General features: G+C 36.7%; 13 protein-coding genes and 2 long non-coding RNA genes across 16 annotated transcripts in view; 3 read left to right on the forward strand and 12 right to left on the reverse strand.

Annotated features, from left to right (window-relative positions):
- The window catches only part of LOC120334836 (uncharacterized), a 6,360-nt gene extending 5,637 nt beyond the window's left edge, over nucleotides 1-723 (reverse strand). The window contains exon 1 of one of the 2 annotated variants that reach the window (XM_078120248.1): nucleotides 556-723. In XM_078120248.1, the coding sequence (XP_077976374.1) occupies nucleotides 556-625 (70 nt within the window). In that variant the 5' untranslated portion in view covers nucleotides 626-723. The remainder of the gene's footprint in view (nucleotides 1-555) is intronic. The other variant, XM_078120247.1, reaches the window with a different exon arrangement.
- A 22,600-nt stretch (nucleotides 724-23,323) lies between these two features.
- On the reverse strand, nucleotides 23,324-29,790 carry LOC120340383 (uncharacterized). Its single transcript, XM_078120014.1, has 7 exons — nucleotides 29,643-29,790; nucleotides 27,394-27,452; nucleotides 27,047-27,086; nucleotides 26,548-26,805; nucleotides 26,205-26,330; nucleotides 24,743-24,963; nucleotides 23,324-24,265 (listed from the first exon to the last, which is right to left on the reverse strand). Exons 1-7 carry the CDS (start codon nucleotides 29,710-29,712, stop codon nucleotides 24,071-24,073), a joined length of 969 nt encoding a protein of 322 aa, XP_077976140.1. The 5' UTR covers nucleotides 29,713-29,790; the 3' UTR covers nucleotides 23,324-24,070.
- A 12,251-nt stretch (nucleotides 29,791-42,041) lies between these two features.
- Nucleotides 42,042-45,448, reverse strand: LOC144431958 (uncharacterized). The gene is made up of 3 exons (XR_013480308.1): nucleotides 45,394-45,448; nucleotides 42,635-42,948; nucleotides 42,042-42,084 (listed from the first exon to the last, which is right to left on the reverse strand). It is a non-coding gene; the product is annotated as an uncharacterized LOC144431958 (long non-coding RNA).
- A 945-nt stretch (nucleotides 45,449-46,393) lies between these two features.
- On the reverse strand, nucleotides 46,394-49,556 carry LOC144432139 (uncharacterized). The gene is made up of 5 exons (XR_013480408.1): nucleotides 49,497-49,556; nucleotides 48,957-48,972; nucleotides 48,451-48,501; nucleotides 47,858-48,078; nucleotides 46,394-47,441 (listed from the first exon to the last, which is right to left on the reverse strand). It is a non-coding gene; the product is annotated as an uncharacterized LOC144432139 (long non-coding RNA).
- A 1,071-nt stretch (nucleotides 49,557-50,627) lies between these two features.
- On the reverse strand, nucleotides 50,628-54,262 carry LOC120340448 (uncharacterized). Its single transcript, XM_078120249.1, has 6 exons — nucleotides 54,133-54,262; nucleotides 53,890-53,948; nucleotides 53,488-53,503; nucleotides 53,083-53,133; nucleotides 51,995-52,215; nucleotides 50,628-51,565 (listed from the first exon to the last, which is right to left on the reverse strand). The coding sequence occupies exons 1-6, from the start codon at nucleotides 54,200-54,202 to the stop codon at nucleotides 51,371-51,373; spliced, it is 612 nt and encodes a 203-aa protein (XP_077976375.1). The 5' UTR covers nucleotides 54,203-54,262; the 3' UTR covers nucleotides 50,628-51,370.
- A 5,816-nt stretch (nucleotides 54,263-60,078) lies between these two features.
- Nucleotides 60,079-65,163, reverse strand: LOC120341663 (malignant T-cell-amplified sequence 1-like). Its single transcript, XM_039410221.2, has 6 exons — nucleotides 65,009-65,163; nucleotides 64,698-64,809; nucleotides 63,996-64,134; nucleotides 63,207-63,343; nucleotides 62,486-62,553; nucleotides 60,079-60,741 (listed from the first exon to the last, which is right to left on the reverse strand). Exons 1-6 carry the CDS (start codon nucleotides 65,017-65,019, stop codon nucleotides 60,660-60,662), a joined length of 549 nt encoding a protein of 182 aa, XP_039266155.1. The 5' UTR covers nucleotides 65,020-65,163; the 3' UTR covers nucleotides 60,079-60,659.
- Nucleotides 65,164-65,168: 5 nt separating this feature from the next.
- On the reverse strand, nucleotides 65,169-70,254 carry LOC120341660 (thioredoxin domain-containing protein 9-like). Its single transcript, XM_039410219.2, has 4 exons — nucleotides 70,020-70,254; nucleotides 68,755-68,873; nucleotides 68,143-68,299; nucleotides 65,169-66,250 (listed from the first exon to the last, which is right to left on the reverse strand). The coding sequence occupies exons 1-4, from the start codon at nucleotides 70,179-70,181 to the stop codon at nucleotides 66,026-66,028; spliced, it is 663 nt and encodes a 220-aa protein (XP_039266153.2). The 5' UTR covers nucleotides 70,182-70,254; the 3' UTR covers nucleotides 65,169-66,025.
- Nucleotides 70,255-71,796: 1,542 nt separating this feature from the next.
- Nucleotides 71,797-72,873, reverse strand: LOC120341662 (UPF0193 protein EVG1 homolog). Its single transcript, XM_039410220.2, has one exon. The coding sequence runs from the start codon at nucleotides 72,864-72,866 to the stop codon at nucleotides 72,216-72,218; it is 651 nt and encodes a 216-aa protein (XP_039266154.1). The 5' UTR covers nucleotides 72,867-72,873; the 3' UTR covers nucleotides 71,797-72,215.
- Nucleotides 72,874-72,909: 36 nt separating this feature from the next.
- LOC120341659 (elongator complex protein 5-like) lies at nucleotides 72,910-75,143 on the reverse strand. The gene has a single exon (XM_039410218.2). It carries the CDS (start codon nucleotides 75,006-75,008, stop codon nucleotides 73,971-73,973), a length of 1,038 nt encoding a protein of 345 aa, XP_039266152.2. The 5' UTR covers nucleotides 75,009-75,143; the 3' UTR covers nucleotides 72,910-73,970.
- Nucleotides 75,144-78,816: 3,673 nt separating this feature from the next.
- Nucleotides 78,817-81,133, forward strand: LOC144432077 (uncharacterized). Its single transcript, XM_078120122.1, has 2 exons — nucleotides 78,817-79,323; nucleotides 79,938-81,133. The coding sequence occupies exon 2, from the start codon at nucleotides 80,184-80,186 to the stop codon at nucleotides 81,081-81,083; it is 900 nt and encodes a 299-aa protein (XP_077976248.1). The 5' UTR covers nucleotides 78,817-79,323; nucleotides 79,938-80,183; the 3' UTR covers nucleotides 81,084-81,133.
- Nucleotides 81,134-83,993: 2,860 nt separating this feature from the next.
- On the forward strand, nucleotides 83,994-88,406 carry LOC120340429 (nucleoporin NDC1-like). The gene has a single exon (XM_039408683.2). The coding sequence runs from the start codon at nucleotides 84,523-84,525 to the stop codon at nucleotides 86,392-86,394; it is 1,872 nt and encodes a 623-aa protein (XP_039264617.2). The 5' UTR covers nucleotides 83,994-84,522; the 3' UTR covers nucleotides 86,395-88,406.
- Nucleotides 88,407-88,426: 20 nt separating this feature from the next.
- Nucleotides 88,427-91,805, forward strand: LOC120340430 (ras-related protein Rab-9B-like). The gene is made up of 2 exons (XM_039408684.2): nucleotides 88,427-88,567; nucleotides 89,456-91,805. Exons 1-2 carry the CDS (start codon nucleotides 88,447-88,449, stop codon nucleotides 89,965-89,967), a joined length of 633 nt encoding a protein of 210 aa, XP_039264618.2. The 5' UTR covers nucleotides 88,427-88,446; the 3' UTR covers nucleotides 89,968-91,805.
- A 1,152-nt stretch (nucleotides 91,806-92,957) lies between these two features.
- On the reverse strand, nucleotides 92,958-95,720 carry LOC120340866 (nuclear pore complex protein Nup85-like). Its single transcript, XM_039409252.2, has one exon. The coding sequence runs from the start codon at nucleotides 95,624-95,626 to the stop codon at nucleotides 93,689-93,691; it is 1,938 nt and encodes a 645-aa protein (XP_039265186.2). The 5' UTR covers nucleotides 95,627-95,720; the 3' UTR covers nucleotides 92,958-93,688.
- Nucleotides 95,721-99,853: 4,133 nt separating this feature from the next.
- LOC120341365 (uncharacterized) lies at nucleotides 99,854-114,892 on the reverse strand. The gene is made up of 15 exons (XM_039409854.2): nucleotides 114,656-114,892; nucleotides 110,796-110,962; nucleotides 110,523-110,598; nucleotides 109,646-109,746; nucleotides 109,178-109,280; nucleotides 108,678-108,932; nucleotides 108,134-108,256; nucleotides 107,734-107,862; nucleotides 106,989-107,132; nucleotides 106,489-106,673; nucleotides 105,909-106,140; nucleotides 103,278-103,472; nucleotides 102,782-102,877; nucleotides 101,821-101,957; nucleotides 99,854-101,125 (listed from the first exon to the last, which is right to left on the reverse strand). The coding sequence occupies exons 1-15, from the start codon at nucleotides 114,696-114,698 to the stop codon at nucleotides 100,991-100,993; spliced, it is 2,121 nt and encodes a 706-aa protein (XP_039265788.2). The 5' UTR covers nucleotides 114,699-114,892; the 3' UTR covers nucleotides 99,854-100,990.
- Nucleotides 114,893-142,406: 27,514 nt separating this feature from the next.
- LOC144432015 (uncharacterized) lies at nucleotides 142,407-142,751 on the reverse strand. The gene has a single exon (XM_078120018.1). The coding sequence runs from the start codon at nucleotides 142,749-142,751 to the stop codon at nucleotides 142,407-142,409; it is 345 nt and encodes a 114-aa protein (XP_077976144.1).
- Nucleotides 142,752-144,179: the final 1,428 nt, after the last annotated feature.

The following is a 144,179-nucleotide window of genomic DNA, read 5'->3' on the forward strand; positions in this document are numbered from 1 at the left end:
TCTTCTTTTGTACAATTTTTTTTTGACGTGGTTCAGAAAAAATATTGAAATTTATAAAATAACGTCATCAATACACTAAGGACAAAAATTATTAGATTTCTGAATTCTATACTTATAAAAGGTTCTTGCTGTTTAAAATATCAACGACCTGATTTTTTTAGGAGCTTTATATAATTTTTGAATAACCAATTTATTGTCACTAATTTTAATATTTGAATATCGCTGGTGAGGTTTTAAAATATTTTAGTTTTTTTTTTCTGTAAAATAAGCAAATATTACTAGCTGATTGAAAAAACAGCGCTAACAGTATAGAATTTTGACCCAAAAATTTATTCAATGTTCAGCTACCATAAGAATAGCTCAAATATCCTGCCTGATTTACTGGGGAAAACTTCTACTTGATGTCAGAATTACCTCACCAACTGAGGATCAAATAATCAAAGAAATTTAATTATAGTATGCTCCATCCCTCCATCCTACCCCCAGCCCTTCTTCAAAAAATAAAAATAACAGGCAAACAAGCAAACCGAACAAAGCATGCACGATTATACTGACCTTTAATGAATAAACAAGCTTCCATCAACAGTATTAGTCCGATGAAACTGTGTCGAATCGGAATCTTCATTTCGAATCCAAGAATTTCGTCAATTTCGCTTCGATGAAAATAAATTTTCGAACAGCAAAGTTTAGAATGAAGCTTCAGTCTATTCACATCGGAATATATCCTATGCAAGCTGACTCACTACTCTGAAGCGGGAAGAGAAATTGTTCTCTCTCTTTCAAATTTTAGGATACGTGTTGCGTCACAAAAGAGAGTTTGGGCTGCTCTTTCTATCTTTATGAAACGACGTCGTCGATACCACACCCGTGAGTAATATTCGGTGAATTTCAGATACATTTTCTGATGGATTTTGCTCTCCCAGTTTCGGTAGATAAAGATATACTAAATGAAAATTAAGAATAAGGAATGATTTGAATTTCCAGCGCAATCTTCATTCCTAGCCCTCACTCTTACTGGATAATTATTATTTGTTGGGCGGTGGCGGATGAGTTTTTTTTCTGTCAAGGGCTTTGTACAAAATATCCCGATTCATTAGAAAGAGTCGGATTAACAAAACTGAAATATCCTTTCCAAGATAGTGGCGTCTGCTAGCCTTGCTTTAAGTAACTGTCGGTGTCAAAATTCTGATGCTTCTGGTCTTGAAATTTTCACCCCTTACAGCTGGGATAACAGTTTATAGCGGCCCACCAGTCGAATATAGTATTTCGGACGTCGAATATAGAATTTTGGACGTCAAATATAAGTTTTCGGATGTAGAAGATAGGTGTTGTACGTCGAATATAGGTTTATGGACGTCGAACACAATAGTACCTGAAGTAGTGCACCTGATGTGCACCAAGATGGCGCACAACCTTAACATAGTGTGTGTACCAAGTTAGGGTTATCAGGTTGTGCGCCATCTTGGTGCACATACTACAGGAGCGCCCACAAATGTATGGATTAGTTAACACTACTCTCAAAATCAGTATCAGTACGGGCTAAGTCTTCTAACCCAGTGCGCCTTATGTATAGAAAAAGCCCTAGTCTCGCCTTGTCCTTATTCGGCGTTGCGTTGAATACATAGATGGGTGAGCGATACGAGTCGCTGTTCAGTTGATCACAACATTCCATGGCTGTGTGTTAGTGAGCTGAATTTAAATTTGTGCAACAATTAAACTTAGATAAATCAATTAGATTGGCTTCACAATGAATGTATAAAGCTTTTGTTCAGGCCTGGAACTTGATAACATTTATCAAATATGCCGATGTAGGCATAGTATAGCATATGGCGCTGAGAACCACTCAATATTATCAAAAATTTCTGTGCAATTCCCCCTATCGTTAGACTAATTTTCCGATGTATCGTTCATGAGTAACACCATGATTTTAAAATACCGCATTTACAAAACACATTCGTAATTATACGAGATGGTTATCGTTTAAAAAAATCGCGGAAGCTCACGTCAATCATTTACTTTCTGTTCAAACAGCCCAACGCAAATTTACCGCCATCTGTATTTAAATATATCTGTAAAACATTCTGGTTATAATTTTACTCGAATCCCTCACTATATTTTCCAAACACTGACCATACGTATAAATGCATCGGAATACCGGGATTTATGAACATAAAAAAGTTTGGTTTTGCCATGGGGGGTTGAATTTTATTTTAAATTCGCATAGAGGTAAATTAAGGAATAAAGGCTGGGAACTTTTTCTATAAATTCCGATAACAGCAAACAAAGGCGAGATAGATGGCGGCTTTATTTGCATTACTATTTCGTTGGCAATGGTTAAAATATGAAAAATCGGATGCCAGGGTTATGCTAGTTCGAAACGGCAACAATTTTCAAATTTAGATTCCTCTAAACCAATGGTGTATTGACGTAAATCGTGCAGTGCTCGTTTGAATTTTTTGATTGAAATTAATTTGAAATTTTTTTTATGTCGGTTACTCACTGTTGAATCGGGCAATGATCACACACTCGGGAGTTAGAAATGTCAGCGATTATGAATTATGTCGAGTTATGATGAAACGTGGTCTTTCCCTGACCCTGTCCGCCAATCCTCCCCCCCCCCCCCCCAACGTTTCCATTCTTCTTTAAATATTTACCATGAGCCCAAAAATTGCCGACATTTTTGGTACTATGATTTTAAATTTAATTAGCTTTGTGACAAATCAAGCAGGGCGGTCATATTGTTTCCGACAACATTTTTATGAGAAATCTAACTCGTGTAGGAATTGTCGCGTCACAATTCCCACTTTCACTGGAAATAATTGTTACATGCAACCTTTTTTTATAGCAGAGGTGAATTGAAGGGAGAATTGAAAGTCAGAATACTATAAAAACCCAACATAATTCGGATTGAATTATATTTTGTTTTATTAATATCTTGCAACCCAAACATTGGGAAAATCGTTATTATTAGTTACTATTATATTTTATTTATCCATCCGCGCAGTTTTTGAGCCAACTTCTGGCTGATTCGAGCAAGTTAATCTGCCGTATTTTACGGACAACAAGGCGCACTCTGAATCCTTTATAACTTAAAAAGTGATTGTGCGCCTTATAGGCCAATTACACAAATGCAGGGATAACGTTACGCTACACTCAACACCAGTACGGGCTACGTCTTGTTGCCCGGTGCGTCTTATGTAAGCATAAAGCCCCAGCCACCGCATTTAATGACGGTGAGGCATATGCGTGTGCTAGGTAGTGCTTTATGTTCGCCTTATGCATTTACAAACCCCCTAGGCCTAAGCAATTCATTGACGGTGCACCCTATGTTCCGTAAAATACGGTAATTTTGGGATTCCATATGCGTATATCAATGTAGAGAAGCAGATGTCCCGTGCCCTTATTTGGCGATAAGTGCGTTGATTTCATTTATGGGCGAGCGATATTAGTGGCATATGTCTGTTCTGTTTAACATAACATTCTATAGTCGTGTGTTGCTGCGCTTAATTTATGTTTGTGTCACAGTCAAACTAGGATTATTAAATTAGATTGGCTCTGTAAAGAATGTATAGGGCTTTGGTCGAGGCTGGCACTAGATCAGAGTTATTGAATATGCCGACGTAGGTATAGTATAGCCTATGGCGCTGAGAACCACTCAATATTTTCAAAAATTTCTGTGCGATTCCCGCTATCGTTAAACTAATTTTCCGATGTATCGTTCATGAGTAACACCATGATTTCAATGTAACGCATTTCCAAAACACATTCGTAATTATACGAGATGGTTAACGTTTAAAAAATAGCGGAAGCTCACGTCAATCCTTTACTTTCTGTTGAAACAGCCCAACGCAAATTTAACGCTATATGTATTTAAATATATCTATAAGGCATTCTGATTATAATTTTACTCGAATTTCTTACTATATTTTCCAAACACTAACATATCATACGTATAAATGAAATGCATTCAATGAAATACGTACATTGAAATGCCGCGATTTATGGACATAAAAAAGTGGGTTTTGCCATGGGGGGTTGAATTTTATTTTTAATTCGCAAAGAGGTAAATTAGGGAATGAAGGCTGGAAACTTTTTTTTATAAATTCCGATAACAGCAAACAAAGGCGAGATAGATGGCTGCTTTATTTGCATAGTTATTTCGTTGGCAATGGTTAAAATGTGAAAAAGCGGATACAAGGGTTATGCTAGTTCACAACGGCAAAAATTTTTAAATTTTGATTCCTCGAAATCAATGGTGTATTGACGTAAATCGTGCAGTGATCGTTTGAATTTTTTGATTGAAATTAGTTTGAAATTTTTTATGTGGGTTACTCACTGTTGAATCAGGCAATGATCACACACTCGGCAGTTAGAAATGTCAGCGATTATGATGAAACGTGGTCTCTCCCTGACCCTGTCCGCCCCCCAACGTTTTTATTCTTCTTTAAATATTTCCCATAACCCAAAAAATTGCCGGATATTTTTGGTACTATGATTTTAAATTTAATTAGCTTTGTGACAAATCAAGCAGGAATGTCATATTGTTTCAGACAACATTTTTATAAAAAATCTACCTTGTGTAGGAATTGTCGTGTCACAATTCCCACTTTGACTGGAAATGGTTATATGCGACCTTTTCTTATAGCAGAGGTGAATTAAAGGGAGAATTAAAAGTCAAAATACTATAAAAACCCAACATAATTCGAATTTAATTATTTTTTGTTTTATGATTATCTCGCAAACCAAACATTGGGGAAATCTTTTCTCGTGTTAGCCAAGATCGTGGCGTTTGCTAGCTTTGCTTAAATAACTGTCGGTGTCGAAAGTCTGAATCTTCTGGTCTTGGAATTCAATTCCTAGAAACTCGAACGGTTTAGCGGCCTATCAGTCGATATACAAGATTTCGGACGTTGTATATAGTATTTCGGACGTCGAATACACGATTTCAGACTTCGAATTTTTGATTTCGAACGTCGAATATAAGATTTCGGTATTTCGAACTTCGAAATTTTAATTTCATACGTCGAATATAGGATTTCGGTGTTTAGAACGTCGAATTTTTTATTTCAAACGTCGAATATAGGATTTCGGTATTTCGAACTTCGAATTTTTAATTTCATACGTCGAATATAGGATTTCGGTATTTCGAACTTCGAATTTTTAATTTCATACGTCGAATATAGGATTTCGGTAATTCGAACGTCAATTTTTTTATTTCAAACGTCGAATATAAGATTTCGATATTTCGAACGTCAAATTTTTTGTTTCAAACGTCGAATATAAGATTTCGGACGTTGAATACTCGGTTTACTTGCTTCAGAGGCGCAGAACAAGAAATCGTCCTATATGAGCGTCACATAATGAATGACTGCCACAAGTTAAACTCATGTTGTTAATAAAAGAAGCACAACCGGTGTTGGCAAAAAGATGTATAGAAACTCGAAACGTCGGCAAATTAGATTCGTTATAGACAAGACACGTGAAGTAACTTTTATCGTGATTTTGTATCAAGTCGAAAGCTTGTAAAAGAAGAAAACGACATCTCTTTTGTACATAGTTATTATTATATTTTATTTATCCATCCGCGCAATTTTTGAGTCAACTTCTGGCTGATTTGAGCAAGTCAGTATGCCGTATTTTACGTACCACAAGGCGAACTCTAAATCCTTTTTTATCTTAAAAATTGATTGTGCGCCTTATAGGCCAATTACACAAATGCATGGATAACGTTACGCTACACTCAACACCAGTACGGGCTACGCCTTCTAGTCCGGTGCGTCTTATGTAAGCATACAGCCCCAGCCACCGCATTTAATGACGGTGAGGCATATGCGTGTGCTAGGTAGTGCTTCATGTTCGCCCTGTTCGCCTTATGTTTTTACAAACCCCCTAGGCCTAAGCAATTCATTGACGGTGCACCCTATGGTCCGTAAAATACGGTAATTTTGGGATTCCATATGCGTATATCAATGTAGAGTAGCAGATGTCACGTGGCCTTATTTGGCGCTACGTGCGTTGATTTCATATATGGCCGAGCGATATTAGTGGCATATGTCTGTTCTGTTTAACATAACATTACATGGCCGTGTGTTGCTGCGCTGAATTTATGTTTGTGTCACAGTCAAACTAGGATTAATAAATTAGGTTGGATCCGTAAGGAATGTATATAGAGCATCGGTCCAGGCTGGCACTAGATTGAAGTTATCGAATATGCCGATGTAGGTATAGTATAGCATATGACGCTAAGAACCATTCAAAATTTTCAAAAATTTCTGTGCAATTCCCGCCATTGTTAAAAAAAATTTCCGCTGTATCGTTCATGAGTAACACCGTGATTTCAAAGTAACGCATTTCCAAAACACATTCTTAATTATACGAGATCATTATCGTTTATAAAAAATCGCGGAAGTATACGTCAATCATTTACTTTCTGTTCAAACCAGACAATATTATCCAAACTTCCTGTGCAATTCCCGCTGTATCGTTCATGAGTAACTCCATGATTTCAAAGTAACGCATTTCCAACATACATTCGTGACTATACGAAATCATTATCGTTTAAAAAATTGCGAGAGCTCACGTCAATCATTCAATTTCTGTTCAAACCAGACAATATTATCCAAACTTCCTGTGCAATTCCCGCTGTATCGTTCATGAGTAACTCCATGATTTCAAAGTAACGCATTTTCAACATACATTCGTGACTATACGAAATCATTATCGTTTAAAAAAATCGCGAGAGCTCACGTCAATCATTTACTTTCTGTTCAAACCAGACAATATTAACCAAATTTCCTGTGCAATTCCCGCTGTATCGTTCATGAGTAACTCCAGGATTTCAAAGTAACGCATTTCCAATGCACATTCGTGATTATACAAGAAAATTATTGTTTAAAAAAATCGCGGAAGTATACGTCAATCATTTACTTTCTGTTCAAACAGCGCAACGTGAATTTAAAACTAAATATATTTGTAAGTTAATCAAAGTCCTTACTGTATTTCCAAAAACTGACCTATCACACTTAGAAATGCATTAAAATACCCCGAAGCATGGACATAAAATACGTTGGATTTTGCCTCTTTGAATATTTGCGCTGAAGGTTTATCATGTGATTTGTAGCTCAAAGAGCCGGAATCTCAGACTTTAAAAAGCGATAAAATAACTCAAAACTTCTTACTAAATTTCAGAAATTTCAATTTTACCGTCTGTTTACTAGTTTTTTATATAGGACACTTATGCACGCCGTTCGCTCTGGTATTTGTCTGGCGCTTTCCTAGGTCGCCTAAAAATGTTTCATGGTCAGTAGAAAAATTAAGACGAGATTGAATTTTTCTTATTAGAACATACATTGCAGATAATACTTTAAAAAACAAATCAACAAATTAATTTTGTATAAAATATGATGCGAAAATGAATTAATTTCACAAAGCGTACTTGACAGTCTAAACAAGGATTGCTACGCCAAATTTTCGTAAGCAAACCTTATTTTTTATTTTCGTAGCGGAGACCCCATTATTTTAAATTTGGAGTCGAAATTATATTTTAATCGAGTTCCTCATCTCTAAGTTGATTAAGTCGCAGTTTTGAAATACTAACTTCGAATTCGCAGTGTTTTAAAATATGATTCTCCAGCACCGGTGAAAACATGTTAAACTCAGACTAGGGATCGAAACTTTTCCCTTTTGACATTTTCGGAAGGCCGCTAACAACGTGCGCGATTGCATTTTGTTACAATCACCGGTAGTTTTCGTCAGTATGGCGTGTTTTTAAACATCTTTACGCCGGTGTTTATTTTCCCTACATCAAAAATTTTCCTCGGCATATACATGTATTGTTCCACAATGACGATGATAATTGCTTTTTTATTCTCGTGGGCAATTATGAGTCCACTTTGAAAAACATGTTACCATATAGTCATTGGCGACGAAGTGATAAAAATGATATTTAATAATGAGGAGGTAAATCCGCAACCCAAATTTCTTGATTGAAAAACGGCATTGTCAAATTGTTGTCAAATTTTATCAAAGCTGTTATTGCTTCTTTGAACAGTTACAAAATTAGCCAAGTCATTATTTTGAAAAGTAATCGAATAGCTCGTGGAGTCCCTGGGTTTTTCTTGCAGAGCCCTGGGGCTCCGTACGGAGCACTTTGGGAACCTATGATCTAAACAATGATTTATAGTCACTAACATCAAAATCTTTATCAGCAAGGATAAGATCACCTGGAATAACATTCCATGATTTAGGGTTAAAAATGTATTTACCTCCACAGCCCCTTCAAACGAAAGATATGATGCCTTGAGGGGTGATTTATAACAAGTTTTTACAGTGTTATGGTGCTTCTAGCGAAAATGGATTTGGGCGGCTGCTTTTAATTAAAGCGGCAAGTCTAGTTGAACAACAAATTAAATATTCATGGTAACAACAGCAATGTGATATTGCAACGCATACAAGCTAACATAATTTGTTGAAATTGTGATAGCGATGCATGTTCTTTACGAAGTAGTTTCAGAATATCAATCACAACTTTAAAACTTTGACTGTGGGCAAGCCAGTCGATGGAAAATTACGAAAATTTCAGTTTGTCTTTCAGCTGTTCTATTTGTCAAATTGTCAACTTCACTTATATCACTTTCACTGATTTTCTGTTGCATAAATTCCTGTTTCTTCTGTTTTTCATTTATTTCGCTAAGATTAGCTACGGTACACTGTGCTCAATTTTCCAACACCTCATCCCTGCCTTTTGCCTTCCTTCAAAATTCACCTTTTTTCTTCCAAATATTCTTCACTTTTCTGGGAATAACGAGAAATCCATAATTGATGGGACATATTCAGCTAATAACTGGTTATCATTCTTTTTTCCTAAAAAGAAATTACACACTAATCATCATTTGTACAGTGACTTGTTTGTGTATTTATGAATTGATGTCGCTAATAGCTTCTGTTGTTTTCTGCATGACCACTGGTGTTAAACTTGATCTATTCAACTTTTCACGCTTATTAATAGAGTAAAAGATTACATGCTAACTAACGAAACAATGTCTTCTGACCATTGATGAAGATTTCTTACCGATTTGAAACGCAAGTATGCCTACCAATAACGGTAGTTTGTCATATGTTCTGGGTTGCTACTTCAAATAGAAGTGCAAGATGGATAGAGACAATTGGAGATATTACGAGATATTACTGTATTCATTGTTGTTTATTAAAGCTGATTAGTTGAATCGACACGGCGGTGTGGTGCATCGAGCTGAACGTTAGGAATACGCTCGCCGCACCTCTGACTACCCTGCATGGGTTAGCAGGTTTGAATCCCATGCTAGGATAGTCATATGCGAGAAGACTCCTCGTCGTCGTAGGGTAGTTCACGTCAACGCTGGTCGGTTACGGCTTTCTTCACAATCAAGTACATGCTTCCGAAAATAAATACCTAACTAATCCCAAACCCGACTTTGACTGGTAACCGGACGAGAGGCTGTGGTTCGCTGAATGATCCCTCCACCTGGCTAAATATGCAAATCCTATCCAAATCATCACAACAGACCCATCAAATAATAATATACGAATATCTGCACATGTGAATCTATAGCAGTGCTCGTCAACCTTTTTTGTATTGGTACACCCTTCCAACCAATTCTTGAAATCTGGTACACCCCGCCGTCCTACATTTTTAATACGTGGAAAACTGAATATTTAGAAGTTAGAGAATGAATGCTTCAAGATTTCGGGATTACAAAAACCGCTTAGACATATTTTTATCGATAATTTAGTCTTGAGCTCAAGAAAAGGCCATAAGACGGCTTGAACATATCAAATCTTCTCGTCCGATTACCAGTCTGGTGTGGTATTAGCCAACCATTTCTTTGTTCAGATGCATAGACTTGATTGAGGAGAAAGCCGCAAATGACCAATGATTATGAAAACCACCTTACAGCGATGAGTAGTCCAGCGAATAATTATCTCCCACTAGATACAATCTTTATTTAACGCTACGCGCGGAGGGACAACAGCCAGCTGGGTATGGTGGTAATCTAAATATGTATCTGCTTTGTGAACTAAAAGGCGTTTATATGAAGACGATAGGAGGTGGTTGCCTATACCAGGACTACTCAGCTTGCGGTCCGAATCTGGACCTTTCGAGTATTTGATTTGGACCGCACCTGATTCTTTATTTTGAATCCTTAGTCCCATTTTTGAAATTTCCTTTTATAAAATGCCTTTTATAGTTTTAAATACATATGAGAGGAGCTATGACACCATAATAAACAGTCTTGATTATCTAATAATCATTAGCCGGTCGAGGAATTACGCGTTTAAGGATGCCGAAATATAATTTCTAGACAGACCGGACCTGAATAATTTTGTAAGCGGATCTATGATAAAAATAGTTGAGTAGCCCTGGCCTATACCAAAGTTTCAAAGTCGAAATTCTCTTCAACCTTCATTCCGAGTGCAGAGTAAATATTACCAAGTCCTAGAAAACCATAGTTAGGGGTTTGGCGTAAAATAAATTTATCCTAGATACACATCCCTATTGAAATTCCGATGCTAAAATATTATGGACCAGAGACCTAACCACCAATTCATGACTATGGTGGGCTGTAGTGGAGAACAAATGATATTTGCTATCTCAAATACCCCCGTTAAAAACTCTCAATCATCTCCTAAATTTGGGCTAAACAGAGAGATAGAAAGCTATATAGATAGAAAGACATCAAGACTAAAGATGATTCCTAAGTCCTAAATATTGGAGAGTATTCAAGAACATTCTAAATATGATATTTCAACATAACGTGCAAAATAGCGAATAATTTCCCAATGTGATAAGTTGAATGACCTTGTTTTACATGAATAATCAGTGTAAGAACGATCTCGAATAATCGAGAAAATTGTGTACCCCTTTAAATGCGATCTCAAACGTACAAGAGATCATCGTCTTTATCGTCAAATATCAATAATTCTGATGATCGCTACGCTACTGTTACGAATAATAACTTGAAAATGTAAGTTGGTTTATTTGATTTAATTTATTGTAATATAATTATCGAAGAAAATAAAATCTATACAGGCAATTGTCTAGATCCTTGCTGTTATATCAAATTAACAGACGTCTCGACTTGAACAAGTAACAACCGATTATATTCTGTTTGGAGTCAGATTAATATCTAACTAGTTTAATTAGCTTAATTAGCAACTACAACAAGAGTCGTCTCAATTTCTTAGGGTTGGTTTTGTATTTTTAACACAAGTAGAATATGAGCGAAGTTAATTACATCGGATATGACAAAAGTTGACTGGATTCGATTCCAATTCACTCTGGACAATCCTGATTTTGTCACCTTTGAAAATTTAGATATTTATATCATATTCAAAGTGACCAAAATCAAATTGATTTATTGATAGGCTGTTCCCTGAAACACTACAACGAAGTGTTGTCCCGTTTTGAGGCTACGGGATTGGCAGATTTATCGTACTTGTGTTAAGTATGATTCTCTGTTATTCGGTCCTCGAAAAACATTCTATGATTTGTGTATCGCAGACGAGACCTTGAAGCAGGGGTTCTCAATGCGGTCAGCCGATGCATATTTTGCGGCCAGCCAAAGATCTTTGATGAAATCAAACATGTGTGATTAAATCTGCGGCGCAACGAATATAAACGATTTTTAAATTCGGTATCACTCTTCTCATCCCTTACAGCGCGCATTATAAGACTATGAATTGTGTCATCACTGAAAACAGATGAATTACGTATTGTTACGTAAAAATTGAGTTACTTAGCTCGCTCATCGCACACTTTATCTACCTTCGGAAGTGCGCTTTGCAACAGTATTACGCTGCGTCCAACTTAAAAACAATAAGTCATGGCGATAAAGAGGAAAAGAGGAAGAAAGTAAACGACGAAAACAGGGTTTTTAAGTCTGCTTGGAACAATGAATTCGCTTTTGCAGAGATAAATGGGAAACCCATGTGTCTTGTTTGTCAAAGAATGGTTGCTGTGCCGAAGCAAGCAAATTTACAACGACAATACAAACAGCTTCAGCCAGAGTTCAAAATTGCATATCCATCTGGTTGTGATCTTAGGAAAAAGATTGTAAAGTACTTGTGAACAGAATGCAGACTCAGAACTCTCATTAAGAATAAAACAATTGTAAAACGTTTTTGTAATTGAAAAACATTGTTGCTGTTGGGCATAATTATATTTTTTTCTATGTTGTAAATTTCTGTCATAGTTCTAGCTAGGTGAGAAGTTGCAACTGCAAACTTGCGAATGCTATTCATTAACTTTGTTTTAGAATGCACAAAAATGAAAACAAAAAGCAAATTATACATCAGTATCGGACTAATAAATGAATTGAATATTACAAATACATGGTAATATTATTCTGTGGCCCGTCGCATCTTTTGTGGTCAAAATGCAGCTCATTTACCTGGGAGGTTGAGTACCCCTGCTGTAAAGTCTATCTAGTATATGTGTCTCGTTTTGTACCTATTTACTCAACTATTTTCAGGAGCTAAGCATAATGTTGTTTTTGTATATAGTGAAAAAGCTTTTTGTATACTGAAAAAAAGTCTCGCAAATAATTCTGTTATGTCTTATTTGAATCCTAAGCCTTGTACTGAACTCATTGTGGCGGTTTTGAAGTATTTGGTTACGTTTTTCTCCACCGACAAGTCCATGCATCTGAAACAAACAACTAACTAATCCCATACCCAACATGGACGGGTAACCGGACGAGATGCCGGGGTTCACCGTATAGTTAAGACGTCATATCGGCTTTCCTCCTAATATAGATAGAATTTAGATTTTATATTAGGTTTTTATCCCAAGAAACGTAAAGTTGACAAAACACACATTTTATTACTTATGCAGTGCGCGGCAACACGAAAGTACTGCGCAGGGATTCTCGGCCAGCTGCGCAGCTTAGAAGGAACGTTACTTTCCTCTCCTAAATATGTAAATCCTGTCTCATATAAACCCCGCTAGATTATACCAGTATATCCATATAATTGTGTACTAGAGCTGTAAAATGGCTGCTCAGCAGTATTGCTTTTTTGTCTTAATATTCTGCTCGCAAGTAACAGTAGTGTTTGCTTGTTTAAAATCTATTTTTCTCATTTTTATAGCTGCCCATATGTAGTAGACGAGGAATTGAATACCTCTGATTTCAACTTCGATAATATTAAACCATGTTTGTCACTTGATATTGTTGACAATGTATATATTAACTTAGGCTGTTAGACCCAAAAATCAATTTACTGTGGCACATTTTAATATTCGGTTTTACAAAAGCATATCGATGAATAGCCAAACATTATGCTGGTTAGAAATCTAGCAATGAATGCAGTTTTATTGGAATTCCTATTCAAGAAAAGCCCGACAATGTGAACAAGTGAGCATCGGTTCAACTTATAGGCATCTGGTTTGAAATCAGTGGCATTGATTGTGTGAAGTACATAAGAGAGAATGGTATGGGATTAGTATACAGAAGCATGAACTTGATGATGGAGAAAAGCCGTGACCGACCAGCAGCGGTTGGTTCAGCTAGATAGCCGATGACTGGCTTTGATTTCATAAGGAAAAAATCCAAAAATAGCCAGTTTGCAATCTTTAAAATTTTATTTTGGCAATAACACATATAATCATTATAAAATAGTGCAGTCAATGAGAAGAACAGATAAAACTTCTGCTGTAAAGTGGAATTCGCATAATTGATGAAGATACACCATACCAACACAGAGCCTAGGAACAATGTCGGTTTGACTAATCCGGATTGAAGGAGTTAAGTTTCGTGAATCCGGATAAGATTATTTTTCAACCGCCCAAGATAATGCCAGATAGGTTTTATTGGATACATAATGGACCAATAGATTGTTTTTGTAAAATGTTGTTTTTATTGTATTTTTTCTGGTTCCCTTTTGAAAAATAGATTTTCTAATTCACTAATGGACCGATTGCTTTGATATTTTCTGTCGTTAAAGATTGTATTTTTTGCTAGAACACTATTATTTTATTACATTTATTCTTAAATTGCCTATGAGAACTGATTTTCATCCAATATATTTTAATTTTTCATGGGAACACGATTTTTAATCCGCTAAGCATGACAGCGTTTTCCGAATATACGCGAGGCTACGCGAAACTCGGAGATCCATTTAATACCGGTAAGTACGGTGCAAAGAGTACTTTGTTTTAAATTTGGTGTTCATATAGTTGAGTATTGCTCTCTTGTTTCTTAGTTTAGTTCAGCATATTTCTCCGAAATGAGGGAACCCGTTGTTAGCGAGTCTGATTCGGGAGAGAGTCTGATATATGACATTCTTGGTAATTTAAATCCCGCTACTGGAAGTAAGTAATACTAAGTGAAGCAAGTTTCATTTATTGAGACGAGCATACTCTTTAATTATAATCACAAGCGACTTCAGTTTTGAATGAAAACACAAAAATTAAAATATCAGTAATTTAACTTTCATGAACACGTAATTCAGTCTCTTCTCATAAATAAAATCAGAATTTAATGTTTGAGAAACGGGCTTTGTAAAAATATGTGATTTATAAGAATTAACGGGCAATTTAAGGGTAGATAGTTTATGAGCCGTTTATAAATTATGCATAATCAGACATGGGCATATGATAACCAGAACATTGGTAGTTAAATTTTTTATGGACATCATGAAGTCAGTTCTCAAGTTATGAAGTCAGTCCGCAATATATCTTAACCAAGTTTGTTATTTTTTAATCAGTAATTGTTTTAAGTATTTTTACTTCATTTAATTAATACATCTGTGAGAGCCAAAACAATATATGTTGCCGAAACCTCGAATTATGTTTAAAAGTGTACTATATAAGCCTTACTTCGATTAGGATTAATAATTCAGCTACCCTGCTTACCCAGTGTGTACCAAAGTAAGGAGGAAGTGCCGAATTGCAAACAAGTACAGTCCTTTGAAAAATAATAGTTCGTCACATATCCTGCATAAAGCTCTGTTTTTCACAGGAGATCCAACGAGATGTGCATTCAAAGTGTTATGGTTGTAGGCGACGAAAGCGTGTTCTATTCGGCTGTTTGTATTTCGCAGATCTAATAAAATGAAAAACCGCGGTCCCTCGTCCGGTTATCAGTACCGTGTCGGGTCATATTAGACAGTAGGTTTGGGGAAAGAATCTCGATATATTGTTTTATGTGTAATCTGTGAACGAGGGTAGATTCAACGCTTTTCCAGATATCCGGTATCATGGGCTTCTTCAATAACTGACTCACTGGTTCAGAACAATAGCAAAGCAACCCACAAATGATCGAATCAATATTTATTATCATGTTTGGTTATATACTGAAACAAGAGAGCTACGCACAAATATATGGACACGTTAGACCAGAGCGAATCAGTCCTTACCGGTACCTTTGACGCTAACGGTACCCTCAAAAAAGTTCTGAATTTCCAGTAGCAAGAATTTTGCAGAATCAAAACGTACAGCCAGTCATGACACTGACTAAAATCCGTGTTCCCATGGATAAAAAATAATAGAGCAAAATTTTAGACGAAATATCAAATTTCATAGAATTCACGAAAAATTTTGAAATAAATAAAAGTAATAGCCTTCTAGCGAAAAAATTAATCTTTAACCACTGAAAATTTCAAAGCAATTGGTCCAGTATTCGAAGAGAAAAGCGACTTTTTAAAAACGTGTCAAAGAACAAGAACAACAACAACAACAACAACATAATATTGAAACGATCGTTATGTCCACTTCGTGTCCAATCACATGGAGACAGCTATGAATTTATTTACTGAGCAAAAAGGTTTCAATAGACAAGGCGACCAATTCAATGCATGGGTTATACGGTTAATAATAGAATAATAGTAAAGGAACAATATACAAGTAAGCAGTGGCAGGATTCAAGGGGTTCTTGAAAACCGTTCTAATTTTATTGTTGGTTTAGTTCATCAACATGGTTATTTAAAATGAGGGAACCTGTTGTTAGCGAGCCAGAGAACCCGTTGTTGGAACTTTAAATCCCGCCACTGAAAGTAAGTAATAATAAAATAATAAGTGAAGCAGATTTCATTTATTAAGACGAACATATTCGTGTGGCCTTTGTCTGAGCATCATCACAGGGCGACTTCAGTGCGGAATAAACTGCACAAATCAGTATCAGTAATTTAACTTACGTAAACACATAATTTAGTTTCTTCTCATAAATAAAATCAGGTTTTATTGCCAGGAAAACAGACTTTAAGACAATATGCGATTTAGTAAAATTGAAGAGTAATTTAAAATTGGATAATTTATGGGCCGCTTATGAGTTATTCATAATCAGACATGGACCTATGATGAATAGAACATTTGAGAAATGATAGTTTATACTTTATATAATCATCGGCCATAGAAAAGCGAACAAAAATTTAAAAAAAATCCATATAAATAACAAAAGTCATTTAAACGTTTTTGTCTCTTTTATCATTGAATCCGTCAACAAAGTTTTGTCAGGTTTTGATCTGGTTTTATATTTCACAGATGACACCGTGGGATGAGTAGGATGGTGAATCATTGAACATTCCCTGATATGCATTCTCTGGATCTTTATCGACACGAACACCAACATTTGTCCGCGATGCTTCGGATTTCGGATAAGTAGGATACCACACTTCTGTTGCTATAGTGATTGATTCTCCATTGGACAGTAAAAGCTGATTATTCTGTAACAATTGAACAAACAGTATCAAAATCTGTTCCTTGAAATATCAATGCAACTGACATATTAGATGAAGAATGAAAATATTTGCTTGTAGTAATTTTATAGTAAGGTGATTTTATAATAAAATGTGTGAAAAGCTGAAAATAATGCATTAGAAATGCTAAAATATTTGGAAATAAAAAACACTCGTTCTGACGACTCGCCTATGACGTCGCAATCTATTGGGAATTATATTCAAATATTTTTAATTTTTTATGCTTCCAATCTCTTAAATTAACAGTATTTGGTAATTTTATTGAAGATATTTGAGCCAACATTGACCCGATGAAGTTTACAAAAATGAGTCAAACTCTGCTGAGATTGTGATCTATTAACTGACCTTATACTCCATCCCAGTCCAGATGTTAATCCATGTCTGACCAGCGGGCATCAGTGAACGTAGATGAGGGAGCAGCAACTGGTAATGCTTGAGGTCGTAAATATTCGCGGGTTTTTCGTTTATTGATTTGCAGATTGGTTCGGCATTGTTGAAGGTGACGTTGTATACATCATACACAACTGCTCGGTAGCATTTTTTTTTGTATGTGACGTCACACTTATCTAAAAACATTATTGTGGTCATTGAATATTCTCTGTTAAAAAATGGAAATGACTTCATAAAATTAGAGATTAAAATTTCAACATGTTTAGAAACAAAATTATTTCGCAAAAAATTCACATTCTGAATTTATTTGGAATTAGCGACAAAAAAAGCGATCCTGAAATGAAAAGATTATGATGGCTACCTCCGTATCCATCTTGGTATCCATGTCACATGGCAGGGATGGATTAATCATTAAGCGAAATAAGAAAGTGCTTAGGGCACCAAGAGAAGGATGTACCACATAGCTGAAACGCCAAACTCTGGCCTTCAGGCCCACAACGGCATACGGTTTAACTAATAATTCGTGGAGTCTAAAATATTCAACACGTTGCAAAATATAAAAAGAAATTACTCTGCTTGATGGCGAGACTTCTTCTAATCAAGTTGGCAATCTCTGTAAAAAAGACATATTTTGTTTAAATATTTCATTTACCTCACAGAAAATGAAAAGCTCTCTCATACTAGCGTGGATCGCGACTGAAACTTCAAAACCAAACTCAATTTTTGATTGTTAGACCCTTAGTGTTTCACTATAAGTCTTAGATTATAAAAATGTTGACGAGAGTATTTGCTCAGCTAAAACCCGTATGATTTACTGTTTTTGTTAAAGTTAAGTATGCATAAAACATTATCAATCATGAGTTGTTATTTTCACAAATTGAAATAATATTTTAGACGGCAACATGACTCGCACTTATCTGGTCTCCAATGAAAAATCTGTTTAAATTTCTTACCAGATCCGTCGTCTTTCTGTGAAATAAAGTTGAATCTTGGTAATAAAACGAAGTTTTATTTTTAGTTGGAAACGATTTTTATTCGACTTCTGATTATTAACTTCCGTTTTCCAACCGTGGAAGAATTAAGATGTTTGCAGAGATGATTTTACTTTGTATTTGAATTGTTTAGCTATTTAGTATTTTTGTAAAAATACCTATGTACACATAATAAACAATCCAATTTGTGCATGAGCAGCTTCTCTTCAAACCAGATACCGGACAAGGAGCTAGTACTCGATAAGGTGCGACTTCTTTGGGGGAATCGATTTCAATTAGCCAAGATGAAATGGCATTTGGGTTAACGATGTTATTCTACAAGTTGCGCACTTTGAAAAATACTGCACTTTGCATAATTATAGCATTTTATGACTAATAAACAAATTAATTTGCCAACGAGTTTGAAAATGTAATCATTTCAGTTTTACCTTGCAATCTCCTACAGAGACGAGTTTCCCTTTCACTAGCTTGGTGACGCAGACTCCATCTGTAAAATATAAAATGACGTGTCAGTAATCCTAGTATTTGCAGTCTCGTATCATTGCTTGTGTATATTATTTATTATGTTTGAGTAAAGATGGGAAATGATTTTCATATTTATCTCGGGTTAGAGGAAAGCTTATAAAACGGTATGGAGAACCACAACCTCTCGAACGGTTACCAGTTTATCTCGGGTATGGGATTAGTTAACCAGTTATTTGTTTTAGATGCATGAACTTGATGGTAGAAGAAGTGACCAGCGTTCACCTGAACCAGCCTACGGTGATGAAAAATCCAGCAATACTATCGAGAATTATTCATCTCCCATGAGATGCGAACCAGGCAATGCATGGCAATCAGAGGTGCGATGTATCACTAACGCTTAGCACGATACGCCATGCCGCCGGATTACATCGTGTCGGTTGAACTTTTTATCAGGACTATGAGGTATTATAACATTGACTTGAACCACGACGCTCTAAAAAATTTATTATATTAAAATGATCACAAGTCTTACCAGGGATTTTCTTTCCGAACGAGAAGCCGATGATAAGAAAAAGGCAGATTACTTTGATGAAAATCATATCTGACTTATAATCACCCTGCTAAATGCTTAAACCTATAATGTCTGTGAGAAAACAAGAAAGAATCAAAGTTAATAACTGTTCAGCAAAGCTCGTGGTTTGTCTGTCTTGTATGTTGAGATGCGTAAACACTCTTGTATCTAGGTAAAATGGCGCTCATGGCAAAGTTTTGAAATGCGACCATTTAACCGTAGAGCGACAATTTTTCACAACTGTTGTTGAATTGCATAATTGTACGTCATTATTTAAGTAAAAATACGAGTTGCAATTATTTCCAAGTTGAAACTGATTTATTGAAACATTTTACGATTATGCCTTCTTGCCTTTTTTGCGTTCCCTTTCCAAAAAGCGCCCATTTAATGATCCATCGCTTCCATACCCTAATATATTCGAGTTGACATTGAGATGCGACTTAAACTTAACACACTCTGGCATCGAACCCAGAGGCGTAGCCTGGAGTTTCCAAAGAATGCTTTATTTCGTATAAGGACCCGTAAAAGTATTGTTGTAATTAACCGCTCAGCGAACTGTTTGAATGATGGAATCTGTTTTCAGCAATTTATGTGGCTGTAGGACCCATTATAAAAAAAAAGTCACATACAATTTAACATCACATAAATACTCGAGATTCGATACGAAAAAATTATTCGGTAAGGTTTTGGAATCATGAGGTATTCGAAAATTCCAAGCCCTACGATTGTTAACTAACGATATGTGGAGTCCGCAATCGTTTCGGTTCAGCTTTGCCTACCCAATTTATTACATTTATGACGTAACAACAGACCCTTTCACATCTGCTCAGACACCTATGTTACACTGACAGATTTTTAGCCGTGGTTTCAAACAATACCTCGTTTTCGCAATTATGAATGCTAATCGTTAGTTTTGGGTCGTGATTTCGAAATTTAAGTATGAATGAAAGAAGTCAATAATCATTGTGCCTTCTTAGGAGTTGTAATTTAATAGCAGTAATCAAAAAATGTCTAGAAATAGCTGTGATGAAATTGGATAAAATTCTCTACCGGTACGCAACGTTTTGGGGTAGGCAAGGATGCACTCGTGGTGCGTGCTTTTGGTGAAACTGTTGCTGTGTACGTTTCTCGTGCTAAAATAAACGTTGAACGTGTATTTCACGCCAATAGTACAAGTCTCGTTAACTTTTGTACTGCTTACATGAAGATATTCATGACAGCAATTATTTTACTAACAGTTAACCTCATGATAGTTGTCTAGAAATCTCGTATAGTTGTTTTTCTATGATGTTCTTGATCTATATTCTGCGATATAGAATTTAATATTCAAGTCTTCAGATATGTAGAATTTATATTGTTGGATAAATTAAATGGATTTTCCGACTTTTGGGAATTCATTGTATTGCATTGACAAAAATAGTTGCCCGGCCCGTTTCAACACAGTTTAAGTCATACAAAGTCCGCGGTCAAAAGAGTTTGGTGACCCCTGCCCGAGAAAGGCACCGGAACCCTGGGAACACCCTAAGGGTGTCCATACAGCCTTAAAAAAAATTTAAATTTTCATTATGAATGCACGCGCATCTCGTTCCATACGAGACAAGACTTTTTATTTATTTGTTTTTATCAATCATTTTATCGCCTGTTATGTTGATTATGAGGTCGAAATAAACTTATATTTAAACTAACACCTGAATCTAACACGGAACACTTGTGAAATACACTAATTATATTATACACGCGCATCTGACTATATCTCACAATCTACATAGCATTCACTCTCGGATTTCAATGTAAACTTGCGGAACCCCTGAACTGGATTGCCGGAGCACTAGAGCAGGGGTTTGCAACCTGCGGGACAAATGTGGCCCTCAAGAAAAAATTCTGCAGCCCGCGGTGAAGTGCCAATTTTGAATGATTTGCGGCACGCAAAACAAGTTTTATTTAAGTTGGTACGTGCGAGCAATTCCAATCCCTTTGCGTTGCAAAGTCTATAACTGAATTCAATTTATTGTCTATGACGTTACAATGCTTTAACAGCTAGATTGTGCAAAAAACGAATGTCACAAGATCAATATCCAAAATATTTGTGCCTGGAACTACTAGAGAGCTTATATGTTAAATAAAGATGCAGCCCGCGTTTTTACCCAGTTATTTCCATCTGGCCCTCCTGTATTAAAGGTTGCACATCCTTACTTTAGAGGGCATCGCAACCCTGGTTAAAAACCACTGCCTTACAAGTTCACTCCTAATGACAACGAATTATTTGTCAAAACGGTTCCTCTTTTAATAACCCTATTATCAATATTTTCTGTGCTATACACCTATATGACATAACATCTTTAGTGAACCGCGGCAACCTATGTCATGCCCCCTCCCCCACACGACGTAATAACAACGCTCATAACGGTGTTTGGTATGATATCCAAGATATAGGGTGTCCATAACGGCCTAAAAAAATTAAAATTGCCAAAGGGAATTTATCGATACCATACATTGTTTTGCCTCACAAATGTATTAAAAGAAGTAAAAATACTTGAACAATTACTGACTAAAAACAACAAACCTGTTTAGGATATATTGAGAACTGACTGCATAACAAAATTAGAATTGTGAAGGGACTCTATGTACACCATGTATATTCACTAACCTAACCCAGGATAGTGATATAAGTGTACCAAAGAGGGAAATGAAATTGTTTCGAGAGACCTGGAAAATCATACATGCTACAATAATAACATTATTCCCAGCGATATATTAATACTCAGGGAGATATATATTCCAATCGCTATGAAATATATACGCGCCCTTTATGATTTCCGATTGGTCGATCACTTCCTGAAGTCGAGAAACGACAAAATTCTTGCATCTAGAGCATAATAATAACATGTAATAGCTAATAGTCCTATCACTGGTTCGACGGATGAGTCTGATTGTGCTAAACTAAACAACAGAACAGGATTTCAACTTTGTTCGGTATAGTACTACACGCCAAGCTCTAGGCAGCCAAAAATTATATTTTTTGAAGGAGGGAGGGGAGGGGGAATTAATTTTTTAATATGACGTAATACAGCTGATTCGGGACTTTAGCAACCCGGTTCGGGGCTTTCTCAGTCTCGAAAGCGGGTATTTTTCTCCCGAAGTGATGCGTTTATTGTTATATATTTGTAAACAATGAAAATGCGGTAAAAAAAATGAGTGCATTTTGGTCATCGTGTTTTATTTTTCAAAATGTGATTGAAAGTTTTCGAGAATTTTGAATGAACCTTTAAATACAAAGTAACTAAATCATGCTCTCCCTGTTTAACTAACTCGCCCCAACTTATTCTCAGCGACTTTCCAATTTATAGCTATTATTACCTTACTTTTTATTAGTCAGCAAGTGGTATGTATGACTTTATATTGTACTTCAAGTTCGTGTTTTGCTCATAGAAACGGTTTCGAACCTTTCAAAACTGTTGTTTTTTCGGGGCAAACTTCCTACCTCAGTTTTTCTATTCATATTCTTCTATGTCTGCGTTACTCCCAACTAACGATAGGCGCGTTCTACACACCACTGGCATGTGATTTCGTTTACACTAATTACCACAAAACAATAGCCTACAACAGCCATTGTTACGACATACATCCGTGCGCATACAAATATATGAATTTATGAACATTTTTATTAGTCGCAAAAAAATTGTTTGCTGGACGCATTTTACCGATCACTGTCTCACAGTTTCACTACAAACGATAACGAATTATTTGTCGAAACGGTTTCTCTCCGTAAAACCCTATTATTAATATTTTCTATGCATCTGCATGACGTAACATCCTTAGTAAACCGCTGCAACCTAGGTCATGCCCCCTTCCCTCACACGATGTAATAACAACGTTTATAACGGTGTTTGTTAGGCTATCGAAGATATAGGGTGTCCATAAGTCCTAAAATATTTTATATTTTGCAAAGGGAGTTCATCGATACTCTCGTCCAGTTACCAGTACCGTGTTGGGTCATAATAGACAGTAGGTTTGGGCAGAGAATTCCTATATATTGTTCTAAGTGTAATCTGTGAACGAGGGTAGATTCAACGCTTTTCCCAGATATCTGGTTTCAATCGCTTCTCCAATAACTGACTCACTGGTTAAGAACAAGAACGAAGAAACCCAAAAATGATCGAATCAATGTTTATTATCATGTTTGGTTATATACAGAAATCACATGGAGACAGCTATAAATTTATTTACTGAGCAAATACGTTTCAATAGACAAGGCGACCAGTTCAAGGCATGGGTTATACGGTTAATAATAGAATAATAGTAAAGGAACAATGTAAGCAGTGGCAGGATTCAAGAGGCTCTTGCAAACCGTTCCTGTTTTTTTATGATTTAGTTCAGTATGTTTCTCTAAAATGAGAGAACCCGTTGTTAGCGAGTTCGGTGCGATAGAGAACCCGTTCTTAGATTTTTGAATTCTGCCACTGAATGTGAGTAATCATAAGTAAAAAGCAAGTTTCATTTATATTAGGACGAACATTGTGTGGCCTTTGTCTAATCATATTCACAGGCCGGCTTCAGTGTGGAATAAAAATGCATAAGTAAAAATATTAGTAATTTAACTTTTATAAACACGTAATTTAGACTTCTTTCATAAATAAAATCGGGTTTTAACGGTTTTAAGGCTTGAAAAACAGACTTTGTAAAAAAATGCGATTTAGTAAAATTGAAGAGTAATTTAAGATCGGATCGTTCATGGGCAGCTTATAAATTTTGCATAATCAGACATGGACCTATCATAATTAGAACATTTAGAACAACGGCCATAGAAAAGCGAACAAAAATTTTAATGAAAATCTATATAGATAACAACAGTCATTTAACTGTTTTTGTCTTTTTTATCATTGAATCCGTCAACGAAGTTCTGTCAGGTTTTGATCTGGTTTTATATTTCACAGATGACACCGTTGGTTGTGTAGGATGGTGAATTATTGAACATTCCCTGATATGCATACCCTTGATCTTTATCGACACGAACACCAACATTTGTACGGAATGTATCGGATCCCGGATAAGAAGGAAACCACACTTCTGTTGCAATAGTGATTGGTCTTCCATTGGACAGCAAAAGCTGATTGTTCTGTCACAATTGAATAAACAGTTTTTAATATCTATTGCATGCAATGTTAATGCGGCTGACATATTACATGAAGAATGAAAATATTTGCGTGTAGGAATAGTCTCCATAGTAAAGGTTGTCAGCATAGATAGACGTATGGTGAGTAATGTTAGCAACATGCGTCATTCTTGTGTTTGGAACTGCATGAAAATGGGTGAAAACCAGAAATCAATGAATTACAAATTCTAAAATGTTTGTAAATTAAAAAGATACGCGATCAGACGGCTAGGCTATGACGTCACAATATATTGTAAACTATATTTCTATATTTTGTTTTTTTTTAATTATCCAATCTTCTAATAAATCATAAGGCAATGTTTGACCTCCCATTATTCGGTAATTTTATTAAAAAGTGCTTTTGGTCAATCCTCGACCCGGTTAACTTTATAATCTTTATAAAAAGTCAAACTCTGCTGAGATTGTGATCCATCAACTGACCTTATACTCCATTCCAGTCCAGATGTTTATATATGTCCAACCAGCAGGGATCAGTGAACGTAGATAAGGGAGCAGCAGCTGGTAATGCTTGAGGTCGTAAATATTCGCGGGTTTTCCGTTCATTGATTTGCAGATTGCTTTGGCATCGGTGAAGGTAACGTTTGGTACATCATACACAATTGCTCGGTAGCATTTTTTCTTGTATGTGACGTCACACTTAACTGAAAACATTATTGTTGTCATTGAATAACTTCATGTTAAATTATGACAGGGAATGACTTCATAGAATTTAGGATTAAAATTCCAACCTGACCACTAAGCAAAAAAAGCACGTGCTCACTGCGTCATGGGAAAGCAAATCTTCAATGGGACCGCAGTGTATAAAGAAAAATAATTCGGGTCAGGCGACTCAAACCGCGATACTCGTCCGATCCTAAATTATTTTTTTATGTTTTTTTTGAATGACACAAATAAGGCACCAAGGTCTTAGGTGGTTATGGCCTCGCTGATTGGGTGCGGCTTCCGCTATCATGGATCAATATTCGGGCTTTAGGGCGGAAAGGGCTCATAAATAAACCTAGGCTTACCATACGTCCCGTTTTAGGCGGGACATTCCTACTTTTTAACGTCTTGTCCAGGCCGTTCAGCCAAAGGTCCTCTTTGGCTTTCAGCCAGCATAATGAGTGGAATATTACCAATTAGCCTGTTTTTGTTACTGTTGTTTTTTTATTTCGATTAGTTTTTATATTATCCCTATATTCATAAGTCGCTTCATATTTTTGCCCCCGTGGTCGGGAAGGTTCGAGATAATCAGAATATCTTAACAAAATTTTTAATTTTTACAAATTTGCCAATATTCGAGCATCAAAAGGTCGCGAAATGTCACCGCAATCTATCTACGATGAATATAGTAAAAATAAATTTATAACAAGATTTTGAAATTTTGATTTTCGTTTTACGACTCATGTAAACACGCTGTTATGACATCTGGGAGAAATCACCAAGCATTTGACTGGCATTGCGGTGGCAGAGGTACTTGTGGTACGATACCAGACCCGAGTTCTTCAGATGCACCGCGAAACGATAGCACCAATGAGCATCAAGAGAGACAACGCTCAGACTATGGAATCTTTCTTGAGGTAATTTTGCTCTGCCCTATATTAAGGCGTCTTGCGTGGATCAAGAAGTTAGTTTTTCAATAATAATCTATGGTGAACACGTTGATGTCTTATATTCAGCAAATTTATTCAGTGTGTTTGTGATTCATTTTCACATTCAACTCCAAACACGGCGTTTGACAAGGCAAATACTAATACATAAAGATCCCCTTGTCGCAATTTCTCCTGTTTTGGACCTCAGGTGCTGGGGAATTCCAAATTAATATATTTGACGCGAACTAAAAAGCGTTTGGGGGGGAAAATATTTTCCGAGTGAAAAACGAGAGAGGGAAGGCCACACCAACCTGTACTCTGTTCAACTTTTGTAGTTTGTGGGCGAAAAGTAGAGAAAAAGGCTTCCTTAGTTGACCAAGGTGATGTGCCAATGGCGGTTGAAGCGCTGGTAGAAGAAGTTTTCTTGTCTTTGTATCCTGCGTGAAAAAACGAGTTTATATTACAAGTTTACAGCAAGATTTATAGTTCTGGGTACTTTGAGGTACTAAATGACAATGTGAATATATTTCAATTTTTTTCTATTTCAGTTTCTTTGCACAATCGCCGTATTGCCAATTACTATGAGTGAAATGGACTATTTTAGTATCTATTCTAGTGCATGTGATACCAAATAACATCATTAAAACTTCATACCATTGGGAGTGGTCGTTTCTTTGACACCTACAACAGAATTCGTGGTCGCTTCTTTATGACCTACAACAGAGGGTGTAGTCGTTTTTTTGACAGTTGCAACAGAGGGCGTGGTCGTTTCTTTGACAGTTGCAACAGAGGGCGTGGTCGTTTCTTTGACACTTGCAACAGAGGGCAGCACTGAGTTTGTCTCTGATTTTTCCATTGTCTTTTTTAATTGATGGAGCTCACTTTTCATTCCGTGTAATTGTTCCGTTAAGGCTGCGAAACGAAATCCGAATTTAATTTGAGCCATCAGTTTTACAGTCCGAATTCGGTAAATTTTTTGTTGGAAGATATGTACCGCTCTCTCCCGTTAAAAATAAGAATATGAGATGGGTATTGCTAAACTCCACGTTAGATGTGATTGTTAAAAATGACACATTAAAGATATAAAATGATTTGAATTTTACCAATAAAACGATTGTTTAAACGTATTTCGAACTATATTGTAGACGCTAACCTTCCAAAGCCTTCTCTTCGTCTTTTGTGCACTGTCCATTCTGAAATAGAATAAGAGAAATGTTTGAATATATGGATATGTAGGTTGCACATCCGTGTAGTAATGCCTTAGCTAAGCAAGTCTTTCCATATGCCGTAAAAAAGTGTTCCCATGGATTGAAGTGAAAACGTAGAATCTGGGATAAAGTATCGGGTCCCATCGAACTCAGTGCTAGTTTCAAACCTTCATTACCTACAGAAAAAATCGCTAGAACGTTCTATTTTCCTATATTTGTTCCAGATTTCAAACAAAACAGTTTTATTTTCACAAATAATACCAACAATATGAAACTACCACTAAGCTCTCACCTTAACGTCTCTCCAAGTAGGTTGCCCGTCGCAAACCATAGGCATCCAGCATTTCTCACCTGTTATTAAGAGAAAACTGAAATTAGAAATCGAGAGAAATGTTCATTTATAATATGTTTATTTTAAAATAGTATTATAACAGATAAACAAAAATATTTAAATAAACTTTTTTTTTTAACGAGACAAGTTCAGTACCTATCCACTTATGGCGCGCATTCGCTCATTCCATACTAAATTTTATACTTTTACACTCGTCATGCGAACGCACTATTTTTTTTCGCCTCGATGATGGTTAGTCGAATCAAATTTGAATTATTACGCCCGCCATTGGGGAATCTAACAATGTTCAACGGGCATGCGCTAATTTCTGATCAATACCCGCGATTAAATTTCCGTTTTTTGAGAATCGTTTCATTTTTTTAACGAACAATAAACTCTTGAAAGTTGAATTCCCCATAGTTTGCTGCTTTTGTTTATACGCCTTTCTATCAATCAATCAAATCGGCAAATCATAACAAAATGAAAACAAGAAAGATCACAAAAATATTTTACGGGATGGCGGGATAACCGCGAAATGACCCTTCGGTCTACTTGTCAGCGGCAACCTTAAAATAGCTCAAAACTTATGGCTACAAAATTTGCACAGCGGGAAACGTTTTTATGCACGAACATCGCCCCAAGATGACGCTTCACAAATTGGCCACTACACCCGCTTATCTATGAGAGATTTTTCCATTCTGGACATTTGAGTGTATATGACGATATTTAAAATTTTAGGTTTAATAACCAAATCAAATGAGGTGATGCTCGCATCGGAGATTTCAAAACCAAAGCGTTGTATTGTTTTACATCGTTATGAGGGAAGGGCCATTTACTAAGATCTACCGCCATTGCGGGATTAAGACGATAAGAGGCCCTAGGCTGTGCCATTTGGGAGATTTCTCCTGAACAATGACGTCATAAAGAATATATTATGACATCAAAAATAAATTGACTATTATCTACTTGCAAAATAAGACGCTAATCCCCCGAGTAGATTGAATAGTGGATTAAGAAACTCTGGCCGTGATAAAAGGTCATAGAATCAGAGTATAGTTTTACAAATTATACAATTTCAATATTTCAGTGTTTTTAATTTTTGAAACGGTAAATACTTGGGAGGAGAACTCATTTGATTATCAGCTTTATAAAATTTTAAACCGGTTTTATTCTAGAACAATCTTTTACGATTTAAAAACGGCTTAAAAATGACTGAAAACAGTTTAAAATTAAATGCCGGGGCCCCTAAGATTGAGGCACCTAGGCTTCAGCTTACTTTGCCTGGTAAATCAAACCTTGTTTACGGTACAGAAACTCATCCAATACTTGGCAAAATAAATGAGGTATTCAGAGAATAAGATATCGGATAAAAAAAAAAATCATATTTAAATGTCGGTTCAACCTCTATCGAGAGACCGAGGTTTGCCATACTATTACACCGTCATACCGACATCCCCTACGCCGGAATAAATAAATATTCCTTCTGATACAAATATACCGGGCGCAACCCGAGAAAACAGCTTCAAAATTCGCCAAAAGAATTGTTTCGATTCACAATTAAGTTGTGTTGCCTTTAGTAGCTAAAACGTTTATTTACGAATATAATTATGAGATATATGGTAAAATTTGTTAACTTGGACAAATAATTTTTTTTCATCTTCTTTTGTACAATTTTTTTTTGATGTGGTTCAGAAAAAATATTGAAATTTATAAAATAACGTCATCAATACACTAAGGACGAAAATTATTAGATTTCTGAATTCTATACTTATAAAAGGTTCATGCTGTTTAAATATCGATGGCCTGATATTTTTAGGGGCTTTATATAATTTTTGAATAACCAATTTATTGCCACTAATTTTCATATATGAATATCGCTGGTGAGGTTTTAAAATATATATATATATTTTTTTTTGTAAAATAAGCCGATATTACTAGCCGATTGAAAAAACAGCGCTAACAGTATAGAATTTTGGCCCAAAAATTTATTCAATGTTCAGCTTCCATAAGAATAGCTCAAATATCCTGCCTGATTGACTGGGGAAAACTTCTACTTGATGTCAGAATTACCTCACCAACTGGGATCAAATAATCAAAGAAATTTAATTATAGTATGCTCCATCCCTCCATCATACCCCCAGCCCTTCTTCAAAAAATAAAAATAACAGGCAAACAAGCAAACCGAACAAAACATGCACGATTATACTAACCTTTAATCAATAAACAAGCTTCCATCAACAGTATTAGTCCGATGAAACTGTGTCGAATCGGAATCTTCATTTCGAATCCAAGAATTTCGTCAATTTCGCTTCGATGAAAATAAATTTTCGAACAGCAAAGTTTAGAATGAAGCTTCAGTCTATTCACATCGAAATATATCCTATGCAAGCTGACTCACTACTCTGACGCGGGAAGAGAAATTGTTCTCTCTGTTTCAAATTTTAGGATACGTGTTGCGTCACAAAAAAAAGTCTGGGCTGCTCTTTCTATCTTTATGAAACGACGTCGTCGATACCACACCCGTGAGTAATATTCGGTGAATTTCAGATACATTTTCTGATGGATTTTGCTCTCCCAGTTTCGGTAGATAAAGATATACTAAATGAAAATTAAGAATAAGGAATGATTTGAATTTCCAGCGCAATCTGCATTCCTAGCTCTCACTCTTACTGGATAATTATTATTTGTTGGGCGGTGGCGGATGAGTTTTTTTCTGTCAAGGGCTTTGTACAAAATATCCCGATTCATTAGAAAGAGTCGAATTAACAAAACTAAAATATCCTTTCCAAGATAGTGGCGTTTGCTAGCCTTGCTTAAGTAACTGTAGGTGTCAAAATTCTGATGCTACTGGTCTTGAAAGTTCCACCCATTGCAGCTGGGATAACAGTTTTTAGCGGCCCACCAGTCGAATATAGTATTTTGGACGTCGAATATAAGTTTTCGGATGTAGAAGATAGGTGTTGTACGTCGAATATAGATTTTTGGACGTCGAATACAATAGTACCTGAAGTAGTGCACCTGATGTGCACCAAGATAGCGCACAACCTTAACATAGTGTGTGTACCAAGTAAGGGTTATCAGGTTGTGCGCCATCTTGGTGCAGATACTACAGGAACGCCCACAAATGTATGGATTAGTTAACGCTACTCTCAAAATCAGTATCAGTACGGCTAAGTCTTCTAACCCAGTGCGCCTTATGTATAGAAAAAGCCCTAGTCTCGCCTTGTCCTTATTCGGCGTTGCGTTGAATACATAGATGGGTGAGCGATACGAGTCGCTGTTCAGTTGATCACAACATTCCATGGCCGTGTGTTAGTGAGCTGAATTTATATTTGTGCCACAGTTAAACTTAGATAAATCAATTAGATTCGCTTCAAAATGAATGTATAGAGCTTTGGTCCAGGCCTAGCACTAGATAACATTTATCAGATATGTCGATGTAAGTATAGTATAGCACAGGGTGGTCCAAGATTGGCAGCTCCGCGGGCCACAAAATCACTTTTGCATTGTTCGCGGGCCACAATAGTGCCAAGAACTTCGCTCGTTTAACTTCGCTAGTTGCCTCAGCAAGCCACAACACTAGTCAAATCAGTGACATTAGTGATGCAACAATATGTCGATATGTCAATATGCCACAGATAATGAAGCGGTGGGCCACATGTGGCCCGCGGCCCTGGGTTTGGACCACCCTGGTATAGTATATAGCGCTGAGAACCACTCAATATTATCAAAAATTTCTGTGCAATACCCGCTATCGTTCGTCTAAATGCCCGCTGTATCGTTCATGAGTAACACCATGATTTAAAAGTAACGCATTACCAAAACACTTTCGTGATTATACGAGATGGTTATCGTTTAAAAAATCGCGGAAGCTCACGTCAATCATTTTCTTTGTGTTCAAACAGCCCAACGCAAATTTAACGCTATCTGTATTCAAATATATCTGTAAGACATTCTGATTATAATTTTACTCGAATCCCTTACTATATTTTCCAAACACTGACCATACGTATAAATGCATTTAAATGCCGCGATTTATAAACATAAAAAAGTGGAGTTTTGCCATGGGGGTTGAATTTTATTTCAAATTCGCAAAGAGGTAAATTAGGGAATAGAGGTTGAAAACTTTTTCTCTATAAATTCCGATAACAGCAAACAAAGGCGAGATAGATGGCGGCTTTATTTGCATTGCATTTTCGTTGGCAATAAAAATCGGATGCAAGGGTTATGCTAGTTGAAAACGGCAAAAAATTTCAAACTTAGATTCCTCGAAACCAATGGTGTATTGACGTAAATCGTGCAGTGATCGTTTGAATTTTTTGAATGAAATTAATTTGAAATGTTTTTATATCGGATACTCACTGTTGAATCGGGAATGATCACACACTCGGGGGTTAGAAATGTCAGCGATTATGAGTTATGTCGAGTTTTGATGAAACGTGGTCTCCCCTGACCCTGTCCTCCAACCCCCCCCCCCCCCCCCCCCATAAATCCAACGTTTTCATTCCTCTTTAAATATTTTCCATGGGCCGGATATTTTTGGTACTATGATTTTAAATTTAATTAGCTTTGTGACGAATCAAGCAGGAATGTCATATTGTTTCAGACAACATTTTTATAAAAAATCTACCTCGTGTAGGAAATGTCGCGCCACAATTCCCACTTTGACTGCAAATGGTTACATGCGACCTTTTCTTATAGCAGAGGTAAATTAAAGGGAGAATTGAAAGTCAAAATAATATAAAAACCCAACATAATTCGAATTAAATATATTTTGTTTTATGAATATCTTGCAAACCAAACATTGGGAAAATCTTTTCTCCTTTTAGTCAAAATCGTGGCGTTTGCTTGCTTTGCTTAAACAACTGACGGTGTCGAAAGTCTGAATCTTCTGGTCTTGGAATTCTATTCCTAAAAACTCGAACAGTTTAGCGGCCCTAGAGTCGATATACAAGATTTTGGACGTCGAATATAGTATTTTGGACGTCGAACACAGGATTTTAGACGTCCAATATAGGATTTCGGTTATTAGAACGTCGAATTTATGATTACAAACGTCGAATATAGGATTTCGGATTTCGAACTTCGAATTTTTAATTTCAAACGTCGAATATAGGATTTCGGTGTTTAGAATGTCGAATTTTTGAATTTCAAACGTCGAATATAGGATTTCGGTGTTTGGAACGTCGAATTTTTGATTTCAAGCGTCGAATATAGGATTTCGAACGTCAAATTTTTTGTTTCAAACGTCGAATATAAAATTTTGGACGTTGAATACTCGGTTTACTTGCTTCAGAAGCGCAGAACAAGAAATCGTCCTATATGAGCGCCACATAATGCATGACTGCCACAAGGTAAACTCATGCAGGTTGGGCAGCCTTGCTGTAAGACATTCTGATTATAATTTTACTCGAATACCTTACTATATTTTCCAAACACTGACATATCATACGTATAAATGTATTTAAATACCGCGATTTATGGACATAAACAAGTTGGGTTTTGCCATGGGGGGTTGAATTTTATTTTGAATTCGCATAGAGGTAAATTAAGGAATAAAGGCTGGGAACTTTTTTTTATAAATTCCGATAACAGCAAACAAAGGCGAGATAGATGGCTGTTTTATTTGCATTGCTATTCCGTTGACAATGGGCAAAATGTGAAAAATCGGATACAAGGGTTATGCTAGTTCACAACCTCAAAATTTTTTAACTTTTGATTCCTCGAAACCAATGGTGTATTGACGTAAATCCTGCAGTGATCATTTGAATTTTTTGATTGAAATTAATTTGAAATTTTTTTATGTGGGTTACTCAATGTTGAATCAGGCAATGATCACACACTCGGGAGTTAGAAATTTCAGCGATTTTGAGTTATGTCGAGTTATGATGAAACGGGGTCTTTCCTTGACCCTGTCCGCCCGCCAACGTTTCCATTCTTCTTTAAATATTTACCATAAGCCGAAAAGTTGTCGTACATTTTTGTTACTATAATTTTAAGTTTAATTAGCTTTGTGACGAATCAAGCAGGAATGTCATATTGTTTCAGACAACATTTTTATAAAAAATCTACCTCGTGTAGGAATTGTCGCGTCACAATTCCCACTTTGACTGGAAATGGTTATATGCGACCTTTTCTTATAGCAGAGGTGAATTAAAGGGAGAATTGAAAGTCAAAATACTATAAAAACCCAACATAATTCGGATAGAATTATATTTTGTTTTATGAATATCTCGCAAACCAAACATTGGGAAAATCTTTTCTCGTTTTAGCCATGATCGTGGCGTTTGCTAGCTTTGCTTAAATAACTGTCGGTGTCGAAAGTCTGATGCTTCTGGACTTGGAATTAAATTCCTAGAAACTCGAACAGTTTAGCGGCCCTACAGTCGATATACAAGATTTCGGACGTCGAATATAGTATTTTGGACGTCGAACACAGCATTTTAGACGTCCAATATAGTATTTCAGTGTTTAGAACGTCGAATTTTTTATTTCAAACGTCGAATATAGGATTTCGGTATTTCGAACTTCGAATTTTTAATTTCATACGTCGAATATAGGATTTCGGTGTTTCGAACTTCGAATTTTTAATTTCATACGTCGAATATAGGATTTCGGTGTTTAGAACGTCGAATTTTTAATTTCAAACGTCGAATATAAGATTTCGGTATTTCGAACTTCGAATTTTTGATTTCATACGTCGAATATAGGATTTCGGTGTTTAGAACGTCGAATTTTTTATTTCAAACGTCGAATACAGGATTTCGGTATTTCGAACGTCGAATTTTTTGTTTCAAACGTCGAATATAAGATTTCGGACGTTGAATACTCGGTTTTCCTTGCTTCAGAAGCGCAGAACAAGAAATCGTCCTATTTGAGCGCCACATAATGCATGAATGCCACAAGGTAAACTCATGTTGTTAATAAATGAAGCACAACCGGTGTTGGCAAAAAGATGTATAGAAACTCGAAACGTCGGCAAATTAGATTCGTTATAGACAAGACACATGAAGTAACTTTTATCGTGATTTTGTACCAAGTCAAAAGCTTGTAAAAGGAGAAAACGACTCTCTTTTGTACATAGTTATTATTATATTTTATTTATCCATCCGCGCAATTTTTGAGCCAACTTCTGGCTGATTCGAGCAAGTCAGTATGCCGTATTTTATGTACCACAAGGCGCACTCTGAATCCTTTATATGTTATAAAATGGATTGTGCGCCTTATAGGCCAATTACACAAATGCATGGATAACGTAACGCTACACTCAACACCAGTACGGGCTACGCCTTCTAGTCCGGTGCGTCCTATGTAAGCATAAAGCCCCAGCCACCGCATTTAATGACAGTGAGACATATGCGTGTGCTAGATAGTGCTTTATGTTCGCCCTGTTCACCTTATGCATTTACAAACCCCCTAGGTCTAAGCAATTCATTGACGCTGCACCCTATGGTCCGTAAAATACGGTAATTTTGGGATTCCATATGCGTATATCAATGTAGAGTAGCAGATGTCCCGTGGCCTTATTTGGCGATACGTGCGTTGATTTCATTTATGGGCGAGCGATATTAGTCGCATATGTCTGTTCTGTTTAACATAACATTCCACGGTCGTGTGTTGCTGCGCTGAATTTATGTTTGTGTCACAGTCAAACTAGGATTAATAAATAAGGTTGGCTCCGTAAAGAATGTATAGAGCTTTGGTTCAGACTGGCACTAGATCAAAGTTATCGAATATGCCAATATAGGCATAGTATAGCATATGGCGCTGAGAACCACTCAATATTATCAAAAAATTCTATAAGTATACGTCAATCATTTACTTTCTGTTCAAACCAGACATTATTATCCAAACTTCCTATGCAATTCCCGCTGTATCGTTCATGAGTAACTCCATGATTTCAAAGTAACGCATTTCCAACATACGTTCGTGATTTTACGAGATCACTATCGTTTAAAAAAATCGCGAGAGCTCACGTCAATCATTTTCTTTCTGTTCAAACCAGACAATATTATCCAAACTTCCTGTGCAATTCCCGCTGTATCATTCATGAGTAACTCCATGTTTTCAAAGTAACGCATTTCCAGCATACATTCGTGATTATACGTGATCATTATCGTTTAAAAAAATCGCGAGAGCTCACGTCAATCATTTACTTTCTGTTCAAACCAGACAATATTATCCAAACTTCCTGTGCCATTCCCGCTGTATCGTTCATGAGTAACTCCATGATTTCAAAGCAACGCATTTCCAATACACATTCGTGATTATACAAGATCATTATTGTTTGAAAAAATCGCGGAAGTATACGTCAATCATTTACTTTCTGTTCAAACAGCGCAACGTAAATTTAAAACTAAATATATCTGTAAGTTAATCAAAGTCCTCACTATATTCCTAAAAACTGACCTATCACACGTAGAAATGCATAAAATACCGCGATGCATGGACATAAATCACGTTGGATTTTGCTCCTTCGAATATTTGCGCTGAAGGTTTATCATGTGATTTGTAGCTCAAAGAGCCGGAATCTCAGACTTTAAAAAGCGATAAAATATCTCAAAACTTCTTACTAAATCTCAAAAATTTTAATTTTACCGTCTGTTTACTAGTTTTATATATAGGACACTTATGCACGCCGTTCGCTCTGGTATTTGTCTGGCGCTTTCCTAGACCGCCCAAAAATTTTTCATGGTCAGTAGAAGAATTAGGACGAGTTTGAATTTTTCTTATCAGAATATACATTGCAGATAATACTTTAAATAACAAATGCACAAATTAATTTTGTATAAAATATGGTGCGAAAATGAATTAAATTCACAAAGCGTACTTGACAGTCTAAAGAAGGATTGCTAGGCCAAATTTTCGTAAGCAAACCTTAATTTTGATTTTCATAGCGGAGACCAAATAATTTTAAATTTGGAGTCGAATTATATTTTAATCGAGTTCCCTATCTCTGAGTTGATTAAGTCGCAGTTTTGTAATACTAACTTCGAATCCGCAGTGTTTCAAAATATGACTCTCCAGCTCTGGAAAAACATGTTAAACTCGGACTCCTGGCACCAAAGTCTTGAATCTACTATATGTAGTGTTTGATAATTTAAAGAGAGAACTCTTATAGCATTGGTTTTCATTCTGGGTTCAATCGAACCCTGGGGTTCGGTGTAGCTGTTTCTGGGATTCGACGAAGGTCTTCTGAAACAGCTGTAAACATGAAGTTTTTTTATTACCCAGGCTTTAAATCTTGTAATAAGTACTGTAGTTCACCACAGATATCTTGACTTATTCAAATAAACATTTTATAAAATAAGAAATCTGTGGTTAGTTCCGTTCAGAGACAACTTTAATGGACCATTAATATTGGTCGCACTGTATATCCCAGCACACTTCACCGAAAAATCGATGTATCGTCGCAATGATTGCATTTTTAGATGCTTTCTGTCTACGGCTTCGAAATATTTTGGATTGTTTTGAGGGGTGAAAATTGGAAGTGAAATCGCATGAATGAAAAAGAAATCAGTGCACTGAATGGTGAAATTTTCATCAAAGAATCTTATGTTTGCTCAAAAATAGTATCACCCGCCCTGTGATCAACTTCATTATGGCGCTGAGTAATATTGTATCGTATCTTTATTTCTTCTATAAAACAATGTTATTTTCGATTGATTTTTTTGTGAGTTCGAGTAATAATCCGATTCTCCGATTAGGCTAATTTCTCTGTTTTGCTGGTAAATAAATTTAGTCTCTATTATGTTCAAAACACATCGATAACGTTTTGCAAGACAAATTTATTACCACAAAGTAAAATTACTATTTTTGCACTGACAGTTCAAATTATGTTTCATAAATTTCATTTGTTAAGATTAGTTAGTGAAATAATAATTTGTTCTGACAAAATATTTGCCGAAAATGATAAGATTCAAAAACACATCTAAAAAATTTGCATATCACACTAGTTTACAAACATAAAAAATGGAAAGCAATCTCTTTTTTTCACTTCATAACGAAACTTTAATTTAATAAAAATCAAAAAAAAAATTCGAATCTACATATACATAAAAGTCAATTGAAAACTCGGACCCAAAAGTTGGGAAAATCAACATTATATTTGTAAAAAGATTTTTCAGCAAAAAATCTGTAGGTATTTTATCTGGGAGAAATATATGGACCTAGTAATTGGTATAAAAAGCTAAAAGGGCTTAACAGCATCGACAATATGAGCTCTTGGATCTATCGGAAATTAGTGTTAAAACTATGTGCGAAATATTTTAGAAAAATTAACAACACTTACATGGCTTTTGCTTGAAAAGGTATTCGTCGGGAAAAAAATTTAAAAAACAAAAACAAAAGAAATTCTGAAAAATGATAAGGAAAAGTAATGAATAATCCATTCCGATCAATTATGTTTATATCAAAACTATTCTGTATTCTTGTTGGACACGTAGTGGACATAACGATCGTTTCAATATTATGTTGTTGTTGTTGTTTTCCGTCAACATCATAATTAACAAATCGCTTTTCTCTTCGAATACTGGACCAATTGCTTTGAAATTTTCAGTGGTTAAAGATAGAATTTTTCTTCAGAAGGCTATCATTTTTTTCGCTATGGTGCCATCAAAATTATGTGACTCTACGTGTCCATATATTTGAGCATAGCTCTATTGTTTTATGGTAATCTGGATTTCGAGTTTTCTAAATGAATCGAATTTGCATAAAACGATTCATCGCAAAATGACAAACTTTACGAAATACAGAGTCTGGGGAGTGGTTTAGCAAGTTAGAGCAGAATCTGAATTTGTCGGAACTGTAGATTTTCAATGTTTTCAAAAAAATCAAAACTTCACCATAAATTTAAAAGGGATTATTTTACTGAGCGTTCGAAATGTCTTAAAAAAAAGTTTGCATTTTCCAAAAAATTTGTTATCAAAGATATGTGTTTTCAGCATTGATTGTTAATATTCTACAATTTCACAACCTTATCGAAATAAGGTCCAGTGACAAATATTTGAAGACGATCTTTTAAAAAATTTTGAAACCTGTAGTTTTTTTTAGATATTTAGAGAGTACAGATATGATGTCGTTATCTAGAAAGTATTAAACAGTTTTGTAATTCACAGAACTTTTCTGAACATGAAATATATATTTGAATAACAAATAGCATGAGAACAAATAACCTTCCAACATATCTATGTATCACAGTTTGAATGGATCCAAATCAAACAATTCTTAGTTTTCCAAATATAATTGACTTCCTGTGCAGTGCCTTGTTTAGAGTGAGGATTTGAAACACCTCAGCCTTTTACGAAAACTCTATCATCGTGACATTTTAAAAATAGAAATTCAACAAATAAAAGTATCGGTGAATTATACAGGTGATAAGTAGTTACCATACATCCCTACTGTATCCCATAGGAGGGTTATATAATGCATGTAGGATCTATGGACTTGTTCAACTGTGGGCCGTGGAAATAGTAAGCTGGGGTGTAGATTAGGCCGCATTTGTAGCTAACGAATTTTCGGAAATTCAATAGTATATGCCTGTTTCACTGTGGAAATAGTAATTTAAAGTTGTAATTAAGCTACGAAAGAGAATAACAATTACTTAAACTCAAGTAATTCAACAGTTATTTGTTTTTCGATCATTCAATAGACAAAGTTATAATTCATTTTCACAGATGGCTCCGTAATATACATTGGTGGGGGAAACATTAGAAATTCCTTGATTGCTGTCTTCCGGGTATCGATCGACACGAACAACAACAGTTGTGCGCGGTACATCGGAACGCGGAAAATTTGGAAGCCAAACCTCAGTTGGCAGAGACACAGCTTGGCCCGTCGATGAATGCAGCTGAACGTTATGCTGAAATAAAAAATATATGTTTTAGGAAATATAAAAAAAATGGCAGTTTGAGAATATAGTTGAGTATGGTTGAACCAGTAATCCCTGTCATATTATGTGACAGAAAAGAAGAATCTTATTTAATTTATGTATGTATGTATGTGAGTGTGTGTGTGTGTGTGTATGTGTGTGTGTGTGTGTGTGTGCGTGCGTGCCGTGCCGTGCGTGCTTGCGTGCACGCGTGCGTGCGTGATAAGTAAGTAAGTGTATGTATGTGTGTGCTTGATTGTGTGTATGGGTGTATATATATGTGTGTGTGTGTGTATGTGTGTATGTGTGTGTGTGTGTGTGTGTGTATTTGTGTGTGCGTGTGTGTGTGTGTATGATGTGTGTTTGTATGTATGTTTATTCATCTCGTAAAGGCAAAAATACAGGAATTAATAAATATCAACATTAAAGACGGGATGTATACACAAGATCATACTGGCCTAAAACACATGAAAGTGCGGCATACACGCCTCCAGTTAATCTCCAGTAAGAAACTGACTGAAGCGTGACAATACAACGTGATTATTCTGCTCAGTCACCTTACAGTGATTACCGTTGGTGGATAAGAATTGTATGTTGTATGGAATAGACACATAAATCATATTAGTTTGGATTAGTACCAGAGCTGTGTAGTTGAAGTTTTCCATTGGTGTTGGAGTCAATTTTTGAATTACCTGGAAACATCACATGGAGACGAAAGTTTTTGGTTGAACTTTTTGATAGAAACTGGAAAACGCTGACAAAATTTTTTTAAATCCGGTAGGAATATCTAATTTGATGCCAGCCTAGAGTAGTTAGTGGTATAAATGGCTCGATTTGAACTACTGTCTTACGCTGAAGATATGTGGGTTTAACCTCAAGATAATTTAAAATTTGTTACAACATGGTAATGCGGTAACAACATCGGCCATATTTCATAATGATTTCATGTATGGCCGAATAAGAAACATGATTCAGACTCGATCTATCTACCTTGTAAGTCATTCCGGTACGAACGTCCATGTATGACTTTTCATCACGAATTATTGGTCGTAAATATTCTCGAAGCAGATTGTAGTGTGTGATGTCATATATGTTAGCAAGTTTGTTCTCGCAAAGAGTTTCAGCGAAGCTGAATGTGACGTTCTTCACGTCATAAACGATCGCTCGAAAACATTTCGAATTATAGATAACGCCGCATTCTAAAAGAAAAATATCAGTCAAAATAAATAGATAGTCAGATATTTATGGAACAATTATTAAGGAGAATACTTATTAGTTTTGTAGGTAGTTTCTTGAGGTAATTTTGCTCTGCCCTATATTAAGGCGTCTTGCGGGGATGAAGAAGTTAGTTTTTCAAAAATAATCTTAGGCGAACACGTTGATGTCTTATAACCAAGCAAACAATTTAGTGATTTCTTGATTCGTTTTCACATCTCAGTTCAAACAAGGCGCAAGACAAAACAATTGCTTCTACATAAGTATCTAGCATTCTCGAGAGCATTGCAATTTTTCTATTTTGGGCCTTAGTGCTGGGGAATTCCTTTAACAAAAAAATGTCGCGTGGTAAAATGCATTTAAGAGGGAAATATTTTCCGCGTAAACGACGAGGAAAGAGAAGGCCAAACAAACCTGCACTCTGTTCGGCTTTTGTAGTTTGTGGGTGCACAGTAGAGAGAAAGGATTCCTTAGTTGACCACGGGAATATAGCAGGGTCGGTTGAAGTACGGGCCGACGAAGTTTTATTGTTTCTGAATTCTGTGTGAAAGAGTGAACTTATATTACAAGTTTATAGCAAGATTTATAGTTTCACGTACTTACGGTAAGAATGATATACTAAACGACAATGTGGATACATTACAGATTACTGTGACTGACAGGCCCATTTTCTAATATTTATTCTACTGGATGCGATACCGAAAGACATAGATTTTCATACCCTGGGGAGTGGTCGTTTCTCTGACACCTACAACAAAGGGCGTGGTCGTCTCTGTTACACCTGCAACAGATGGCGGCACTGAGTTCGTCTCTGATTCTTCAATCGACTTTTTTAATTGATAAAGCATACTTTCCACTCCGTCAAATCGTTCCGTTAAAGCTGCAAAACACAAATGTAAACAGAATTCGAATTAAGTCAGTTTCACAACCCGTATTCATTGAATTTTTTATCAGACGATTTGAACCTCTCTTTTTCAGGTTAAAAAGGGGATTTGAGATAGGTATTGTTAAACTACACGTCTTGCTATGATAGTTAAGAATTATGTTAAAAAAATGAAATTTTACTAATAAAACGATTGTTTGGGGGCATGTTTGCTATCATACCGTTTGACAAATTAAAAAAAATAACAAACGTATTTCGGAGGAAATTATATTGTGGACACGAACCTTCCAAAGCCTTCTGTTCGTCTTTTGTGCACTGTCCATTCTGAAATAGAACAAGAGAGAAATGTTTAAATATATGGACATTAAGGCTGCAAATACATGCAGAAAGGCCTCAGCTTAGCAAGTGTTCCCATACGCTGTAAAAAAGTGTTTCTATGGATTGAAGTAAAAACGTAAAATCTGAAATGAGGTCACGAAAAAAGTAAGTTTCAAACCTTCAGTACTCGTAGATAGAGGAAATTTCAAGAAAAGCTAAAAAAAATTTGTTTTTAGATTGTAAACAAAACAGTTTTATTTCTGCAAATAATACCAACAATATGAAACTATTGCTAAAGCTCTTACCGTATTAACGTCTCCCCAAGTAGGTTTCCCGTCGCAAACCATAGGTGTCCAGCATTTCTCACCTGTTAAGAAAAAAATAAAATTATAAATCGTGCAAATTGTTAAATTTAAATAGCTTTTTAACAGATGAACATAAATTATGTCACTGAATTTTTTTCATAACATATTACAATATCAAAAATTTAGTTTCCACAATTAAAACATTCAAAATGTGGCGATCCTTTCGTTAGAGATTCCAAAACTAAAGCGCTGTGTCGCACATATATAATTCTATATTATAATGAGAGAACGGCAAATTAGCACCATCCACGGTACGGCAGCGGCTACGCATTGAATATGAACAATCATCATTTATTTTTTGTACCAATGACGGTCTCCGTTTTCGGAGTGCAACGAAGAGCTAATCAGATTTATCCGAAGCTAATCCAACCCCTGACGAGAGATCGAGGTTTGACATATCATTACACCGTCATATTGGTCTTACTATGCCGGAATAAATGAATATTCTCCCTGATATAAATATGCAATCCGAGGAGCAAAAAACGAGTGTTTAATTTTGCGAAAAAACAACAATGTAAGCAAACCCAACAGAGCATACATGGTTTTACTGACCTTTAATCAATAGAAATGCATCGATGAACATAAGAAGGATATATTGAATCGGAATCTTCATTTCGAATCCAAGAATTTTGTCAGCTTTGCTTTATTGAAAGTCGATTCCCGAACAACGTAGGTTAGAATGAAGCTTCAGTCTATTCGCATCGAAATATATCCTATGCAAGCTCACTCACTACTCTAGAGCGGAAAGGGAAGTTGTTTTCTCTTTTTTTAATTTTAGGACACGTGTTGCGTCACAAACAGGAGAGTTTGGAGAATGCTGCTCTTTTTATCTTTATGAAACGATGTCGACGACGTCACCACCACGCCTGTGTAGAGAATTATTTGGTTGAATTTGTTGGCAAGGGTTGATTAGAATGAGCAAAATTTGATACCAGGGTTATGCTAGTTTAAAACGGCAAAGGTTTCAAGCGTTCATTTCCTGAATTCGAACAGGTCGAAAAAGGTTAAAACACGTTTTACAGTTTAATATATTATTTAAATCGAATTATCACAGTTAAATCAGAAATATCAAAAATTGTTATGCTTATGCAAGGTAGCAATACCCTGCTCATGTCCAATAGTTGATACGGTTTTCTGCATATCTATGTTGTTTGCAGTTTATATAACATGATGTTAAGCAAATTTAACACTGAATATATCAGTCAATGAAGCACTATCTAGATTTCTCTCAAAACTGAGACAATACACATGATACGCAACGACATTTAGAGACTTTGACATGAGTTTTAAAGTTAAAAAAAAAATATGGAAATCACTGTCTCTAGCATGCACAATTGATGTTAGCTTTTGCCGACGTTTCTAACAAAGTTTATTTGTCATTACAATAAAACATGCTCAACTGATAGAAAGCAAACAATACAATTCAGTCAATGTCTTAGATGTCAATGTCAGTGGTTTTTAACTTTTTCAGTGGAGCGGTAATATGTAGAGAGTAATATTTGGTTGGAATTGATGGCAGGGTTATGCTAGTTTAAAACGGCAAAGGTTTTAAACGTTCGTTTCCTGAAATCAAACAGGTCAAAACAGTTGAAAACAAGTTGAACAGGTTAAATTATTTTTTATTTTAATTACTCACAGTTAAAGTAGAAATATCGGTGAATATTTTTTGTTTTTTGCAACGTGGCCCTTCCCTGCTCATTTTCAATCGATGAGACTGTTATTCGCAAAGTTACCGTATTTTGTTTGCCGTATTACATTATACAATGTCAAATGTAACACTGAATATATCAGCTAACGACCTGATTATTGTAATAACCAAAACACTCTCCGCATTTCACTGAAAACTGAACCAAAACTTGTGATAATGTAAAAAAATACCTTGATTCATGGTCATGTAACACTTTAAGACCTGGCTCTGGTGTCAGTTTTTAGTACTTTCTACAGTTTTCTTAAAACTGAGATAATAAACATACATGCCCATGAAATTAAGTGATTAGCGAAAAAGGAGCCCGCTGGATTTTATCAGTTCATTCAAAATTATTTTTGTACTTTTTGGTTATAGAATATAAATTAATATAGAATCAAAATATAGAATATAATCAATTTCGATTTGATTTGTATATTTGATTTATTAGGGACGCCTGAACTAGTTGGCAGATATGAAGCAGCCAGGCAGGAATGATACCTGAAAGAAGCACTTTTCAGTCTTGGCTGAAATCCCCGAACCTCGAGTCCAAGTCGAGTCAATCACTGTGTTGAGACTCATCGGTGGTTAGAGTTATTACTTATCGATCTTTATCGTTAAGTATGTTGATTGGTATTTGTCTGTTTGTCAGCCTGTTTGTCTGTTAGATGCACGCGATTTATCACGAAAGCGCGGTTGAATCTGTTCCAAATTTTACATGTGCATTCATCATATCTCGTACCAGAAGCCTTTCGATTTTGCATGAATTATGTCGTATAACTAGCGAGTTTTCAATTAATTAGTGATGGGACACACTAAGCGCTGTTTTTTGGATCCCCTAACTTTCAATCGATAAGTCTTCGGTCTCCGACCGATATTTTTGTTTTATTCAGTTACTCGATCGAGTTGACATAAGATTTGGTGTTAAAATAAATTTCACGGGATAGGGTTATTCACTACTTATGGAGGGGGTGTACGGAACTCACGGTTCCCAATGATATTTGTACGATTGATGTTAGCTTTAGCCGACGTTTCAAACAAATTTTATTTTCTATTATAATGAAGCATGTTCATCAGGTATGAAGCAAACAATACAATTCAGTCAATGTCTTTAATGTCAATAACAGTAATTTTAAGTCTTTCGGTGGAGCGGTAATATGTAGAGAGTAATATTTGGTTGAAATTGTTGGCAATGGTTAGAATGTGCAAAATATGATGCCGGGGTTATACTGGTTTAAAACGGCAAAAGTTTCAAATGGTCTCTTCCTGAAATCAAACAGGTCAAAAAAGTTGGAAACAAGTTGAACAGGTTATATTATTTACCTATCGATTACTCGCAATTAAATCAAAAATATCAGTGAATGTTGTTGTGATATGCAACTTGGCCTTCTGCTGCTTATGTACAATCGCTGAGACCCCATGACTATTTTGTTTGCCGTTCATACAGGGCGTCTCAAAAGTAAGTATACACTTTTAATTTTTATTTTATTTTCAAGTACCATAGAGCGTTCATTCTTTGAGAAGCATAGTATGCATAAGTAGTAAAATTTAGGTATTGTTTGCATTTTTCATCAACCCACAGAATGACAAGGAGATTAACCCCTAAAATATAGTGAAAATTGGTTACCGGTCTTTGTAGAGTATAAGATTAGTTAACCAGTTCGACGAGGATAGGATTTACCGAGCCCGAGACAAATTCCAATATTTGATACTTTGAACTCTTTATTCCTCTTTCACTATGCAAATGGAACCCTTTCCGTTGTTTTTTCAATCTTTAAACCCCTTTATCTCCTATGGTCCGGATCCAATTTTGGACTCCTCATAGAAAATGTCATAACTTTATTTTCAAACATGCTACAATCTTCCCTCAACTACCGCCGAAAAGCTGATTTTCAGCGCCATATGCGTGCGTTCGCGCTGTTATTGCAGCTGTTATACGCGTCACGCCAGTCAGCAAAACGAGACATTTTTGAAATTTTTTTGAAAAAATATTGCTCACGATTTGCTCTAGTAGGAAAAGTAAGATAGATAAAAGAAATAAGAAAATATTTCTAAAATGAGCATGATTATATCTCTCATTTGAGAGATCACTGGAGTGAAGCTTGAAAGCGGAATGAATAACGTTTTATTACAGAGAATAATAGCGCAACCTACTTTCGCATATCGCGCGAATTGTCTGGCTTCTTTTTTTGTTTATTATATGCCAAAGAAATGTTTGCGCGTTGGTTTCGTATGCTTTTGCTATCAACAACACTCCAATTCTTTATATGTATCAAAGATTTGACCCATTTATACCCATATAATTCACAATCTACCAAAATAGACAATATATGAAAATAACATGATGCGTTTGCCAAGATTGCGAACACTTGTATCATGCGTGGATCATGCTTGGGTGATCAAAACGATTCTATTTTAATGCCGGAATACGTTGACCACATCATAACCCCGAAAATAACTATTACTGTCATGTTATGGCCAAGTAAGAGGGGGTACGAATATATTTATCATCAGGAAAAGAACGGTAATAGGTGCTCAAAGTTCCCACTCTAGCTTTTGCGAGGTTTGAATACTGGTTCAGTACGATAGCAAAGATAACTCACAAATGATCGAGTCAATGTTTATTATCATGTTTGGTTATATACAGAAATCACATGGTGACAGCTATGAATTTATTTACTGAGCAAAAAGGGTCGACCAGTTCAAATCATGGGTTATACGATTAATAATAGTAAAGGAAAAATATAAGTAAGTCATAATAAGTAGAAGCAAGATTTCTCTGTTAAAACAAATGTGTGGCATTTTATTTGGTCTAATTATAATATCAGGCCGACATCAGGCGACCAATTCAATAAAATATACGGTTAATAATAGTAAAGTAATAATATATAATTAAGCAGTTGGGAAATCCGAGGGTTTTCGCAAATTCTTTTTAGCATGGTTCTCTGAAATGGCGGAACCCGTTTTTAGCGAGTTCGATTCAAAAGAGAACCTGTTTTTAAATTTTTAATTCGGCACTGAACGTAAGTAACAATAAGTAGAAGCAAGTTTCATTTATTAAGACAAACATACATGTGTGGCCTTTGTCTAATCACAGGCGATATCAGGATGGAATGACAAATGCACAAATTAAAATATTAGTAATTTAACTTTCATAAACACGTAATTCAGTCTCCTCTTATAAATAAAATCAGGTTTCGATGCTTGAAAAACAGACTTTGTAAAATATGCGATATAATGAAATTGAAGAGTAATTCAAAATTGGATCATTTATGGGCCACTTATGAATTTTGCATAATCAGACATGGGCCTCTGATAACTATAACATTTAAGAACTGATATTTTATAAAATCAACGGCCATAGAAAAGCAAACAAAAACTTTAGTAAAATCTATATAGATAACAACAAGTTATTCAACTGTTTTTGTCTTTTACTTTATTTAACCCGTCAACGAAGTTCTGTCAGATTTTGATCTGGTTTTATATTTCACATATGACACCGTAGGTTGTGTAGGATGGTGGATCATTGAACATTCCCTGATATGCATCCCCTGGATCTTTATTGACAAGAACAACAACTTTTGTGCGCGATGCTTCGGATCTCGGATAAGTAGGATTCCACACTTCTGTTGCTATAGTGATTGGTCTTCCACTTGAAAGCAAAAGCTGATTGTTCTGTAACAATTGAACAAATAGTTATAAAATCTGTTGCTTGAAATATTAATGCGACTGACATATTGTGAAAAGATTTGATTGCAGTGATTCCATAATAAAAGTAGCCAGCATAGACGAAGTATGGTGAGTAATGTGTCACCCATGTGTTTTGAACTGCATGAAAATGGGCGAAAACCAGAAATCAATGAATTTCAAATTCAAAAATATTCGTAGGCTATGACGACACAATATATTGTAAATTGTATTTCTATATTTTAGGTTTTTCTAAGTATCCAATCTTCTAATAAATCATAATGCATCGTTCGGCTGCCCATTATTTGGAAATTCTATCAAAAAAACGCTTTTGGCCAATTGTCGACCCGGTTAACTTAATAAAATCAGTCAACCTTTGCTGAGATTGTGATCCATCAACTGACCTTATACTCTATCCCAGTCCAGATCCAAATCCCTATCTCACCAGCAGGGATCAGTGTACGTAGATGAGGGATCAGCAGCTGGTAATGCTTGAGGTCGTAAATATTCGCGGGTTTTCCGTTGATTGATTTGCAGATTGATTTAGCTTTGTTGAAATTGACGCTTCATGCACCATACACAACTGCTTGGTAGCATTTTTTCTTGTATGTGACGTCACACTTTTCTAAAAATATTATTGTGGCCATTGAATATTTTATGTTAATAATGACAGCGCCTTCTGGAATAACGTCAAAAAATCTGGGAATAAAATTTGTAGGTTTGTTAGTTCAATGCGATTTCCTCCTGGATTCTATTGATTCTAGGGAGAGAAAAGTCGATAAGACGAGCTAACAACGGCGGAAATATCCCGTTTCAGAGTGCAAGTTCAGATTATGGTGGTGAAAGGAGTCGTAACCGACTAGTGGTGGAGTTAACCACGCAGCGACGACCAGGGGCGCAATAAATCTATTTTTAAACCTACGCGCCTGCTATTCCTAGCGATTTGACGGGTGTGGCATATTTTATAGTTATATCATAAAACACAAATATAAATTACTTTCAGCCTTTATCTTCTCATCACGACTCTTCTTAATCAGTCTGACGATATCTGTAAGAAAATTGATTTATTTGTGAGTAAGGAAAGACGTTTTGAATCAGTCTTGCCATGTTGTTTTTTCTCGTATGACATTAAATACCTTGACCTAACCATAATATGACAACAGCATATAAAAGCGTTGATATTTTTTTTTCAGCAAAGTCCAGATCTATAATTTATCTATCCTGATATATAATATTAATCACAAAAATCGTTGTGAATGAGTTTTGCCAAACTTTTTAGAAGATTGAAAATAACAGGCAATTGAAATGCAATGCCAGAAATTTTTTAGAAAGCGGCGTTTCACCAAATAAGAGTCTAATTCGGAATTAAAAGTCTTAATTGAAAACTATTACTCTTTGACAGTTTATTTTGAACCCGTGCGTAAATATGAATCAAAGTCATATGTTTAGTGCAGGGTAATTATTTGTGAACCCAAAACACATCATAAGGTAGGAAGAACTCACCGGATCCATCGTTTTTCTGTGAAATTAATAAAAAATGCGAATGATTGGTAAAGTAATTATAACACGTAGGTTGTATTAGATTTTATTATTTGCGTGACATGCATGCAGAAGTCGGATTTAAAATTATTTACACGATTCAGAAAATAAAAGCTTCCAGTCAGTTGAAAAATTATTGTTCCTTGAACAGTGGTTCCCAAATCGTGGCTTAATTACTACCCGCGTAACAATTTAAAATGGCCCGCCGAACTTGAGTGAAATAGTTTAACAGTTTATGTTTTTTTCTTTTTGTGTTCTAGATACAGGTAATTGTTACATCACCATTACAGTTTAAGCACGTGCATATTCGTAACAATTCAGTTCGGTATCGTAACAGGTATCTACGGGCGCATCTCTATCCCGGACCAGGAATATCCTCCTGCTTCTAGTTTTTCCCGCTGTCAACCAACTTTACTGGAGAGATCATTGTCTGCCCGCCCTAAGCCTTGTTTGGAGTCAAAGTGTGAAAATGCCCGATTAAAAAAATAGCAATTGTGATTTTACCTCGCAATCCCCAATTTGAACGAGTTTTCCATTCACGATCTTTGAAACGCAGGCTCCAGCTGTCAGAAAAAACGTAAAGTTAAATATAACGACATCTTGTGCCAATTGCGACAACACTGATAGAGAGTGATATTTTTTAAAATAACATGTAATACCTAATAGTCCTATCACAGGTTCGACGGATGCGTTGGATTGTGCTAAACTAAACATCAGAACAGGATTCCAATTTTGGCCGGAATAGTACTACACGCCAAGAGCACTAGACAGCCCGAAAATTTAATAATCGTTACAGACGTATTCGGCAAACTTTATGTAGTACCGGACCAAAGATACATTTCCAGAAGCGTGTGCGCCACATTAATTTCTGTCTATTGACAATCGTTGCACTGAACTTCAAAATATGGTGAACCTGCAATGAGGTGTGTTTGCGATCATAAAATAAATAAATGTGAAATATCGATTTGACCACGAATATCACAACACTTATAACAGTGTTTGTTAGCATATCGAAAGTATACAGGGTGTCCATAAAGTTCATTTCCATTTTTGTTATGAAGTTAGTTCTCAATATATCTTGACCCGGTTTGTTGGTTTTTTGAAAAATTTCAAAACTTTACGGACACCCTATATATTCGAAGCTGTAGAAAAATGAAATCCGTTCTTATTGTTGGTTTTAGTTCAGAATGGTTCTGTTAAATGAGGGAACCCGTTGTTAGCGATTTCGATACAAAAGAGAACTCGTTTTGGAACTTTGAATTCTACCACTGAAAGTAAGTAATAATAAGCAAAAGCAAGTTTCATTTTTAGACAAGTCTTTAACCATGTTCAATTTTGATCACAGTCTAGATGGGCAAAATTTTTGGCCCCTAAAAAAACGAAAAAAGGCGAGTCAAATGCAAACCACGGCTTCTCGTCCGGTTACCAGTACCGTGTTGGGTCATATTAGACAGTAGGTTTGGGCAGAGAATCTCAATATATTGTTTCATGTGTAATCTGTGAACAAGGGTAGAAACAACGCCTTTCCCAGCTCTCTGGTTTTCATCCGCTTCTCTGATAACTGACTCACTGGTTCAGAACAAGAACAAAGAAACCCACAAATGATCGAATCAATGTTTATTATCATGTTTGGTTATATACAGAAATCACATGGAGACAGCTATGAATTTATTTACTGAGCAAAAAGGTTTCAATAGACAAGGCGACCAATTCAATGCATGGGTTATACGGTTATTTATAAAATAATAGTAAAGGAACAATGTATAAGTAAGCAGTGGCAGGATTCAAGGGGCTCCCGCAAACCGTTTCTGTTTTTTTTTATGATTTAGTTCAGCATGTTTCTCCAAAATGAGAGAACCCGTTGTTGTTAAGTTCGATGCAAAAGAGAACCCGTTCTTAGATTTTTGAATTCTGCCACTGAAATTAAGTGATAATAAGTAAAAGCAAGTTTCATTTATTACGACGAGCATACTTGTGTGGCCTTTATCTAATTATAATCACAGACCGACTTCAGTGTGGAATAAAAATTCATAAGTAAAAATATCAGTAACTTAACTTTTATAAACACGTAATTTAGTCTCCTCTCATAAATAAAATCACGTTTTAAAGGTTTTAATGCTTGGAAAACAGTCTTTGTAAAAATATGCGATTTAGTAAAATTGAAGAGTAATTTAAGATCAGATCGTTCACGGGCAGCTTATAAATTTTGCATAATCAGACATGGACCTATCATAATTTGAACATTTAGAACAACGGCCATAGAAAAGCAAACGAAAATTTTAATGAAAATCTATATAGATAACAACAGTCATTTAACTGTTTTTGTCTTTTCTATCATTGAATCCGTCAACAAAGTTCTGTCAGGTTTTGATCTGGTTTTATATTTCACAGATGACACCGTGGAATGAGGAGGATGGGTATTTATTGATCATTCCCTGATATGCATTCTCTGGATCTTTATCGACATAAACACCAACATTTGTCCACGATGCTTCGGATCCCGGAGATTTAGGATACCACACTTCTGTTGCTATAGTGATTGGTCTTCCATTGGACAACAAAAGCTGATTGTTCTGTCACAATTGAATAAACAGTTTTTAATATCTGTTGCTTGCAATGTTAATACAACTGACATATTAGATGAAGAATGAAAATATTTGCGTGTAGGAAAAGACTCCATAGTAAAGGTTGTCAGCATAGACGTATGGGGGGTAACGTTACATAAAAATGGGTAAAAAGCAGAAATTAATGAATTAAAAATGCTAAAATATTTGAAAATTAAAAAAAACACGATCGGACGACTCGGATATGACGTCATAATATCTTGGAAATCATGTTTAATATGTTTAATTTTTTTTAAACGCCCAAATTAACAATAAGGCATCGTTTACCTGCCCATCATTTGATACTTTTAATAATAAACCGCTTTTGGAAAATTGTACCCAAGATGAAGTTTACAAGAAAGAGTCAAACTCTGCTGAGATTGTGATCCATCAACTGACCTTATACTCCATTCCAGTCCAGATGTCAATCAATCCCCAACCACCAGGAATCAGTGAACGTAGATAAGGGAGCATCAGCTGGTAATGCTTGAGGTCGTAAATATTCGCGGGTTTTCCGTTCATTGATTTGCAGATTGCTTTGGCATCGTTGAAGTTAACGTTGGTTACATCATACGCAACTGCTCGGTAGCATTTTTTCTTGTATGTGACGTCACACTTATCTGAAAACATTATTGTTGACATTGAATATTTAATTTAATAAATGACACCTTCAGAAATGACGTCATAGAATCTGGGAATAAAAGTCGGTTTTTTAGTTCAATTCAACTTCCTCCTGAATCAATTCTAGGGAGAGAAAAGCCGATAAGACAAACTAAGAACGGCGGAACAGATTGTTCAGATGCATGGCGGTGGACGGAGTCGTAACCGACTAGTGGTGGGGTTAATCACGCAGCGACGACCCGGAGTCCAATGGACCTTTCCCCGAGCATCGACTTCCTTGTTTACTTCGTGACATTGGCTAATCAGCAAGATGCAAAAAGTGACGTAACAATGCCCCCTTTTTGCATCCGCTCAGACACTTTTCTCACTCAGACAGATTTTCAAGCGTGATTGTAAACATTACCTCGTTTTCGCGTTTTTGAACTCTATTCGTTAGTTTTCAGTTGTGTTTTGGGAACTTGGATAAAAATCAGATAATTCAATGATCACTTAGTTTTTCTAGGAGTTTTAATTTAATTGCAGTAATAAAAGTTAGTGTAGAAATAGCTGTGATAGACTAGCCTGAAATTTTTTACCGGTACTTTTAAAAAACAGATTGTTGTATGCGATGAAACATAAGGATGGTTTGAAACACATACCCCATTTTACAGGCGCCAACTCGCAAAAGCACTCTTAAAATAGCCCTGACAATTTTGCAATGGTGAAGTGTAGGGAGAATTTTCCGAGGGTCAAAGGTCGGGGAAAGGTCCATACTTGTAATATTAGGTAAGTTAAATCTATTTTTAAACCCACGCGACATCCATTTCTAGCGCTTGGCGGTTGTGGCATCTTCTATAGTCAAATCGTAAAACACAAATATAAATTACTTTCAGCCTTTATCTTTTCATCACGACTCTTCTTAATCAGTCTGACGATATCTGTAAGAAAATTGATTTATTTGTGAGTAAGGAAAGGCGTTTTTAAATCAGTCTTGCCATGTTATTTTTTTTCGTATGACATTAAATAACTTTAACTAACCATAATATGACAACATACGACATATAGAAGCGTTGTTGATATTTTTTTTTTAGCAAAGTCCAGATCTAGAATTTATCTATCCTGATATATATTATTAGTCACAAAAATCGTTGTGAATGAGTTTTGCCAAACTTTTTTAGAAGATTGAAAATTACAGGCAATTGAAATGCAATGCCAGAAAAATGCATGTCATATGTTTAGTGCAAGGTAAATATTTTTTAACCCAAAATAATCATAGAGTAGGAAGAACTCACCGGATCCATCGTTTTTCTGTGAAATAAATAAAAAATGCAAATGAATGGTAAAGTAATTATAACACGTAGGTTGTATCAGATATTATTAGTTGTGTGACATGCATGCAGAAGTCGGATTTAAAATTGTTTACACGATTCAGAAAATAAAAGCTTCCAGTCAGTTAAAAAATTAGCGTTTCTTGAACAGTGGTTCCCAAATCGCGGCTGGCGGGCTAATTACTACCCGCGTAACAATTTAAAATGGCCCGCGTACTCGAGCGAAATAGTTTAACAGTTTATGTTTTTATTTTTGTGTTCTAGATGCCGCTAATTAGAGAGAGATCGTTGCCTGCTTGCCCAAAGTCTTGTTTGGAGTCAAAGTGTGAAAATGCCCGATTAAAATAATAGCAACTGTAATTTTACCTCGCAATCTCCAACTTGAACGAGTTTCCCATTCACGATCTTGGAAACGCAGGCTCCAGCTGTCAAAAATAAAACGTGAAGTTAAATATAACGACATCTTGCGCCAATTGCAACAATGATAGAGAATGATATTAATAAATGATTTAAGAATCTCCGGTATTGTGGCATTCTTGGCCTCAGAAGCCAGGCATGCAATTCAGTGTTACAAAATATAACAGTGATTTTATCCAAAACAAATTTTACCGGGTAGTTTTTGCTTCGCATACAATCCATAGATGAGAGAGATGAACAAAATAATTTTGACGAAGTCCATGTTTATTTCTAGAAAGGCTTGATGACACAACTAAAGGCTTAGTTATAAAGTGAATATCTGTAAAAATATTTTAAGGCTTTTATATGTTCGGTGCCGCCATAATTAGATGACTAAATTGAGATTTGCTACTACTGCTAGTGCTCATACCTCAAGTCTTACAAATATTCCCTCACTGCTCATTTTATCACTATTTAATCCTCAACCCTTCTTCGCGTAGCAACCATTTACGTCATTTCCTCTGTCACATTGTAATTCATTTTGCTTGCGGCAAAAAGTGATAATGAGTCACCCATCTTGCCAAGAAAACCAATTGTATTATTGTTTTGCATTTTATCGACATGCAGATAGGAATTTTATGCACGCTCTAACAACGTGACTGAAATCATATGTATTGTCTTGTTTTGCGTGATTCCCAAAGCTACATCTCGTGTGAAACTCGTGAGGATTTTCAGAATGTCATGAGTTGGTGCTCCCGAGGTATATGTACCAAGATGGCGCACAACCTGAACATAGTATGTGTCCAAGTTACGGTTCAGGTTGTGCGTCATCTTGGTGCGAACACATCTGGAGCGCCCATTAGTTTAATATTGAAGCCCGCACTCGATCGAAACAAGGAAATATTCTAGTCTTATGGCACAGGCACAGGCAATTTGAGTCTTTAAAAATGGCTGCTAATTAAATCCCCTAGATATGCCATAAAATCTCTACAAAATATAAAATTAAGATTTTCGATCTCATTTTGCATTTAGATCGGGCTTTCAGTGTCTGATTTCAAAGGACTTTGTTCTGGGTAAAGATGTGAAACTTCTCATGGAAACAATTTGGAAATCAAACAATTTACAGTGACGTTTGACCCGAGAAAATCTCTGATCATTTAATTATTGATTTACCAAATTTCCATGATTAACAACTGAATATATGTTGTGTTGGAAATATTTAGAATTAAACGGGGAAAAGAAACCGATAGGACGGCATGCAATATTTTGAGTGCCAAGTTCGACAAGTCAGTGAAACGACCAATATGATATCGGTTAAAATGAACCTCGACTCAACCTATTTGGGAGCAGTTTCGTGGTTTTGCGTTTCGCTGACTTTGAAGTTTCTACGCCACGCGTAAGTCGAAAGGTCTGCGTTGTTTTGAGTCATTTCCCATTGCTATATTTAACTGCAGAAAGGTAAAAGCAAGGACGTTCAATTCAGAAACTAAAATTTGAATCATTCAATGTCTGAATATGTAGTTGGAAGCAATTTTTATGATCGTATTCGCTTTAAACAAGATTCGTGAAAAAAGACGCAATAACATTAATAATATTTAAGGAGAGGCTTTACGATATTAGTCGGTGTTCCACCTAAATAATTTTAAGCCTACTGGAACTCAAATGTTTTTGATTTTGAATCACAACTACCAAATTTACACATTCCTGTCCCTATTTCATTTATAATTGCTTGTCCTCATACCTCAAGCCTTACAAATAATCTCTTACTGCGCATTTTATCACTGTTTTATCCTGAACCCTTTTTCGCGTAGCAACCATTTACGTCATTTCCTCTGCCACATTGAAATTATTTTGTTTGGCTGAAAGAAGTGAAGATGAGTCACCCATCTTGCAAAGAAAACCAGTTGCATTATCGACATGTAAATAGGAATTTTATGCACACACTAGCAATGTGACTGAAATGATATGTATTGTCTTGTTTCGAGTGATTCCAAAGCTACATCTCGTGTGAAACTCGTGAGGATTTTCAGAATGTCATGAGTTGGTGCTCCCGAGGTAAATGTACCAAGATGGCGCACAACCTGAACATAGTATGTGTCCAAGTTACGGTTTAGGTTGTGCGTCATCTCGGTGTGAAAACATCCGGGGCGCCCATTAGTTTAATATTGGAATATAAAATTAAGATTTTCGATCTCATTTTGTATTTAGAACGGTCTTTCAGCGTCAGATTTCATGAATTTTTGTGGTAAAGATGTGTACTTCTCATGGAATCACTCCTAAAATCAATCAATTTTCAGTGACCTTTGACCCAGAAAAATCTTGTGGAATAAGACGCAGTAACAATAATAATATTTAAGGAGAGGCTTTACGATATTAGTTGGTTCGCCACCTAAATAATTTCAAGTCTACTGGAACTCAAACGTTTCTGATTTTAATTACGCTTCTCGTGAAGTTGCTTGAATTACGCATGATCCAACGAACTAACCTGAACGAACCACACATATCAATCATACACTGCGGACCTGACTACCACTCTGACGAACTTTTACTGGAACTTCTTCACATCACAACTACCAGATTTACATATTCATGTCTCTATTCAATTTATAACTGCTAGCCCTCATACCTCAAGTCTTACAAATAATATCTTCCTGCGCATTTTATCACTTTTGAATCCTGAACCCTTCTTAGCGTAGCAACCATTTACGTCATTTCCTCTGTCACACTGAAATTCATTTTGCTTGGCTGACAAAAACTGATATTGAGTCACCCACCATGCAAAGAAAACCATTTGCATTATTGTTTTGCATTATATCGACATGTAAATAGGAATTTTATGCACGCACTAACAACGTGACTGAAATGATATGTATTGTCTTGTTTTGCGTGATTCCCAAAGCTACAACTTGTGTGAAACTCGTGAGGATATCCATCATATCATGAGTTAAATATAGGAACCCGCACCCGATCAAAACAAAGAAATAATCTTGTCTTATGGTACAGGCACAGGCAATTTGAGTCTTTAAAAATGGCTGCCAATTAAACCCCTAGATATGTCATAAAACCTCTACAAAATATAAAATTAGGATTTTAGATTGCATTTCACATTTAGATCGGGCTTTCAGTGTCCTAGTTCAAGGAGCTTTGTTCTGGGTAAGGATGTGTAATTTCTATGGAAACAATCCGGATATCAAATAATTTCTAATGACCATTGACCCGGGAAAAATATCTGATCAGTCCATTACTGATTCACCAAATTTCCACGATTGACATCTGAATATCTATTGCGCTAGAAATATTTAGGTTTAAACGAAGAAAAGAGAGAGATAGGACGGCATACATTATTTCAAGTGCCAAGTTTGGATCGCAAAGGCAGTTGAACGCACAAAATAATATCGGTAAAAATGAACCTCGACTCAACCTATTTGAGAGCAGTTTCGTGATTTCGCTGACTTTGAAGTTTCTGCGTCACGCGTAAGTCGAAAGGTCTGCGTTGCTTTGAGTCATTTCCCATTGCTATATTTAACTGTAAAGAGTTAAAAGCAAGGACGTTCAATTCAGAAACTAAAATTTGAATTTTTATGATCGTTTTGCATTTTCCCGCACTTTCCTTTGCAACAACTAGCTAATAGGTAAATTAGGATAGGATTTACATATTTATCCCGGGGGAAAGGAAAACCGATAAGACGGTTTAAACACGTGACGAACCACGGGTCTAGTCCGGTAGTCAGTCCATGTTGGATGTGGTATTAGTTAGCCAGGTTTTGTTTTCATGGGCATGGAAGTCATTTCCTCTGCCACATCGAAATTCATTTTGCTCAGCTGACGAACACAAATTGTGTTTATTATGTCCATGCATGTTTGGTAGAAACATGTAGATTATTTGACTGACATTTGCAAAATATGGCCCGCGGGTCAAATTCGGCCCGTTGAGTAATTCATTCCGGCCCGCCTGATGCTGTCACAACCAACGGAGTCATAGTCAAATTTTAAGGTTTGAGCTAAAAAATAAATCAGGGAATTTGTTGAGATTGCGATTAAATTTATCTCTGAAACGAGGCTTATTGTTTTCCACTTTTGCTTTTGAAATCCTGTATATATTGTTCATAAAATGTAACTTTGTACGTAACACTTACATGGCCCGCCAGTCTAGTTGGACGAAAGTTTTGGCCCCTGATCCAAAAACCTTGCCCACCCATGTTATATGACATCGTTCCGTTGTCTGAAGGGTGCTCCCGAAGTATTCGTATCAAGTTGGATCACAACCTGAACATAGTATATGTACCAGGTTAGGGCTGGTAAGGTTGTGCGTCATCTTGGTACGAATACTCTCGGAGAGCCGTCTGAGAATACTTTTTTATAAGAGCTTCAAACAAATTTTAGATTAGAATTTTCATCTTTATCGTGGGAAGAGGAAAGCTGATGATACGGCTTGATTATATGAATACTGGTAATCTACTTATACGTAATCGTATTAGAGCTTATGAACACATACAGGGTGAACATTGTTGCAATGTTGTTGTTGGGAACACGCATTATCAGGACTGGGTAGCTGTAGTCGAAGCCATGGAGCTGTGACATTTTGGTGAAGAAAAAGCTTGCCATGTTAGATGGAGCCAGAGCTACCAGAAATTTTAGTGGCTCCAGCTTCTAAGCATCACTCTCAGCTAATAATATTAATTTAAAACGAGGTAAAAAGACCGATATTACGGCATGCAATATTTTAAGTGCTAAGTTTGGATCGGAAAGTCAGTCGAACGCAAAAAATAATATCGGTAGTATGAACCTCGACTCAACCTATTTGAGAGCAGTTTCGTAGTCTTGCATTTCGCTGATTTCGAAGTTTCTACGCCACCCGTAAGTTGAAAGGTCTGCGTTGCTTTGAGTCAATACCCATTGCTATATTTAACTGCAGAAAGGTAAAAGCAAGGACGTTCAATTCAGAAACTATAATTTGAATATTCCAATGTCTGAATATGTAGTTGAAAGCAATTTTTATGATCGTTTTGCATTTTCCCGCCATTTCCTCTGAAACATCTAATCTAACTAATAAAGGTAAATTAGGACAGGAGTTACATATTTATCCCCGGGGGAGAGGAAAGCCGATAGGACGGCTTAACAACGGCTCTCGACCCGTAATCAGTTCATGTTGAATGTGGTATTAGTTAGCCAGGATTTTATTTTCATGACATGGACGTCATTTCCTCTGCCACATCGAAACTTATTTTGCTTAGCTGACGAAAAGAAATTGTTTTTATTATGCCCATGCATGTCTGATAGATACATGTAGAATATATGACATTGTTCTGTTGTCTAAAGAACATTCTTTTTATAAGAGATTCAGTCAAATATAAGATTTTCATCTTTATAATAATGGGGGTTGCTAATGAGACGGCGGCTGGACTATCTGGATTTTGGCAATCTACTTGAACAGTAGTTACCGAGTTACGTGAACCACCCTACGGCGGCGATGAGTCCAGCAATCTCTCATAATTATCCTGGAAGAAAGGCCGACAAAACGACCTAATCATATGGCTTACAATGGCCTTTCATCCGGTTGCCTGTCCATGTCGTGTATGGGATTAGTTAGCCATGGACCTGATAGCAGATGAAGTCGTAGCCGACAAGTGGTTACGTGAACAACCCACCTTACGACGGCAAGGGTATTTCTTTTCAAGGACAGCAATCCTGTCACACACGGGGTGCTAACCTGCAGACCCGCGCAGGGTGATCACAAGTGCAATGGCGAGCAATTTTTTTTTAGCTAAGAGCCACACCGCCGAGTCTGATGGTTAAGGAAGTTGGTTTAGCCTTTACATGGGCAAAATGCGGCCCGTTATGTAATTCAATCTGGCCCGCCTGATGCTGCCGAACTAAACTTTGGTGCTTTATCAAGAAAAAAATTCTTGGAGATGTAATTAAATTTAGTTTTGCCACGAAGCTTACTGCTTTCCACTTTTGCAACACTGTAAATATTGTGCATGAAATATAATTGTTTATGTAACACTCACATGGCCCGCCAGTCTGGGTGGGCACAATCTGTGGCCACTGGTCCAAACACCTTGCCCGCCATTGGTTCAAGCCTGATGGCCGGCTCCAACCTTGCTAAAATTATTCCAAATCTTGCAACATCTCTACGAAAAAGATTATAAAAACGGCCAGTTTGCAATCTTTAAAATTTTATTTTGGCAATAACACTTATAACCATTATAAGATTGAGCAGTCAGTGTGAGAACAAATAAAGCTTCTGCTGTAAAGTGGAATTCGCATGATTGGTGGACAAAATGTACTTTCGCAAAGATAGCAGAAATGATGAAATGTAGCCACGGGGGCAGTAAATGATTAGGTGGCAAGACACGGGACGGAAATACAAAAAAGTTGCCAAAATCTCGAAATATATTTAAACACGAGAAAGTATTATGCGAGCAGAATTGTTGAAGTCATTTTGAGACAAGAATTAATAATATCTCAACTTCCATGCACACCCTGGGTGTATCAAATTAAGTAAGAAGTGCCGAATCGCACAGTCCAGTCCTTTCAAAAATAATAAATCATGGAATAGATATACATATTTATTCCGGGGAGAGGAAAGTCAATAAGATGGCTTAAACCCCTCACGAGTCAGGGCCTGCTTGTATAAGGCCGTGTCTAGAGCAGAACTTCCCCCTGTGTTATATATAAGATTTTGTAGTGTTCCCATTCCCAATATTCAAAGCAGTGTTCCCATTGGAGAGAATGCTTCACGCTCCACTCTTCAAATGCCAAAGTCCGTCGTTCAAGTAATGAATATTCTCGACCCCTATATTCTTGTTGATCTTGATTCTAGAAAAATTAGTAAATATAGTTTGTGAAACCGAACATTTGACTATTTCGAATACATTCTAAAAAAATATTTTTGAATCTATAATTTCAAATGCATTCTAAAATCCACTTAATTTTATTCGTTTTCTTAAAACCCAGTGACATAGGAATTAAGCTCAATAATATTATTAATGTAAAGCAGCTATGAATACTTTGACATGTGCGACAAGATTGAAATTAGTGGATTACTTGTGGTGTATTTCGGCAAACACAGAAAATAGAGCTACTGTGCATGCTTTCTCTAACATGGCTAATTTTTGTTGTAAATCCGACTGTTTATCGTCAGCGTGAGTGTTACCTAGTCCAGGGGTTTTGCGATCCAGTGTGAAGGGTCGCGACCCTGTATTTGCGGACCCGTGATTTAGTCCATCGATATCGAACAAATAAAAATGGGCCCTTGAATAAATTTTATGTGTCAGGTTATGGTTAGGCCATAATTATATTCTGATTTTTCTTATTTCAGTTCTATTACGAAGTCGGGAACTTTCTGTGTTAGCGAAGTGAATATACACCCCCTGCCCATAGGTTTCAGTCCATTTATACAACTATCAACTAAAGGCAGTTTAAAAAACTAAATATATGATAGTTCCATCTACGGCTGTCCAACATCGAATAATTTTTTGATTCGAATCGAATATTTTTGCCGAATCGAACAGAATAATCGAATATTATTGCGCAATCCTAAATCTGTCTCTATCATACAATAAACGCATGCCCTTCGTTGTTGTGGTAACGTATGCGCAGTTACATCTTATTTACTGCTGGTATTTTGCAATAAATACAATGTTTTCAGATTTATGGAAGAAGATCACACGCTTGCATGAACTGTTAAAAAAAATTGAGGAACTCCAAAATTTGGGTCTCGAAAACTGTTGAGTGTTAAGAATAAAAATTGCACAATTCAAAAATTGCAATCTCAATTCTAATGAATTCAGTTTTAATAGGACATGTAAAGCCTGTATATGCTATTTTAATCCTATTCACTAGTCTTATGTTTTTTTGTGTAATTTTCAGCAAAATAATAACAACAATTAATATAGATAAAACTGTTGCTCAAATTCAAAATTGCATATAACAAATTCGAAGCTAGTTTGATGACAATATTATTTGATGACTATAATATTGTTAGTGTACAACAGCCATCAAAATGCAAGAGTGCAATTATTTGTCTTGGTAAATAGATGGATAATACAGTATTGCCATCATAAGAAATTACAAATTCCATTGAAGGAAGGTGTTGCCATCATAAGGATCCCAAAACACCTGTTTCAGCCTTGAGTTGCCTGTACCATGTTCCTATGATAACTAACTCAACAGCTTCAAATCAATTCTATTTACAGAACTATGTTTTCTAAATTGCCCTTTTCTCCTTGTTCTCTCTCAAAAACGTCACTACCGATAACTTTTAAGTTATGATGACCATGCATGAAATGGCTAATCACGTGCCACCGGGCATTAGGAATGACATGTTTATCACAAAATGAAGGTGAAAGGAATATGGGGAAACAAATTAAGCCGAGAGCGAGAGCGGTCTAAGCTCGCGCCGCCGCTTGCCGATGAAAAACGTCCTGCAAAGGTGGTTTCCGCTTTATGTGCCTAATCTTAAAAATTTGAAAATTACAGAAAAGCGATTCGAATAATTTGCGATTCGATTTCGATAATTGGTTCGCTTGGACAGCCCTAGTTTCATCCCATCAATACTTACATATCCTCTGTCGACATCTTCATTAAACCGATAGCAAGAGGATGCTCCTTTCCTTCTGCCATTACTGCCTGTATTGTATAGGTTGAGGAAAAAATTTCTTATTGATTAGTCAATGATTCAGAATTATTTCAGGCTTCGTATGGTATCAATCTCAGAAATATTGGGGTGATGTGTTACCAAAATTGTTGATGCTATCGAAAACAAATACCTAACCAATCCCATGCCTGACCTGGACGAGAGGCCGTGGTTCACCGAAGGATTAGACGGTTTTATTGTTCCCCTGGATAAATATATATATCCTATAAGCAATACAGGGAGTCCTCGACTTACGACATTGTTCCGTTCTCGAGACGTGGTGTAACCCGAATTTCAGTGTAAGTCGGAACATTAAACTGTACAGTTCATATATTACTCTATACATATCGTACTGTATTGTAAAGTATGGTACTGCAATAAAATGTACAAATAATGCAAAAAAGTACTTTATTAAAAAAAAAACAGAAAGCAACTACCGTACATATCACATGAATAAAAGCAAATACTGTACAGTACAGTATTATCTTTTATATTTTTTATGGAGTGCGTTCGTAACTTCAAAACAGCATTATGGAGTGCGCGTTCGTAACCTTGAAACAGCGTAAGTCGCGACCGTCGTAACCCGAGGACTGCCTGTATTGACAAAATAGTAAATTCGTTTGACGAGTATTGTCTTAAAGGATACAACCACAGATTCTGCTTCAATTCCTGGAGATAGTTTTGCACCAGGAGATGTGAGACCAGGACACATTATATTGGCTCCACTGAGAACAAACTTTATGGCTCCTCTGTCTACTTGCTGATGTGGCAGAATAAATGGATCTGAAAAGCATGGAAAAAATTCTGTCTGTCAGTTTTTTTTTGTTTGGTGTTCTTTTTGGATTGCAAAAGAAATTTATCAATACCATATACAGGGTGTCCAAAAAGTTCCGCCCGATTTTATAGCAATACCAATTGCAAATTTGAATAAATTTGGCTGTATGATAAATGGGGACTGTAACATCCAATTAGAAACAGGTTGACTATAAATCTTTTTTGAAATTAAAAAAAAATAACATTTGATTATAAAGACTTTATAATCGAGCGAAACTTTTTGGACACCCTGTATAGTGTGGATAGTAAGAAGTGACCTAGGGTTGAATAATAGTGTAGCTGTTAAATACAGAGGCTATACTATAATAATTAAACAGTAACACGGAGATGGGATACATACAACTTACTGGCCTAAGACACAGATGTGCGATTAATAAATATAACTACAGTTTAAGACTGCTGCGTTATAGTAGGACAATAGATGAAATATACAAATAAAACTTGTGTGTGTTGTGGCCGAAACAGGGGCCACATAAACCCCGAATGATGAAAAAGGGCCATGTAGCCATCTCTCTAACACAGGTGTGGGCAAAGTTTTTGACCCGCGGGACATAGTTTGCCCATTTCTGCTTCGGGAGCATTAATCACACCCAGTACTTACATTTATGTAATAATCTCAGTACTGGAAACCATGGTCCATCTCTTTGCTTGAAGAACAGACATTTATCTTGAACTGTCAATATCTCAATATGTTCGTGGCATTTCATTATTTTTGCATTTTCTTTCTTCGGCCAGATGTCCTGGTTGAATAAAATAAAGAGATAGAATTGCTACAGTGAATTGCATTAGAAGTGCAACTTTGTTGTCAGATCAAAATAAGGCTGGTTACATAGATCGAAGATTTCTTTGGCCAGAAGTTTAGGTTCCCGAAGTACGTGAACCAAGATTGTGGACCCTGGAACGTAATAAGTGTACCAGGTTGGGGTTAGGCCATAATTTCAGGTACAAATACTACGGGAGTCACTTGGCTAGTCCCCGAACTCGTAATAGAACAAAATAAGGAAAATTGCAATAAAATCATGGCTTAACCCTAACCTGGTACAAATACTACGTTCCGCCATCTTGGTTCACATAATTCGGGAGTGCCGAAGTTTATGATTTAATGATGTTAGTATGGCCTAAGATGAGAATGCAATAGCAAACTTAATTGGCAGAGAAAGGATTTCAGGTAGGTTATTGGGAGAGAACCATTTACCAGCAGACCTCAAAGACAGAATTATGAATTTTGACTTTTTTTTTTAATTTGAGAGCGCCCATGGCAAAGTTGAAAAACGCTGACAATGAAACTGACAATGTTTAATACCTGCATATATTCCTCTAGTAACGGCATCTGTCTGATGATATCAGCTCGAATCTGTCGTTGAACTGAACTTTTCAGTTGACTTGTGGACGACACATTCTCTTTCTCTTCAAACCTGGGAACAAAAGTTTTGTTTTAAAAACTTATATTTTTATCAACATTTAAACACCTTTACTTCAAACAAGGTTCCGTGCAAGTAGGTCCGTGTCATACATAGCAAGTTTTTGTAGCTTGAAAAGGTCGGATTCCAAAATCAGACTTTGAGGAAGCAAATACTTCAGTTTGGACTCCAATATCAACAAAAAAGAACTTACTTTCGAAACATCGTGATAAATTCTGACTTTAAATCTCTGTCAGTGAGTACTCAAATGTATCGGGATACAATTCCGCAGAAAAACTTCTAGAGAGACTTCTTCTTCAATGTTTAATTTCCAGATTTAAGAATATACTTTTTATAATTACTTATACTAAATATCTAAACATACAAAACATAAATTACATGAAGCAAACACTCATAAAACAGTAGTACTAGATAAGTTGAAATGTATGTAAAGTTGGGGGCTAAAGTTGGATGCAATCGGGGAAACCCCAAATTTACAGGGGATTTATCATGGTATCAGCGAAGCGATTATACCTGGATTATAAGGAAAAGCAAAATCTCACACCATGCTAAAAATCTAAAAATGAAAAGGTAAATTAGTGGGCTAAAAAAGGGGTTTAATGGTAATGGGGAATCCCAGAATTTACAAGGGCTACGGAAAATGTGAAAATTTGGTGCAACATTTTGTAGACGGTTGGAAATCTACCCCTTGAATGATGAAGAGTCAGGAACAATCTTTGATGAGCTATGAGCTCTATTCTATCATCATTGTAGCTGACACGCCATTCATACAGCGCTTCAAAAAACAACAAAATCTCACATCATGCTTGAAATAAAAATGCAACAATTCCATTACTATAAGCATAGTAGAAAGATATGTCAAAAGGAATAGACAATGCCAAAGCAAGAAATTTTCACAAAATGAAATGAACACTGAGGAAAGGAGAAATTCCTGCAATTAAAATTTGGATTAGAATAATTCCAAGCTATTATTTGAACAGTGTCTTTAGTGGAAAAAATACATCGTTTGAATATTCAAAATGAATAATTATTTAACCAAGAGTATGGTGTATAAGTTTGTTGAAAAGGGAGGGGAGATTCCCCACATTGATTCTGTGTACAGTGTCTCTAGTGGAAACCAAACACAATGTTCAGTGCAGCTAAGAATATAATTTAAATTGAATGCTCATATAACGAGGTACAAGTTTTTTACAGAGGGAGGGGAATTTCCCTATTCAAAGTCAGAATCATCGCTGTCATCATCTCCTCCCCGAATTGTTTTCTTCTGTTTTCCGAGAAACGTTATCGGCTTTTTTGACCCAGTTTTTGTCGAATCGGGGGGGTTCATGAGGTCCCCAGAATAGTTGATGACTTGTCCGCATCCGAGTCGCCATTCTAACATATCTGTCGAGAAATCGTCGCAGTTTCCGAGATCGGTGAAGCCGACAATGTAGTCCTGGAAGAAATTTAAAAACAGTTTCATAAGTTGCTGTTAAATGCTGAACAGCGTGTCAATAATGACCCCAAACCTGCGTCTGGGGTGAAAAAACAGAACCTGGGCCATTTTGAACATATTCTACGACAGCGGTTCTAAAATCGGGCAATATCGCCCCTGGGCCGAAAGACAGTGATTATGACAGTTGCCGAAATCAGTGAAGCCAATGACACATTCCCGGAAAAAAGTAGTATTTTGCCATGAGACACTTTGTTAAAATTTTTGCTCAGAATGTCTACCCATGCAAATTGCTGATATGTGGAAGCCCACCCAAGTGGACAATGTAACATTTAGGATTTTTTACAGGTTCTGAACGATGTTCTCTCTACGCAAGACTCGGAGGGGTTACCAATCCAGAAAATAATGGAATCCTGTCAGTTATCACCCAATTTATTGCAACAGGACAGGAGCTAATAAAACCGTATTGACTTGTTTTATTAAATTTTATTAGCGACTAGGGACCCCCATCCCATACCCCCCTCCAAAAATGGCAAATCCTAGTCTCACAACTAGGGCTGTCCAAAATCGAATAATTTTTTGATTCGAATCGAATCGAATATTTTCGCCGAATCGAACCGAATAATCGAATATTATTGCGCAATAGTAAATCTGTCTCTATTATTCAATAAACGCCTGCCCTTCGATGTTGTGGTAACGTATGTGCAGTTACATCAAAAGAGATCACACGCTTGTATGAACTGGTCAAAAAAATTGGAGAACTCCAAAATTTGGGTCTCGAAAACTGTTGAGTGTTAAGAGTAAAAATTGCACTATTCAAAAATTGCAATCTCAATTTTGATGGATTCAGTTTTAGTAGGACATATAAAGCCTGTAGATGCTATTTTAATCCTATTCACTAGTCTTTATGTTTTTTTGTGTAATTTTCAGCAAAATAATAACAACCATCAATATAGATAAAACTGTTGCTCAAGTTCAAAATTGCTTTTAAAATTCCAAGCTAGTTTGATGACAATATTATTTGAGGACTATAATATTGTTAGTGTACAACAGCCATCAAAATGCAAGAGTGCAATTGTTTGTCTTGGTATATAGATGGATAATACAGTAATGCCATCATGAGAAATTACAAATTCCATTTAAAGAAGGTATTGCCATCATAAGGATCCCAAAACACCTGTTTCAGCTTTGAGTTGCCTGTACCATGTTCCTATAATAACTAACTCAACAGCTTCAAATCGATTCTATTTATAGAACTATCGTTTTCTAAATTGTCTCCTTTTTCTCCTTGTTCTCTCTCAAAAACGTCACGATCGACTATACCTTGTTATGATGACCACGCATGAAATGGCTAATCACGTGCCACCGGGCGGGCATTAGTAATGACATGTTTATCACAAAATGAAGGCGAGAGAAATATCGGGAAACCAATTAAGCAAGCCGGGAGCGAGAGTGGTCTGAGCTCGGAGCGCCGCCGCTTGCCCGATGAAAAACATCCCGTAAAGGTGGTTTCCGCTTTATGTACCGGTACCTAATTTTAGCGATTCGAAAATTAGCCGAAAAACGATTCGAATAATTTGCGATTCGATTCGATTTCGAATATTTGGTTCGCTTGGACAGCCCTACTCACAACAGTAAGTTGCTAGTGAGGGCGCTTCAGAAGTATGTGTACCAATATGGAGGTAACTAATTTTGTTCGCCTACTTCACATCAAGTTGTGTAAACTGACTGAAACTTATGGGTAGGGGGTATATTCACTTGGCTAACACAGACATTCACTGAGCTGGTAATAAAACCATAATAAGGGAAAATCGGAATAAAATTATGACCTAACGCTAACCTGGTGAAAATACTACGGGATTACCCTAACTCAGATAAATATTCCAAACACAAACCTTAGTTTTTCCATCAATAACCAGCGCTAACGTTGGAATAACTTTTATTCTGAGTCGTTGCGTCAGGAACGGAGCTTTCTCAACGTCCAGTTTGATAAACTTTGTCTCAAGATGTTTCCTTGAAAGAGTTTCAAGATGGCTGTCTAGGATTTTACATCTGAACAAATAAATGGAAGTCAGTATAAAGCAGTGGTTACCAACCATATATGGCCTGTGGCCTCTTCCTGGAGGCTTTTAGCACTCATGCCCGAAATTAGGGCCAAAATTTAGAAGTGGAAGGATATTTACGGACCGGGAGAGAAGGAAGTGCCCGCAATTCCGAAAGGGGCCGATACCGGTATGATTAACTAAAATATCGGTATAATTGAATTGTGGCGAATATGCACATGCTTTAACTGTGATAATGACGTAACAATTGGTGATAACTCGAACACAAAAAAGTACAAACATAAAGTGTCAAACTGTCTCACGCAAGATCGGCGGGCTATATTGGATCATTACGGGCTGTGGTTGGAGAACCACTGCTCTCACCTGATAGTTAAATGACAGCCTATTAGCAATCTACAGAGGAGGCCACTCAAATGTGGATCGGGCCATAGGATGTTGACTTACCTGAATGTTGTATTCTTATAGAAATGACAGACAACCAATTTATTTTCTTTGCATTCATCGAAGAAATCTTTCTCAGAAGGAATTTCACCCAGGACACCATGACCCTTCGCCATCCATTCCTGACAAAAATAAAACATTTCATTACTTATCGATCTTGATCAGTAAGTATGTTGATAGGTATTTGTTTGTTTGTCTGTCTGTTTGTTTGTCTGTTAGACACTTTTGTATCTTACGCGATATCTCACGAAAGCGAGGTTGAATCTGCTCCAAATTTTGCATGTGCATTCATCATATCTCGAACTAGAAGCCTATTGATTTTGGATGAATTATGCCGTATAATTAGCGAGTTATTAATTAATTAGTGATTGACACACGGTGCCGCTGTGGAGTAAGAGCGGATGATTCGAAACCGCAGTTTCTGTTTTGGGGGATCCCCTAACTTTCGATCGATTTCTCTGACCGATATTCTCGTTTCTGTGTCAGGGAGTTATTTGTAGTCATGGTTTCAACCGGCAGAGTTAATGACAGTTCGATCTTTAACCATGGCTGGAGAAGTTTTCAAGTGTGCAAACTACCATGAAATATCTGCCTAAATGCAGCTTAGTAGTTTATCAAAATTAAAGTTTCAAATATAAAATTCAACATGAAACTTTTAAATTATTATTATGAATTAAAATTTTTTTAAATTTATGAGCTGAAAAGGATAGATTTTATCATTTTAAAAATGATTAGATGGTTCGGGGCTGGAGCCACTAAAATGGTAAGCTAAGCTCAGCTACACCAAAATGTGACAGCTCCGTGGTTACAGACTCCGAGCTCAGATTTCCCAGTACTGCTCTTAACAGTGTTAATCGAAGTCCAAAATACTTTATACCAGTGTTCACTCGAAGGAAATTATGAGAGCAAAGGTGCCCAGCGGTTGAAAAACTTCTCTTTAGAAACAAAAATATGGCGATTTCACAATCTCTAAAAAACTGCGAAAGTGAAAAAGTGCGCTTATAGTGAACACTGCTCTACACAGAAATTGAAAAATTCAAGTTAACCGAGTGCTATTACTAGTCTTAACAATATTTTTTGAGCTTTATTAAGCGGCACGGTTTGACAGAGTGGAAAACATGGATAAACAAAGAAATAAATCCTTTATTCTTAAAAAAGTAGCAAGAAAAAAAATGAATAATTAATATAATAAATTTAGCACAATTGTTTTATTATTACAACCTAAATCCTTTTTTTTTTCAAAAACACAAAAAAATAAGAAGTCTCACTTGTCTCTGTGCCTGTGATTTCTTCATAGCCTGCATTCTCCTCTCTCTCAATTTCTCCAGATCATCGTCGTCCATTTTATCGAGACGATTAATCTCGGCATCGAGCTGCTCTTCGACAGCTTTTGCAGCTTGTAATACTTGATTTTCGATTATTCCTTCCATTTTGTTAGAAAATTCGACTCAAAAAGGTTTAATTAGCGTAAAATGTTTCTATAACATACAAAACAAACATTTTAATAAAACTCTAACATCTCTAAGACAAAAATAATTGCTTATTCAAGAAGTACCAAAAATGTTTACATTAAATACTTCATTATATTAGAATTTTGGCACCAAAATGTCAAATTTAAAAGTTACAAAACACAGCAAATTGGATTCTAGAAACTATTACAGAATAAATTAGTATTAATTCTAGAATATACAGTAAATTAGGAAAAATTACGGAAACTGAATTGAAGTTGAAAAGTTAAAATAAGATTGAACATGTTTTTATAATTTAAAAAATAAATGTTTTAATAAAACTCTAAACTTAAAACAAAAAATGAAATGTAGGAAGTACCATACATTTCAGATTTAAATTAAAATCCATGCCAGAATAATAAGTAAAATAATGGATATTTATAAGAAAATATATTCTAAAGCATCTGATATATTTGTTTGTATGAAACATAGACCAATAACTGTTTTTGTCAAAACCAAGTTAAATCAAGCTGACTAGCAATGTTGCTAATAATGTTCCTTAAATTAAATAATACTAAAAAATTTTGATACTAAATCTGACAAAGTAAATGATATCTAAAAAGTACAGACACAATTTTTAAAAATATATTCAGCACATTGAATGATCACAGGAATACTGTTCTGCTTTGTATTTCAAAACTGACTAAACAAAGTTGGTTTATGTTAAAAGAATTAGATATTTCGCTAAAATTACCACCGATCTGAAACTAATACAGTGAAATTAAATAAAAAGTCATGGACCAACAAAACAGTGGGATTTTAAACAGTGGAACAAAATAACAAAACAGGAAATATATATTCTGTATATATAGTCATTTCAAATCGAATAGTAAATTGTTCAAATCGATTCAGAAGAAAATTTCAGATAGCCACCATCTTGTTTTTATTGTTCGCCAAAGGTCAGGGTAAATTAGTCAAATTTTTTTTTTACAACGTAAAAAAGTAAAAACATAAGGTGTTAAGCTATTCCACTCAAGTTGGACAGGCGATAATTGACCTGCCATGGTTTGGGAACCACTGCACTAGAACATACACAACAGTCAAACATGGGTAGGCAATGCTGAAACAGAAAGATTCCAGTCCTTCTAAAACTTTTAGTACATCATGATAAATTCATTATGCGTTTTTTGGTCTCTATTTTTTGTAAAGTTTTAACTTTACTCTAAGCGCAATTTATAAATTTCTTTCGTGCATTAGCGAATAAATATGTGATTAAGATATTGAATACTATTCATGTTATAATCCGTCCCACCGAGGACTTCATTTTGCCACATTCGGCCCGTCAATTAGAGAAGTTCCCCACCCCTGTTCTAAACTATAGTATCCACTTGCGTATCAATAGCCAATTATACAGAGCCTAGTTTAAAGTGGACAAATATGAAGAGGCCCTATAAAAGAAGTCAGTATTGAAGATTGGATATTAGAAGATATTAGAAATGCTGGGAGAAAGTACAATGAGTAAGCCTGCCGACAATCACTAAAGTATATAGCAGAGAGGGGTGTGCAACATTTTTTGTCAGTAGGCCATATAACCAACTACAGGAATTTAGTTTTTCCATGAACACAACAAATTGAAAATTCTCACAATGGAAAGTCTATCACTTACAGTGGTAAAGGCACCGGGCAATACGGCAAAAGATTAACACAGCGACAAGAGCAAAAAATAACACTATATATTTATTTCTATGTGAGCGCCTTTTCAAACCTAACTTTTATATTGGGATTTTATGCTTAATGATGAAATTACTGAGTAATGACAAGGGCCACCACAGCAAAAGGCTTGGCAGGTTCAGTTGTGGGCCACAAGCCGCTACACGCCCTTGGTATAGAGTATTTACACATAGTTTTGGGCGTTTCTTCTTATGCACTATGAATATCTGAGACGTAGAAAAGCAAATCTATTCTGTCCAGGAAGAAATTGGCACAATCGGGCAGTCAAATCATGTTATGGAATGTTTATTCTCCCCCTTCTGCTTCTTCCTGTTCGTCCAACGCTTTTTCTAACAGTTCAGTTCGGTGCTTATCTATGACTTCCATCTCTCTGATAAGCTGGGATATCTGGGTATTGATAACAGATCTGTGCTGCTTTCCTTGTCCGAGTTTTTCCATTTCGTTTAAAAATTGACGACGTTCGACAATTTCTTCCTGAATTTCCTCAAAGCGATCTTTCTGGGGGGGAGGTTCGATTTTTCGTACAATTTTCCTTTTCGGAATTTTTTCAATGTCTTCCCCGTATGCCATCATATTTGCAAGTCTTTGCTTTTCTTTGTCGAGCGATCGAATCGGCTTTGGAACAAACTGTGGGCGCTCGTACGCACCTGTTTGCTCGATTTTATCTAAAGTTCGCATGTTACTTGATACAGTAATTCGATGAGGCTTCATTTTTGGGGGTGATCGCTTTTTCACGTCGCTCGAAGTTGGTGCGACACGGGTAGGAAGACTTTTACCCCCTTTCATTGACTCGCTTAATTGTCGTCGCTGAAAGTTAGTCAACCGTGACTCTTCCATCATGACTTTTAACAGATCTTGAGTCTCTTTGCTGTACGCAGGTCGTTCCGCTTGGCCAAACAGCCCGCCTTTCGCTACAGGCCAGCTGTTAGATGCCATTTTGTTTTCAAAATTATTCAGACAGACAATAGTAATGCCTAAACTAAATTAAATCTAAATCAAACAAAAAGATGTTAAAATCAATGAACATCACTGTGCGATGAAAGTCGAATATGTTCATATTAAAGTTCAGGCCGGAATCTTATTACCAGGGGTCAGAATTTCTGACCACTAACAGTGGTGGCAATAGAGAGCATTGGGCAGACTTGAGATTCTTAACAGGGGATTAAAGAGGGCCAAAGTTTTAAGTTTCTGTATGTTGTATTTTGGAAATGGAGTCCGAGTCGAGTTTTTAGGTTTCCTGGGTTAGAATTTCTTCCGGTGTTTAAAACCAAAATTTGGGACTTACCATATAGAGAAGTCATGAGTTTTACTCCTAGTTTGAGAAAATAAAAGCAATCATAAAAATATCCGAAATGGACAGAGGACAAAGCACACATCACGCCAATCACAAGTGTACTGAATGAAAAAATAATGATACAATATCTCTAGAGGCTACTATGTTATTTCACAATGATTTTAAAAATTCGAAGCAGTATTGTGGGTTGGTTCAATTGCTTCGAGTCGTCGTTTTTTAACTCCTGGCATAGTGAAACACACACTATTTTTTTGTATACAAGTCTGCTCAAAGCAAGATTTCATGCCAACAACTATAAGGGAAAACAGTACTGATAAAATAATTGGAAGCTGCCCGATACTGCAACAGCTTTACATAGGATTATTTTGACAAAGATGTCAGATATTATATTTAATCTACATTATCAGCAATAAACCCCCAAAAACCCGACCCAAACCCTGAAAAAAACTTTTGTACTAAGAGTTCCACTAATATAATAGAAAGACTTGGGAAGACCGTGGGCCAAATCCAGTCTGTTGGGCAAACTAATCTGGCCCGCCTGGGAGTTTGTTGAGATTGCGATCAAATTTAGTTTTGGTGCAAGACTTACAGTTTCCGCTTTTGCTATTGTAACACTGTAAATATCGTTCCTAACATGTAACTTTTTATGTCACACTCACATGGCCCTTCAGTCTAGGTGGGCATAATTTTTGGCCCCTGGTTCAAAAACTTTGACCGCCCCTGGTCTTTATTATTCTGGAAAAAATTCAAAAATCCAGATCATCATCCGGATCTTCTTCATCAAAGTCATCGGCATCATCAGGTTCATAATAAATGAAACCAGATGCTGACACTCCTCTTGTTGTTTCTGAAGATGATGCGGGCTCTCCTCTTGTTGTTTCTGAAGATAGTGCAGGCTCTCCTCTTGTTTCATCGTCCATTTTTACTTCGAGGTGCGGAGTTTTCTTGATATATGGCATCACCAGTTTACTTCTAGCTTCTTTTTCGTCTTTGCTCAAAGATAAATTAAAAGTTGATGAAACTATATTATCATCCTCCTTTGAAATGGGACTTTCCCCTCCCTGTGAAAGATCCACATCTTTGATACGCTTCTCCGTTACCCAAGGTTTAGAGCTGATTAGTAGTCCATTTGCTATCGAGAATATTTCAATGAATTCAGTTACTTTGCCATGTTTCTTTTTGTGTAAAATTTTGCACAAATTTGATGATTTTGGAACACTGGTTTTGTCGTTTGTAGAGATGCTAGAAATTTCTTTTTCTGTGACCAAGTCAACAATATTATTCGCTAAATATTCAAAACAGTTTATCGTAGCAGAGTCGCACAAATCGCGATGTAAAAGTCCAAAAATCGAAGTTTTTCCACCTTCTTTTGAAAAATTTTGTTGAAAATGTTGAAACATAAAAGTTATTTGTTGAACATTGCAATGCCATAGGAGATTCGTAAAGGAGTCAATAACAAGAGCAACATTTTTCGACCCCGGGGAATCCCCTATTGTTTTCACAAAATCAAAATTGGCGGTTACTTTACTGGGGCTATTGAGGTCGTTCCATCCCAATGGGTCGCTCGCAAAGTCATGAATAATGATTTTATCTCTCGTTCCAGTAAAAACTTGGTCGACGAACTCAAATTGCAACTTTTCAAATAAAAATACATGGATTACATCAAATTTTTTGGCAAAATTATTCATGAAAACATAAAATAAATCCCGACCTTGAACAGATACTTGATCAGTTAGCAATGTAAAGTCCGAAGACTCATGGCCTGATATGATTTCTGATAGCATGATTAGAATAAAAAAAAATAAAATAAAAAACGAGATGATCAGGCAAAGTGAAGAATAAATAATCCAGTTACAACTTTAAACTTTTATTTAAATTTGTACCAAATTATTTGAGTGATTTTATGAAGCAACTTACGATGATAAAATTGGCAGCGAATATTGGGGTATGATTACTTCTGGTTTAAATAATTTTGGTTTCAAATTTGCGATTAAAAATATAACAGTAAAATGGCATGTAATAATTGATGAATAATTATGGTCACTTTAAAATAAAATATTAATATGAAGTATAAAGCGGGCAAAGAAATTCGAGAATTTCCTTATCACACACCAAATCTGGCAACTAAAGTTTTATGAATTCCTAGATCCTTCTGGTTCGTTCGTGTCTTCTGCGCTTTCTTGTAAAAATTCTTTAATCCGATCCGTTAAAGTCGACGCTTGTTGGTCTAACGTGTCGACGCACTCTTCTAGACGATTCAAAATTGAGTTCAAATTTTCTATTTCTTCTTCTGCAGCTGTATCGTTGCCGTTAGTTACGATGGTTTCGTTCGGTGCCAACTTATTGTCCCCAATGTTCTTTCCGTCACCGTCAGCTGCCATCGGCAAAAAATGAAACGTCAGACTTCGGAAACAAATTTCAATTTTTTCAAATTATTTTTAAGGCTTTTCAATGGGAGATTATCATGCTATAATTTCTAATTATTAAAAAATTAAAAACAGAATAATTAGGATTATACAGTGATGCATTAAATTAACACGTAAAAATATATTAGAAATAGCAAAAATTATAACTGTATAAAGAATTGGTGGCATAGGATTGAAGAATACAGAGGAGATAGGGCTATGCCAACTTTAGCACAGTTTGAGCTGGCGTAGTGGTTAGGGTGTCAGACTATTATGACATGTGAAAGATCTTGGGTTAAATTGTCAAGAATTACTAAGGGTGTAAAAAATTGTGTAAGCCAGCGGTTTCTAAAGAGGGTGATTTGCTAAGTCGGCACCGAAAATTGAACTCAAGTCAAGTTGGCAAGTTTAATTTTTCCAGTCAGTAAATAAATAAAAAATAAATGAATACGAAATATATAAAAAAAATTAAAATTACACAGTTTTGCTGGGGAAGGGAAGTCGTGAGGAACCAAAGCTGGTTATCGAGTAGCGACACCCTGCTCAACCAAGTTCCAGAGTATGAGTATAAGTTTATTTCGACTCCATAATCAGCAATAGCCGATAAAATAATGGATGAAAACAAAAGTAACTGATTATAGAATCGGGGAAGCGAACAAAACCTCGAGTAAGGTTTGAAACGTACAGATTTTAGATGGAAAGGTATTGATAAAAGATGTAGTTCGTGTTCACTCACCCAAAAGTAAAAAAAATAGTTAAGGCACGCACGCACACACACACACAATCATCGAGACATGATACTGCTGTACTGTCGGAAGTTTAGCAAACATGAGTGATTTTTTCAGTATTAGTGAAACCTTGCTTCACTTGACTATAAAAGTTATTGAAATCTGACAGTGGAGATGAATCAAACAGTTACACAATTTAACAATCAAGAAAATTCGCTGCCATTAAAAGTTCCAACGCAATTTCAGGGGCAATCGGGAACTCCGGCATTTCCATTGAAGTATTGCTGAAACGATATTTATAAGCAAAGTATTGACAAACTTTCGCTAAGACGTGAGAAGGAATTTCTTTAAAACAAATCTCATTCGTCTCGTTCTCGGCGAATCTACCGGGCCCGCTCAGCATGGCTTTGATCGTCCCCGACGTCATCGCGTAGTCTCGGTTCACAATAAATTTGTGTCCATCAGATGAAACGATTCGAATATACGCAGAGTCTGGGCCTTCACAGCCTCCAAATAAATTTCCCTTGTCATATTTTTCATCCCCCATATCTCAAAATAGTCCACAAAATCCAAAAATATGTCGAAAAACGTTAATTCAAACTGAGAAAAACCAAATTTCAAGATTTTGTCAACCGTCAAAAAATTTATCATGGTTACGACGGGGGTTCCCCAGAGATTTGACTCATGACACGCGGTAAATATATCTTCCACGTGATTTTCCATTTCAACTGTATACATTTCCATATCCGAGGATTTTCATAACTATTTAAATAATGAAGTAATGAGCATACTTAACCGCATGGAGCACCGCGGCCTTACATCCGGTTACCAGTCTATGTCCAATGTGGGATTAGTCAACTAACTCAGCGGTTCCCACAATTTTTGTTCGTGCCGCGCCAAATTATCAGGGAAATAAAGCACCGCACGCTCAAACCGTAAATATATACTACTACGATTAAACGAAAAAAAAACTGCAGTTTGCGGAATTGATACGTAGCAATAGAGACAGATCCTACGTAAGGGAAGGCAAATGGCATGAAAAGGTAAAATGAATTTATCGATTTATATTCACAGCATTTAGAATAAGCAACAATTAAGGAGGAGTTCAGCATTCCTTTCGCGCATAATTAATCCTTCGACTGTTAGACTATCTGTCCAGCCGAAGCAAACAGCAGGCGGGGAAAAACAGCGGTCATCTTGATTAGATGAACGAGGAGGTAACGATAAACCAATCGCCGAGACCAGACATCTGTTAAACTATCTTCCCAAACCAGAACAAGCGGGGAAAAACAGGCCGGATTAGACAGTAGAAAATAAAATCAGTCGGTCAAAAAATCAGCAAGTACAACAGAATGGGAAGAGATAGGAGAAATAACAAAAAGCGGTCCTGATAAGGCAGAAAAAAAACGATGATACGATGATGATGGCGGTATGAAAAATGCGTGGGGGATACACAGACATACCAAGTAGCGAAGTAGGGGCACAGAGGAAAGAATAACCGGGACCAGTGTTCCCTTTAAGGTGTGCGCGTGTGCGCGCGCACACAGCTTTCAGAGGCCGCGCACACGCATAGATTTACTGCGCACAGACGTATTTCGATGTAATCTATCAATGTTCTCGGTTGGCAGGTTGAAAAAGTTTGTTATTGGATTTGCTAAAAGGATGCATTTCTTTGAAAGTTAAGATGGCATCATGTGCGAAGAAGGTACCAGCAGTAACTGTAGCGGCCATGATCATAAGCATTGACCGCTGTTATAGTAACTTAACTGGCAACGATATCATGGGGTCATTGAACCTTGACCATTTTGGCATTGGCGGGATCTCTTTCGGCGTGAGTCGCTTGGAGGTAGGACGTATAAATTTGTATCCTATTCAATCGGAGGGGTTTTAGCATTATTAATTAGGCGTCGTTGAAATTTACATCATATAATTCTGTTTTTCCTATTTTGTATAGGTATTATTGGTCCCTCCTGTGTAATAGCACTGTATTTTACCGGATTTTTGTTTGACAACCATTTCATCATTATTTGACTCATATTTCACCAACTTTTAACCCAGCAATAAACGTATTTGGACAATCATTTCGAGACTTTGAAAGAAACTCAGACAGAACCGCGTCATCAAAAATAAAGTGCCTGTACAACTATTTATTCCAGTCGCCCTAACGAGCACGTCGCCATCGTATGGTTCTGAGCCGTTATAGTAACATAATCAATAGCTGCCATAACCTAGCTGCTGTATCTATTGCATGTTTGTCCACTTATGCTGTAGTTGAAATAAGCTTAAGATAGCCTACTAACAGAACTGCTACTACTAATTGTATTGTAAGTAGCCTGAGGTTGTAGGCTACATTGTAATCCGTTAATTTGTCCGTTACTCATTGAGCCATTTTTCAACCAGGTTAGTTTTATTAGGCTGTTAGTTACCGTGAACCCTGCAACAGAATAGGCTAGAAAAAACCAGCTTACGTTTGAAAGAGGCTAAGTAAACAGTTCTGAGCCTCGCTTATGCTTTTTGGGAACTGATGCGATTGTGCTGTACTCTGCACATTGCATTACTTTAAGCAAAATGTCAACTTTGATTAAAAAAACCTGTGAGATGTTTTTCTATTCATTCAATTGAATACTTAGATCAACGAAGCCAATAAAAAACTGTCATATCTGAATCATTTTCACAGAATATTACTTTTTGTTTCATGGCTCAACATACTGATAAAGTATTATCCTGTAGCTGTAAAGACTAACTTTTCTGCTCTGTATGTCAGCCGAACCAAAACGTAAAAGGACTGCTAACTCGTTCAAAAAAGATTGGTTGGATGAAGCAGTGATAACGGCAACTCCCACGGCTCATGATGATCAACGTGTATATTTACGTGATGTATTTGTATATGATGAAAATGAAGGCATTATTACATGTCTTTATTGTCATGATGCCATGGTTTCTGGTGAATTTTCAAATGGCAAAAAGTGGTACAATAATGTATGGAAGCTTGACTTTTTAAAACGGCATTTAAAAAGTAAGACCCACCTATATGGTGTACAAAAGCTCAGAAACAAGAACCCTTTATTACCAGCCCATGGAATATTAAAAATGCTAAGTGAAACCCCAGAGGAACGTAATCGGAAGCGTGCATGTAAGGAAGAGATTGTAATTCTTATTGACAACATTCTATTGGCAGTAAAGATGAACAGTTCTTTACTTTCTGTACAAGATATCAACGACCACATGGCTAAGTATGTTCGAATACCTGAAAGTTGGCCAAGCAAAAATTACGCTTTTGAATTTTTGGAATCTATTGATGTAGTTATTAGCCAGGAAATAATGGAAGAAATAGCTTCTGCCGATTTTCACACTCTAACTGTAGATGAAAGTACAGATATATCCGAAAGCGAATGTTTGATTCTATATGTTAAATACAGAGTCTCTTTTGAATATAAAACTAGATTTGGTGGAATCATACAACTAAAGTCGTGTGATGCTTCATCTATTGTCACTGCAATTGAAGAGTTTTACAAAAAATATAGACTGGAGCTGGATAAAATGGTTATGTTTACATCCGATGGTGCAGCAGTAATGCTAGGTAGAAGAAATGGTGTGGCGGCGAAGCTCAAAGAGCGTATACCACATTTAGTACAACAACACTGCGTTGCACATCGGGAAGATTTGGGCATAGCTGATACATGGAAAGAAGTGAAGCTATTGCAAGATATCGAAACGTTAATGCGAACTATTTATTCCATGTTTTCTCGTTCTACAATCAACCGCTGTAAATTTCAAGATATTGCTGCAGCTTGTGAAAACGAAGCGATTGCTTTTAAACCACTTAATGAAGTTCGATGGTTGTCACTTTGCTCTGCAGGCCATCATTAAAAACTATGATAGCTTGATTGCATATTTTGAAGAGATGAAATCTAATGACCCAATTTCTAAATATTGTTTTAAAAAATTAAAAAATAATGGAGTTCGTATAGCTTTGGAAGTTTTAAATGCGGTTTTTGAGCAACTAGCTGCTTTGTGTAAAATTTTCCAAAGACAAGGATTGACACCGATTGATGCACAGAATTTTGCACATGCAAAAATATATAAACTACGGCAGAAGTATCTTGGTGACACAACATTTTGGGGTGAAAGAGTGGATAATTTGTTAGCTAGAATATCGGAAGAAGAAATTGCCACTTTTGACTCTGAAGGACTGCTGGATTTTATAAGGCTTTTATGTGATCATCTGATAGAAAGATTCCCAGAAGGAGAGGTACAAGACTGGGTAGCTTTTGATTGTGCTGCATTGAAATCCCCTTGCTATACTTTTGGTATCACCGAAATTAAAGCTCTGTGTTCTAAATATGAGTTTGTTTTGCCAGAACGAAGTATAATTATTGATCAATACACAGATTTTAAATACGCAATAGCTGAAAAAATTAAGGCTGGAGTTGTTAGCACTTTTGCTGATTTGATAAACTTTATGTTTCAGCATGAACAGTTTAGAGAATTGGCAAAGCTTGTAGATATCGGTGGGACTTTTCTTGCATCCAGCGTTGAATGTGAGCGCGGGTTTAGTTTGATGAATTCCATCAAAACCAAGCTAAGGAACAGACTGGGAGAAAGGCATTTGGACATGATAATGAGGATCAAGTCTTATCAGCGAGATGGATGTGTTATAGACAAGGTGAAGGTTTATGAAGAATGGGTCAGCAATAAGGATAGACGTGAGAAAGTTGGTCAATGAAAGTAAAGAAATACTGTAAAACATAGGTCCTCGACTCTTTATAGCATATTGTCCCCTGACACGAGAATTGTTTCGTTTTCTTTTGTTCTTTTTTCACTCTTTATTTGAATTCAAATAAAACCATCTTTTACAATCAATTTCATTTGTTATTTTCCATGTATGATAACATATAGCCTTCACTAAAGCATTTACAATCTATAGAAAAACTTATTAAGCCTAATAAGCCCACTTATTACCCGGTTAAAGCGCCAAAATTTCTTCATTGTTTTTTTGCACAAATATTAGTCATTTCCAAAAAAGTGCGCACACACCAAAATTTCTGCATAGAGGGAACATTGACCGGGACCCATGATTTTTTTTTTTTTTTTTTTTTTTTAAATGGATCCACAATGTGGATTATTCAATATGTAAATAATAAATAAATGCAATATAAATAAAGATATATTGTGTACCGTAAGTGAACAAACATATATACCAGTAATATCAAGATAATTCCATCAGATATAATATTCCATATAATCCAGGGAGTTCCAATAATTCATTTGTTGATTTCGTAATACAAATTACATAGTTTATTTTTAATTATTTAGCATGAAAAAACATAATTTTATAATTATTCACAAGTTATTACAAATCATGGCAAGTTCTTTTATATAACAAAATTCCTTTCTCACTTTTTCTATATTTCTTCTCATTAGAAGTGAGTTCCTAATTTTCATAATAACATTATTTATGCTTGGGTTATGATTTTGAAATATTACAGCGTTACGCTCCAACCAAATTTTATATCTTGCTGTACAAAATAACAATATAATAGCATTACGTTGTATAATGGATAAATTTATATAACATTGGTCATTTAAGTCCAATAAAATGCAAGTTTTATAATTATTTTTTATCACACAGTTACTCATTTTTAATGCCACAGAAAAGATATAATCATAGACATTCTGAGTAAAAACACAATTCCAAAACAAATGAGACACAAATTCAGAATCTTGTTTACATAACACACAAATATCATCCCCAGAAATATGTTTTATTCTTGGCTTAACCTTGATTGATAAAATGTCCCACATTAATTTATAATTGAAAGTCCTTACATTATTGGCCAAAATTTTAGAATGTATATTTGAACAAGCCCCTATTAAATTACCATCTCTCAAAAAAACAATTCTATCCCCACCCTTCGAATTATTTACAATTTTATTATATAAATGTCTATGCTTTCCTTGAATTAAATCAGTTTCAGTGATGTTGTACTGTCTCAGAAAGCTGATTATAGTTCCATAGTATTTCTGAGGGAAAAAAACATGGGATACACTATTATTAGTAGGCAATTTGAAAAATAAACTAAGCTGTTGACCTATGTTGTATTCAACAAAATTGAAAACAGATTGTCTGCATTGATCAATAGCAATATTAGTTCTTTTACAATAATACTCAAATGCTGTCATGACATACATGCTCATAGTAAAAATAGGAATGTTAATCATATCATATCCAGCCAATGATTTGCATTTGCACAAAGTTTCTATTTTTAAAACACTTCTTCCATTGAATATGAAAAACTCCACATCTTTATTGATTTGTTTACCGATATGCAGGGGAATAGGAAACACTTTCGCACAATATAAAAACAAGGGTAATATTTTCAGTTTAATTAGAAGACATTTTCCATCCAAAGATAGAGGAATATCCATCAATTCGTCTATTACAGTTCTGGCATTATTTAAACAATTAATCCAAGTATATTTATAAATTATATAAAGTATATATATAAATTAAAATTATTCCAAGTATATTTAAAGTCTGAACGATAGACAACTTAGAAAATAAACTGGGATTATTCCATGTTCCTACTTTCAAAAGTTTCGTCTTTTCCATATTTAACCTCATTCCCGTTGCTAGTTGAAATTTGTTTATCAAATCCAGTGCTGAATATATTGATGTCTTGTTTCGAATTGTCAAGGTAATATCATCCGCATAGCTGGGACCCATGATTGGTCATTTATTGAAAAAAGACACTCGACACCTTCAATGACAGTAGCATCAGACACAACTGAAAAGTGGTCGACTTCCAGCCCAAGAAGGGTAAGGGAAACCGATTTTCCCAAGTGTGGTTGATGATCAGAGTCTAATAATACAAATTCAGATTTTAAAACAATAATCAGACTAGGCGAAGCATGGAATAAAAGGGTTATTAAAACAGTATAAAAACATAAAATATTGTTACAGATAAGTTTTGACTAAATTCTGGCGTGCTCGCCATTGTCACAGATAGGATTTTGCTAGACCCGTGTTGAATGAATCATGAGAATCAAAATTCCGGATTTAATGATAACTCAACATTTAAAACAGCAAAAATAACAGCAAACACAACTTACAAAATTGCAAAGCTGTCGGAATCTCTTAATACAAATTCGGATGTTCATACAGCATCGAAAAAAAATTCAACATATAAACGTGAAAATATATACACAATAAAGGAGAAAAATGCTCAAATACGTGGACACGGTCGGACAAACAAAATGTTTTATTACCAATTCCACGAAAATCACACATGCTAACTTAACATTACCTGTATTGGTGTGTGACGGTAAGGGACTGCAATAGTTTTCCCAGGTCTTGTGACCTGTTCTTTTTGATAAATATGAAAATTCATATTCCCAGTGTGATGGGCAAACCGAGTACCTAATATTGCCATACCAACCCCTATGGCGAGGGCCGTGACCTGTATGGTATAAAACCACATTATTACTTCTATTACATTATCGCACTATTTTGAAATAATATCAACATTAAAATAAAAATATAATTTTAATTTCTATTCAAAATTTGCCCCCGGATTTCATGCCTGTTAATCAAATCTGAGGGCAACTTATCACACGATAATGACGTCATTTGTCCAAAGTTTTGTAATTCCGCATTTGTTCCGGCTGTCGAGGCCTTGTCGTTTTTTTGTTATATTGTTTGTGTGTCTGCCTGTCGCAAGGTTTGGGATTGCGATTCAGAATAATCGAATCGTTAGAGATCATACAATGACCATACAAGATTGAAGTCTGAACGTGGCAACTGTATTTTTGAATTATATAAACTCCAAGTAAGACAGCGAGCAGCTCCTTTAGCACGATTCAGCGATTGCCGGTATCGGATCGTCAGCGATCGTTTATTGGAGAAATCGGGAACTGCGGTTTAAAGTTATAAGTTTACTTTCCAAGATTTAAAAGAAAAAAAGCATTGCAGGACTGCAATTTCAGACTCTCAAAGCTGCAAACTTTTCAGCTTTGTTTTGAGGTGATACCGGTACGTTGAGTCCAATTTAAGAAACTGGTTTTAGACTCAAGTATTTACCATTCAACTATTTCACCATTAGAAATCATTCAAGCGTAACAGGTCAGAATACTCTCACATTGAAATAATCCCAAAACATAGCAATATGGGGAAGTCACATTTTGACCACTGGTTTATCAAAGAAGAATTGAAATGGAGAAGTGTTGCCAGTGCTTTTTGGACTTTCATGATGACATTTCCTGTACTTGCCGCAGCAGTTTTTGTGTTCACAATCCACCCAGGGAGACATATTTTCATGTTTTTTGACTTTATCAGCATTGCATCGACGATAAAAACATGGGTTATATTTCTTTTCATTGCATTTTTTGCAAGTATGCTTGTTTGCTTGCATTTTAAATGTTTCAAAGTTTCACCGATTTTTCCAGTTCATCGGTTCGGAATTTTCACAAAAGTTTTGAAACCAAACAATCTAATCCACATCTTTATTAGTGGAGGATTTTCGTCGTTAGTTGCCCATCTTTTCACAAAAATCGTTCCTGGAAGATATTCAGGCATATACAACCAATGCTCAGATGAAAACGAGAATCTCAAACTCTGTATAAATGAGTTTTGGTTCATCTTTGTATTCTTCGGTTTCGTTGTCGGCGTCACAAACAGCATAATCTTGATTTCTTGTCAAAAGAACACGTTAACTTTTTTACACGTCCAGGAAGCAAGATTCTTGTTCATAAAATGCAAATTACCGTGCATCATCACCATGTCTGCGGCTAAAAGTTGGGAATATTTTCGTCACTTCGTTGTTGGATATTACCTTGTGGGATTCGTTGCTAGAGACCTTGTTGCAGTATTTCTCGGACTTGTAGCAAATAAAGAATATCTTCTCAGCGTTTGGACAATTTATCAAATAATTCCTGTAGCTTGGAACCTTTGGCTTTTGGGAACGTTTTTACTCTTGATTTGGGAGTTGTCATGGCAACTGTTTAATATCTATAACACCCAAGATTACCCTTTTATGTTCGACTCTGTTTTTCCGGAAGATCAAAACAAACTTCTTCTTGATAATTTGAACGAATCTAATCCCCCAGCTGTTCAAAATCTCGCTTTCCAAAGCTTAAGCATTGCTGTCAAACGAAACGCATCAAAGCGTCAGCAAATATTTCAGCTGAGTCATAAAACGGAGAATGGACGGCCAATTTGGTGGAATAAAGTTGTAGAAAATTGTCTTCCACGAATTCAGCATCTCACAGAAAGCATTATTGAATACCAAACGTCTCAAGATCAATGGCAAAGTAATAGAAAAGTCTCTTCAACTTCATCTGAACATAGCAACGAAAGCGGGATAACCAGCCCTGCGAGTGTTTCAGTTTTCAAGCGAAGAGACTTCAATGTCTCGTCTTACCAAGCTGATACAACTAATATATCCTACTTTAATGTATCTTCGTTAAATGATACTCACTCTACGTCACGAATTCAGAATGTCTCAACTCTCGCTGTCCCAACTCCAAGATTATGGACATCGCCAACTAAAGTTGGGAAAGATGACACTCTCACTCAAACAAGTTTTGTTCCAGCTCCGTTTCAAGTCGGAGTGTTTCAAAAGCGCTGGGGATATTTCATGCAGAATTTGAAAACTTTATCTATAGTGCAGTATTTTTTCAAACCAATTCCTACAAGGCAATTACGGAATTTATACCGAGAACATTTCATATATAAATGTGCGATGCAAATTCTATCGTATCTTTGCGCTGCTTCGGTTTTAGAGGACAAATTTGGTATCGTTCAAGGTCATTTGCATGAAATAATTTCATCGCTAATCGAACTGTTAGTTGCTTCTGAAAAGCTCGGAAAAGTGTCGCCATCTTCTACCTATGTGTATAAACTTCATGTTGGATTACGAAACGAGATTAAAGCATCGTTGCATCGAATCACAGACGCGTATGGCGAAAGTTTAAAGTCTGTGAATCTGTCACAGGAACATAGAAGAAGACTGGAAGGATTTTGCTCATATGCTGAGTAGTAAATCTAAACTTTTTCCAGCGTGTCTTTTGGACTGTAAAACGAAGAATTAATGAACTATGACAGGGTTGGTGCCAGATTGGAATTTGAAATACACTTTTGTGCAAGGTTTAGGAGAAAATTAGTGGCATAAACTAACCCTGTTTAAAGCATATTACTTCTGCCAGTATCAAAAATAGGTGTGGTGCTTTTTAACACAAGAAAAGCCACTGTCAACACATATATCTTGTGACCAGCTGAAGTTGATGGGAAAATACCTTGAATTTTTCCAGTTGTATAGGTTCGATTACTCCAGCACTGCCATCATACAGCTATATCATGACTCTTGCATGATGTGAATTTATTTAAAAGTGAAATACGATATGGGAGATGGATATTCTGTTTAGTTAGTTCGTTTTGTTCAATTTATGAGTTCTCAAAATTTTTACTGCTATGTCGTTATACGTATTTCCCAAACGCTGTTTTTACTCCAAACAATGCTCTGTACATGTATTCACTGATATATAAAGATATGCTTTTTTCAGGACTGGAATCTTTCCAATACAGCATCCTTACCCAATTTATCACAACCTGATGAGCAAGGAACTTAAACTTGCGATGTTCATAATTTCAACTACTAGAGCCTTTCACGCTCATTTACTTGAGTATTTTCAATGTTTCCACTGCCATGTTTCTTTTAATGCTTTGTTGCCAATAGCAGAGCAAATTAGCCACTATTTTATTATCAACTTGCTTAATTATTATGAAAAAGTCATCGCTTTACCAGTTTTTTAACTTTGCTGGCCATGCATAAGCGAAGGAGATTCATGTTTGAGCAAAGTTAAGTAAGACCATTGCTTTTCTCTGGCATAGCTAAATTATTCCAAAAATTTGTAATGTTAAGAACTCAACTGTTATATCTCAAGCCTCTCGCTAATTTGGGATTGTATGTAATAAGTTTGGTTGTATTGTTTAAAATTTTTTCTTTAATATACCGGTAGTCATTTGGCCTGGAAAAAAATGGAATTGGGCATAGATTGGATAAACTGGATTCAATCAGATTTTTAGGGACCTATTATGTCTGCTGTATTTCAAGGTCCTTCGCAAGTTTGATAATCTCTCTACCAGACTTTGAGTTCAAATTTGTTATCCCAAATAGTATTTCAAATTATATTCTGTTTTTCCAGCGCTTTCATTTTTTTACCTATTTCATTTAAATTTGGCTTGCAGCGGTTCATTTTTTTCCTCTTCCAACTCAGATTGTTGCTAAAATGATCATTTGAATAATATCTGAAAAAAATTACTGAAATTGGAAAAGTGACACGCTCAAGCCGGCCAAAAAGAGGTCAAAAAACTGGAGCAGATTTGATTTGGTTATCCTTGGCACAATCTGACTCTGTTACTAAAAGGAAATATTGAGGCATGTGATGTCACTCTCATGTTAAGGTCCTGCATGTGCACGCTTTTCATTTCTCATTTTCATACTTTTGTTGTCCAGGCAGTGTCTCTTCACATTATTGTTGCCAATTTGCTGTCCTGTTATTGATATTGCCTCGCCATCTCAGAAGTAAATAGTTCATTTTATAAGGGATTCAGAAAAGCCTCATTTATAAATTTTGTTCAGACATAAATGTATATTGTAATGTAAAAAATCAGTCAAAGCTTTCAATTTACTTACAAATATGTTATGATTTCTGAAAAATTTCTCTGGGTAACATTAACAAGACTCATTTCACGGGGCATTTGGTTTTCACGCTTGAAAATATTAATTTAGAAGTGCTATTCCATCCTTGTTCATTTGTTTGCTTTGATTCTATTTATCTTAGGTTAGGTCGGGGGTGTGCATTGTGGCCCTTCTGTATTGAAGGTTGCACACCCGTGGCCTGGGTTAGGTTATTGCCACACCTAACTTACCCTAAGATTTGGCAATATCAAGATAGTATCGAGCTATGTTTGTACATGTTTATTGAAATTGACCAAATTTGCCTTTCAAGAATCAAACTTTATTTTTTTTGTGCCAAGAAACAGGAATAATGTACTTTATTACATAATAATATTAATTTAATTCACCATTATGACGGATCAATCGCAAGTATTGAAAGTTGTCCTCATAGGAGATGGAGGTGTCGGCAAAAGTTCGTTAATGAATCGATACATAACTGGAAAATATGATGGACAGTCTTATCACACTATAGGTGAGTTCAACTTCCATTTGTTTTTGGACGCCAAGTAGGATAGGAATTTACCTATTTATCTTTGGGGAAAGGAAAGATTTCACTGCTGAATACATACAGGGTTACCATAAAGTCCCTTCACAATTTCAATTTTGTTATAAAGTCAGTTCTCAATATATCTTAATTAACCAGGTTTGTTGTTTATTAATCAGTAATTAGTATTTTTACTTCATTTAATACATCTGTGAAGGCAAGAACAATATATGGTATCGATAAATTTTCTTTGCAATTTAAAAAAAATTTAAGACTTATTGTACAACCATACAATATTATTGGAATCGAGTTATGAAATAAAATGCGGATAATTATTACCTAATACTTAGATGGACATCATGACATATAAGAGTATGTTATCATAATTTCCTGTCAATTCATACCAGGAAATCCCTTAGCAACACAGAACTAACGGAAGTAGTCAATTAATTTCTTTGAAATAAAACTTATGTGTTAATAAATCATGGTTCAGCTGATATAATATTATGATGCCCTAGTGCAGTGGTTCCAAACCTTTTTTCAACACAATCCCCCCCCTTGTGGAGTATTTTTAAGCTCTCAATTCACCCTCCTTTTTACATCGCTTCAAATGTCAAAAACTACTCAAATAACCCCTCTCTCCGCTATACGAAATAAAAAGCCTCCAGGTTGGGAAATGTTGCCCTAGTCGTGCCGGCATCGCAGATTGAATTCCCCTTGATCAAGATCTACCATAGATTTCTTATCATTTAGAATGATTCAACAAAAATGTTCCAATTGGTTATGAAAGGATCCTGCCCAATCAATAAAAATGATGCATAAAACAATATATTCCCTTCTTCCATCTAATTAAATAAATTATATTTCTTATTTAAGGTGTGGAGTTCTTGAACAAAAACATCACATTAGAGAACAAAAAATATACGTTGCAGATCTGGGACACTGCAGGCCAGGAACGATTCAAAAGTTTGCGGACACCGTTCTATCGAGGAGCTGACTGCTGCCTCCTGGTGTATGCAGTCGACGACGAACAAAGTTTTCATAACCTGGACCTCTGGAAAAAAGAATTCTTATTTTATTCAAATATTGAAGACAGGTCTTTTCCGTTCATCGTGTTAGCGAACAAGTGCGACGTGGATCCCGCAGATCGCCAAGTCTCGGAGGACCAGGCTAATCTATGGTGCCAGCAGAACGGGGGGTATCCCCACATTTCAACGAGTGCAAAAGACTCCACAAACGTAGACACATGCTTTGAGACCGCTGTACGAAAGACCGCTGTCTCACAGCTTCATACCGGGGAAGCCAGTATCAGTAATTTAACCTCTGGCACTCCTAGTGTCAACTTGAAAACAATGGCAGCAACAAATCGATCTAGCGGTTGTTGCTAGGCGGGCTAAAACCGTTTCTAAGCAGCTGAATCGTTGCTATGCGACAATTGATTGTGCTCAATGACTGTGTGCATTGCTAAGCAATCAGAACAAATTATAACAAAAATCGTAGTGGTACGATTGGAAGTTCCGCACTCCAAGTTTGGGATCGGACGAGTAATTTGTCAGATCAATGAAAGACAAGTCAAATATTCCAATCTTTTATGTCAAAGCGCAAAAAATGTGTTCCCCGAATGCTTGGTCGCAATATGCCCTCATCAACGCAAAGTTCTGTTTTCATGCGAAACTTTGACGTTGACAGCTTTTTATCTGAAATTTGAGATGGAAGCAAACAATGTAGGAATTAATTTACGAAAGGTAATAAGGTAATTGAATAAGGTAAGAATAAAGCTGTCTCTATCTTGAGCCCAAAAACGCATGAATTCAATGAGACTGGTGCCCCACCCCAACTTCAAGGCGACTGTGAAAGCTTCCCTATCCAAATCTGAGCTGGCCATTACTCTGAATTTCCAACCAACCAACACCCGGGTTTTCATGTTCATGCAAGTGTCCACAGATATTAATCTTTTATAAATGCGACATTTTTACCATGTAGGTATACCGCTTAATGTCTCAGTGGTGGCAACTCTCCTATTGCCGTTTATCTACACATTTAAGATGACCCCCTTAAAACGGCGCATTTATATAAATTCGCAAATAAGTCGATCCTACAAATCGTGCGCTCTTATCGTGAGAACCTAAACTGGTTAGAGTTAGCTGTTGGAATTAAGTAAGCACAATTTCGTTTAGTGCGTTCAGAGTTACGAGTGTATAATCCGACCCCGTAGAAGTTTGGCAACTTTTAACTTTTTTTGAGTTTCGGACTTGGCTTAATATATGCGAGAATATACAGTTATATTTTTACCCACTTCAGTTGAGCACTGGTAGTCTGCAGACTTTTAACTAAACATATTTCCAAGTCTTTCTCAAAGATAAGAGTCGCTGCTGATTCTTTATAACATCTCTGACATATTAAAAAAAAATATAATTTTTATGAATATTATTTTAGAAAATTTTGATTGTTGCAGTATACTGTTTTTTATTATTAAATTATATTTTGATTTGTAAAAAATGCTCGAGGTCTAACTATATTTTTGTCAGCAACCTATTGGTCCACGAACAAGCCTCTGTACAATTAGTTTTTACTCTGGACTGTAGGGATGGAATTATTCTCAATTCGTTCAAAATTATGTTTTCTTATTTACCGACATAGGTTTCCCTACTTTACATCAAGTTGTGTAAAGGGTGTGAAACCTATGGACAGGGGAGTATATTCACTTGGCTGACACAGATAGTCTCGAACTCGTAATAGAACTAAAATAATGAAAATCGGAATAAAATTAATCTTAACCTGGTACGCACACTATGGAAGTACCTATTGCTGATGGTATTTGTGGCACTAGAGAAGCCACTGTTCAAAGAACCCTTGCAGTTTCAAGATAATTTTGGTTTTGAGAATTTCCTTTCATATCCCAAAACTTGTTTCTTTGCAAGCAGGGCTGGCCAAAATTGAATTTACAAATTCATATCAGAAAAATATCCTAGTATGGAAAATATTTTAAATTAGGTCGTGTTTAGATTGGACATTATATATTTATTGAAATAGTTAAGTTTTTTCGCATAATAGTTAAATAATTTATTGAAGACTGTTTGCTAAGATTAGTGGTCCTTCCTCATTTGTGAGGTCTTGTGCAATATTATGATTGGCTGATTAACTTCAAATGTATTTTTATACTATTATGATGTAACAAAGATGATTAATATGATATAATAATTATTAATAAACACTGATAACGTAATGTTGTTTGCTTCAGACATGTACATGTGAATTTTTTTTATGTTTAACATGGAGAGAGAAAAGCTCAATCAGTTGCGGACCACAGCAAAGGGGCCATAGGTGAATGAGGGTGAGAGCCAGATTTATCCTAAGAGAGAAGAAAGTTAGTAAGAAAATTGTTCAGTTGGCAGCCAGTGTCCGAGAAATTCGTCACGGGAGCGGGAGATTTCCTACGACGAATTTTCCGACAACCTCTGGCAGCCCATGTTCACTTTGAAATTTAGGTGGATGAAAGAACAAGATGGCATCGATTCAAAATTCTTATCAGGACCGATTTGAATACTTTACTGTTGGAGTTGAAATGTTCAGCCTTAGTCAGATGTATCAGGTTCACCTGCAATCTCAGTTCATATTGGGTGATAGAATGACCAACAAGTTGGCTGTTTATTTATTATACATGGACTTTGATAGCTAGGCTGGGGCTGACTAGGGCTGGGCATTTCAATGTGAAAATTATTTGGGGATAACTGGCGCCAGGAGTTCCAGCAGAAGCATAGATGGGATGATTTTCGAACTTTTTGGTGCAGCAGAGCCACAATGCAATGTTCCAGAGGGCTGAGGAACCCCTGTTCAATAGTTTAATTGGCTGAATTGTATAAACTATGGCCAACCAATTAAGTAGCTGATTATATTCAAACAATATAAATATATATTACTATGAACTCTTTTGAATTTGAATGGAAACTTGCGGAACGCCTGTACAGGCAGAAAGAACCCTGCGGAACCATGGTTGAAGACCACTGTATTGAGATATGGGATTTGCAACAGATGATTTGAGAAGGCTTGTTCGTTATCAATTTACTATAAGCTGAAGTCGACATTTTTATGAAGTCAGTTTTAAATGGTTGTTGAGGTAGAATCTGACCTCACAGCCTAGATTTTGGGAGTAGTAACAAAATCGTTCCACTCGTGTTTCCGCTGTCCTAATGAGCCACATTGACTTCTATCTTGCACAATAAACCAACATTATTTCACAAAAATGCTTATAACTAGTCACAATCCAGTCCGTTATTCCTCTGCCCCACTTTTTACAGTACATCTTGCATAAGATGAAAAACTTAGAACAAGGGTAAACCAGAACAACCCCATCCATACATGCAAAACACGGAAACAATTCAGTACAAAGCATTATATTGAGCAAAGAATTACCAATTCTCAAAAAACAGGCAGCACATTGCAAAGATTAATCAAGCACAAAAATAAGTTGAAACTAATTTTCATGGAATGTTTTACCATGAACAGGGCCTGGAAAGGAGCCACTGATACCACCTGGGCCCGTGGGTATAAAACCCGACCTGACCGGAGCCCGACTGATTAACTGGATTTGCAGGCAGAGATCGAATCGAACCAAAAATTTCATATTTTATTTAGGAGTTCTTCGAATTCCACACATAGTTTTAGTATATATTTTTTATAAACATATATTTATTTCAAAAAAAAGTCAGCGATAGAGAAGCCCGACCCGAACGTAATGATCAACATTTCAGGCCTGACCTGACCCGAATTTCGGATCGGGCTTCAGATCTTACCGGTAGTTCCAATTGACCCTCTTCAATTAGAAAGATATGGTAAAATGAGAGAAAAACATTTCACTGGTAGCAAAGATGGTGAAACAGAATATTTTATTCTGGAAAATTATAATTTTGAACAATTTGGAGCATCATCGTTTTATTCCTGGAATGCGGAAATAGAAAACAGTTAAAATTACTGCATTAATCTTTCCTGCATTTTCAAATTAAACTCATCGAAATGTCTTTGCTAAACACGACTCACTTTAAAAACATTCGTTATTTAAATATTTTTAGCAGATAATCCGACTTTGTCCATCCCTGGTTTGAACATTCTTTACCCCGCATTGACAATAGCTCTGGCTAAATTCCTTGACATATTTAGTTTAAGTAATTCCAGTCGTTTTTGTCGAGTTTCTTTCTCAGAGTCCGATAATTCTGAGTCTAAATTGATTTGGTCGAGAGTGTTTGATTTAGCGAGTAACTTGGCAGAGTCTGAAGCGTTGAACACGATCTCCTCACACTCAAGAAGAGGGAGACAGTCAATGAGTAGCGACGGCCAAAACTCAACAGGCGCTATATTTGAGATGAGTAGGTTGAGAAGTAGATTCCCAGATTCCTTGTGCATGCCTTCGGCGTAAAGTTTGTGAAAATCCCGATATTTTCCTAAAAACGTCAATCGATCTGATAACAGAATTGAAGGTCCTAAATAATCCAGCAAATCGATATGAGTGAATTCACCAGTTCGAGCGTATTCCGACAACATTTTTTCTGCAATTCGCATCGTTAAGGCTGAATCATTGCATTTTAAACACCACGATAAAGCAGCGCCCAAACGATTTCGCTGTAGCGCTGATACACTCATTTGTCGACAGATACTTTGTGCTTCTGCAAGCAATCCTCGATTTTGGCAAATACGTAACAATTTTGAAGCTTTTTTCTCGCTTGTAATTGGAATTTTTCGCACAAATAGAGAGAGATAGTTATTCTCGTTCTCCGAGCATGCTGACAAATAATCAATCGTAACTCTCCATAGACTTTCATGTGACATGAGACTCGTTGCGTACTCCAGAATCAAAAGTTCATGAAAATCGACCCCAAACTCTAATTTCTTTTGCGACAGAATCCCAAGATGGTAAAAAATGTCGGATAAATGAGCAGCCAACCACCAGTTACTCAACTGCTGACTGCATTCTTTAATAACAGAATACGGATCGAGTTCGAAGGCCGCAAGTAAAATATGATCAAAAGCTCCGAGGTGTTCATGTCCACCGCACGATTCAACAGATATTTTACTATGATGCTGTAACTCCATGACGCTGACGGTCGGTTGTGTGAAAAGTAGTCTCGATATCAACATTTGATGCCATCCGCCATAATCGGGATTCTCAAAAACAGCGTCTTCTCCGCATAAAATCATCGCAATTTCTTGTAATTCCTTGTTAACATTAAACTCTCCTTCGTCAAACCTACGACGACACTCCTCTTGCCAGTGGTTCCATTTCATCTCGAATTCGACGACTGATTGTCCGCGATAGTACGTAAAATGTGGCATTTTTCGCAGCAACTCTTCCATACTTAAAAATGCGTTATCTTTTTGACTCTGGCACTCTGGGTGAAGTTTCAACATGTTTTGGGCGTCGTCCGTTCGACCTTGAAGGACGAGACACTTGATGGTGCTCCAGTACAATTCATGATTATATGGTTGTTCCGTTTGAATGCATTCTTCCATAAAATCATCCGCTTGGGTGAAATGAAACTTGCACCATTCCGCAAGACGAGACAATACAACTCCCGCCGGGGAATTTTCGATGAAAAGTATTTCGCATAAATTCCAGATTATTTCCATCATACTCAGCAGTTCTAATTGCATGACCAATTGAACGTCCTCCATTATACTTTCCTCAATTTTAGATTTTATTTCGAGAACGCAAGCTCGCAAAACAGAACGATATTTCCGACTGAATTTCACAAGTAACTGTTGACCTTGACTACTTTTTTGAAAGTCATTTCTCGCTTCTTGCACTTCGATAAAAATTCGATGTGATTCGTTCAAAAGCTTCCGAGTAATGTCTAAATGCATTTCATTACTCCAGCGTACCTCGTGTATAAGAATTGGCAAATGAGCAAGTTGATTGGGTCGTTCTGACCCCACGTCACCCCCAGCTGCGACCATCATTTGATTTCCGACCCCCCAGCTACTTAAAATCCCACACGGATCAAAAAGTTTGTCGTTTATGTTCATCTCATTGACAAATTCCTCATTGTCAGCCATCTTGTTTTTCTATGATTGCCAAATCCAATATAGTAATATCAAAAAATTGTTTTAGTGTTTCAACTGAAAATATATAAAGAACCATAATGTAAATTAAAATAATACTGTAAAATAGGATTTCATATTTCAACATTTATTTATACCAATCAGAAATGGTAGTGAAAAACCACGAGCTAACAATTATACGGCAGCAATCTATTTTTTAAATCTGATATTAAAATCACTACAAATACTGAAATATTTTGGTTTTTAACTGAGAATTTGCACAAGACTGAAATGTTAAGATGGGATTTAATAACATTTATTCCTCTGTCTGTCTGTAGACTTGTACAGACAACTGGAAGATTGACTTATGCAGTGTGCTTAAAGCATTGGATTTAGGGCACATTTCTACAATTCCAAGAATAGCCCCCATATTGTCATTGGAAGACCTCATTTCTTTCTGCAATTATAACAGTGAGAGTGAACCCCTTCTTTATGAAACAGTCAGGGCCTGCATATCGACTCAACGTGGCAAACTGGCACCGCGTAATAAACTAGAAGGAAGCCGTCACCATTGGATTCCTCGAGAAAAAATAATTTAATTTTGAAACGGTAGAGGAAAAGCATAAGACCGGAAGTTAGGCAATATGGCAGAAATCCAATATTTCAAATCTGAGGCCTTTTTTATTTATACTTATTCAGTTAAAATTAGCAAATTATGCAAAAAACTTACGATATTATAAACCTACTTATTATTCAAATTATTGCTTAATATTATTGCACATAAATTTCGTAATTCCATTCAAAGGGTTTGTCTTGTCTACTACATATTTTTTCTCTACACTAGGGCCATTTTTATCTTCTTTTTAAGGAAGTAAGGAGAGCAATAGGGTCTAGTATAGTTTAGTACCACAAGTACTTCCGGAGGGCGTAGCATAACGAATTTTGCATATGTTATTCCTAACCCCCACCTGACTATGCCATCCAAAAATTATGTCACTACGACGTCACCATCACGTCATAGGGCTTGCTGAAGTATAATTACGATTGCCCGAAATGGCATCTGCGCCGCCAATCTCGCAAACGCCCGCGATCTCTCTCTTATTGGGATCGTTGTGGCGAGAGAACGAGAGAAATAGCTTGCTCAATTTCGGGTGATTGTCTACGCGTTTCGGACGACTATCCGCATACTTTGGTGGGCCTTATTACGCCACTGTGACTTCGAAATGACCTAATTTTTCGGTGATATAGTCAGGTGAGGGTTAGAATTGACTTATGCAAAAATTGTTAAGCCAGGCCAACTAGAAGTGCGTGTGGTACTAAACTATACCAGACCCGAGCAATATCTGGTGTTTATTTTCAAATATGATAAAATTTCTCATAATCCAAACATTATATCGCACTATTGATAATAAAAGTAAAATTACATTCAAATCTACAGTTGTTAGGCTATATGACTAAATATAAAGGTTCAGGAAAATTCAATAATATACAAGAATCATAATTTATTGCAAACAAAATGTATTCTAATTAATTTCAATAATAAAGTAAACAAAATCATAAATTTTCTGGGTAAACTCGCAAGACATAAAAATATGTGACACAAACTCAGGTTTTTTATTGCATGATAAACGCATTTATTTTTCTGCAACTCTTTTGACAGTTTGATCTCTGGTATATTTATATTACTGGTGGAAATGCTGAAAAAGGTCTCAAATCTGATATTAAAATCACTATCTGCATAGGCCTATATCTACATATCTAGCCAGCACAAAATTGGGGAGTGGAAGTGGTGATTCCTCTACGGCCCATGGGCCGGGGCCACGGCCCATCGAATTGGGCCTCGGCCCATCAGGCTATGGGCCGCGGCCCATCAAGTTGTGCAAAGGGACTATTCACTTGGCTAACACAGAAGTCCCCAAACTCATAATAGAACTATAATGTGGAAAATCTGAACAAAATTTTGTCCTAACCCTAACCTGGTACACAGACTACAGGAGTATCCTTTTCTGTAGCCTGGTATTTTGCTTTATTTTTATATGAAGGCTTATCGTAAGAAAAAAAATTGGTGGCATCCAACGATTTTTTTTTGGTTCGAATATTTACAATTTTGTGAAAATTGAAAATTTTGGTAAGATAATTGAACTTTTCTTGATGGGGCCACGGCCCATGTGGCCCAATTAGATGGGCCGTGGCCCCGGCCCATGGGCCGTAGAGGAATCACCACCCCTGTAGAAATTGGGTTTGCCAAATCGCAGAATGGATAAATGACTGAAGACGGCTGTATAGACGTCCTGTTAAAAATATTGTCAAACGAATATAAAAAGGAATATGAATTTTCGGCAAAAATAAAGTGTAATTGAAGTTATACAATTCTATTTTACACTTTTCAACTCGAATATATACGGTAATTACTAAATTGAGGAAGCCGTAATATGTAAGCCAAAGGAAAAACTGAAGCACAACAGTATGATATGCGCGCCAACGGAATCAATGTGCCAAAAGATGGCGCTAATACATCACAAATGCATAGGATTCCATGTGCCAAAGAAAGAAAATGAATAAAACGATTTCGCTGGCATTGCGGTGGCCGTTGAACGACCTAGGATAGGATAGGATAGAATTTACATATTTATCCCGGGGGAAAGGAAAGCCGATAAGACGGCTTACTGATGACCCCCAAAGGTCGTATCGTTGCCCCTCAGTCATATACCGAAAACTATTTTTTTGATAATTGTTTATGTGTCCATAAATTGTTTTCTTGATTTGACAAAATGAAAATGAAATAAACTCTCCCTCTCTCGCTTATCCATATGGCGAACCACGACCTCTCGTCCGGTTACCATTCCGAGTCGGGTATGGGATTAGTTAAATTGTTTGTTTTCGGAAGCATGGACTTGGTGGTGGAGGAAGCCGTAACCGACCAGCGGTTACGTGAACCACCCAACGACGGCGAGGAGTCCAGCAATCCTCTCGCACATAATCATCCCTGCATGGGATTCGAACCTGCGAACCCATGCAGAGTAATTAGAGGTGCGGTGGCGAGCGTATTCCTAACGCTTAGCCCGTTGAGCCACACCGCCGCGCCCATACCTAATACTACAGTAGGGTTGCCAACCGTCCTTCATTTCAAAGGACAATCTTTTAATTAAGATTTTTGGTCCTTGCCTTTTTTAGCATTTAGAAAAGATGCTAACTGTCCAATTTTATTAACATTGTTTGGGTCATTGTTAAATAAACATAAAATAAAAAAACACATAAAATTTGTTTTAATATATCTTTTCAGCTTATATATCGTTTTTATTCAATTGTTTTATATTGTTCTTTCCTGCAAGATACAAAATAAATGATGACGGTAATCTATGTCCTTTATCGAAACTTTTCTTAGTTGGCAACCCTATACTACAGCGAATGACGTTTTATTGATCTTTTACTAGTTCAGGGCAAATATAGCAATGGATTGCCAATTTGCTGATTTCGAGCACGCGCATTTCATACCTAGGATTGTGTTTTTGCTTAATTATTTGTGAGTTGCTTGTCGAGTGCATGACCCCCCCTTGAAAATTGCTGGCTACGCCCCTGCACCTTCTAATGACAAAAAGCTCATTATTTCTTCAGCAGGGATATTCGGCACCTAATCGCGTTTCTAGTGTCAAATCAATATTTCCAATATAGACTTTCATCTCTTCGCGATAAACATCAATACCTACCTCGGGGAGCTACTCAATTGGCAACTTAAAATTGATGTGTTCGTTAGAATTTTTCTTACTGTTGTTTGCAATAAATCGCTTTTCTGCGCGACTCGTACATTTAAAATGTTTAGTGCTTGAAGCCCTGTGATTAAACTATGCATTTAAGTTTTGTTTGCAAAGTGAAATATATTGTCTGGAATGACCCTTGTTACTCCGCCTGTCATGACTGAAGTCGTTTTCTTCCATTGGCGAGAGTGACACCTGACACCGGGACGCCCAAATGTACCTCAAAGTCCTGCTTTTGTTAATATTCTATGTATGACTTTTTTCATCATAACTCTACTCCCTTCACACTGAAATGCATTTTTTCGGCATATGTGAAAAGATAAACTACCGACCAATTGACTGGGCCCCAGAAATTTTAAAGCTCTATGTAGGGATCTTCGATGAAAAAATTTGGGTAGTCCTGCCCTATCCCATGAATCTTCTAAAAAATTAAACGTCTACCGCCACGTCGAGTAACGCGGCGAAAATCGTATGACAGACATGAAAATATTTTTCTTTGAATTTTTAATATAAAATAAATAAAACATTGCAATATGTAATATAAATGAAACTTTAAAATAAACAGACGTAAACAGAATGATAAATAAAAATCAAGTACGAGGTTCAAAACACAGGAAAATTATCTACAAACGATACAGTGAAACAATTTGAACTTTGAAGGTTTTCCAAGCATTTCGACTATCTTATTTTTCCGTACAAAGGGGCGTCTCTTAACTTAACGTTAAAATATACCAAAAAACTTCACATCAGGGTCGTGCAGGCTCTGCCAGTCTTCATTATGATCGCTAAAAGCATTTTATGACCCTAAATCGGAGTCTTTATAATATGAAATATTTAAAATAGCGATAGCTTTTTATGGTCAAGTCCATTTTAAACCAACAACTGGCTATCTAATCCCATACCCGAAATGGATTGGTAACCGGTCGAGATGACATGGTTCGTCATATGACTGAGCCGTCTTATCGTCTTTCCTAAGGGATAAATAAGTGAATCATATCCCATGGTCATACGGGGTCGCTTATTATTTTAACTCGCTCAGGTACGGATCAAGAAAGCAAGAATTGCACTGGTTACAATGTAAAATATGGTTTAGTACAGGATATGATTATTCAATATGATTAGCGTCGGTCGGTTGTAAAATAACAGAACAGAAATGACAGAATTAGTAGTCTACGCAGCTGCGCCTTCCCGCACTTACTGCCACGGCTTCCTCGAGACTAACCCTTCGTTTTTAACCGCGCTAATACCAGCACAGCAACCGCCAAGAGCGACTACTTTTCTTTCTTCATCATCTCTGTCCAAAACGTTCGCCCAGGGTCATCGGATTACCTCCCATTTAAAAAATCTGTCAGTTCGAATCATGCGATGATTACAGAACTCATATTACTTGCGCAGCCAGGATCAAAGTCTTCCATACATCAGAATCCCTCAGTTGCCAGCAACAAAATCACACATGTGTGACTTATCACCGAATTACTCTCAAATTATCCATCCTTATGCGAACGTCCACGGTCGACCGATGAAAGTTCTTACCGACAATATCCAGTTGCCTAACATATATCACTCATGCACGAAGTAGAATTGACAGCAACATAACCACTCATGCATGGCTTCTCCGCCTTGATCACGTTACTCTCAAATCTTCATTCTTATGCAAACTTCTGCGATCGCCGAACAATAACTCTTCTTGTTGCCTCAAGTTTTCTTCACTCATGCAACCTGTCGCATACGTTTGTGAATGTTCGTCTTTACCAAGCCGCTGTAATTATAGAAAAGAATTTAATATTTTCGTTCTCAGGTGAATCTTCCGTCGGGTTCCCAAATCAGGTCAAGTATTGATTGATCTTGCAAAAGCATAAATCTATATAACGGAAAGCTGATTCCGTGATTACGCTTAACAACCTTATAGTCAAGTATCTCTATTTTCTAGCAGTAAAAATCAAACGTACAAAAACTACGAACAAAAGTGAGCCCATATCAGTACCAGTAAGGAAGTAGCTCAGCGCCGAGTTTACTGAAAAGATTAGGGCAGGTGTGGGCTGCTGTGAATCAGCAGATAGGTGTCGCTGACACGATGACTTCATATTATTTCGCGACTCTTCGTCTATTGCGGAACATTGTGTGTCATTGATTTTTTTTTTATTAATTTATTATTAATATTATTTGATAATAATGTTTCATGCATGGCGAAATAAAATATCTGAATCTGAATCTGGGCAAGCGTGGCGGATCAAAGGTCATAAATAGCGTTTCCAGTGGGTCAAAGAAAACACCAAAATTATAGGTATATAAAACTAACCTCCTAGTTATTTTTTTACTTTTAAATAATGAAGGTTTTTATATCAAAAAGTTTTTAGGATGCGGAGTAAAGCGATTATTTCCCAATATCAACAATTTAGTAAAATGATTTATTTGCAAAAGAAGTGTGTAGCGATGAAAAGTTAAGTAACTCACCCGCATTAATTCCAGTTGTCTCTGAGCTAAATAATAAGCGGTTCCAGATCCGACAGCGGGTTGCATAGGAATGCAGGTATCTGGCAACACTTCTCCGCTTCCTGCGTTACCAATCGGTCGAGGACGAACCATCGGTTCTGAAAATGTAGTTTTTACAGGTTAGACAAAAAATATCAATTCGGAAATTTTAGCTGCCCTGGGCTATAAAGTTGCATTTCCAAATTTTTAAAGATTCGAAAATTTAAAATCGGGAGTGGGAGTCTAAATTTACAAATCCCGAGTAGACAACAAACTTCTTTAAACCACATGATTGTTCATCTGAGGAAGTCTGATTTTGGTCAGACTAAATGTTACAGAAATATATTTGTATTAATGTGCAGCAGACTCTTTGAATTGAATACTATAGTCGATAATTTGAATTTCGGAATATGACATTTTGATTTGAGATTGAAGTTAAACTACGCAGTTGAATGGTCGAAATTTCCGTACCCCGGAGCTAGGTCGGAATTTACACTGTGGTGGTGAGAGTCTAAAAATTTAAAACTTCCAAGTCGAACCCAAGATTTTAAACTCCAGTGCTAGAGTCCGAAAACCGAAGTTGGAGTTGATATTTCAGGCAGTGGCGTATCTACTTAATGGCGCCCATGGCAAAGTCTGAAATTGCGCCCCCTTGATAGCTGTTTGAATATTTATTTATGATGTTTGTTAATGAATTAGAATACCTCCACGTTATTATTTGAGTAAAAATACGAGTTTAAGTTATTCCCAATTTGAAACTATTTCAATGAAACGTTTCATTATTAATACTTTTCGCCGTTTTTTGCGCCTCTGTTTAAACGGCGCCCATGGCACCAGCCATGGATGCCACACCCTAGATACACCACTGATCAGGATTCGTCAAACATTCGGCCCGTTTCTCAAAGATTAGAAAACCAATTTCAGCGTAAGATTTTGAACCAACCTGATTCAGTGTCATCCGCGTTGCTGCAACTTCTTCCATCAGGTGGCATCGAGAGTCGAGTATTCATTGGCGTTCGTAGGCCAGGCGGTATCTTGGCTGTAAAGGTCGTTAATAGTATGGTTAGAGAATAATCGCAAATTCTTTAGAAAAAGTTATTGAAATATAATCAAAATTTTTTGTTGAACATTTTGGGGATTTACACATAAAACCTCGCTGCAAAAGCGATTTTTGATTACGAACAACGGAAAAAGTGTTTTGTGAAAGAGGAGAAGGCAAAACGAAACCCAGATGAATGAGTATGCTTATTACTGGCGAGAGTATTAGACCTGACTAAGTTGTTGTGTTGTACCAGCTGTCAAAGCCCAAGCCGAACCCCCGCCCTCAACTCTCATGCCATTTCACTTAGAGTGTTAAAAATATGATCGGCAATGCTGAAAACCAGGGTTATATATATTGAAGTAAAGTGCGCAAATAGGCGCCGTATATGAAAACTTACATTTCTTGTTTTTCCTTCTGCAATGCACAACAACAACAGCTACCATAATGAATATAATGAGAAAGCAGGCAGCGATGCCTCCGAGCACCACCGGATTGTTAGTTATCGTCTGCTCAAACCAGGCTCCGACTCCGGTCAGGGTTGAATTTGTCGTTCGAGGAATGGAAGTAAATCTGGCATCGGGGGTTGGTTTAACTGGAACAGAATAAACATTAGTATTCTAAATTAGCGTTCAATTGTTATGAAACGATATTATTCTGGCTAGATATGCTTGGTTGATTTTCTAGACAATATGTAATATTAAAATCAAAAGCATACATAAAGACGATTAGATCAGGGGTTCTCAAACTTTTGATGTTGCGGAGCCCTTGAAAGGTTGAATATTATTCGCGGAGCCCCAAAATAAATGTTAAAATTGTTACTTTCAGATTAATATTCCTGAGCAAGTTAAATGTACTTTAATTATTTTAAATGCTGAACCTTTTTTAATAGGGTTACCACAACTCATAAATAAATCGAAATTTCATACTAAAGCTGTAAATTTGACACTTGACGAACATATTAATAAATTAGGGGTCGAATCTTTTCTCTTTTGACATTTTTGGAAGACATAAAAGGCCGTTAATAACGTTCGCGATTTCATTTCGTTACAATCGCCGATTTTTTTCGTCAGCATGTAAACATCTTTACGCCGGTGTTTATTCTCCCCAAATCAAATATTTCCCTCGGCATATACATGTATTGTTACACAATGACGACGTAAAATTGCTTTTTTGTTCTTATGGGGAATTATGAGTTCAATGTGAAAAACATGTTACCATATTATAGTCATCGGCGACAAAATGCTAAAAATAATAATCAATAAAGAGGTAAATCCACAACTCAAATTTCTTGATTGAAAAACCGCATTCTAAAATATTAAAACTTAAAATGAAAGATCACAGCAGACACAGCAGGTTTCAGCAGACTCACTTCAGATTGAAAACGCTTTTATAGACATTGTAAATCACAAAAGTTGGTGTTATGTTAGCTTTTTATCGTAGTAACTGCGAAATCGAAACACAGTCAATTGTGCGCGCGATGTACCTGTTTTTTCCTATTCTGAAACTACCGACGCAGCCGCACGCAATCAATTGTGCGCGATCCGCGATGTACCTTTTTTCATTCTGAAACTACCGACGGAGCTGAATGCAATAAAATAATTTTCAATTGTTCGTATTTTGCCCAGACATTGTGATTTTTTAAACGGCGATATCTTGCTTAAAAATAATCTCATGTGCGAAAGAACAAATCAAGTTTGACAAATCCCAAGATCGCAAAAATACGACCTCAATTTATTTATAGTTGGCAGTTTATGACATATTTTATGTTATTTTAGAATAGTATTCTTTCATTTTAGTAATCATAATAGTAATCTCGAATCAAACGTGAGTAACGACATTATAACGACGAGTCACGTTAAATGCTCCATTGGTCATGGATTGAATATTTTACGCAACAGAAATCTCGTTATCCCTTTCTTTAATCGCGAAGAATGTTGCGCGGAAATTTCCGATTCCAATTTTAAACCACCTCCCTCTTAAGAATCCTGGCTGCGACACTGCTTATAAATAATGTCATTATTTGATTCCGCATCTTCACCATATTTCGAGACTATATTGTTGTCAGATTTTATCAAAGCTGTCATTGCTTCTTTGAACAGTTACAAAATTTTGAGTCAGTATTTTGAAGAGTAATCGAATAGCTCGCGGAGCCCCTGGGTTTCTCTCGCGGAGCCCTGGGGCTCCGTACGGAGCACTTTGAGAACCTATGGATTAGATGACACAATCATATTGAACAACGGCATCTCGTGTTTACGATAGTTATCATGTTATTACATATGTATTGACTTAATTGCTAATAAAAACGAAACCGACGACGATTATGTTGTCTCTTTGACGTGGACGAGTTCAAAAACCCTCTCACAAATAATTTGGCGCTTCAGAAGTGTGTGTACCAATACGGAGGTGACTAATTTTGTTCACCTACTTTACATCAAGTTTTATAAAGGTTCTGAACCTATGGCACGGGGCATATTTACTTGGCTAACACAGACAATCCCCGAACTCGTAATAGAACTAAAATATGGAAAATCAGAATAAAATTATGGCCCAACCCTAACCTGGTACACATACTACGGGACTACCCATAATTTTGCCTCACGGCGTTCGGAACTGCTAAACTAAAATAAGGAAAATCAGAATAAAATTATGGCCTAACCCTAACCTGGTACACATACTACGGGACTACCCATAATTTTGCCTCACGGCGTTCGGAACTGCTAAACTAAAATAAGGAAAATCAGAATAAAATTATGGCCTAACCCTAACCTGGTACACATACTACGGGACTACCCATAATTTTGCCTCACGGCGTTCGGAACTGCTAAACTAAAATAAGGAAAATCAAGATAAAATTATGGCCTAACCCTAACCTGGTACACATACTACGGGACAACCCATAATTCTGCCTCACGGCGTTCGAAACTGCTGAAACACGCAGGGTAATGATAGAACACATGTCAAACACGTTCCTAACATCAAGGCTCAAACACGTGAGTTGTCAAATTGCATTCGTGAAATATCAACTTACCAACAGGTTCATAAGAGAGAATAAATCCACAAGAATTCAGATTGTCTTCTACTTTCGATCTCACCCATTGTATAATCACAATATTGCTTTTTGACATCGCAGTTGGATATTGTGATGTCATAGGCCAAGATGTTCGTCCGTCTCTGATCGTCAACATCTCGTCTCTCGCAAGCTGATAATCCAGCAACTTGAAAAGAATATTGTGTCCAGTTGGGACACGAAGAGTCCAAATCTGCATTAGAAAGAAATAACTCATATTGAGGACAAGTCATGTATAGAAGAGTTTACTATGCAATTCATGCTGCACACTAACATAAATGTATTTATGAAACGTTTCGTTTGACTAAAATAAACTTCTTTGGACAAGCAGTTCACAACAATTTATTTATTTATCTCCGTTACGACGGTACTAAATACATCCGTGCGCAGATAATTAATTGAACAACTTTTATGCATTGGAAGTGAGGCCGTTTTGAGGGCCACAAAAAATTTGTTCGCGGGCCGTATTTGGTGCGCGGGCCGCAGTTTGCCGGCTATCGATATGTATGATGACAAACTGATGCTGGCAGTAATAACTTACCACAGAATCTTTGCAATGTTTGGTCAAAGACGATACGAGCACTCCTTTGTCTTCTGCTTTGATTGAACACCCGCAATCACATTGTTTATCGTCATCAATGGATGACATCATACCACTTGCGTAACAATTGCTTGGTATGACGTCATCAGATATATTAACTGCAAGTTCGGTAAGTGACCTCTCACCTAAAATGATGTTCAAAAACAATGGTGATTATTCTTCCAATATGAATGCACAATAAATAAATATTGTAAGTCGTGAATCTGAATGCTGGCTGATTTCAGACTGAGAAAATCTGTTCGCCAGAATACGCCAACAAGTGTCATTACTGCATAATGCATAACCACGTTTGTAAATTGGATATTTTTAGTGGTCAGGTGAAAGGTTGTCACAGATGGTTAGAAAAAATCATTGCTCCCTATTAATTTTCTACACCGTCTTCCGCTTCGTTTCTACAAATAAATTCATGTATGTGATATTGCGTCTACACGCTTTCTTACCATTTTTATTTGGACAGATTTCTCCGCCTCCCCTTGGTTTAGGATTGTCACAAACTCTCTTGCGCCTACTAACGGTTTTCTGGCAAGGACGCTTGCATGTTGACCAAGACACCCACGGAGACCATGAGCCGGAAATCTTGAGGCCTGAAATATATAAAACAGTTTTGAATAAACTGTCCTAATAAATCGAAATTTCCAACTCGGAGTCAACCCCAAACCGGAGTTGCAAATGGTCAGTAGGTCAAGTCTAAAGTGGGGGTGAGGATCAAGATTTTCTGAACATGAATTGGAGAGCCATCAAGTTGATGAATAAATATTCCTCGGGGCGAGCCGGTAGAAGGCCTAATAATGTGGCGAATTATGGTATCACGTCAATCGATCATCAATCCTTTTTATCTCAAATCATAATAAATATAAATCAAAACAGCGCAAAAAGTAAACAGATAAACAGAATGGAGAGATAACTGGGAGGCGTGCATAACTTAAATTAGAGTCTGAAAACGTAATAGTGCCCTCCCAGCCACGAAAAAAATACATAAAAGCGTCAACGCGATTCAGAATCGGGAAATACTTTCAACGCAATTTAAAATGAGAAAACCAAAAGAAATATACCGAATATGAGAACAAGTGAGATATACTTTCTTAAGACTTGTAAAGTGTATATACTCATGGTTGAATTATGCATGCCGATTGTCATCGCATGGACTTGATCAACATAATACATTCGTAATGCATAAGATCTTACCAGATTCCTTGTTAACAGGCTCGCATATAGTCCTGGCAACGTGTCCTCCCTTGACGACATATTGGAAACAGAATCCTTCCACTGTCTGATTCATGTTGTAAAATGACGAACATGAGAATGTCACGTGATCTAAAAACGCGGAAATAAAGGTTGAAAGAGCAGTTGAATAGCTAGCAATAGTAAAGTATTACCGATTGCTAATCGATTCAGAGAGGAGAAAGGGGTTTGGGATTGATTTTTGGCAGTAAACTGCATTGTGGTACGCCATATGCTTAATTCGTCTTATCGGCTTCTCTTCCTCGAAAAAAACATATACAACTAGCATATACAGCCACTAGCATATACAGACAACAACATATGCAACCAATAGCATATACAACCACCTGCATATACAACCAACCTTCATTTCCTCTCTTTTGCGAATCCACAATTTTCATGGTTCCATTTGAAACCGACAACAGACGAACGGAATCTTCTGTCGATGCGCAGGGAGGGAAAGATAGTGACACGATCACCCCTGCACCTGGGAAGTTAATTTAGAAATTATATTTTGGGATGCTAGTTTACTTAGAAAGAAGGGAAGTTTGGACCCATCAAAAGGTGCTAACATTTTTATGAAAACACCATTTCTTTAGTGTCATGAAATGCAAACGTAAGGTACTACGACATATACCGGTAGTTCTCGTTTCGTGACCTAATTTTTAGTATCACTTCATTAACTTTGTGTTAAGAAGTTCAATATGACATCAACATGGAAGTCATACAGACAACTTTTCTATTACGAAGTTAACCTTTCACACACGCTCAACTTTAATAACGTTAATCTTTGTTGCGTCACAGTTTTTAACAGACTTTTCCAGCATATGAATATTTCGAATATATCAATCGATAAGGGAATAAAATGTGAGTCTTTTTTTCGTCAAAACAAGTATATCGATATTTACCTTGGCATGGAAAGGCATGTTTGAGCAATTTCAGGTTATAATCTGTGCTCCATTCCACATTCATGACGTCACTTGTAGAAATAATGACGTCATCAGTCGGGGACGTCATAAATAATTCCACTTGGTACATCCCTACGTTTTGAAACTCTTCACAGGGTAATACGGTGTAGGAAGGGATAAAAGTCTCTGATGACGTCATAACAGGAAAGATTTTGAATTGTCTTTGCGCGCCTTCGATCAATGAAGTGAGACCTCCTGTAGTGACAAAAAATTGTAAGCGTTAGGTAGGACATTGTGCTGCGCTTGTTTTTAACAATATTTGGGTCGAAGGCAAAAAGACAAAAGTCAATAGACAAAAAGTAAGAATTTGAAATAAATACCACAAATATACTAAAAAAACGCTGAAATACGTCTCTAGTTCTTGTAAAAAGGAAAGATTCATGAATACCAGCAAGCGAGGTAACCACGGAAACGGTACGGGGGCACATCAAATATCCTACCTTTCTTGTTGTTCCCGTTATCCAGTTTCTTCATCTTTAGATATAACTTATTCTGTCGGGCGATATCGGATTTGCACATTTTGCCTTCAACCGTTAGCGATACCTGAACATGTAGAAAGAACAGTTTTAGTCTATTTTTTCAGATTTTTTGTTTCTTAAAGTCGATCTATTGATCTTAAACGGAGAACTGATCGACTCTTCCCATATCCGACAAGGACTGGTATCGAGACAAGAGATACCGAGCCAGAAATATTCCGATCCTTACAAAATAGTAGCTATACTGAATATTAGTCGCAATTGGCGCGGTGGCGTAAGAATTAAAGATCTAGCGCTACTCGGATCCAAATCCTATGGCCGCATGCAGGGGGTATCGAGGAATCTATGGACGTAGATCGTATGATACAGAAAAATGCTATTCTTCTGAGTTTGAATCTCACAACAAATACAACACCAGATTAGAAAATCAACCTTCACATCCGTAGTCAAAGCTTCGTGGGTCCTTTCCCAATCTATCTTCACTTCGGGCCAGCTCTGTGCTGGGACAGGTCGACTGAAAGCCAAGATTTCACCTGTGAGAGATTAGATGTGAACAAAACTTTATTTTGCGAACTAATTACCGTTTATAGACACGAACTTCATCAGGGCAAAGAACATAAATATATAGTGTTCTATCAGCTTTGTTCATATCACAGTACGTACTTTCACAACTGTTACAGGGAAAATAATACAGTTAGGCCAGGGATGTGCAAAAGGCGGCCCGCGGGTCACAACTCGCACTTTCTCGCTTCTGTCAAGACGCATCTCAGTGTTCAGTTCGTTTTTTTATTTATTGGGTATTTGTGTCGTTTACGCACAAGACTTCGACTTCGGGTAATACAGGGGTGGGCAACTTCTCTAGTCGGCGGGCCGGATTATTACAAAAAATACTTCGGTACCCAATCTTTATTAAATACTCGACACTCTGTCAACTTTACGTTAATAAAACTTAATATCTAATTTCTAAAATCTATTTATATTTAGAATCTAAATATAACTGATAACAGTAGTGGGGAATGTTTACAACGCTCTCTGCTTTGACCTTATATTGTTTGTATGCTAACGCAATTGTTTGTTCACTAAGGCAATTGTTTATTTCACCAGCTCGCATTGACAGTGCTGTGAGAGTGGAGCGATCGGCAACTTTCAGGAATGATGCGTCGGACCACATTACAGAGTGTGATTGGATACAGTCCGCGGGCCGGTCAAAATCTCATCGCGGGCCGTATGTTGCTCACCCCTGGGGTAATATATATGAAGATAGTGTCTTCTGCAACTTGGTAAAGATATTATGACGTAATAGTCGTACCTTCTGTAGATCGTATCTTGAACTGATATGACCCGGCGTTGAAGAAATATCCGCAGTTGAAAATGAGAGTCGAAGTCTGGAAGAGAAATGTTAGAATTATTACGATAAATTGGCAAAAACCTATGAGAGAGAGGTTGCTGAATCGTTCGCACTTATTACTCGCTAGTTCGGCTTCGATTGAAAATAATGCATCTGAGAATATTTAGATAAATGGGGTTGTTTCAACTCCACCCCCCTACGTTCATGACAGCCCAGAAAATCAAACAAACGAACCTCTGATGACTTTGTTATCAGTTGAGCAGTTATTGGTTCATCTCCATTGTTACCGAACAATTCAACAACATCGCCGATTCTTGCGTTTCTTGTTTGTACAACAACGTCATCACTGAACGCTTGAATGGTCTCTGGAACAATCAGTTCGGGGTCGGTCGACGCAAAAACTGAAAAAAGGGACTAAAATGAGTATTTTAATGACAGAAATATCGGGCACCGAAAGACTCAAAATGTTCTAAAAAATAGGAGTATCCTTCTTTTTCGTTTTGTTGTTGTGAAGATATTTTATTTTCACAACTGATGGGCCGATTGGATAGCTATCCATGCAATTTTCCGATTCATTTTAATTCAAGAAAACACATTTTTGACCGCTCTATCCATATATTTGAGCATTGCGCTCTTATTATTATTATAAGCCAACGTTTCCCAAACAAGGTGGAATTTTGCCTTGCATTTTTTACAAATATTTTTTAGTCATTTATTAATATTATTACTAACGCCGTTCTTCAAGGAGCCCTCATTTTACAGACAATTGTTGTGTTTGCTCCATATATCTAAACATTTGGAAGATTTTTAAAAATCGGAGTATTAGCTCCAGGCTTGTCCATGGGAATGGGACAACACTCCGCTGTATTTCCCTTGGGACACGAATTTTTCTTTTTATCATTATGAGAAAAATCGCTTTCCTCTTAAACCCTTATCTTTTTTTCTAAATTTTCTATGAATGCCACGAGATCTGATATTTCATCCAAAATTACCGTATACCGTATGGACTTCGTATAATCGTAACCATGTATTTGAGCATAGCTTTCTTGTTAGTGATATATAGTTCTGAATTTTTAAAGTTAAGTCAATAAATTTGTCGTTTTGCATGTCTCTTTATATACGTAGTCCCACTTAGTAGACGCTAAACCTAGATTTAGCATTTTTTATTGAAAATTATTTCTAATGGGAATCCCATGGGATGGGACGAGACAAAAAAATGTGTCCCGTGGACAAGCCTGATTACCTCTCAATAAGTAGCAAAGAAGACCCATCTCTAAGCAAATATGGGCGGGAACTGAAAGGCCATGAACTACATGTTTTAATACAGCGGCGTTGTAATGTGATATCCATAGCCATCTTACATGGCCAAGTATGTTCAACACCTGTAGAGTTTTCTGAAAATTACCAAGTCTGTCTCGGGCATTTTATTGTTATTGTGAAATAACAATAGCGCCATAAAAGATCTTGAAAGCGATACCGATGTCGTAAAACCGAATAAATTGAATTAAAAGTTCGTGCAACAGAAGTTTAACGGAGACTCCCATCTGTTGGCACTATAAATTGGATTTTATCGTATCTGTTGCAGGTTGTTTCCTCGACCTTTCAAATCTGCTGCGATAAAATCAGAAGTTCACGATGTCAAACTGCAACTATATTATAGAATAGCACAACTTTCGCAAACCTACTTGGATGGGGCCTGTGCAGTACCGACCTAACACAAGGGAAGCCATAATGGAGGCTAATTATGCATTTAGCTTAAGTTAGGTCGGCACTGCTTCGCTTGTGCTCTTGGCTTAGGTCTGGATCATTTTTATGGTGGGAGGGAAGAGGGTCTTGACATGGTATCAAATCAGCTTAAAGTGGCTTTACATATATCAACTATATATACATATATCTACTACATATATTTTACATACTACTTTACATATTATTTTCAATATATCTACTTCAACAACAAGGTAAACAGACGTTTTTAACGCAGAAACGCCACGATAATCTCACACGTTCCGAAGCAAACCTGCCACAGAAACTATGTGACATTTTTCACGTCCCAGAGAACTAATTTAAGCTAGAACTAATTGAGTGAAAATATCACGAAGAATGAGAACTGCCCGTTCCTGTTTTAAACAACAACCTTTTTTTCAATTTGTGACGTCAATAGCTGCTTTCGTTTTAATAAGATCGGAAAGTACTCGGATTTTTTTACAAATACTTAATTTGTTTCGTCTTTAATTAAGAGAAGTCCGTTATATTTGGTTACATTTATGGTTGAATTATTTAAATTTAATATCCATTTTATTAATCGTCTGCGCAGCAAGGTGCCAATTTTGGTGAGCTATCATTTAAATTGAACTTTAAGCGGCTTAAACCCCGGGAAGCCATAGAATCGTATTATAGGAGATTTAATATTAAATCCGCAGACGCCGTTTAGGAACGTTAATACACGTTTGAATGATTGCTATTGAACGATGCGCCGTTATGAGCGCTTCTGTTATTTTTTGGTGATTGAAAGCACCCATTTCTGAATATTTTTATACGGTTCCAAACACTGGATAACCAGTTATACAGTACCAGACTGCAATTTCATGGTTCTCTGTTAACAACTAAAAACGCTTCAAGTGTCTTAAAATATATGGTTAGAAATTCCGGATAACCGACCGCAGATTTCTAACTCAATTCATGACTCGATTTGCTATTACATTCTACGCTGTGAAACTTACTGATATTTTTATGAACACGCAAATATACAGGGTGTCCATAAAGTCTCTTTACGATAACAATTTCGTTATGAAGTCAGTTCTCAATATACAGGGTGTCCATAAAGTCTCTTTACGATAACAATTTCGTTATGAAGTCAGTTCTCAATATACAGGGTGTCCATAAAGTCTCTTTACGATAACAATTTCGTTATGAAGTCAGTTCTCAATATACAGGGTGTCCATAAAGTCTCTTTACGATAACAATTTCGTTATGAAGTCAGTTCTCAATATACAGGGTGTCCATAAAGTCTCTTTACGATAACAATTTCGTTATGAAGTCAGTTCTCAATATACAGGGTGTCCATAAAGTCTCTTTACGATAACAATTTCGTTATGAAGTCAGTTCTCAATATACAGGGTGTCCATAAAGTCTCTTTACAATTACAATTTCGTTATGAAGTCAGTAGTACTCAATATATCATAACCAGGTTTGTTGTTTTTTAATCAGTAGTTGTTCAAGTATTTTTACATCATTTAAATACCTGCGAGGGCTAAAAAAAATATATGGTATCGATAAATTCCCTTCGCAATTTAAATTTTTTAGGACCTCATGCCTATGGACACCCTATATAACTGGAAAAAAGTGTTTTTTGCAATCTAACTATAATAATGCGGTAAAACCCCGGGATGCCTAAGCAATCGGACTAAATAAGATTTAATATTCGAATACCAACCGACGTTGAGGAACGTTAAACACACGTTTCATAATGTTATTGTTATTAAATGGATTATTTGGCAACACGTTTCTCCTTGAATAATCCTAAACGTTATTACAGTAATCGCTTTCAATTACCACTTTGCTGAAAATTGGATTATTCGACAATATTGGGGTTTGTGTCTTATTTAACGCGGAGCAATGAGTCGTTTTTCTGTGGTTTGTATTTGTTGTTCTTGGGAAAAATTGCCTGCGATCCGAACAGACTTAATTTTAATTAAATTACCCAGTAAATTATTTTCCAATGGGGCGCATGCCGCGACGTTTGCTGACGCATATAAATATATTTTGGTATAAAAGCCGCAAGTCAAAAATATGCGATAGACGCATAATTTTTGAAATTATTAATTTTAGAATACAGTGAACAGAAAAGAAGTTTACACAAACGGCCCGCGAGCCGCGGTTTGTACACCGTTGTATTATACTTTTGAAAACTTGTCATCTCTAGCAATATTTTGGCACCAAAAATGATCAAAGTATAATGATGGTCGCATACTGTCTAATTAATTATAACTACGTTACTTGACATCACGGATACGACGCCACTCCTGTAAAACCCACAAGACAAATCCGTGTAATTGTATATTCAAATGTTTCGATTACTACAAAATTATACTAACCTTGTCCAATTATGGCGCAATAAAGTAATATATTGAACACCATTCTTCCAATTTCTAACGACAACTCAAGCAAACTTGTCTTCGTCAAAATGTAAATCCTTGTTTCGTGTGTCTCGCGTTTATTTTTACTGTAAAGATAGCTCCGTTTCTTTAAGACTTTGAGGGCTTTATTGTGGCCCAATTCGCCGTCTATCTGTTTTATAGTAATCTAGCGTTCTTATATATTTATAGCTGGAAAACGAAAACTTGTAAATGTCACAGAAAAGCCCGAGTAGGGGTTGGATTAAAGTTACTCCGGCTCCGGATTTTAACTGGTAAAACTTTGGGGTTGTCACGGGTTTTGGTGCATGAATTGCCATACTTTAGAAATGCAACTCCGAAATCGATAGGGCAACTCCGAAATCGATAAATATAAAAATTAAGCTCCGAATCCGGGAAATCTGAAAATACGAATTCAATACCTCGTTTCGTGCGCTCTCGACAAACTTTTACAGAAACTCCCAGGAAAACATCATAACTGCATATATATATATATACCTATAACGTTTCCAAAGGCTCCAAGGACGGTGATATTAAGCGTGTACATACACTTCTAACGGGGAAGAAAAAACATAGTTGATAACGGGGTAGTCATTATTAAAAACCCAAAACAAACAAGAATAATATGATGTCATAATCCAAATATGACATCACAATATTGTCTCAACGATTGAGGAAGACATGATAACGCGTGTCCTTCTAAATAACGACACTGGTTTTGTTATCAGTTGACAAATAATATTTACAATTTATGAGAAATTATTAATTTAAAAATGGATGCTAGCTTAATTACCTAACGGAAATCGAGAGTATACTGATTACAAATAGATAATAAAACTAATTGACAGCCTGAAACTCAGTCCTGTTCCGGGGCGGCTAATAAAGCATCAGAAATAAACAGAAATATACAAAATACGATTCTACTAAAATATAATAAGAATATGAAAGCTTATATAACAGTAATAGAAGAAGTGTTTGTCTTTTGCGAGGAAATCTAATGTGCGAGCGACTAGTTTTACCGGGAATCCGGATTCCGCTACTTTAACATTTTCTCCTAGTATGCAAATTACCTGGTTACGCTAAATGACTACTCCGGACAGAATAGTAACACCAGAATGCACGGCATAGCTCGATAACAGACATCTCGCAAGCTCACCTACACAAGACTTCAGAGACTATTCTACGCTACTGCAATAAGTAAACCATTCCCACCGATCTTCTTAGATCAACTCCTAAAAGTCATCTTAAATTTAACTTTTTCCGGTGATTAAATCTCTCAAGTTCTGTCTGATGTATTTTGGTACCAACTTTGTTATTTGGAATCAATGGAGCGTCACCGAGCAGAATATTACCATCTACATACAATAACGCCTGTGCTGCTGTTCAACGCTTTAACCTGTGCATTAAAAACTCTCAAAATTCAGTCTGATCTGCTATTAGAAATCAACGAAGCGTTACTAGCCAAAATAATATCAACAACATAAAGTAATGCTAATGCTGTCATTTAACGCTCCATTGGTTCCGAGTTGCGAGCTAAATGTGAACTAAACGAGAACACTCGAACCAGCCCTCATTACAAACGGAATGTTTTTGTTCAAATATTGGAATTTTTTCGGCAGGTTTTCAAGCCAATGAATTCATACCGCAACGAAAAGTTCCAAACCGAACATTGTTCATTTTCTTGTTTTATTGAAATATAGTTACATTTACGTATAACAGCTTACCTATCTAAAATGGCGCCCATGTCTAAGTCTGAAAATGCGCCTTTTGATCGTTGACTGGCAATTTTTAACGACTGTTGCTAAATTGAAATACTTGTACGTTATTATTTGAGAAAAAATACGAATTTAATTTATTTACAATTTCGAATTATTTTATTGAAATTTTTTACGATTAAAACTTTTTCACTGTTTCGCTTCCCTATGCAAACGTCGCCCATGGCACGACCTATCGCTGCCATACCACAGATACGCCACTGACTACGACTCACGCGGCGATGAGTGTTTGTATTGAAAAGGTGACGAACTTAATTCTGCTGTAATGGCAATTACGTCATCGACTGACGTCACCTGATCTGTACATATCGTAGAAAATCAATTCAATATGATTGCGGACTGCCCTACGACCAATTTGCTGATCTTCTTATTCAATGGTGATTATCTTTGATTGGGATAACTGGACGATGAGCTATCTTGTCCTAACTTAACCTACAAAAAAAATCGAACAGAACAGATCAAAAAATTGTGGCGAGGCAATAAAAAGATAATACCTTGTAAAATACCACGTTGAATGTGCTATTATCTTTTCATGTTCAAACCTTGAATGTACTATCATCTCATACTACGACGACATTCCGGTTTTCGTTCAAACACAGCCACATAATGTCCAACCACAAAGCGCTGTTCTGAACGGAACAATGTTCATTTCTTTGTCGTTTGAAATTTACCGCCGAACAATTTTACTTTACGACGCCAGACGCTTACGCCCACACGTGATGTAAAAGCCGTGATAACACTTGAGCAAACGTTAATACCTAATATGTGATGAGGAATTTTAAATTCAGTTCTATTTTAGTGCCAATGACGTCACCATATATGACGTCACATAACTGAGTAAACAACATAGTGAATATTTATCAATGTTAGGACCCACAAATGCTAAAAATGAACCTATATCTTCCTAATTTATTCGAGGTATGGCGCTGGGTTTGGCATATTTTATAATAAAACTTTATACGCGAAGAGACTGTAATTAAGCCGTCTCGTCTCGTATGCCGCCTCAGTTACGTTTATTCAATGTGAGATTTTGTGAAAAATGATTAAACAACCACTCATTATTTTTCTGTGAATGTGGACTTCCCATGCTTGATATATGCAGTTGCCTGGCGTGTTCTACAAGTATCCTGATTCAACACAGTCGTTGCGCATAAGGTTTTCTCAGTGAAGTAATCACACTGCTCTCATTGTACCGTATCATACTAGACCTAAACAATTTCCTAAACTCGTATGCTTTAAAAGTTGCTGACTCAATAAAATATATGAGGGTATTTGCCCTGGTACACATACGACGGGAGTGTCCTCTTAGCGGCCTCTCCCAACACTAAACGAAATTCAAAAGGTTCTGTAAACGCCTTTTGCTAAAATACAGCAACGACGCATTATCGTCCAATTGCGAATAGCAGACGACATTTTAATCCTCTATGAACGGTAGTTTATTGCGTCATAAAATCACAACAAAGCTTCCTTTTTTTATTAACGCTGTTGTAAAGAACCTGTAAAACCAAAATTAATTTAGAGTAAATAAATTGTTAATAGTATAAAAATCCGCAAAATCGAAATGAATTTAGAGTAAACGAATTGTTTAACAGTATAGAACCGTGTGTTCATCGTTTTGATAGGAACAGTAGTAATTTATATTGAGCATGTACTGTCCCTATTCCTTTTTTCCTGCCACTTATTCCTGATCTATTCGCTTTAATTCATATTTATTATATTAGGGCAAGGGCAAGTTGTCAGAATGTGAGGCAGAGCCTCGCTACATGGGTACTATCATGGTATCGTGACCACTACTGACCCATATTCTTGAATTATGTTCACCCTTATATCAGTGGTTCCCAAGCCCTTTCAAGCAACCCAAATTTAAAAAAAAAAACTTTTGTAAAATCACGCAACCCTAAGATATGCTCAAATACTAGGCGGTATGTGATGCTATAACTTGAATGGTCACAACATTAACTGACTGACTAATAATAGCAAAGTTTTTACGCTGTGATACTTCCCACATATACTATTGCTGTTGAGCAACACTTCAACACAAATATAAAAAAAATAATAAAATAGACTAGAAAATAAAAGCAATTTTAAGTGTTTGTTGAAAAAAACGAGCAACTTGAGAAAATATTCAGACGACCCAATTTTGGGTCCTTCACTGCCTCAAATTATCTGAGCCCCTAAACTGGTATATTATCTACAGAGTGATCCAAAATACAACCCATAAATTTCTTAATTAGTTTTTCGAAAATAACGAAAATTCATTTTAACACTTAGTACGATTTACACATAAGTTATGATCTCTCTAGAAATTATTACAAATGACCTGAGTTCTGAATTTAATGCCATCCTGTACTTATATGCGCAGTTAATATATCCATTTGCAATTACTATTTCTATCGACCAAGCCACCCTCTATATAAGCTTGGCATCAGCAGACTACTGGACTACAAAGCCGCCGCTTTGAAGGTGCGTTTCATTCACATGTTAATGGTAATGGATTGGCGTTCTAATCCGAAAAGCAATTCATCACGATAAAGTGTACAACGAATTATTTACAAATTATTACAAAGGCGTTTTACTGCATAAAGTCCAGTATTTTGTTTGTGATTTTCGAGTTCTCAAATTTCTAATTGCCAAGTTAAACCGTATCAGCTAGCCGGTCCGGCCGAGGTCAGAAAAGGTGGGTTTCTAGAGTCTTGATCTTGAGGGTAGCGCAGTGGTCGGCAACCTACGGCCCGCGGGCCGGATCCGGCCCGCGGAGCACTATATTCCGGCCCGCGACTCTTCACTAAATGATGGTAACAAAACATCCGTTTTGACGAATATATTCTTCATATTATAACCTAACAATTATACAATTCACAATTACTCGTTTATTGAGCATATAATTTAATTATAATTAAGCAAATGGCAACAAAACGCAGAAAAGTTGATGCTAAGTGCAAAGGGTTCAATGGCGCTGAAAATATTCAAATGGAATTTTATGAGATGCAATGAGGAAATAAATCTATATTCTATTCGAGAGATGTATCACTGCTTGATTTTTATTATAAAAAGCGGTACTCCCGAAGTATGCGAACCAAGATGGCGGACATCGGAACGTAACATGGGTAACAGGTTAGGGTTAGGCGATAATTTTTTTCCAATATTCCTTATTTTAGTCCTATTATCAGTTCGAAGACTAGCCAAGTGCCTCTCGTAGTATTTGTACCTAAAATTATGGCCTAACCCTAACCTAGTACACATATTACATTCCGATGTCCGCCATCTTGGTTCGCATACTTCGGGAGCCCCTAAAAAGCACCATCCGTTAGATTTTTCAACTGTCTAAAAATATGCGCGGCCCGCCAATGACTTGCAACCCTAATTTTGGCCCGCGAGCGACAAAAGGTTGCCGACTTCTGGCTAGCGCTTCAAGCTACGAAAAATTGCTGTGTATGATGATACAGAAAAATGCTTTCCGAAAACCCTCTGTTTTTGATAGCTGGTCTTAATATGCACGCCTGGAAAGAAGCTAATGATATATACTTAACCAACATGTTGTCATGCTTATTCATGACAAATCATGCGAAAATATTAAGAAGCAAACGATATAAATATTTAAGACGACGTTTCGATAGTTAATACAGACACACTACAATGAATTCAAATAAACTTGGCTGAACTATTTGGTTTGTTTTACTGTCTGGTAGCAATCACTCGCCGTATAAACTTACATGATAAACAATAAGATTTGCCAAACTGTAAAACCACTGCTCATAATAATATCGTAGTTCGAAGCGCTTAATCGCTTGCTTCTACCTTTTGTATATACATAATATAAATAAACCTGGAGGCTTTATAAACCAAACCCCAAACAGCTTGATCAGCATATCTTTACAAAAATATTAGTTCAAAGCAACGTCTCGCGCACTCACTCAGAAATAAGGAGACTCATCTCTGAGCAAAGTCGCGGGACTTACTCAGAAATAAGAAGACTCATCTTTGAGAAAAGTTACGGGCTCTCACTCATAAGTAGGGAGACTCATGACCAAACAAAGTCACAGACTACTTTTTTTTTGTGCCGAATTGAATTCCGGATTTTGGTTTCATACAATTTTTTTTTTTTGGAAAGTCACAAACTACGCACTGGAATGCGAAGAGCTCCTGAAACTATATCGAATTTCTGCAGTTCATAACGCGCCAATAAATACTAATCGACTCCAGCTACTCAACTACTATCAACAGAGCACGGTCCAATTTAAAGCGCAACCGCACTCTTATATCAAGTAGTGTATTGTTGTTACAAAGTAGCAAAGTGAAGTATCCAGAATTGAAAATCAAATAACAAAAGTATCGATCTCAAGTGATCTATAAGCGCTTTAACGAGTCTCACTTAAGCAAGCGAACGTTACACCTCAAGTATGCCACGTCTTCTAAAATTCCTGGGATCCAAACACAACTTGAAATCACAACCACGTGTGTTATCGCACATTGTAAACAATGGATCACTGTTGCTCAGGCCTGCTTCTTATCTCAAGCTACATTTGTGCAATCTGGACTTGATCAACTCTCCCTATACTCGTAGAAAAGTAGTTCTCAACCTTTTTTCTTCTGTAGCCCTCTTTCGTTGCACAAAAATTCTGTTGACTTTTTCATGCAAGAGAAAAACTATGAGAAATTGTTTTTGCAAAGATAGACACTTTAAATAATTAACATTAGAATCACCACCTAGAGTCAAAAAGCAGCAGCATCATTCATTTCAATCAAGGTTTAACTAATTTATCAAAAACTCTGGCAATTTTAATAGGTTTGGGGTCCACCTGAAATATGTTCACTAGTTGTGAACCGGCGGTCTACAACGGGCTCGTCATATAATTAAACCATCTCATCAGCTCCCCTCTCCCCCGCAATAAAAGTTTTCTCCCATTCAAATTCAAACTAAGCATAAACTGGGTTCAGATCTTTGTCGATATGAAATGAATAGCGCATAGAACAAATTGAACACATGTGCCTCCATCCCACAAACAAAATATAACACAACCAAGTTTTACCAACTAGAGTTACCTAGTTGGTCAATAGCCAACAAAATTAGTGCTGAGACCAGAGAATGCCATTCGCCAATATATTCAGCCGCCCTGACAGCTTTCCATTACCTGAAGATAAATAAGAAGAATTCCATTCCAAATCAATTCCATCACTTGCTCAGCACCTGAGCTTCTATGAAGTACTGAGCCACTGATATATTTACCTCAAAACAATAAAACGCTAACACGTGTACTAAAATGTTTGCAATAAGTACAAAGCACTTTAACGCCGTACTTAAACAGTGGGAGTTCCCACAGATAAATTTGAAAATTCCTATTATAAACAAAACTATCACTTGCTCAGCATTTGTATGTAATACTATAAATAACTGAGCCACGCTTCGCACTGATATATCTCTCGAAACAATAGAACATTGGCGCGTGCGCTGCAAGTCTGCAATGAATACAAAGCGCTTAATCCTCGATCTGCAATTTGTTCAAATTAATCGAACCTACCAATTAGGTAATCGCTCAATGGAAAGATAATAAGGGCTTAGTCAGTCAGTCTCTAAGTCCAATATTTAATCCATGGTAGAATATATCTTTATTGCGCTAGCACTAGATAATAAATTTTTGCTCCATTAATTAAAATTCTTTTTTTTTGCTCTATTTGATTTTGTTTACTTTAGGCTAAGCTAAGTTATTCGGCGGGGCAATGACAAAAATAAACATAATTAAAGAAAACAATGAAAGAACCAGTGATGGGGCATTATGGGGATGGAATCTGACGAATGTCTTACCCAATTATAAAGCTTTGTTTATCACCGTATTCTACGTATTTCAAAGTCCAGTATGCTTTAGTTTTATTTGAATTCATCCACTAGTAGGAATTACTGAAGCGTGACCCCTCCGTCAATCACTTGTATTACTATGAACAACTGAGGCACGCTTCACCCTGTTATATCTGCCTCAAACAATAGAACACTGACGCGCACACGAAAACGTCTGCAATGAAGACAAAGCACTTAATCCTTAAATCCGTAATTTGTTCAAATTAAACCTACCAATTAGGTAATCGCCCAAGAAAAAATAATGAGGACTGTAGTATAATATATTCATATCTGAACTACGCTCGAGGAAGAAGCGCGTCATATCATGTTCATGTTATTGCTCTACTGCTCTTACTTTGATCCTGTATATCTTAGGGCAGCGGGGGCCGTGGCCCCAAAGCTGGACGGGGGCCACAATGCTAAGCACAAAACTGGTTTTACGTTGCACTATACTAGGGTCACCATATTTGAAAACGCAAAATCCCGGACAGTGCATGACTATTTTCATGACCTCGTAGCAAAAAATATGCGCACGGTACGAAATAACAATGTTCTATATTAGCAGTGTGCACAGTACGATAGCAGATGCAGTAAAATTCCGGATTCCGGACATTTAAGCCTTATTTAAATACTTCCCGGACGCAAAATTTAAACCTGAATTCCGGACATGTCCCTACTTAAAATAAAAGTGAACAAATCGAATAATTAGTGATAGCTGACACATCTTTATAACCTAACCTAAATAGAATAAAAGGAAACGAATCAGCGGCGGTTCAACATTAAGACAGCACCTTGCGCTATACATTTTGAGTTCCAAATTACCCCAGTATAATAGGAATTGATCCAATAAAACCGTCCATCACTCGCTTGGTACCGGTGCAATCATGAATAGATCAGCCATATTTCACGCTGGCGCGTGCACTGCAAGTCTGCAATGAATACAAAGCGCTTAATCCTCGATCTGCAATTTGTTCAAATTAATCGAACCTACCAATTAGACGATTGCTCTACCTAAAGTCATTCAACGTTGTCGAAAATTGGCGTGATTTACATAATTCCATACCTTTGCTGTGCCATACTCGGTCTATGAATAAATGCATTTAAATAAAATGAGAATACTTCCAATATGTGTGGGCCATACTTGTGAATGTTTAATTTCCAATGTAACTTCGTTGTTCTAAGGTTGGCTAAATTGGGAAATGTTCGCACTATCTTTGGCAGAGTATATTTCATAGTATGTCGTGCTTGATCTAACATAACGTGTGAATACAAATGCAATATGTTCGGGCCATATTTGGCAGTCTATTATTCATGATACACCTGGAATGTACCAGGCTTGAACTATGATAATTCATCGAATTCGTTTCGGTATTAAAATTGCGCATTTACATATTATCCATGGCCCTATTTGGCGAAGGATGAATGAGAACGATCCTATTCTCGTCCCAAGTTAGATCTGTGATTGGGTAATTACCTCCATCGCAGACAACATGTCTGGAACTGGTCACGTGATCAAGTGTTTTGTTATGATTGAGTTGGCGGGAGACGTCAATTACTCTTGTTGTTATTATTGATCAAGATGTTAAAATCGCGTATTTTGGACGCATTGTAATGGGATTTGAAGTATAACATTATTATGGATTGGATTCGAATAAGATAATCTGATACCGCGGAATTAAAGAGATCATGCAATTCTTACTCGCCACTTTATTCGTATGCTTATTCGTCGGTATTGGCCTCAACGTAGGTTACAGGCAGGCTCACATTATTGTGGCTGTTGCAACCCCAAGACACGAGAAAACCTTCGAACCCGCTAGTTACGATCACATATTGTTTCCTTGCAAAACCATTTTTCTGCATAATACATAACAAGTTTTTGGAGTCTGAAACCTTAAAACCCCATGCCCCCCCCCCCTAAAAATTCCGGGATACGCCCATTCCCGGTCCTTTCAAAATATAGCAGCCCCCTACACCTCAGTGCTAGCTTGGAGTTAAGCAGTGTCGCAACCTCAGAAATCAGCATCGGTGGAATTGAAGTTTTGTTTCCCACGTTAAAGTCAACAACTATCTCGCACGCGTTTCTTAATTTCCGTTATTTCAATAACAAAGCAAATAACTGGAGGGCAATAAATTATTTGTTAATTAGAGCGGAAGCTCACGCATAGAGTCCGGCGGTAATTACTATATTAGATAAATAATGGCCATTCTCAAAGCTTTGTCGATAAAATTTTGATAATAAACCGAGTATAAGGTTGTAAGTGTGGTAACAATTGAAATTTTTAATTGGCAAGTGAGACCGCAACAGCCAGCGGGTACGGCGGAGGCCAGAAGACGTGGGCTTTCCAAAGGAGAAGCAGTTCTTACCACTTCATGGCAGCTCCTGCCACGAACGTACCGCGGCGTCTCTTGTCATGGTTTTATCGCGCTATTACCGATATATTTACAAAGTCATGTAAAATATTTTAGTTTATCATTCGGAATTATATCTACTTAAACCTGAAACCTAACCTAAAATACATCAAAACTGTATTCATAAGAAAAGCGTTCCAACTTACCCAATAAATATCACCATCAGGGGCAGCCCTGCTATTACAGTCGACATGCCGTGGTTACGGCAGCAAAATTAGTGGTATTCGATTTGCTGCCGTTACCACGCCAGCTCGCTATTGGTTTGTGACAGCTAAAAAGTCAGCCGCCGTGGGTTTGGTCATAGCAGCCATGGTTTGAAAATCCCGCCATGGTTTTGCAGCAGCTCTAGACGCCACAAAATATTTGAAACTGCACGGAGATTTCTACCGTGTTTCCCGAAAATAAGTCAGGGTCATATTTCAATTTTCTTCCGAAAAATAACACTAAAGCTGTTTTTTCGGGGGATGTATTTTACTTCTATTTATCAAAAACAAAATTACAAATTAGACAATAACGAGATTATCAAATATACAAAATATAAAAACCAATATCCATTTACTTATAAATAACACGTATTTATTTAAAATAACTGCTAAACATAGAATATTTATCATTTAAAACGCGTAGGAGAGATTTTCTGTCTATTGACTGATCAAAAAAATAAATAGCGTTATTGACTAGGTCTTATTTTAAGGGGAGGGCTTATATTAAAATCAGTTTTAAAATTCAGGGTAATTATATTTTGGGGGAAACACGGTATGTACGATACAGAAAAATAGTCACTTTTTCATTTCAAAATAAGGGTGCGGGGGGGGGGGGATTCCAACGTGCAACGACCCTCCCCCCCCCCCCCCCCCAACCCCCCTCCCCCACGCCTCTGGCGCAGACATAAAACCACTAGCAAAACTAAGGTACCTCTATGCAAAGTATGCAGCTTACCAGTTATGCCTGTACCTCTACTTCTCACTAGTTATGAGCGTACTGAATAATAATTCGACGTTTTGATGTCTGCCACTGATCGAGATAGAAGCAGGTGTTCTTGCCTATCAGTTGTAATAAATAACCAGACCGCACTTCAGAAAGCTACCAGACAGCTGATCAAATTATAAGGTCGTATATTATTGATAAGAGATAAACAAATATCCTATGTTCCGGCGTACTTCGGCGTGTAACACATATTTATTTCAGCTGGGTTTAAAGGTCGATAGAAGTTCGGGACGTTGTCCTAACCTTAGCGATTGTATGCAAGGCTATTAACATTAAAACCAGGGGTTACAATGTCTGCACTGACTAGTTTCTTCAGAACGACGGACAAGGTTTTTGGCCCAGGGGCCGCACCTTGACTGGCGGGCCATGTAAGTGTGACGTAAAAAGTTACATTTTATGAAAATATTTACAGTGTTACAAAAGCAAAAGTGGAAAACAATAAGCCTCGTGACAAAACTGAATTTAATCGCAGTCCCAACAAATTCCGTGGGCTAAAACATCTTTTGGTTTCAGTTTGGTTGTGGCAGCATCAGGCGGGCCAGATTGAATTACCTAACGGGCCGGACTTGGCCTGAGGGTCGCAGTTTGCCCGCGTCATACATAGAGGGTGCAACTAGATGCATCTGATCTGAGTGTATATGCGCAAGCATATGCTATAGCACAAGCACCAATGGCAAGCGATATAGTTGAGTCAATGTTTTGAATGCTCATACGTTCAGTTAGGATTCGAATGGGTATAAACAATTTATTTAAACAAACAATTATTATTGCTATAAAATCGGGCGAAATTTTTTTGGACAGGATGTATACAAATAGTTTTATGATACTCGTTAAATGTTTTGCGGGCCAATTTCTTATGGCGTCTAGAATGGCTCACAGGAAAATAAAGATCGAGAAACACTAATTTACGCCTTCAAGACTTTCACTCCACTCACTGTAGTAAAAACCTTCACCTTGTGCGAACATAGCCATACTAGCACTGAAACTTGATAAATTATTCCAGCCATCATCGATCCACTTATAAATTACTCTTATCGTCGCAATCTTATTCACGTCCTCACAAAAGAAAACACTGTTTCATAGCCTGTCTACGCAATTCAAGTATTACAATGCTATAATTTACTGATGGTATCTGGCATTCGGCTTTTCGTGGGAAATATATCCTGTTGATGGAATAGAACATTCTTCTTTTTTATAGGAACATTATTGGTAAAAGCAAGGCCACGCAAACTTACTCAATGGTAAAGGAGACTCATCTCTGAGCAAAATTACGCGTACTCACTCAGAAGTGAAGGAGACTTATCTTCGAAAAAAGTTACGCGTTTCATAACAAAATTGAAATTGTAAAGAGACTTTATGGACAACCTGTTCGCGTCTGTGGTAACTTGCAACTTTTCTATTCTAACTTCTCTTTCTCGATTTCAGTCGAGATTTGGGACTTTGCTTTAAGCAGACTTGTCTAGTAACATATATACATCTTTTAACGCATGATTTGTATTTCACAACTATTCTATCAGTACCCTCGCTAATTTTAAGGGCTAAAGATTTTGTTCGGCAAAATAAATCAAAATCGACTAAATTTGAACAACAATACAAAAACTTCCAGTTAAGAATTCTTTCACTTCTTTCGCGTACGAGACGTTTCTAGGTAATATATCGATCATACGTTACTGATCCTTATCAGTCGGTTTGTTTTCTAGACTCAGCCGCGAACGTTGAGGCTGATAAGGTCTGTTATCTCTTGTTATCAGAGACCTACGACAATGTTGCGTTGTGTTTGTATCGCATTATAGCAGCCACATCTTGTTTATGGCGAACCAACATCATAATAACTATCAATAGGGTTAGTCTACCTTCATCACTAAAGTAACCTTAAAATTCCAGTTTATTGTCTTATTTTCAGCATATTTATATTCTGTCTGGAATGGAATTGTTTGTTTAAATTATTCATAAAACAGATTAACAAAGCGTCGGAAAATAATAATTCAAGGAATAAAATTCCTAGGAATAACATCGATGCGCGTGGAATGAAAATACAATTATATTCTGCCCAAAACGACGACAGAGTTTGTGTTGGCGTGGTGGTTCGAACAGGAATTACCATCCTGGGGTAAATTTACCGCCGAATATATTAGGCCAGCGGATCGTTAAGGTGTACTTTATGTCTTTTAAAGTTTGTAAACATGTAGGCCTAAAAAATAAAGACAGGGAGTCAACTTTTCTTCCTCATCTCTGTCTGATTTTTCTTTGAAATACTAAAATAAATCACTAAACTCGGTTCAAAAGATAAATAAACTGCAGCTTACGAAATTACAGCAAGTAGTGCCTTCCTCTATTGTTACATAACAAATACGTGATAGGCTAATTACTTCTTTCGAAGTCTATTTCATCTCATGCGTCGTTATGGGTATTAAAGAATTGAAAATATAGAAAAAAAAATGGAGGTAAATTTCACTCTTGAAATTTACAAACGAGTAAAAGGAAGACTAAAAATACCTGGGATGAGACGTTGGGCCTATACCTGTATTGGGGTGTCGCAGCGTAATGAAACCGCGATTCCGCTACGAAAGATCCCAATTTAGTTGACTCGGTCCACTGTAGACGATAAATTGTGGTCGGAGACCAGTCGATGACTCGACCCCAAACACTTCTCCATACTAGTCTTCTAGTCCAGGGCTTCCCAAACTTTTAAGGTTGCCACCCCTTCTATTATATTATTCCAATACAATTTTCGTGACCCCCGTTCGGAGAAGCGCGCCGCTTCAATAGATATAGTACTTCATGTGAAATTGGTGTACTCTTTGCGACCCCTAAAATTCGTTGTGCGCCCACCTGGGGGGTCGCGACCTCCAGTTGGGGAAGCCCTGGTATAGTCTATATTTATATTACAGTGGTTTCCAAAGCTGATTGGTCGGAAAATAGGAGCGCCCGCAGAGAACTAGGGCTGGGCATTTTCGAATACCTTGCGATTTCAGAATCGAATCGAATAATTTTTTTCGAATCGAATTTCGAATACTTGAAAATATATAATTTTAAGCGACTTTATTATAGTAATTGGTCCTCTCAACAAATGAATTACTGAAGACATAGAATAAATCACCCAGATAGATTACTGAGCGTTCACACAGAATAACAAACACGTTTTATCAATAACTCACTACAGAAAATAGTCATATGTTAGAATTTCGTTGAAAAAATATGACTCCAATGAAAAAAAATTGGGGAATTCACCTCGACCATTAGCGGAAAGATAAAAACAAGATGGCGGCGATTCGAAATTTGGCTCTGAACCGATTCGAATAATTTACTATTCGATTCGAAATGCCCAGCCCTACAGAGGACCGATACCGGTACGTATAATTAATATACCGGTATAAGTAAATTGTTAGCAATATGCACGTTCTTAAACTTTGATAACGACGAAACAATTGGTGGTATCTAAAACGCAGAAAGGTAAAAACATAAAGCGTTAAAATATTTCATCTAAGTTCGGCGGGCCATATTGAATCGTTACGCGGGCCGTAGTAGGCCCACATGCCGCTGGTTGAGAACTTCAGCCTACAGCGACGGACAATAACTCGATCTAATGCCTAATTGCGAGGTCGCGACCCCCAGTTTGGAAAGCCTTGTTTTAGTCTGTATTAGGATCTCATCAAACCCCTACAGCGTTTCAAACGGACAACAACAACTCGATCGGACCCAGCGGTGCCAAGTAGTCTGAATTCACAATCGTAAATAAACATTTGATAATGATCCGCGACATACCTAAGGTCGTTAAACCAACATTAGCTTTGTTGAGTTGAATAAACATAAGATAACGTGATCGCGGTTACTGACAGGAGGCGCCTTGGGTACGTTCGTGGCTTTACTTAGCTTTTATAGTCATTACTTGGGATTCGGCCTGTCTGAAGTTTCAGAATTGTCGTTCTCGTTTGAAAAAAAGTCCCAGGAACTTGGGAAATTCTCTTTTATCCATCAGTTTTTTCACAGGGCAAACTTGAATTGTTCTAAGTCGGCGCGATCTGTAAGATCTCGAACTTTATGTCCATTTTTTTTTCGAATATGGCTTCACTCATAGATATAACAAGCAGGCACTCTAATTAAAAAAGAGTCGATAGTTGGTGTTCATACAATTTGTTAAGAGTTTTTGCCAAGAACTTGTGAAATTCAGTTTCCCTGACAAACAGCTTATTATAATTCCATGATATTTAATAAAAATACACTTTAAAATTCTCTCATCAACAAAATGTGGCTTCACTAAGCTTTCATTGATATTACGAGGAACTTTGCCCACTGGAAATTCTGAATTTCTCCTTCTCGTTAAGAAAAGTATTCTAAGGCGTTCGGCTAGACTAGTAACTATAGTTCCTGTCCATGCACTGTATAGTTTCTATCTTATCAGAAGCTTTTCCTAAGCATTTGAGAAATTCTTTTGTAGTAGTGGATTTTGCTTTGAGCAAAGCCTGTGAGGGACTGGGACCTTGCTTCGAACAAACTTTTATAAAAAAAAAACAAGCCTTTTATCTTTCCTCAATACGCTCCTGAACCAACTAAAATGGCGCAATTCAATAAAAGTCCCACTCGAGTCTCACGCAAGGTGATTCACTGTTAGATATGAATAACTCATTACATCCTACGCACTTAAAATTTCAAAATTATCTAGTCAACCATGACCATGCTTGTTCATGCGTAACAGCCAGAATATTATTCTGACCTGACAAAGCGTAAGCAATTACCACTTTTTACGCCACTTCAAAGCGATTGTAATCAAACGCCTGAAGGTTGTAAATATATTCACGCTAGTACTGTTAAAAAAAGTCGAGAAATTCACTTTAGATAAAGAACTTAGCATAGATTGCACGAGATTTTCAAAAATCTAATGACAACAAGAATTGAATACGAGAGGACTTCTGGTCTCCTGCCGTCGTGGGGTGGTTCACGTAACCGCTGATCGGTATACGACTTCCTCCATTATCAAGCCCATGCATCTGAAACAAATAACTGACTGGGTAAAAATAACTGACTAACTGGGAAAGGAAGAAGCCATTCGTAATTATTTTGGGCGTTTTTCTCAATTTTCACCAATATTACAAGACTGATAAGACAATATAGTTTACTATGATAAAAGCCAATAGGTATTCCAAGGAGATTTTTTATTGACGTCGCACCGTTGTTAAATCGATTACGTCATCAGTGTATGACGTCAAGACTTTGGAATGCCATCTTAAAATAGTCAAGATATCATGATTGTAAGTCGACATTTATTTAGATATTTCTTGTAAAACATGGGAAACCAACGAACTTTAAACTAATATTTAATTTACTAAAATTTTAACCGTTTTATTATTTGACAACAATCATTCTATGACCACATAATACAGACCTTTAAATCAAAGCCATAAACCGTGAGAGTTCATTAAAACGTCGAGTGGAAAGAATTTATGGCGAACAATTAAAATTATTTTCTGCGGGATTTACCGCCAAACCGAAGTATTTATGTCTTTATTAACCCACAACATACCATCATAGAACACAGCTGGTATTGGATTGAGGGCCTTATGCGAAAACAACCGTGCCAGCCATGTTTTGGTAGTATAGGCAATGACTGAATATTGAGAATTTGTAATGGAAAATTAATTCGTATCTACATTTTATTACTTTTAAATCATCAAACTATCTCCTTGAATTGTCAGCCTCAAGTAATTTTCTTGATTAGTCTGGGGTGCGAAAATCTTCTTATAGATGCCACATTATCATGCAAAAAACGGAGTTCAGAAAAGTGGCCTTAAAAAGGTTTATGAAAACGCTGGGCCAACTGCTGTCGCATAGTTTGCAGCGGCCTCAGTCAAGCTCTGCCCCAAATTAGTATTTTGTACAAAGCCACCACTACCGCTCAAAAAACAACAACAACATTCTTATTTCAGTTAGGGTTGGAATGCAGATTTCGCTGGAAAACCAAATTTTCAAATCATTTCCAACCCGAATTGGATAATTAATCAATATGTGCTTACTCCAAATATTTGCATGAACTTTTATATACTGTACATCCTAACCCTGAACATATCATGAATACCAATTTAACCCAGGGATCGGCAACCTTTTGTCGCTCGTGGGCCAAAATTAAGGATCGCAAGTCTTGGCTGGCCGTACATATTTTTAGAAAGTTCAAAATCGAACGGATGGCCGATGAATCACAATTTGCTCACACATATCAGATGTGTAAATTTTGAGCAGTGCGCAAATACTGCGACAACTCGTGAACTCAACTTCGTCGTTATACTCAAAGAAAAAAATTACAATTGACAGTTAATGTGACACTTGTTGTTGCAAAATGCTTGATAGCTTTCTGACATCAGGCTACACACTGGATGAAGCCAAGAAGCCAACATTCTCTAAATGAGCATCACTATTCAGAGTTCTCAGCTTGGTAATTGTGATGTTTATTTTCAAAAATAATTATCCGCACGCATATGCACTTCCATATGTACCTTTTTAGCATGATTTGTCAAATGCTTCAAAAAGATACTTTTTATAAAATTTAATCAGTGATACATCTCTCGAATAGAATATGGGTTTTATTAAGAAGCTTTGTGCAAATATTTTCTGCACCATTGAATTCTCTACACTCAGCATCAACTTTTCTGCGTGTTGCCATTTGTCTAACTATAATTAAATTGTAGGCAGTTTTTGTCACTCACAACGAGTAGCTGTTCACTAAAGTGTTAGATTATAATGTAATTTAATCTACACATGTCTCACAATAAATTCTGTTACGTAAAGAATATATTCAACTCCTCGAGCGTAGATTATAAAATTAATTCCTCATCGAAACCGCCGTTTTGTCTCCATAATTCAGTGAAGCGTCGCAGGTCGGATTATTTTACTCCGCGGGCCGGATCTGGTTTATTTATCTATCCTAGAACATACCACGAATCCTAATTCATATGCTCACTTTAATCATTTTCCGGTGCTCCCAAAGTATGTGCACCAAGATTGCGCAAAACCTGACATAGTATGTGTACCAGGACAGGGTTATCAGGTTGTGCGCCATCTTGGTGCACACACTTCCGGAGCGCCAATTTGGCTAAAGTTTTATATCTATCCTAACCTAGCACATACCATGAATCCTATTTCACATGCTCACCACTAACCTCTGTCTAAAGCTACGCGCGGAGCCGAAACAATCTCAGGAGGGGACACCTATTCGGTGTCGTCACGTATAGCCATGATCAGTAAATGGGCGACAGGCCGTAGTGTGATTTAGCCATCTCGTGCAATAGCGACCCAAATGTCAATTTATCTAGCGAAATTCAAGTGTCGACTGGTTTGCGATCTACAGCCAAAATGTTATCGTAACTGTGCAATTATAATTAAAGGACTGAGGCAAACATTTAAGTCAGGGGTCGGCAAACTAACAGCCCGCGGAGCCATATAATCCGGCCCGCGACGCTTCACTGAATTATATTAACAAAGCAGCTTTATTGACGATTGTATTCTTCACGTGACAGAATTTGTTTTGAGACACTAAATTATGTTATACCCTGACCAGTATATAATTCACAATCACTCGTTTAATGAGTCTACAATTGATTACAACCAGACAAATGGCAACAGAACGTGATAAAGTTGATGCTGAGTGCAAATGGTTTAAAGACGCAGAAAATATTCAAATGATCAGCTTCACGCGCTGCTCGAAATTTAACTGAAATATGTGATTCATTGGGTATTCCCTAGGTTTTTTAACTTTCTAAAAATATGTGCGGCCCACCAATGACTTACAACCTTTAATTCTGGCCCGCGAACGAGGAAAGTTTGCCGACTCTGATTCAAGTTGTAAAAGAAAACATTTTGAAATCAAAAGTAGGCTACTATTTTGTGATCCTTTAGTTCGATGATGCCTAGCGTTTGTATTGCCACTGGGTGTGGACCGCAATCCAGCCTACACGGGAAAGATGCACGTAGTTCACATAATATACGGTACCTAAACATGCAAGCAGACATAGGTCACGTCAGTGATCTGCAATGTTAATTGAGTAAAGCCCAAATAATTTCGTTGGATTTTCACGTAATAAACTTTTTAAGGTGTATTAAGTCATTTACAGTAATGTATAAGGTTCTCCCGTAGTATTCGTACCAAGATGGCGCATAACCTGAACATAGTATGTGTTAGGGTTAGCAGGTTGTGCGCCATCGTGGTACGAATACTATGGGAGGAATTGTTTGATGTATGAACAAAAACCAGTGGCTAAAAATTTTAGGTAATGTTGGATTTATAGAACTGTTTTGTGTATCACTGCCATAATTGAAATTTATTGGTCGCTCACTAAAAATGCTCGGCGAATCAGGATTTGCGATTGGACCGCGGCCCACAGTTTTTCTTAAAGCTTTCATGGCTTCATGAGTATGACTATCATCGCAAATTTATTACATTCTACTCCCCACATTATCTTTGCATGAGGTTGTAGGTATTGGTCATCATCAACGTAATTGTTGAAAGTACAACAGCCCGAAAGTTAAATACTATCGTGTATTTATTTTGTTAAGTTTGGCCGAAGCCTCATTTAATTGGGCTTGTGTTTTTGTGTGCGTGCTGGCGGGCAGGCACATGAGATACTTCTCGTGTTTTAAACTTTTTTATAGGTTTTGCTTGCCCTCCAGAATTCTCCATTTTTAATTTATGTTTGTTATGGAGTTTTCGAAATAAACTATTTATCTATCTATCAGTTTGCCAAGCACTGCTATACGGTTTGCCAATAAGCGTGATGTAGGCCTAGGTTAGGTTACGGTATGCACCGATACCAACCATGCATTTACAAACTATAGTTGAATGTAGCCCAACATTGTCTGATATAGACCTAAACTTATATACCTGAACACCTAAAAGTATTTTGGCTTTTGATCGACTAACAGCCTCGTACCTATCTGCTAACAGTCATCTATCAATGATAACAAAAGATCTTCTGCTAATACCAAACCGCACCATGACGTAACAAAGAATTTATTGCCTTGTTTACTTTCAAACTTCGCGCCAGGTCGTTCAACATATCGACATGATTTATGAGAATGAAATGAGTTGTGGACAAATAAAAGAGATTTAAGAGTAGGTAAATTAAACGCGCAAATAATTGATATAAATGATTTTCATTCATATTGAATTTCTACAAATTTTTAATTAGTTTTTGTGACCTCGTCTTGAGCATGTATAGATAAATACAGGAATGAGTAGCTCAGCTAGTTGCGTAATTTGAGTTTGGGGATGAGAAATAAACAAAGAAAATATGACGTAATAGGATTTTAATGCACGAGTGTGGCCTATCGTTCAAAACCATTCTAACCCATCGATATATATATATATATTATATATAGATAATGAAATGAGTTGTGGACAAATGAAAGAGATTTTATTAAGAGGTGAATGGTAAATTAAACGCGTTATTAAACGCGAGGTGACAGTTATGTGTCAGAGGATTGCTGGACTCCTCGCCGCCCTAGGGTGGTTCACGCAACCGCTGATCGGCTACGGCTTCCTCCACCACCAACAAGTCCATGCTTCCGAAAACAAATAACCGACTATTCCGATATCCGACATGGAATGGTAACCGGACTAGAAGCTGTGGTTCGCCATATGACTGAGCCGTATTATCGACTATCCTCTCACCCGGGTTAAATATGTAAATCCCATTCTACCTAAAACAAATAACCGGCTAACTAGTACCATACCAGACATGGACTGGTAACCGGGCGAGAGGCCGGCGTTCGCCATATAGTTAATGGCTAAATTAACCATCAGTTTTTGTAATGGAATCTGAACATGAGAAACGACAGGCTAATTGCAGTTGCAGAAGAGCTATGCCAGATTCCCGACCGACTCCGAGGAACAAATTTTTCGTTTGTTCGGTAATTGTGGCTAATTACAGTGATGCAACAATCAACATTCCGTCAAACACTCGTGCGTATTCGCACGAATGCAGTTCGAAGTAATCTGCAGTCTATCTCTTTGTTAGGAGTATCATTGGTGGTGAGTTTTGGTTGAGTTGAGTTTTGTTTCGCGATTTGAGTATAAACTCAAAAATTAAACAGCTACCAACTAGTCTTTGTTGGAGTTTTAGTCCAGCTGCCATACTGCGTAAAAATCCCGACAATGTTAGAATAGACTAGTTCAATGACAGCTTGTGACAAAATATGCCTCTCGAAGATAACAGTTCGTCTGCAGATGCAAGGTTGAGTGAATGCTTTCAACGGAGCGTCAGAAACGTAACAATATTTAGGTACAGGATGTATATTTAACTTAATTCAGTAACATACCTGCCCGGCACCGTGAGTCACGGACGCCGCACTGATCATATTAATATCATCCTAACTTGAAAGTGCGGTGCTGTTCTGCCCCTTACCTCGCGTTAGATCTGTAGTTTGAAAGGGCGTATACATAGATCAAGTAAGATCAAATTAGCTCATGTCTCATTTTTAGGTTTTTGGAAAATCACAATTTTGTAATTCCCAGATCACACAGCCAAACCTAAAATGGACTTAAGGCACTAATTAAAATCAAAGCTAAAACAGGTAGAGCTTTGAAACCCAGACCAAAAGATGGTCCTTTTCCATATTGACAGAAGATCAAAAAAGTATATTTCTGCAAAATGGGACATAAACTACTTTGGTTTTACTGCGGCGAATTTGTCTGATTTTTAGTGGTTCGTGTAGCCTATGTAACGTGGAAGGGCGCCGACTGGTTCAAAGTTGTACGTATGAAGACATATGTACTGCCGTGTTCCTCTATAATTACTTTACGCAGTTGTAATTATGAGAAGTGCCGCATTTTCGGACACTAGACGCACTGTCAATAAATTACTTAGATATATTGTTTGTTCATACATATGGCGAATCGGACTAAAAGGTGCAACCGGTATGTTGCCTTATGTTACGTAAAGTACGGTAATTGATTATTCATATAATTTTGGGATCCTTTGTACAAAGCCACCGCCGCTACTGCAAAAATGTATGATTCGAGATAACACCCCCGCTACTACCAAATTAGTAACTAGAATTCGGTTGGAAACCGAAGACTTATCGATCTGAGGTTAGGGGATCCCCCTAAACAGTGGTCTTACTCCATAGTGACACCGTGTGTCCCATCACTAATTAATTAATAACTCGCTAATTATACGACATAATCTATCCAAAATCGATAGGCTCCTGTTCCGAACTATGATGAATGCATATGCAAAAGTCTAAGTAACTTAGATGATATTATAAAGTGTGTATATATACAATACTTATTGTTTATGAAATCAGGACAGCAACATAACCTAACGAAAGGTTCAAAGCTTACAGCATTTAATTTGGAAGGTTCTGAGAAATGAAGTGGTACGTGTTCACTCACCTAAAAAATTAAATTAATTCACCTACACGCGCGCACACACACAAAAAAAACAAAGATATAATAAAGTAAAAAAAAAATTGTTTTTGGATCTTTCAGCGAGTGATTGTTTAACGAACGGCAAATGGCATGTGAAGGTACCACCATCAAACCATGCCCATATATTCTAAGACTGCTTTCTTATTTTCACGCCATAAGATTGTGAATGGACAGTAATAAAGCTATTAAAGAACCCTTTTGGTGATATCCGAATTTTATAAAAATCCATCGGGTGACAAAACTTCATATTCAATTCACACGGGGTTATCGGCGGTGATTATCATGAGGACGGTCTGGACACAGTTCCCCATCGCTCCTCATTTTCGTGCGTCCGTGACCCGACCCTCTCATATCTAAACGGCCACAGTTTTCTGTGGTAGTTTGTTTTGCGATCGGAATTGCTTTTAGCAAATTATCATAAAGTAACGAATGAAATTCATGCCAAGCGGCGGTGATACCACCAACTAGTCGTCAGAAGGCGTTGTTGAGCTGTTGCTGGTATATATGTATTTTATGGCATAGCCATAATAAATAAACGATAAAACAGAGACGAGACACACTTGCAATACATGGTTTTCTTCATACACAGTTGGGCGACATACATAGCACCGGTTCAGAAGCGCTATATAAGAATAACACACGTGGAAAAAGCGTGAAATCTTCTACGGAAGGTTAACAACTTCGCTGGGTGCACCCTTTAGTAATATATTCACCGAAAACTCAATCCGCACATAACCTCCACACTCGTACGTATACGAGACCTTGTTGGCCGAAGAGACAATTGTGCGCAAATTTAACGCAAAAAATAGGACTTGGTATTATTTCGATAAAATAACACTAGGTCTTATTTTCGTGGATGTATTATATTTTCATTTATCAAAAACAAAATTACAAAGTAGAGAATTACGAGATTTTCAAATATACAAAATATGAAAACCGATATTCATTTACTTATAAAAAACGCGTTTTCCTCTCTCACGCGGTTCATTTAATCATTTAAAACGTGTCGGAGAGATATCTGGCTATCGACTAGGTCAAAAAAAAAAAAAAAAAAATTCGCGTCATTGACTAGGTCTTTTTTCAGGGATAGGTCTTATATTAAACTCGTTTTTAAAATTAAGACTGGGTCTTATTTTCAGGATAGGTCCTATTTTCGAGGAAACACGGTATGAGCTGATTAAGAATGTCACGCAGTCATGGCACACTAGACAGGAGAGAACGAAATATCTCTATAATCGATAGGCTGAAGTTCGCAACTTCGCCACCGGAACTTTCCCTGCGCCTAGGCCAATAGATGTATTCAAAAATATCAAAGAGCGTAACCGGCCAGCCTACACTCCTTCTTTTACTCCATTCATTTGCTTGTTTGAGAGAAAGCGGACCTATGGATCGTTTTGTTATTATGTCGTTGTCAATCTTGTTGTTATGAAAAAATCGCTTTCCCCTTCAACTACTCGACCAATTGCTTTGAAATTTTCTTCGCTTAAAGATTGGATTTTTCACGAGAAAGCTCCTACTTTCCTTTGTTCCTGAATAACCCATGAGATCTGATATTTTATCTCAAATCTCCCTGTTTTATTGTTATTTATGGGACACGTTTTGATGACAGCGTGACTGCTTTGATTTTGCACAACACGTGCCCGTTGGTCAGCGAAGTCGTTACAACTGCGGTACGGGTAGTCTACTGTGGCAGATTGCATACCCGTATTACTTCTTTGTGATTTTTGTGTCCATATATTTGAGCATCATTCTCTTGTCATTTTACTCCCATGTTTTTTTTCTGCTCGTAAATAGAACTTTTTGGCCGTCGTTCCCATACTATGTAGCATTTTTGAATACCTGATGATTTCAAAATATTTTTCCGAATATAATCTCGAATACTTGCAACATATGTAATCGCACGTGCCTTTTTGAGGCGCTCCAGTAGTATGTGCACCAAGATGGCGCACAACCTGATAACCTTAACCTGGTACACAAAATATGTTCAGGTTGTGCGCCATCTTGGTGAACAACCAATACTATACTTCGGGAGTACCCTTTATTATTGTAATGAGTCCATCACCCACGCAGTTTGCTGAGCGTTAACACACAATAGGATGGATACATGGTCAATCAATAACTTACTAGGAAAAAAGGAGTTTTACGACAGATTCCTGTGTGAAAATATCGCTTTGATAAATAAAAATTGAGAAATTCACTTCAACCTTTGGCAAACAATAAAAAACAAGATGGCGGCGATTTGAAATTTTTGTTTGAACCGATCCGAATACTTCACTATTCGATCCGAAATACTTAAATAATGAGGGTACTGGCTTATGTCTTCAACAGCCAACATTTTTTTCATCGGACGCGAAATGTTCATATCGATCGTTGGTATTGTTAGTTTTGTTGAGATGCTTGTTGTTGTTGTGCTTTTTTCCGCAATTCGATCACACCTGCTTAAATATGAAAGTGGTCGCTACAAATAGATTTCTACGGTTCTAGGAAATCTCACCGCAGGTAATTTCGTTGCATAAAAAAATTTGCCGCTTGAAAAATCGCCCCAAAAGCATTTTGCTGTAAAACAAGTATTTGTGATGAAAACATTTAGGTTTTTGAAATACCTTTTTATTAAAAAAAGATTCGTTATTTAAGAGCATACTGGGCGAAATTTTCCGCGCTCATTTATTCGGACACGGATTTCTGCTACTTATATTTTCTTCAATTTTTTTTTGAGACCGACGGGACCTGATATTACACTCATTCCATTTTTATTCCTGGGAACACTGGTTTGGCGTTGAGTATTATGATAATCCTATACGCACGTGATTTCAGACGTGTCTATGGTGCCATAATATGTTTTGATATCGTCTGCGTCGAGGCATTGTTTGATTATGTCGACATAATAACAACTGTTTGGTAGTCATAATTCATCGCGTTGTTCGGTTGTCAGTCTGCTACCCGGATTGTACAAACTTTTGATCTTCACAAGTTACACCCATATGACCCAAACTAAGGTTACACGATATTTTCGGTTTCGGTTCGATGGTGGTGCATTATACTGATTTTGGAACACGATCGTCATTGTACACTTTCAGCTGCCTATGTGGTTCTAATGTTTGTATCTCAAATTGCGTTAACAATGCTGGATTTCTAGCCCGGTCGTCACAATATGGTTAGCACATCTGTTGATCTGTTATTTGAGATTTTATTCATCATCAAAGTCCTTGCATCTGGAGCATTTACCTAGCTGAGAATTCCCATGCCGAACATGGGCCTGCGATGGGACGAGGCCCCGTGCGGGTATAAGCGTATTGCCAGCTCCGGTTACCTATGGGATATATAAAAACCATATTATTTTATACAATAAAATGAGAAAAAAGCGGTACTCCCGAAGTATGTTAATCAAGATGGCGGACACCGGAACGTAGTATGCGTACCAGGTTAGGATTAGGCCATAATTTTAGGTACATATACTACGGGAGTCACTTGGCTAGTCCCCGAACTCGTAATAGATCTAAAATAAAGAAAAATGAAAAAAAAAACTATGGCCTCTAACCCTAACCTGGTACACATACTACGTCCCGGTGTCCGCCATCTTGGTGCATACACTTCGGGAGTACCGAAGAAGCAGCTCAATTTCGGGATCTAGTTTGAAAAAAAGCGAGCCCATGTACTTTGATTGGAGGTTCGGGTAACGATTCTGATTCTACAGAGCTGAAAATTTATTGATTTGTCATTTAAGCCCTGGGACTGGGGCAAGTAAATAATTTACCATACCAGGCTCAGTAATCAAACGAGAGCTCTTAACTTGGCTGGACCACTAATCGGCTTTGCTACGAAAATATGAATATTCTATTTCATAAAATTATGATTCGACTCGAATTCGGACTGAATCTAAGTGAAGCGAGCAGAATTTGATTTTTTGAATAAAACATAAGTCAATCCACACCATAAATTACAACGTCAAACTTTTTGTCTCGTTTTTTCGAGGATTTTTTAGTTACTACAACCACTTTTTTCTGACTGTATTGACATGATCTGTCAAAAGTCTTGCGTAAATCAAAATCATATAACGACGATTTAAAAAAATTCAAAGGAGATTGCGACACGAACTTCTCCTGGGCAAATATTTATAAAAAGAAATCCCACGCGGATATCGAATTGATAACAATAGTTATTGCTATTTGATTGATTTAGGCTTTTGTTCGTGCGTCAACGTCTACTATAGTGTCGTTGTTACTTATCCATCTTTGGATCGGTAAGTATGTTGATAGGAATTTGTCTGTTTATCTGTCTGTATGTTTGTCTGTTAGATGCACGCGATATCTCACGAAAGCGTGGTTGAATCTGCTCCAAATTTTGCATGTGCATTCATCATATCTCGGACCAGAAGCCTATTGATTTTGGATGAATTATGTCGTATAATTAGCGAGTTATTAATTAATTAGTGATGGGACACGCGGTGTCACTATAGAGTCATGAATCGAAACCGCAGTTTCGATCGATAAGTCTTCGTTCTCCGACCGATATTCTCGTATAATTCATGAGTCTAATTCTATAAAACTTTAGCAATTCTTGGCATTTGAGTGGATCCCGTAACTTTGCTATAAGGTGAGTCTCATTACACCTCAGTGTGCGTATTGCACCACCATCATTTTTTAAAGATCAGGAGTCCTTGGCATTTCAGTTATCACCATCACCCCTCCTTTGCCAAAATGCCATTTTTCAACAGTCCCAGTAATCTTGAGGGGAATTTCAGCTGTACCGTATGTTTCACGAGCAGGACAGTATATCTCTATTTTAATAATTAACTCCACTTCAAAAATTTATTGTCAGAATATCCGGAAAAAGAAAATTTACGCAACCAAAACAATCCGGGACCGTTTTACATGCTCGTCCAAGTGTTTGCCATGAATAATTCAAATATTCATCTTCTATACATGTCAGAGGAAATCCAGTTTATTATAAAAAAAATTGTTTTTGAAAAATATAATATAACAATTTTTGCAAAATACTGAACATAGAAAAGTTGAACACTTAATATTCTACAAATGTAAATAAAACAAAACATGACTTCATATGTTACGTAATAATGAGCAATATAGTATTATATTTTTTGTGACGTAGAAAATTAAGTGCAGTGACGCAGAATAACCTATAAATCCGGTTGTCCACAATAAAATGAAATCAATATTGTTACTCGACAATGGTCCACGTTTGTTATGGCATAGTAAATACTTGTTACGACATAATGGTGAAGGTGACACATTTGTTGTATGTCCTGAACGTTGAAATTTAGAAAAGTTTGCTTTATTCTGGGGCTACTCGTTGCATCATGTGTTCTTTGGGGAGGATAGGGTCCATTGCACCGGTGTGGGCTGCAAGTTGGTGGACCACGCAGGCTTGGAACAGCATGGCTGTGCAACAGTCAGCCATAAACTTGCCTTCGATTCCATCTCGTTCGCGAATTCTGGTTCTGAGAAGACCAAGACCAATACATGGAACGAAACCGGCGGCCATTGCCCACAGAACTGGTTGTTTTTCCCCGAATGACTCCGCGATCTTCCCGACTGTTAAAGGTGCGAGGCAGTTGGCATAACAGCACAACCCCATGTTAGAGAAACATCCGCACAGACCAACTTTAAATTCTCCCATTTTGATAGGTTAGTTATCGTTTAGTTATTAGTCAGTATCACTAAAATCTGTTAAGTAGTAAAGTATAGAAAAAAAGGTTAGTTTTTTAGTATTGATTGGCTACAAAATTTGTTCCTCTTGTAGAAAGATTGGGGTTTGAACAAAATTTAAATGTATAGGTTAGCAAAATGAAACCAAAATATATGTACATCCTACACGGAAATATTTCTAATCCACTTGTGCTGCCTACGTTACCGCACTACAACTAGAAAGATAACTTAATGAAGTCCCCAAAAAAAGTATATGAAACTATAGGATTTTCGTAATATTAAATACTTTTTTCGTGCATGCTCTCTAAATGTTTTCCTGGTGAAATATGGTCACTGGTGATACGAAAAAAACATCTTAAATAGTTCACAAAACTTTGCAAGCCGACGGTTTTTAATCTGAAACATAACTTAGAGATTGACTTACTAACTAACTACATCAAATGTAATACCACATATTTGGGTACTCCCGGACTACGTGAACCAAGATGGCGAACGCCGCGACGTAGTATGTGTATAAGGTTAGGGTTAGGCCATAATTTTATTCCAATTTTTCTTGTTTTAGTTCTATTACACGTTCGGGAATAGCCAAGTGACTACCGTAGTATTTTTGTCTAAAATTATGGTCTAACACTAAGTTAGTACACATCCTGCGTTCCGGTGTCCGCCATTTTGGTCCACATACTACGGCAGTACCCTAAAATCAACCCCAACGAGCCAGGTGCTAAAAATTCAGATCCGATCTAAAATCTTGCGTGTTTCCGAAAAAAACCCGTGAAATTACTCAAATTCGCCCGTTTTTGTAATAATTATAAAACTGAGATTACTGTAAAACAGCATTTCCACTTTAAAGAATCTGTCACGTTTTCGGCAGAGACCTATAGACAGTGCATCATAAATTGTTTTTCTGACAAACTTATGACATCAGTAGTTATAACGTCATCAAATATAATCTATCTTCCCTAAAATGGACCAATTACGTAATTAATAACGTCACCGAATATAGGTATTACTCCCTAAAATAAATTTCAAACGCCACTCTATTGCACGTCATTACCCATTAGCAAATTGAACCAAATACGTCACGTATTACGTCATTATACCTACTCGCCTCCCTCAAATACAATCCTGATTACGCATTTGGGAGCCAGTTTGAAATTTATTGTTGGAATAACCTGAAAATTGAAACTGCAGAATCAAAACAAATTTAAACCACTCTTCATACTCAAACAAGTCTGGGCCATTTATATTGCCAATGGTATTATCCGTAGCCCGGGCTTGGTCGAGCATGAGCCACCAAATTGTGAAGTATTTTTTTCGGAAAATAAAAATAACACTTTTTGTAGAACACTGAACAAGCAAACGAACACGCAGAAACACTGGACGTTTGGGAACATAAAAA

This window comes from Styela clava, chromosome 14, assembly GCF_964204865.1.
Source record: "Styela clava chromosome 14, kaStyClav1.hap1.2, whole genome shotgun sequence".
Classification (NCBI taxonomy): Eukaryota; Metazoa; Chordata; class Ascidiacea; order Stolidobranchia; family Styelidae; genus Styela; species Styela clava.

What these genes read in the sequence shown, in the direction of transcription:
- LOC120340383 (XM_078120014.1), bottom strand. Translation starts at nt 29,712, where the DNA reads ATGAAGATTCCGATTCGACACAGTTTCATCGGACTAATACTGTTGATG. An exon ending in CTACTTGGAGAGACGTTAAG is followed by an intron (nt 27,087 to 27,393) that starts GTGAGAGCTTAG and finishes ATTCTATTTCAG; the next exon opens with AATGGACAGTGCACAAAAGA. An exon ending in GGACTGGAATGGAGTATAAG is followed by an intron (nt 24,266 to 24,742) that starts GTCAGTTGATGG and finishes CAATTGTGACAG; the next exon opens with AACAATCAGCTTTTGCTGTC.
- LOC120340448 (XM_078120249.1), bottom strand. Translation starts at nt 54,202, where the DNA reads ATGGACTTCGTCAAAATTATTTTGTTCATCTCTCTCATCTATGGATTG. An exon ending in TGCGAAGCAAAAACTACCCG is followed by an intron (nt 53,949 to 54,132) that starts GTAAAATTTGTT and finishes TATTTTTGACAG; the next exon opens with CTGGAGCCTGCGTTTCCAAG. An exon ending in TGAAAAGATAAAGGCTGAAA is followed by an intron (nt 52,216 to 53,082) that starts GTAATTTATATT and finishes TAATGTTTTCAG; the next exon opens with ATAAGTGTGACGTCACATAC.
- LOC120341663 (XM_039410221.2), bottom strand. An exon ending in TACTAGAGGAATATATGCAG is followed by an intron (nt 64,135 to 64,697) that starts GTATTAAACATT and finishes TTATTCAACCAG; the next exon opens with GACATCTGGCCGAAGAAAGA. An exon ending in ACTGAGATTATTACATAAAT is followed by an intron (nt 63,344 to 63,995) that starts GTAAGTACTGGG and finishes CATGCTTTTCAG; the next exon opens with ATCCATTTATTCTGCCACAT.
- LOC120341660 (XM_039410219.2), bottom strand. Translation starts at nt 70,181, where the DNA reads ATGGAAGGAATAATCGAAAATCAAGTATTACAAGCTGCAAAAGCTGTC. An exon ending in AATCACAGGCACAGAGACAA is followed by an intron (nt 68,874 to 70,019) that starts GTGAGACTTCTT and finishes TATTTTTGTCAG; the next exon opens with GAATGGATGGCGAAGGGTCA. An exon ending in TATAAGAATACAACATTCAG is followed by an intron (nt 68,300 to 68,754) that starts GTAAGTCAACAT and finishes TTATTTGTTCAG; the next exon opens with ATGTAAAATCCTAGACAGCC.
- LOC120341662 (XM_039410220.2), bottom strand. Translation starts at nt 72,866, where the DNA reads ATGGCATCTAACAGCTGGCCTGTAGCGAAAGGCGGGCTGTTTGGCCAA.
- LOC120341659 (XM_039410218.2), bottom strand. Translation starts at nt 75,008, where the DNA reads ATGCTATCAGAAATCATATCAGGCCATGAGTCTTCGGACTTTACATTG.
- LOC144432077 (XM_078120122.1), top strand. Translation starts at nt 80,184, where the DNA reads ATGAAGTTCGATGGTTGTCACTTTGCTCTGCAGGCCATCATTAAAAAC.
- LOC120340429 (XM_039408683.2), top strand. Translation starts at nt 84,523, where the DNA reads ATGGGGAAGTCACATTTTGACCACTGGTTTATCAAAGAAGAATTGAAA.
- LOC120340430 (XM_039408684.2), top strand. Translation starts at nt 88,447, where the DNA reads ATGACGGATCAATCGCAAGTATTGAAAGTTGTCCTCATAGGAGATGGA. An exon ending in ACAGTCTTATCACACTATAG is followed by an intron (nt 88,568 to 89,455) that starts GTGAGTTCAACT and finishes TTCTTATTTAAG; the next exon opens with GTGTGGAGTTCTTGAACAAA.
- LOC120340866 (XM_039409252.2), bottom strand. Translation starts at nt 95,626, where the DNA reads ATGGCTGACAATGAGGAATTTGTCAATGAGATGAACATAAACGACAAA.
- LOC120341365 (XM_039409854.2), bottom strand. Translation starts at nt 114,698, where the DNA reads ATGGTGTTCAATATATTACTTTATTGCGCCATAATTGGACAAG. An exon ending in CTTTGACTACGGATGTGAAG is followed by an intron (nt 109,281 to 109,645) that starts GTTGATTTTCTA and finishes CTACATGTTCAG; the next exon opens with GTATCGCTAACGGTTGAAGG. An exon ending in TCTCTCTTATGAACCTGTTG is followed by an intron (nt 103,473 to 105,908) that starts GTAAGTTGATAT and finishes ATTCTGTTCCAG; the next exon opens with TTAAACCAACCCCCGATGCC.
- LOC144432015 (XM_078120018.1), bottom strand. Translation starts at nt 142,751, where the DNA reads ATGGGAGAATTTAAAGTTGGTCTGTGCGGATGTTTCTCTAACATGGGG.